We start from the raw sequence: 144,179 nt of genomic DNA, 5'->3' as shown, positions 1-144,179 counted from the left end.
TCATTACAGATAAGTAAATCCTTCTCTTAACCTTCTGGTTTGATAGCATTGCTAACATTTTCTGAACATGTTAGTCCCAGACTTTCTAAACAAAAGACATGTTGCTTTGTTGTGCAGCACAATAAATACAAAAGCATACTTGTTCCCCTTTCGGGTCAAATTGGTAGTTTTTAACCCTTTGCATTGCTTGCACACAAAGTCTTTTAAGTGCTCCATCTAAGCTTTGAAACTACTTCTGAAGTGCATGTGTGCATCATCATATTTCAGTGTTTTATCATGGATATAGATATTGAACAGTGCATCAAGCTTCTTAGCAATTTCACAAACTGTAAAAAAAAAAAAAGAAAAAGGAGTCTGCATTTTTAAAGCCTTTAAACTCCTCTCTCTACTAGCAGAGTAATTTGGTATACAGTAACACAGCATTCAAATTGCTTTAGTTTTATCATAGTTCTTTTGCAAAAAAGCTACAGGTCTGCAACATGATTAAATTAATTTGACTTAGAATAAGAAAATAAAGCCTGGAGGTTAATGGAGATTCGTATGGAATGAAAATGGAAGTCAAACTGGACTGCAGAAAAATTGCAGCAGAGACAAAAACATTCTGTTTGTGAAAAAAAATCCCAGGAAACATTACATTGCCTAAATAACCTTTTCAATATTTCTCAAAGAAAAAAATATCTTTTGGGGTTTCAAGGGATTTTTTTTTCTTCCATAATGCTAGAGTGCTCAAACAGTGATAGGATTCTATTTTTCTAGCTCACTGAAAGGTTGCCACAACTTTCCTCCTCTGTCCAGAGAAAAGATAACTTGTTTTAATTTCTTTCCTATGACCTTTTAACAAATATGCAAGACAAATCTCTCTTGCCCACCTTTCACAGTGATGTTTCAGCCCCTCCCTTCAAAGTTTCATGTCTCCTTTGATGTCTGTGAGTAGCCAGCTAACCAAGCTGTGACATGAGTCTGTGACATGAATTTATTTGTGGAGACAGGAACAAATCAGGAATAGAGACATTCCCTTAAGCATTAGCACTTTATCGGAAAGCCAACCATGAGTTTATCCCTGACATTAAGTTGAAGTAAGGCCTTAGGTATGTTGATTACCTCTTCGTTTTTGTTAGGCATTCTTTTGCGTCTTTCTAGGCTCAGATGCCCTGCTGGAGCAGTTTGCCTTTACAGCAGTAAGTCCTTTCTACTGGAAATCTGGGGGGACAGGATGGCTGCATAGCTAACCAGGGACCAGATTCTGATATGCTGAGATGCTTTGAAGGCATGAGGACTTAGACTGAGGTGATTTAATTAATTTCCCCGGCTTGCTCCAGTAACAAGGTATCACACACTGTGAGCACAGGTCACCCATAACGAGAGCAGTTGCTATAATTAGCTGTCATCATTCTGAAATACAAGCACTAAAAAAAGGTCTCCAGGAAGATTTTTTCCCCCTCTTTTCTATTCTTTTTGGCCTCACCCTTTCAGATGAATAGGTCTTCCCTGAAATACATCAAAAGACTGTCAAGCTATGTTCCACAAGGTAATGCAGCAGGTTTCTGATCATACTGGACTTTCCTAGCAGTGAATCCTTCAACCCAGTGTATTTTTTAAGGCTGGGACATATCACCTCATCTTTTCTCTCTCAAGGTATCTCATCCATATTTAATGTTTCCTGGGACTTCATCTGTATCCAATTTCCTCTGCATGTCTTGGTCTAAATAGTTGCCATGTAGCTGCTGTTCACAGGACTTTTATTCTATTTTCTGTATTTTCCAGTGTTAGGTGTGCCAGTGCTTACACTTTAGGAGCAAAACTTATTCAGTGGTGTCCACAGAGGTTGTGGAAATTATGTTTGATAGACTCCATCTCTGTTAATCTAATTGGCTAGTGATGAGTGATGAACGTAAAATATGCAATGTTCACATCTTAGAGATAATTTGTAATGGAGGATGAGTATGCTTCCAAAAAAAAAAAAAAAAAAAAAAAAAAAAAAAAAAAAAAAGTAAAAAGGTAGATGTCTAATGCCCCACTGCATAGGCATCAACCTGTTCCAGAGCTTGTTGAACTTTGAGCAAGGAGACTTAACAAGTGAAAGCTGCTAAGACTGTGGTGCTGCTCTTCCCTGTGATCTGTCTACAGGGAGGAAATAAGAATTGGGTGTTTGAGGTATGTGAGAAGTGAAAGTCTCAATGGGATGCTGTGGCTCCTGATTGTCAGACAACTAATTAGAGCAAAGAAGGTACTTGACTCTATGACCTGTAACTTTGAGAAGTAAGCATGCATTTAACTTTCTGGTGGAAGAGGAGATGAACCTCATTTGAAAACACAGGTATTTACAAGCCTTAATGAAATTGCAGCAGCAAGAATTTTGAGTGCAGAGTCAAAAGTGTTCTTTACAAGGAACAGCCATCCATGCTACCATTACCCATATCTACTTATTGCTCATATTTTTCCCTTTGAAAAGGAGAGATAAAATTAATGACAACAGGATCTGATTTTGTAAGCTGTAATGCATGAAAATATCTGTATGTGAGTCCTGCGGAATTTTACTGGAAAAACCCCAGAAGTTATATAAGGCAGAAGTAAATCTGGAGAAGCATTAAATCAATGACATCCAGTGAAAGTTACTGCATACTACTTTCACTGCTCAAGGACAAGTAAGAAATAGGGATCTGTTCTGCACTATCTGGGAAGGTCAAAGATGCACAAGACAGCAGTTGTGCCAGCCACAGTCACAGAGATTGCTTGCCAGTGATGTAGCAGCGGCATTGGGCAGGTGCCAGCAGAGTTAGAGAAGGGAATAAAGCTGCTCTGTGGAGGTAGGTACCCAGATGTTAGGCAGTGAGGCGCGGATTGCCCTCCACAGTTAGAAGGACGGAGGGTGAGAGGACGAGCTGGCAAAGCAAACTTCCTGGTGTACAGTGTGCCTGACACCTGTGTGGACTATTTAACTGCCTGCTAGACACTCCGCATCCTTCCTTTAGATAACAAATCAGGTTAAGATCTGGTTTGTACTGTCAAAGACTGGAGTGAGAAAATTTGATATTGGTACCAAGAAAAAAAAAAGTTAAAAACAACTACCATTTAACATACAGTGATGTTTTTAGCTGGTATATTTATTTGATGGTGGTAACCCAGATGTCTATCAAAAAGTAGAATATCATGCTCTCTAAAAATATGGAATAGTCAACACTATCATATTCTCAGAATTACATTACCAGTAGCACTCCACATTAACATTAAAATAATTGCCATAAAGCTTATCATCCATGCACTTTAATAATTGTTATTGTGTCTGCTACTGCAACTATAGGCACACTAAGCTTATATTGGAGTTTTTTTAATAAGTTTCAAGAATATTTGAGTCATTCAATGCAGACATCTTGTACTAGCTGCGGAGGAATTTCTAATGAACTGTTTCCTGGTGAAACCTGAAGGCTTCTAACAAGCAGAACATGACATTCACACTCTCTGACATAATTTTGTAACTCCTCAAAACTTTTCTCTCATCTAGGCAATGGAGAGCACTGCTCTGTTAGTGTTTGTATTCTTCATTCCTCTCCTAAGTGAATCTTCTGCTACTCATTTAATCTTATTCCAACCTTTTTTTTTTTATATTTGAACAGAAGAGTCCAGGAAAGCCCCAGAGATGGATCTTGGGTCAGGCACATGTTCTGATAATTTTGGTACCATCAGTAGTATTGTGAACTCCTTATTCTTTCCCATTAATGCATCCTAATTTACTGCTTGACTGACTTAAACTCCTACTCTCCACCCTCTGTTGAGGTTGTCTGTAGGACTCTCCTTTAGCACTGGTTTTATTATTAGCTGGCAAAGTCTAAAGTTCAAGATTTCCCTTTGTTTGGTAATGATAGAAAAAGCCACTTGGGCTGTAGAACCAGAAGAGTATGTGGTAGTGTGCAACAATCCAGACCCGGACAAGACATTGGTTGTTGCTCTAAGAACATATAAGACTCTCTTTCACCCCTCTAGCCTGTGTGGTTTTACATAGAATTTCTATTTCACTTATTCCTACCAGACACCCAAAGAATTTCTCTCAAATGCAAAACACTTGAAACCCTTGGGAGACCAAATCAGGGATCTAATTTGGACATTGAACAAAGGCCATCCAGAGGAACCATTAAGTAACTGTCTCCACAGCACTCCATAGAACAAAAATACAGCAAAGATGATAGAGAATGTTCAAGAGTCTCCATATTTCCTTTGTATGAGACCTAACTCAATGTCTTTCTATTTTTGTTACCAAATTCTAGGTTAAGACAGAAAAAGAAAAAGTAATATGACTATGAAGAAAATTTCAAATTTCCCTCTGTTCCAGCGGGTACTCAAGCCTGTTTAAGACAAAGCTGTTTCCACAAAACACTTATAATACACTCCAATAATGGAGCAAATACAGCTGCATTAGTGCAGTCCTTTGCCTGGGTGAAATAGTTCCATCAAGATTAGCTTAGGATCATATAATTTCAGTTTTACTGAAGCTGGGATGAAGGTAGGAGATTGTCTCCATGCTGCTTCATTGCAATGTATGGCCTTTGAGTTGTGCTCTGTCTTCAGGCTGTAGCAGCTTCAGTCTCTAATTTCCCTTTCTGCCCTTGCTTGACTAAAGCTTGGCCCTAATTTAAACAAGGCAAAGTGCTGTCATTAATGCAGCTGCCTACTGATGTCGATGACATGGGTAGTTTATTCTGCAGATGGCATTCAGAGTGGCATTGACTTTTGGGTTGCTCTCAGCACCCCATCAATCAGCTGAGCACTGCATCAGCAATGCTCTGACGCTCATTAAATTTAGAGGGTTTGGGATTTTTTAGACAGCTTTATCTGTCTTGGTGGCTTACAGAGAACATGTGTTTTTTGTCCTACCAACAAAAAAACTACTCTATTTTTCTCTGTTTGGACATCCTTGGGGAAGGAAAGGGCAGGACAGAATTGCATTCTTAGGCAGAAGTACACAGGCCAGGTGAGTGAGACACAAACCAGATTAGTGGACCCTGTCAATGTTTGTCTGGGTTGAGACAACAGGGTTATGAGGTAAAACTTTTAGAAAGTCTGGGTATGTCTCTTGATGACTTGACTTCAAGGTGAAGAGAATTTTCTAAAAACTGAGGAAAGGATATATTTGGAGCCAGGCTGTAGAGCTGTAGTTTGCTAAGCAAGGAGCAGAGCATGAGAGCCTTTCCTGTGATTTGAGAGGGAGCTGAACTGGATCCTCTGTATTAGGACAAAGCCTCCCAAGTTACTCAGTGACAGCTTTGCTCTAGAGATGCTCTTCTTTCCCTGCCTCTTTCGTCATGTGCTTCTCTTATTTCATTCAGAAATGAAAGAAAAACAATGAGAAGAACAGCGAGGGGTCCCAGGCAAGTAAACCCATGCACACATATTTGTGCAAGGCAGTATCTGTCCCCCAGCCTCCTGTGCCACTCCATCTCTCTCATGCTCATCGTCCCTGCTGTTCAGTGGCCTCACAGCTGTGCTGCCTTAGTCCCACTCTCACCACCCAACAGATGTTCCCTTTCCAGCTTGTTAGCTGAGGTGGGGAAAGGTCACTGGCACGACAAAGCAGAGAGGGAGACAAGTGATGTCATCTCTGACAGCCATTCCTGCCTCTCTTCTCTATGGGCTCTGCTCAGTCAGGACAACAGGGAGAGCTGTGCATATGGGATCAGGCAGCCAATCCACCTATCCCTTTTTCTACCTTGAACATGGCTTAGCTGAGGTCTAGGAGGCAAATTGCTTTTGTTGCAGACACTGGGATTGCTGTGAACAAGGAGGTTTGTGGATTTCCTTGCATGTGCCAAAGCAAATAACAGAATAATTGCTCATCCAGAACTCTCAGCTTTTTTTCTGCTCCTTTATTCCATATTTTGTAGGTTTCTCAAGTGGCCAAGGTTTTTCAGGTATCTAGGTTGATGGGGTAGCATCACAGTCTAGCTGCAAGTGTCTCCTATCACAAGGGTTTGCCCTCTTCTATGTAGTCCCTATGGAAATGAGCCTGTGTGAGCATGCTCTCAGAGGATGTGTCCGCCTACCTAAAAATTCTTTGCCAGCATCAGTCATATCTGACAGAGGTGTATTTGTCTCAGTGTCCTACAAGGCTTATGAAAGTGTCTTGTGGAGGAGAGTGGTGCATTCACAGAGGAGAGGCTTGTGCTACACTGGCATTAGAGAGTCACAAAGGTAAAGACACTCTGGAAACACTGTTCATGGGCATTATTTCTAGAGTGGAATCATTGCCATTTAGGCAAGAGGGGAAATTTCCTAATGACTTGCCTACTTTCTTCTGCATTTATTTATAATATTGTTTATAGTAGTTATTTTTGTTTTGGCATTGCAAAGTGGCAAAGATGAAAGCACATATTTTCAGTGCTGTTCAAAAATGAAAAGCAAAGCACTCACAGGCTAAAGTAATACAGGCCTTGCACAGCTCCCTACAAAGGTGAGCTTGGTTTAATGGAGCACTCAAGCAGTGTTGGCTGTGTTTTATCTAAACACAGGAGTTCTGCAAAGGAGCCCACAGACTAAGGTATGTGTGTCACTGTGATCAGCTTGAATTCAGAAGCTTGTGGATAGCCCCCTCTTGCATCTGTCATCTGACCATTCGCAAATTTTATTTTTTCTTTAACATATAATATTATACTGCATTGTGGGTTAGTATCTCTTCGACCTTTCAGGTCATCAAAGAACTCTACCATCACCTTTGGATTATGTAGATGAGCCAGGGAGCACATGAGGCTCCTGATGGCTGGTGCTACAGAGCAGTCATGAATTAAATAGGAGATTAATGGGGTTCCCATAATCTGTACCAACATGCAAGAATGCAAAACTGGCTTTCTCTGAGTGCTTTGTGCTTTATGATCTGTTATTCATTTTTCCATCTGCCTGAGCTACCCTCATAGGACCTCCAGTTCCCTGACCCCCCTCCCTGCTGTACTGTTCTCTGGCCAAGCATTGATTGTCAGGCTGTCCCATGTGGGATCATGTTCACCGTGACATTGCAAACGTTTGGGCCCAGCACCAGGGCAGGAAGGTGAGGACAGAGGAGGAGAGCAGGACAGAAGGTTGTGTTTCACTCCTGGCACCCGTGCAGATGTGCTGTGCCTCCAATGACACGTCTCCCTTGCCTTGCTGGGAGATGCTCAGCAGAGTCTCTGGGAAGGAAGATGTGGCTCTCGGGAAGTTTGATGCAGCTGGGGCCTAAGATCCACAGGGAAAATGGGAGCAATAGGGAAATGAACTCCAACTCCAGCAGTGCTCAGCAGCAGTTCAAAAGCAGCAGATTTTCCTTTTCACAAGGCTGCAGATAGAATGTGTGCCTTTCCTTTCACTAATTGTAAAACAAACAGAGAAACAAACAAACATTGGGGATTTTACTGATTCTCAGGTCAACAACTTACCATTTTCCAGTGGAAGCATATATAATTTCCAGAATTTGTAACCAGCTGTACCACTGTCTGCTACTTTCAATTTCCTTCCCATGATGTGGAGGTGCACCCTGCAGATGTGCTTTCATCTACTCCTTAAAGTAGGTGCATATATCTCACTGTAGATTAGCCAGACTTTTTGCAATTTGTCTTTTGGAAATGATCTGTAGTCTTGTTATACGTGGCCCTTAGGTGCAAAACCCTCTTAAATCTCTGCCAAATAGGTAATAATGAAGAGAATACATTTTTATGCAGCATGGACCTTCTGACTGAAGCACACAGTTATCTCTTACCCTCCAATGTTCTGCAGTACATTGATCTGTCAATCATCGTGACCTGAAGAGAAAAAGGGAGACAAAGAAGATGAGGAAAATTCTGGTACTTGAGTGAAAGTACATTTTGCCAAGAGAGATCTAATAAAGACTGCTGCAAAATGTGCTTAATGGCAAACTAAATTAGCAGTATATCCTTAATTTGGATCTACTAAAACTGATGCCTTCCAAAGATGCAGCCCTGCATTGAAAAATTCACATGCAGCAGAATGTCCCTTCCCTAGCTGTCTGTACAGGTGCATACCTACACCCTTATCCACCTCACAACCTTAGTGTCCCCTTGGACATTTATGGATGCTGTGGTGCCTGTGGAGAACAGCCAGTGCACATGTGCTGTGCACATCTCCAGGGGGTCTGGGCACCTGCGTTGCTTTCACCAGAAGATGTTGCAGGGGGGAGAGGCTCCAAAGGAGATGTGTAGAAGTCAACAGCAATGAGAGTATTCACTGGTGTTGACCAGCTGGTGGCTACTGAGGACTGCAGCTGCCAAAGTCAGCTGAGGGCTGCTACGTGTAGGTGGGTATTGGCAAAAGCATGAGGCAGACAGATGCTGACAGAGATGATGAGAGCAAGCATGGATGTGCCTGTTCCTGATAGAACACAGATTTTTAGAGGTTTTGCAACTGGGATGCATTTCCAAGCACCATACTCAAGACAGTCTTATCTTCAAGTTGTCCACTTTTGCAGGATTGATTTTGGCCAGTGAGTGAGGCAAGCGAGGGGTGTTGAAACATCCCAGATCAGGTTTTTTTTTTTTTTGGCTCAAGTTAAGGTGCCTTACTGTTGGTATGAAGGGTCACCCCACATCTTTCATGTCCTATTGGGAATTTCACTGAAGAAGCTGTGTTTCTGTGAAGATGAGCTGATCACAGAGCACTTCAGACCCTGTCTTGTGATGGATGCTCATTTTCTGGGTGTCCACAGGATTCAGAGAAACTCTTCATGCCCTGCACGAGCCTTGTGTTGGAATTACCCTCTGTCATCTAAACCAGCCTGATGCTCACTTGACAGGCTCCAGAAAGAACTTGAAGTCCACATCTGATCAGTGAAAAGGAAGATCAGTAGTTTCAGTCTCCAGGTCTCTCAGCACCAGTGGGACTTATTTTTCTCTTCTCAAAGTGTCATATGAAATGTTTCTTACTCACATGCAATATTTAATACATAGCTCACTGTTTGTAAATATGCCAGTAACCCTTTAGATTCCCAAAACTGAAATTCATTTTGTTTTTCTGACAATGTGTGCTGTTGTCAGTAACCTATTTTAGTATTGTAGAATTCTTCTGAAGGCTCAGGTCTGTGGAAAATCTGATTTCTGTGCTTAAGAAATCACTGAAGCAAGTGATGTGAAAGTTCACACATTATTTCACGGGCATGAAAACAGGGAAGGAAAATATTAGCTCACACTTTGAGCCTTGTAGAGCAGTCCGCCTGTGGTTTCCTTCTCTTTGCTCACCAACCTGACTCATCTGTAAGTACAAAGTTAATTACTGTCTTTATATGGACAAGCCTCAGATCAATCTCTCTGTTCCAGACCCATCTGCTTGTGTCCAAATGAAATTTCAGCCTGTCTGTCTGGCATTTCCTCTCGATGTGTCACCCCGGGCTCCAGTTCAAGAAAGCTAAAACTCAGCTGTTCATCCTTCATCACAACTCTTAGCTGTTATCAACACTCTCTTTTGGGGCAGCTCTGCTGTTTGGTAGGTTGCCCATGTCTTGTATTTTTCCAAATATTTTCATTTTTCTGCATGTTATTTCCATCTTCACATTTAGAAGATACTTCTTAAGCATCCTGAAGAGTGATCTTTAATCTTGGTTGAATCCCCCAATAAAACTCTTTTTTGTTAGGAGACCAAAAAAAAAAAAAACCCTCAAAAAACCAACCAAACAACAAAAAAGTCAAGAACCTCATCAATTACTAAAATTACTTGTTCTTGCTTTCCTAAACTGAGGCTCAAATTATTCAGATTTTTATTTTCTGAAATTTGCTAGTATTGCTATTTAAACAAGAACCTTACATGCAATTCTTCCTTCAAAGGTCTCCCATGGCAAGAATCTGCTGGCAACAAAAACACAGCATCAGAATGGAGAAAACACCAGTCCCCCGTCTGAAATCAGTCCTTCAGCTCCCTGCATTTAGCTGTGATTTGGCATCTTTCTCTGGCTAGGCAAGGGAGCTCTGCAGTTGTATAAGATCTGTGTCAAGTGCCTCTGATCTTGTATGTTTTTTCCTTGTATGGGGCTTTGTGGCTACAGCTACAATTTACAAAGATCAGTGTTTTCTAATTCACTAATTTACTTGTTGCTGTTTCCATGGTGCTCTCATTTGGCAGGCAGGGAGCACTCTTAACAAGTACACTGAAGTCAAGCTGGAATTAATTTCTGCTTCTCTCTGTTTCCTTTCCTTGCCCCTCTGGTGGAGAGGTGTGGAAAGAGCCACCAGAACTATTTCTTCCAGTTTGGTGGGAAGTAACTCAAGTTGGAACAGGGGCACTCCTGCCCTCAGCAACAGATCCTGCTGCACATCCTGGGGCAAAAAGGAGGGTGAACCTTCCTGCACTGACTTAACCCTGATTGATGAACTCTGCTGATGGAGAGGGAAGGCAAAGCAGAGGTGGCAAGAAACATGTCAGTGAGGCATGGGAGGAAGGTGTGATGTTGACCTAGACAAAGAGGTGGCCCTGTGAGCACAGAACTCAGGGCAGGAGGCAGACACAAGCCCCTGCCACCAGGGTGTGTCTGTACATCTTCCTAGTCTGAGGTGGTCCCCCATGAGTGGGGGAAAGGCAACTAGACAACCTGGTCAAGGAACCTGTTTCATTCTATCTTGATGTCAGGGTATTTACCCCTTGCAAAGGTTATTTGACTAAAATATAAACTCGTAAGTAGACTGCAACAGATCTAAGCCCCTGTGCTTTCATTCTGAACAATATGTGTATTTCTCCTTAAGTACTATTTGCTCTGTTTCCTCATCGACCTTTTTTCCTTTTTCCTAAACCTGCAAATACAGGTTTTTTTTTTCAATCAAACTTATACATTCACTTGTGTAGTACACTGCCACAGTGTCCTTGCTCTCAAAACCTCAGATATGGGCAGAATCTGGCTGGAAAGCTGTCCAAAATAACAGCAGAGCCAGGGCAGTGATCATTCCCTTGCACTCAGCACTGGTGAGGCCTCACTTTGAACCCTGTATCCAGTTCTGGGCCATCACTACAAGAAAGATGCTGGAGTGCTGGAGCATGTCCAGAGAAGGGCAATAGAGCTGGGGGAGAGTCTGGAGAACACTAATGACGAGAGGCTGAGAGAGCTGGGGTTGTTTAGCCTGGAGAAAAGGAAACTCAGGGCAACCTTATTGCTCTCTGAAAATACTTGAAAGGAGGCAGTAGCAAGGTGAGGATCTGTCTTTTCTCCCATGTAACAAGCAAGAGCACAACAGGACAAGCAGCTTGAGGAAATGGCTCAAGTTGCTTTAGGTTAAGATTGGATATTAGGATAAATTTCTTCACTGAGAGGGTGTTCAGACATTGGAACAAGCTGCCCAGGGAAGTGATAGAATTGCTGTCCCTGAAAGTGTTCAGTGAATGTCTAGCTGTGGCACTTAGGGACATGGTTTACTAGTGGACTTGGCAATGCTGGGTTAATGGTTGGCCTCGATGATCTTAGAGGTCTTTTGCAACCTTAATGATTCTACATCTCTGTGACTCTCAGATTCATGTTGCTGTTTGTTGTCATCACCCAGAATTCACAGCTGGTTTATCAAGTTTCTGTCCAGGTGACAGTGTTCACATCCAAAGCAATTTGAACTGACTTTAACAGTGAGAATTTGTGACATGGTATTACATGCTTTGCAAAATCACTGTATATCATACTTGCCATATTTCATACTTTTTTTTTTAATATTACTGTGTATCAACTCTCTTCAGTATTCTGTTTGCCTGGTGTCTTCCTTTCCTTCCTTCCATTTTTCTGAGACCTACCTTATGGTTATTGTAAGTGTGGGATTCTCTGCCCCTCCCTTCTGCCTCCCTGACTTGTTTGAAAAAAAGTCAAATAATAATGATTACATTATGCTTCAACATATTTACTTGGTTAATAAATATATTAAGAGAACTTATTAAATGCAGAGAACATGTTGCTAAATCAACTCCACATCTTGTAGCACAATCCTTAATTATGTAAATAATCACCCCACAAATAGTCCCTTTGGGTTCAACAGCAGTACATGGACAAGGGAGGATTTCTTATTAAACATTCAAAATTGGGTCCAATGCACAACATAATGAGACTATATTATGGTAATGATGCCTGCCAAGGTAAAAATAGGAGAGGCAGATGGTAGAGGAGAGAAAAATGCTGAATATTTATCCCATTAACAGTGTGAACCAGTTTGAGTCTTAAAATGAGGGCAGAGAGAGGCAGCATTGTAAATCCTTTTCCTTGGGGGATCAGTTTCAGTTCTCTTGGTCATTAATGGTCATTAATTCCATTAGCAGCTATATCTCCACTTCTATTATGAATAATACCACATGAATACTTACTGTACAGGTTCCTATTTTCAGGTTTTTTTTTTTTTATTTACAGTTCCCATGATCTATATTCCAATTCCATGTTAAAAAAAGCAAATGAACAGTGCAGGTAACTGAAGCCTCCCATTAAGAACCTAGCAGTACAGCCCTTTCTCTTGTAAATTAGATTTTCTTGATAGAGATCTCCATTCTGCAGCATCCTTCTTGGACAGAATTCTTTTGAGAGGTGGAGAAGAGTCAGAGAATGACAACTCTTCAGAATTTTTGGTTTAAGATCTCATTGAAATGGGATTTGTGAAGTTTGTGTGATCCTCAGTTCATTTTCTAGGTTTGTCAGTGTAACTCTGTGAGTAACATGGTCTGTCATCTAGCCAAGGTAATTAGCTGTCTGTACAGAGAATGAATAGGAAACTTTGAAATCCAAGCTCTAAGCAGAGTGCAGGATCAGTGTGAAAAGGAGCAGTGGGGATATTTTATTTCACTGGACTGTATTACTTCAGACAGCATCAAATAAAGTGATGGTGAGAAACACAAGACTGAAAATAGGGTAACCTCATGGTATCCAGAGTCAGATGGAGCAAGAATCTTTACTTGTTTTCTTTCATGTCTTTGTGACCACTCAAATTCTTGTTTTTTCTCTCTGTTAACCCTTTTGAAGTGAGTCTTCTCCCACCTCTGTAGTAATTGAAGGGCTGCATTGTCTTGTGCTGCAAAATGGAGAGGATCTAACATCTTCTGGTTTCTGTCCACCATTCCTGATCAGTTTTTCCCTTTCAAGAAGCCAAGTGGCTGCACCCTGACAGAACTCTCTGACAGAGCAACTTTCAAGTTTCCTTTTCCAGTTGAAGTGGCTTGGCAACCTCTATAAGAGTTTGCTCAAGGTCCAGCAGGTGTAAGACCTGTTAAAGTCTGAGGATATTCAACACTGGGCAGTGGTTTAAATCCAGCATTCACAATGCCTGAAAAGAGTTGGTGTGCAAATTTTACCAGGATTTTGTCTGAGATGAAGAATGTTAAATTGAAGGGGAGGACAGTTAATAGGTGTTAGGAGCATTGCAAGAATAATTAGAAATCCTAGAAACCCTGTGCAAAATAAATTAATTGACCCTATACCAAATATTGCTTTTTAATCAAACTACTTTTGATTTACTATGTTTAAAAATGTATTATAGAATAAAAGGTGTGAATCCAATCATTGTAAAAGTACCATAAATAACTTTCAGTTCTTGAAAGCTGCTCAGTTTCCTTAAGTGAAGTATTCCCATCTTATTTCAGGGAAATAAGGGTTCCCATTTATTTTTTTATCTCTTGCTTTGTAAGCTAGATTTTCTTCTCATTTGTGCAGATGCAGTTTTACTGCAGTCAGAAAGGCTGCATTTTATTCAGAAGTATATAATAGTTGCATTAAATGCACTTGATAGTAAAAGAAAGCTTGTGTTATGCCCTGATTCCCTTAGCTTACACTCTCCTCTCTATAGTGAAATAGATGGATTTCTATACATGGATTGTAAATATCAAATATATTCTGCACTAACTTAAATTTTCAGGGATGTAGTTTTTTTCCAAAAGCATCTTAGGGAAAGCAGGGATGCAGTTAGATGTACAGCTTTATTGTGACTGAGTGACTTTAAGTGGTCAAGTTTTACAATACAAAATGTCTGTGCAAGATCAATCAGCCCTAAATTAGTCCTTCTCTGAGAATTGCCATGCCAAGATTAGTCTTACAGCAAGTATTCATTTGCTCCCCATCATCTAAAAACTTATATTCTTTCTCAGTAGAAGAAGCTGATACTGTTGTGGTCCACGGCAAGGCATGAAGTTTGGCTCCCTGAAAGGATCCGGGAAACTGGAGACTTGGAAACCTTAAGGTGAATTGGTGGCTTAGAATGTTTTTCAATGCCTTGGTCATTTGAGACATCACTTTATCTCCCTTGCTTTTTAAAAATTTCCTTTAGTCTCCTTCTCTTTCTCTTACATAAAGCAACAGAAAAGGGTCAGCAAAGGGCTATGGCTCAGTTTCTCTAGGAGGCAGGTTGGATTAAATGGAGAAATGAAAGAGCTTTGTGCCTTGTTCATCCTTTTCATAAACAGCTGAAAATTAAATCACACATATCCTTGGTTTTCAATAGCCAAAGCTGAAATGATAGATTTCCATCAGGCTTAGTTTGTTTACTGGTGCACAGGCCACAGTGTTTGGAGGTCATGTTGCAAACAGACTTTGCCTTGAAACTGATGCATATCTCACACTCCTGTTTCTTTACTGTGAAGAGATGGAAAATCAGCATTTGAACTGAAGAATGTCTTGTATTTCAAGTAACCTTACCCTGCAGAGAGTTTCTTGTCTGTATTTCAACAAGTAGCAGGGCTGATTATTATTGCTGAAGGTTGCTGAGACAGTTAAGTATTTGTGGATGTGCTCCTGCTTGCCAGAATGAAGGAAGAGGACCATGTCCAGCTCCCATTTATCTAGGCTTGTACTATGGCTCAGAGTGACAGGGATGTGACTGAGATATTCGGAATAATAAAATAAGAGAGTGTCAGCACAAAGTCATTGGAGATGGGAGAGACTATGTTGGTGAGGGCTCTTATGAACAAATTCAAGCAAATGTTAAGATTTGAGGCGAGATGCAAATATGTACTCAAGGTGCATGTATGACCTGTGGCATGAACTTTATGTGCATGAGCACATAAAGAAAATTCATGTTATAATTAAGATCCAAATTCAATGTTTACCTTCTACATGTCAGTGTGCTAAATGTTTATTTGTTATTTGTATGCAAACTTGTAATAGAACATGCTGGCGAAAGCCCATATGATCCTGGTCTAATTGATGTTAGTCCAGGGTCTCCAAGTCCTGTGAATAAAACAGGTTAAATAAAATTTCTGTTTAAATTTTTTTTTTTTTTGCTGTTGCCCCACGAAATAGCCTCTAATAGCATTAGGCTGATTTGTTCTATCTCCTATAATGGACAATGAAGTGTTTTTATGGGTAGAAAAGCAGTTGTAGTTGACTTCCCATCCCTGAATGCAACATTCACTCTTCCTCCCTTTCAGGAGTGAAGAACAAAGCACTGTACAGCAGCTTCTTGGTGATGTCAGAGTTCACAACAGTTATGTCTGCAGCTTAGTGAGGCAAGATTTTTGTCTCATTTGAACAAATGAAGATACATCCCAGCTACTAAGGAAAGACAAGATAATGTTTTCATTATTTTTATTTTATATTCAGAAACACCTCAGTTAACAGAAACATCAGTGTAGGTACTGCAAACTGAGCTAATGTGATAAGGGAGATACAAGACAAGATAAGCATGGTAACTCACAATGACCTTGTTTCCAGTCGTGTTTCAAAGATTTCTGTCACTGTGAACCTGAAAAGAGACCTGTCCTTTCAAAGGTTTTGGATAAAGGTCTGGTCATGATGTCAGAAATATGTGGGTGTTTCAGGGAACCAACATAATTCAAAGGACACAATTAAAACACGTTTTTAACTATGTGGGACCTGCTTCCCCATCCCCATATGTTTAGTAGATCAATATTAGCTCCTCTACAGTCAATAGAGCTCACTGATGTAAAACTGCTGTGTGCATGTTCTTAATGATTCATAGTTTTGAATCCTGGCCAGTTCTATAATTCAGCCTTCACAAAGGCAAACAACCTCCTGCCAATCTGCCCTTTCTTCTCTCATCCTGTTATTTGTTAGGCGTCTGTAGCCCATTAGCTAGCTTACTATGGTATTAATAAGCGATATAATTATTCATAGCCAGATCTGCTGATAAGAAATCAAATGCTATGGTAAACAACTGACTACTGTTTTTCCGTGACATCAACAACAAAGTCAAACAGGGTACTGGAAAAAGGATAATTCCCAGGACCATGCTAAAAGATTGCATAGTTATGTAGAAGAGGAGAAAAGCTGCTTTCAAAGCACTGATCAGGAATGTTATGTGTCATTTCCAGCAGACGCCTGCCACCATGTCTTCTGCTCCCACCAGTGACACATGAACTCATATGGCTGATCACTCCATGCCAGGCCTGGCCACCAAGGGAACCTGTTGGGTCCCACCACCTTTTCCTCCATAGAACCAGTGCCTCGGTATAGGAGAGCACAAGTGGCTATTGGATTAGTTTGTAGTACTTCCCTCCAATGGTGGTCTTGCAAGTGCTTGCTGCGCCTCCCTGGCTAGGAGAATGCTTTTGTGGGAAGTCCTTTGCTTATTACAGGACTGGCTGAGCAGGTGTCTGTCAGCACCCAGGGCTGCTTCTCACTGCTGCTGACTCACGTGCCATTCATGTTGGCATGGGCACAACCCCCACACTTAGAATATGTGTAGTTTGCAATATGTGTTTGATATTAAATGTGCTTTACATTATTGTGATTTCTCTGGCTTTGTTAGGTTGCTCTGATACCCTGTGTGACATCAAACCCTTCCCCTCCTCCCCTTCCTTTCCCAGTGACTGCTTGACTATTAAGTGGTTTTGAGGCTGAGATTAACTGTGGTTAGAGAATTGAAAACTGTGGTTAATGCTGTAAACACTTGTGCATCTTTTCTTGACAAAGTGCAATTTTTAGTGTTTAAAGTAATTAAAACCTTGTTCTTTTTTGTTCTTTGAATAATCTGAATAGGAGTAAGGATATTTACAGGGAAACACCTCTCAGTGATCGAATACCATTTTATGTGTCAGGTTAATAACAATGATTTTTAATGATAGTTCTGAGGTTAAGGTCTGACATGACCCTTATACTGTCTTTCACATTTCCTGTGTTACTCCTGGTCTTGTAGTGTTATTACTTTTTTGAGGCTAGAAGCTTCTGTGCAGAATGAAGATAATTTTCTAAGTCTTCTCTTTGTCTATTATTCTTCTGGCATCTTGTCCAATCAGTCAGTTACCCTTGCTCCTCAAAACATTTCAGAAAAATCTGAATTTTTCTCATCTTTGAGGTCTTGGTTCTTTTTATGTCTTCTTTGGCTGAAAGAACTTGTCACTGGCCTTGGCCTTGCTCTCTGAAAGCAATAACATCAAGTGAAAAAAATTACTTAGAAACCATCTTTTTGATGAGTCTCTAAGTAACTGTCTTGCTGAAAGTAATTTTTGATGTGTCTGACATAATTTTTTATGCCTTTTCCAGTACTAGGTTTTTCAGCACCTAAATTGCAACTAGTTCTGCAGTTAGTATTCAGCTTCTCTGTGTTGCCTGCATGGGTAACATAATCTCCCTCACAACAGTCACATATTTATTTTTAAAATGTGTTCTAGAATCATTTATTAAATCCCTAGGGCTTCCTGCTGAAACTTCTTTTGTGCTGGGTGGGAAACCTGTAGAACTTATATTCTTTTCAGTGAGTTCCAGAATGTGACTGTCCTGATCTGAAGATCTTGGTATCTCTAAAATCTGTCTGGGAGAGATCTTGTGTCTGTGGGCTGTCAGAACACAGCATGATGGAATGGGTCTGTTTACGTGTGATTCACCTCCTTGTAGTATCTCATGTTATGACTTTCCAAAAAGATTAGAGCTGTATTTGCCTAGTGCTAAAATGGAACTTCAGCATCAACATTAGCAGTTCTGTGAGAGTCTTTCAAGACTCTCAAGTCATCAAGTGAAGCCTGGACCTGTTTGGTTGGAGCCATGAGCTTTTGACAGTCAAAACTTTTGCCTACACAAAACACCAATGGCACTTCTGGGACTTGACTTGATGGGGATGAAGTCCATCATATTAAAAGTAAGGATGGAGCACAAGTATTTCATTTATTCCTCTGGGATTCCCTCTTCTTCAAGATAATAGAGGCCATTGTCAGTGTTATTTTACTACCAGTTGTTTCAAGGGTGATCAAAACTTGAGCGCTATAGGCACTTGCTCAAAAATGTAACCTGTTCTGCTGGCTTTCCCGTGGAATTGATTTAACAAAAGATGTCTGTCAAGGGGAAGGGTGAGTGGACGGGCCAATACAAAATGACTTTCCTGGGCACATATATCCTGGCATTTCTGAGAAGAGTTTTAGTAGCTCATTTCTGAGTATGGAAAACAAGGCAGAACAAAAGGGCAGGTGGCATGCCCAGTGAAAGGCTAAGGATAACAAACAATACATGAGTTGCCCGGATTTAGGTTTTAATGTTGTGGCAATTTGGGCTTGAAAGCTTATCAGCTTTTACAATAACATCTGATTATGTTTTTTCTAGAAGGATGCTTATGTTCTGGAAAAGCCATTATGAAGTTATTGTTTTATTTTAATTTAATTTAAAACCATCCACCCTTTTATAACATTAGCCTCTGCATCTTGCTACAGAGTGATAGTCATTTGGGGAAAAAAAAAGAGACCTGATAATTAACTTAGTTTTATGTGTATATCTACAGGGCCACTGCAGCAACAAGAGATTTGAGAGGTCTGCTCCTTCTCTTTGTTTGCCTTCCAATTGCCAAACATGGTATCTCTTCTGTTCACCAAAGGAAGCAGCCGAGGTGGTAAGTCATGCTCTGCTCAGCTCATACACTGTGCTCTGCATGTGTATTCCATTCAGTATGAAATACTGGAAGTTTAAAAAAGTATTTTCCTTAAGAAATGGGCAAAGTTTGCACAAATATTTATTAGTTGTAAGCAATGCTTGAAGTCACATAATGCCGTAAGAGACCCCACTTGACAAATACAAAGTTCATAGGAGAAGAACTTTGAAACAAATGTTCAAGTCAGAATATTCAATAAAATATCCCAAACAGACCATCAGAAACAACATAAAAATAATTGTGGTAGTACTTGTAGCACAGAGGTCTTTATGGTGGGGGCAAGGCTGGACCGCAGCTTTCCTCCAAAGGGAAGGTGTGTGGCTATTCTTGGACCAACTACATCCAGAGCAAGCAGGAGGTTTGCTGTGTGGGAATGGGTTGCAGTGCTGAGACCTGAATCACAGGGAGTTGCTGGGTGTTTGTCCTTGCAGGACGCAGCGGGTCTGAGCTGGCTGGTGGTCTGGGACTGCTTATCAGAGGACTAAAGGCAATAGAATGCTGGGAAAAAATACAAGTGTTTGATCCTCAAGTACCAGCACACCTGTACTTGGTAGCAGGTGGCCTCATGCTGCACATAGAGTTATTTGACTCTTCCCTTAGGATACTAGAAGGATAAAGTGTGTCCACAGCCCACTGCCAGGGGTTGGATGACAAGCTGAAACTTATCCTGAGACATCTCATTTGTATGCTCCAGACCTGTCTATTGAATTATTTATTCCTTTGGCTTTTCCACTTTAATTTCACTTTTCAGAAGCTCAATTTTCTCTAGCTATCATTCTGTATCATGAGTCATGCCCCATATACTGAGCAGTAATAGTGCATGCAAAGAGAATTGTACCAGCCAACACATCCGAAGAAGACATCGTTTTTGGAAAGTGGAATCTGCCATGTTGCAGCAGAGCTAGTTTCAAGTTCCCAATCTTGATGAAACTGCTACCTGAACTTTTTTTTCTCCCTAGATTTATTTGCAGTTCTTTGAGATTTATTTCCAGTTAATGAAAATGTGATACATGTGATTACAGCAGCCTTAAACGACATCACAGATCATTGCAGAACAATTCCCCTCTGCAGCTAGCAGGACTGTAATTAGTATAATGTCCACTAAATGACAGCCCAGTGTGTGAACCTCAGTCACAGCTGCTTTGGGTGTTATCAGTCTTTCAAGACTTAGAATGAGCCAAGTCATGCATAAATGGTGTTTATCTTTGCATTGCAAATATGTCTGAGAGCTTATTATGAATGTCTCCAATTTCCTCAAGATTGATGCTCTAGATCAACCTGGCTCTGCATGCTTTAGCCTAGGAGCTGAACAGGATATTTATGTAAAAAATGATTATAGCACCAAATATTGAACTTTGAATAGAAGTCATCAAAGATTTATCAAAATTGCTCTTTTATTCAACAGGAAATAAAAAGTCATGGCTGGATTCTTCACAAATGTAGCAGAGGAATCTCTTGTCAGCTCCAAGAGGTGGGTGGATGGATGCCTTTTTTTATTAAGCCACCCATCACAACTCAAAGGAGACTCTTTCAGTTGCCTCTTTTGTTCTTTAATGAAAGTGAACAGGAGAGTAATTACTAATTTATCTGGAAACCACCATTCCAGGACTAAAGTCTGCTCCAAGAGGACCTGACCTTTGATTGTTGCATGCCAGAATTCACTAAGAGATGGACATTCGGGATGCAGAGAAGATGAAAACTTCTGCCCTAGTTTAAAGACTGTGAGTTATTCAGTAATAGCATGGAGAGAAATTCTGAAAATATGACTGTCTCTGAAATAAAATCTTAGTCCTGTTTCCTCCTTTCTTCTAGACAGAAACAATTAATAGTCAGCTGATGATATTTATTAATTATAATTAATTTTTCCTCCTGGAAACTTTTCCCTTTCTCAAGTTTCCTCTGAGACCAAAGGGTTTTTATGGCAGCTGCTCCAATGGCAAATTTGGATTGTGACAGCAGCATAGTTGGTTTTCCCTGTGGCGTACCAGACCTTGGCTGAAAACCCAAATAGTCTCAACAGGGAAGAACAGCAGACCCTGCAAACTGACACCACATAACTCTGTAGCCCCTTCATTGTCTTTAAACATCTAAGTACTTAAGAAGCAATATCCATTGTCATGTTAATTTTTTTCTAATGCCATTTTCTTATAGAAATGGCAATTTGTAGTAGCTGAAGTTGGGATTTTTTTGAGCTTCCAACTTAGAATATGCCATCAGGAAATTTTCTGCATTTTGCATGGGTATGATACATCAAATTTATTTAGTCAAGAATGTGTTGAACTTAATGAAGAGGTGAAAGTAACCCATGTGAAAACTGATTGCAGTTAAATTACTGTATGCTGGTCAAGTCTTATCTCCCAATGACTTTTCTGAATGCGGGCTTTTTATTGCTGAACATGGCAAAAAACATTTCATCCCTAGTTGTTCTTAACATAAGACTTTTCAGAGGACAGGCCTCATAGGAATCTTGTTGGTATTTTTAGATTGTAGGCAGGATTTATTGTGTTGTGTTGGCTCTTCAAGGCAGTCCACTAGGCAACAGTTTTTTGGCACCTCCTTCAGAAAGGACATAAAAGTAGGAGGTGTTGCAGTCATTTTGTCTGCCCAGTAAAAATTCTCACTCTGAGTCTGCAGCAAATCTGGGAGAGGTGAGTGGTCAGCAGAAGCTTCCCAGAGAGTCCTTTCCACAGAGGAAATCTTGCATGAAGAGAAGCCTGGTGGAATTGTCGTCAGCTGTGCCAAAAGCACAGGGTAAATAAAACCAGCAAAAGATAAAATGAGAGATCATGCAACTCAGCAGCTGCAACATTCCAGGATATATACCTGCAGTTTCTCTGGAGTCTAACTGGGAGAGAAAACTTTGTCGCAGATGTGCATAATGCAATTGCTGCCTGAAATGTTCTTCTTTGGGAGTCTGAAAGGTGCTGCTGTTTGGCTCCCACTGCTTCATCTGTGTAGTACTGACACAGCTAACATAATAAGGAGGAAAGGCAGAGCCAAAGGTTTCCTCCTAAGTAATGTAAAACAATAAATAAACTGGGATTATCACTACAAATTTTTTTTCTCCATTCTTTTACATTTTTTTTCTTTTTACCTTATAACTTATTTTCTGCTTTCCTTCTTCATCAACTGAGATTCTTCACTCATTTTTTCTTAATAGCAGTCCAAATCTGTTGCCTATCACCTGCTACTTACTTTTGAATGAAGAATCTGTCCCAGTTTTACTAATTTCAATTAATTGTCATGCTTAAATGACAATTTAATTTTGGCTTCTCCAATCCTTTCTAACCCCAAGGCAAATCCTATATGCTGTCTTGAGTAGGTGATTAATGACTTTCCATTCCTGGAACCAATGTGAAAGACAAAAGAGAAATAAGACAACCAAGAAAAGACTCTTTTAACCTTTCTTTCACCTCAATCATTTCAGGAAGGAAGACAAGAAGAGTAATAAATGTTTCACTCTTCTTCAAGGAACATCAACTCTGTTGGTGCCCAGTGTTAATTACCTAAGAAATATTTAAATGAGGGAACACAACTTAGAAAGATTAAGTTCTTTTCTCTTGTCAATTTGGAGTGGCAGCACAAAATAGATTTCTTCTGTGCCTGTTGACACTGTTAACACCACCTTTTTTTAAGCTCTTATGTTGTTCCTCAAAATCTAGATAAGCCTAAGAGCAAGAGCAATGCTTTTTGTGGGTGTAACTTTAGAGTTAATCTAATTCAATCTACAGTGATTTATAGAGCACTAATTGCTGCCCAGTGTCTGTTTTGTGCTAACACTTTGGACTTAAGAAGTACAAGACCCAAAGTACTTTACAGTCTTCACTCACCTTGTCCCACGTTTAATGGATTTTTATCACCCTTGTCCACTTGTTCTCACCCCTCAGTGGCACGGATGAACAGAGATCCAAACTTCACACAGAATACAGCTGTTGTTGTGATATTCCATGCGGGAAACAGGGGATTAAATTGATCCATAAAGTCTTCTTCCTTCCCTTCATCTTCTCTAGGGCAATACTGAGCAGTCAAACACATCCTGCCTATTTGAGTGACCATCTGTCATGTTGGGCATTTTTTTCAAGTGCTTGACTGTGATTTGACAATCACCTGTGGCTTTCACACACCTGAAGGCTCCTTGTGCTGTTCCCACCACGGTGAGAGCTGCCTCCATTCCTCAGTGCCACATAATCTGACCAGGTGAACATCAGCTGGGCCCTCCTTCCTACAATAACCTCAAACCCATGATTAACTAGATTATTCTCAGGCTGCAGCTGAGTAGAGAGTAACCATTCCTCAGCAGCTCTGTGCAAACTGATGATTCTGTTTTGAGAATAAGGGACTTGTGGGGACATAATACATCTGAGACAGATTCTCAGGAAGCAGGAATGACATATTTAGTTTATTTAAGAGTCTTTTATGTCTCTGTTTACAGTTCCTGCTGGGACTCTCACCATTTAAGGGAAGCCTTGAGTATGGCTTTGGTATCACCCACAGTTATTTGATTTTTACTCAAGCCAGTTCAGTTAATATTAGTCTGTATCTGTTGTGCCAAGGGGTGGGTCACATAAGCTGGTTAGCAGGTGTCACTAATAAAGCAATGAACCCTAAAAGTAACATCTGTCTCATCCTACTCAGGCTCTCAGATGATAATTACATCACCTGCTACATAGCTCATTAGCACTGTCAGCTCTTCCTTCCTTGGCTCCCAAGATGGTGGGGGAAGGCGAGGCACGTACCCCACCTGTGTTTGGATTTCCACTAAGCAGGTGTTGACTCTTCATCTTTTCATGGAGAGACTCAGCGGCTAGAACATTACACTAGATGCTGCTCTATCTACTTGCCAGGACTTTGCTTGACTGGATGGTGTGAGACCAAGGCAACAGTGATATTGCTTAAAAGAAGGTGAAATGTGACTTACAAAAGGGTGACATCTTTAAAAGCTGACAATGAAAGTGGTATTGCTCTGACGAGCCAGGGGGTATCATCCTGATCTTTAAGTTAAAACATGCAAAGACCACTACCTGGTGATGCCTGTATTCAAGAAAGGACTTTTAGAGGCTGAAGATGTGGCTTAGTCTGGAGGTGGAACCTGGAACCCCCATAAAATAATGAGAGCAAAAGGGACCATTCCTATTATCTTTACTACCCAATGCTACACCAATCTGGCAGGTGGAGGAGTTCACTCACAGAGACAGCGCTAAAGGCAAGAGGCTCCTTTGATGCTTCTGGCCTGCTGCAGATTGTTTCATTAATTGCTAACACTAAATGTGAGTAGTGAGCTAACTCTATGAGGGGCCTAATTGGAGCACTGAAGCAGAAAGAGTTCTTAAAGAGCACTTAAGAAATTAAGGCACTTCCATCTCAATTAGCAGACCTTGTGTAACTGAAGTCTGAGGGGTGAGTACAGTGCTGTCAGATGAAGAACTGTGTGTCTGCTCCAGCATCTGATCTCTCAGCTTGTGTGTTATGGCTTGTGTGTTGGGGGGGTGCATTATGCAGAGAAGCAGATTGTTTTTTCACAAACTTTACTAATGTCACATGAGCCAACATAAAGGCCACAGGGATTTTTGAGAAACCAAGCTATAGCATTGTGGCCTGTGAATACAATATGGACAACTCTGGGCAGATGTTGCCTGACCCCAAACTGGGAAGTGGTTCTTTCTTCACAGCTAACATTAACCTAGCACTCCAGCCTTGCTGCAGGGCAGCTGAGACTTAACCTAAGAAAAGAGCTCCATAGATACAGGTGTGCCCAGCCTGCTACCTTTTATTTGAACAAAATGGATGTAAGTGTGCAGGATACAGTTGTCCCTGTTAACATTTCCTGCAGGCTTGCACGTCCCATTGCACTCCCGGTACTTGGGTGGAGGATCTGCACAGGTGCTTTGTGGTGTCTCTGGGGTCTTTAGAGAGCAGACCCTTGCAAGTGGTGTGGAGGATAGCACTGCTTTTGGTGCTGTAGTCTTCAGGAAGAAATGTCTCTCTTCCAGTCTGGGTATGTGGGAGCTTTTGCACTCCTAAGGAAAACTGTAAGAAATGCCTTAGCATCCAGTGAGGATTTGTGTAAATGAATTAAACAAATTTTCTGTCCTTTCCATAAAGCACCTGTGAGTTAGTTTCAGGATGTCAGGAAAGCAGATTTGCCTGCCAGTTGTACTAATAATGTGTATTACAGTAACCTCCAAAAGCCACAGGACTGTATACATCTCTACAGAAAAACTATAGCAGGAAGTTTAAGAGCTGCAGGTATAAGATGAGGGGTAAGAGTAAGTTATTAATTTTGTCTTGGACTATTTTTGTGTATTTACCATTTTATTTACATGGTAAAATGCTACAAACCATATAAATACCAATAATACCAATAGGGGTCTGATCACACTCAATTCCACAAGTCAAATAATTCAGATTCCCAGTATTCATCTAGGGTCTACTTATGTTTAGGTGGTCTATCATGGAATTTTAAAGAACCCGCATGACCCTATGCTGCCCTGCAGCAAGATGAATTGCGAACCAGGTGGCTGTGCTGGCCGTATTCAACCCTGGCTGAGATGTAGGTACAGCAATGAGGCTGGGTGATGTTGGATAATATACACAGAAGGCATCTCCTGTGGCAAGAAGAGAAAAGCCAGGGAGGGGAGACCTTTGCAAGACTGACCTGAAAGACATAAGGCAACAGCTGATTGGAATGTGGTATGAGTGAAAGAGAAAGCAAGAAAGGTTTGCATTCACTTTGCATTTCTTGAGCCAAAATGTGGCGACGCAGAGTAATAAACAATGTGGATGGGCTAAAACCAGAAGTTGCTCTTCCATGTTCAGTATGACTCATGCAGCACTTTGGCTTGGAGACACAGACTTGCTCCAAAGGCTCAAAATAAGATAGTTCCCCCCTTCCATCCTTCATCACGTGGAAGTGGACCCTGCCCATCCCCTGTGCTGGTGGGGATGGGGCTCACAGCAGACCCATATCCCTTTGAAAGAGGCTTTTTCAAGCAGTTCATAGATGTCCTTGTGGGAAGGCTGCTGAGCCAGGGCCAATGCCAGACTTGCCTTTTTTGGGACAACATTTAGCAGAGCAGATGCATTGGATGGGCCTGAAAGGTTTCTCCTGGCAGGACAGAGTGAGACTCAGTGGATGTAAAATGAGGATAGCTTGTGAGAAAGGTGCTGCAGCCTGCCCAGAGAGAGAAGGACTGGGGGCAGAAGAGGTGAGTGGCACCTCTCAGGGAGGCAAAAAGAGCCACCATTTTTTGCAGGAAGGCCACATTCCAAGGTTTTGGGGACTGCTGCTTTGCTTAGCTGCTGTTTTCCTTAGTCTTATTAGTCTTATTAGTCTTATTAGTCTTATTAGTCTTACTATTCTGCTAGACACAAGGGCAAGCAGTTGGTAGCCAGAAGCTGAACTGGTATGAACCTTGAAATGAAGAATGGCTGGAAAGACAGTGGCTGAAATGAAGAGTGGCTGGCTCTGTTGGCATGGGGTGGGCAGTCTGGAAAGAGCCTAGAGGTCTGCTTTGCAATTGTGCCCATGTTCCTGCAGTACTGCCCCTGGAAGAGAGCAAGAGGTGGGATCTGCTGCCTGGGCCTGCCAGGGAGAGAGGGTTACATGGAACAGACAACACAAATTGAAGGGCTTGCTTCAGTACCACTGCTGCACCACTTCTGTTAAACATTGAATTTCACCCACATCCATGTCTCATTTTTTCCTGTTTGTGATGCAAAGCTGAAACAACTCTCATGGTCTCTCAGTTTTGTGTTGTCAGCCTCTGACCCCATCAGCTGGAAAACTGCTGGTAGCATAATAATTATTCAGACATTGATTTATTTCATTCTAATGAAGGTAGATTTAGGTGTGCTTCTCATGGTGTGCATGTGTGTGACTGATTAGCACATTTTAAAGCCTCCTGGCTTCCTGTCCTTCAGGTGTCCCAGGAGAAGTTATTCTTTATTTTCAATATCTCATTCTTGTGAGTCACTGGGTCAAAGCAGTATGATCCACATGATGTTCTGACAATGTTTTCAGACTGCCAATTTGTACATGGCATGAAGTCCTGTCTCTTTGCCTGATGAACAACGTGCACTTCAGAGCACTGAGCTTCTAGATTCTGCTCGATGTATTGCATTATTTCCAGTTCAACTGCTGCAACTCTGGCTTTATATATTACACACATTGTCTAATACAGATAAAACTTCTCGACTTTGTCCATCTAGCCTGTCTCAGTACTTACTGGGCACCATCCCCTACTGTAATTCAGTGCTGAGCACAGTAAGATAAGGAAAAATTCAGTCATGACAGATTTTTTAAGGGTATGTACTCTTGCAATTGGATTGATGGTAATGTATATAAGATATACATACATATTTATGCATGTGTTACTTGTACATAAACGAATAAAATAAGAAATTAATTTAGGCTCATTTGATTGAAAAAAATACATTAATGTAGGCAAGTGCTGTGCAGAGTTTCTTGGGGCACTCAGGAAATGGATGTACATGCTGACCTGCAGCACTCCTACTAAAATTTTTCTGGGCCTCTTTTGTACTGACCCTGCCAAGCGTTCATTCTCCAGGCACATAGCAGTTTTCTATATAAAGGATGGTTTTAAAAATAACTCTCATGTACCTCTTAGATGCAGATGCTCTTTTTAGCTATGGAAAACTCAACATTGTGATGACATATATTCCCACTGGGGCGAAAATATTTATTCTCCTTGTGTTGCAAACTGTAATGTGCAAATTCTGGATGATAATTTATTGACTGCATTTATTATGAAATGCCTCAAATATGAAATGAAACACTTGTGTTGGTCTGATCCTATTTGTAGTAAAGCAAAGTACAGAAGGAGTATGCATGGGAATATCATTCACACTCCTCCCTCCTTATATTTTATGTGTTCTATTTAGGAAGCGACCCTTACCCACCAGCCAACAAAAGAAATTCTATAAAAAGGGGAAAAATACATCTCTTTCCTCATTTCTAATAATAATCATGAGCAGTACCTTCAAAGGTAGGGTAAAAAGTACAAGATATGTGGTAGTCAGGTGTTATCTGGTACAGATATAAATAGATCAGACAAATGACATCATAGGTTTTTGGGAGAAGAGTAACACTGACGAGCCTTTTGCAAAATAATAAATTTTAGTCCCTATGGCATTCAAGGGTTCTTTTTTACTTTGGATTTAAATGGGATAAGATTGATATGGCATACTGTGTTTATTCAGCATTCTTTACGGAAAGAAAGATGTCTTTTAAATGCTCAATAAATCAGACTTGTCTGCACATATTTAAAATAAATAAGTCAGGTTAATTTTACAAAGACATCTGTCTAGTTGCATTTTAGAAAACCTACATGGTCTCCAGTGGCTTCTTTAGAAGGTTGCAGCTCTTCCAAGTCTCCCATGACACTTTCTGCCGACACCGTGCATGTTCCTCTGATGGCACTGAGTGCTATATTTAATCAATCGAATCTTGACAAATAATTAGAAAAAAGGGCTGTAAGCAATTCTAAGGTGTCCAAAGTTTGTAGGCATAAGTGTGGTAGTTCCACTGGGGCAATGAATCCACAGCTGAATGGTGTTGTGCTGCAGCATCCATCTCCAGATGAAGTCACTGAGTTCAAGTGTAGGAAGAGATCATTGTAAACTGTGATACTGTGTTATTTACTGAAGGGAGAGGATCATGATTTGGGCAGCTCATACTCAATTCATGTTGGTCAGCTGCTCCTAGCACATAGAAAAATATTCTATAAGCAGTTTTATACTGTGATGAGACATTGAATGGCTAAAACTACTTTCTGATATGCCAGAAACAAGTGCTCAGGGTGGCCCTACCACAAAATTTCCCTCTGAGTCCACATGTTACATACATTGCAGAAATACATTAAAAATGGTTTGCTAGATGTGGCAAGTTCAAGTGCTGTAAATTTTAATTGGAAATGCTCAGTAACATCTGTTGCTGATGGGTTTAGTGACTGTGCTTCAAGCTGGGTAACTGAAAATTCCATAGTCTGATGCATAAAAGCCAAGACACATACACTTCTATTCTCTTTCCAACCATCACATAGTCTTTATTAAGCAGAATATTAAATTAAATCTGAGCAGCATTTATCTCCTAAAATTCAATTTTTCTTAACATACATCAGATAAAATTAATTCCATCTTCTTTCTGATTTTTAACTGCTTGCTAGCACAGCACCTATTGCAAACTGCATATGGTAGTAAAAAAAGTGATGAGATACTTGTCTGGATTAAGAGTAAGGCATCCAAAATAAATTTGAGTAAAATTACCTTAATTTAGCAAAGTACTTCAGCTTTAAGCATGGAAATAGCCAATGAATCACATGCTTAAAGTAAGACTTATGTATGATATGTGCTTCTTGCTAAATTAGGCATAAATTACATCTACATATTGAATGGCAGCAAAAGCCCAGTAAAAAGACAAAAGCAAGCAAGCAACCAACCAAAAACACAAAGAAAAGATAAACATGAAAACTTTGGTTCAGAAGCAATAGTTTTTCAGATGTAATGCAGTCCACATAAGGCCTTTTTTGTTTTTACTCAGTCACTTTATTTTTTATTGCTCAGTATCAAAAGAATAAAACTGACATTGATTAAAGGCCATTGTGATTTGTAGGTAATATTCATATAATTCTTTGAATAGTATGACACACATTGTAGGGATAAATCAAAGTCATTCCCCCCTGAAAAAGGGGGGAAATCACAGTATGAAGCAATCATGTAAACAATAGCACATATGTATAGATTAATACGGAATTTCCTTTTCTCCACTTGATCAAAAGTAGCAAATATTTTAGTTGTAACAAACATTTGAGTTTTTCCTTTGAATGGGTGAATATATATATATAAAATAATCTTATAAAGCAGACTGGATTAATATGTCTCTACTGCTTTTCCTCTTGATCCTTAAGGATTATGAGAATCCTCTCTCACTGAGTTTATTGGTTGTTTAAAAAAACGAGCTGAGCAAATGTTTTTTGAAGTGGAAAAAAACCCCTGCTGATATTTCCACAGAAGGTATGAAATCAGATACTTTTGATCAGTCAGGAGTTTGTTAATAATCAGTATGGACCGGTTGCATTACAAAGGACCATGTTTCAGCAGCTGGCAGCCCTGCAACTTCCTCCACAATTAAAGGATGCACAAGAGCAGCAAAATATGTCTCTAAGAGACTGAAGAGCTCTGAGAACTACTGGTCAAGCAGAGAGTTCACCTGGCTTTTGTAAGGCTTTGAGCAAGATCAGCAATTCAAATAGGGCAACTCAGCCACTGAGACCTGGGCTGTGCAACACAGATTGCATACCTGACTCAGTACATGGGAACAGGATCAGTAACTGCTTTTATTAGAAAGAGCATCAACTTTGCAAAGGCCTATAGTAGCCTGGCATGCAGTAGCAGGATTTAGGACACCAATTTGTGGTTAGTCACAGAAAAGACAGGCATTTCGTTTCAAGCTAGTCAAAGAAGGCATGAATTCAGCAGGGAGCTTTAGGATAGGGCTTAATCTCTACGTCATAATACATGCTAAGCTGTTTAAGTGTATTTGTTGCAATTACATCCAATTCAATACTTGGAAATTAGGTTCCCTGTCTTGAAATATCATAGGCCCCTGCTCTACAACAGAATTGGCATTGACTGACTTGTGTAATTTAGTCAAGACTCACAGGTCCCACAGACCACTTCCTGAAAGGCTCCTGTGCCCAGGGCACATTTGAAGATGGAGGCTTATATGGACAAAACAGGGATGTCTGCACAGTCTCACTAGCATGGAAAAGACTCAAGGGATGATCACGGTGGTTTATGCCAAAGAAAAATTTATTTTGGTGTATTTACTGCTGAATCTGCAAAACTTCTATTTAGCAAATGGAGAAGAGAGCTTTGGTGTGTGAGCACACCAGCAAGACACTCAGTGCCTTTCTGTTACAAGTTCTGCATTTTGATAATTACAGACTTCAGTCTTGTATGCAGCCTGTCCTTTCCTAACATTTTCAGCCTTCCAGTGGGATATACAACTGTTTTATTTTTTATAAATAGGATTAATATATAAAATTTTTTAAGTGCAATAAACACAGAAAAATAGAAAATGTTTCAAGCCTGTGGCTGTCTCCCAGCATTTTACCCATTTTCTGTATCAACAGATAAGGGTGAAGGAAACACAGAGCGATGCTTCCAAGCAGGCTTGTGAATCCAAGGATCAGCTATTTTTGTGACCTATGAGAGCAGCCAACACACACCCAACATACGCTGAGAGCTTTTGTTCGTATACAGAGAAAACAAAGGACACACACATTCGCTACTCTTTCCTACAGGAAGATTGCACAGAAAGAGAAAGTTGCCAGCTTCCAGGGCACAGTGCATTTCTCGAACAGACATTCACACGGTGTCTCCAAACTGATTTGTTATGAGACGAAACACCAGGACTAAACGCTTAAACTCAGTTGGTATTGGGGACATAACTGTAGAACCACAGCCACACTCTACTACAAGCATTGGACTGTAGTATGAGGACAGTTTGAACGGTATTTTCCCCCCTCCCCCAAAATACACACTTCAAACAAGAAAGCAGTCCAACAGTTTTCTAAGACACAGGAACAGGATGCTAGTTTAGTCCTTCAGAACAAGCTGTCTGTCTCCATCAGGGCTGTAGCAGCCATCTTGCACCAGAAATCAGCCCAGACTTTGTTTTTCTTCCTTCCTTACCTTATTCCTGTTAGAATCCAAGGGCCTCTCATTTCCCTGGTGGTTTCTGACTACATTTTCTTTCAAACATTCAACTTTTCATATTTTTAGTGTTGCTGTGGCAGTCTAAATGTCTTTTTCTTCATGTTGTTGCAGTTTTCTCACTATTTCCCTGAACATCTGCAAGACAGCCCATCTGGGTTGACACAGTGTGAGATGAGGCAGACAGGCATTGCCAACAAAGGGCTCCCACTGCAGGGAGTGGGCTGTTGGAATCAGATGTTTTCTAAGACGTCTATGGGGACAAAGCCTTTCTTCTTCCCGCTGTATACCTTGATAAAGCCATCGTGTTCCTTTTCAGAAGTCACACAAATCTGAATACAAAAAAGGTATGAAAATGTTAAGCTCTTTGCCATGATCAAAGAGACAAATTATTCCAGGGTATATATCAGGCAAGTTAGACATCCTGCTAGTTACTTCTATAAGTAGAACAATCCCTGTTGGACTCTCACTGCTTTGATAAGAATCTCAAACTCACATATTTAGAGACTTACATTTCCCCTATCTTCCTGAAGTGCCACATAAGCATAAGAGACATCAAAATTGTTAAGAACTTTGTGATGGATAAAAGATTTTGGAACGTGAATGTTGACTGCAGCCTGTTGTAATGATCATGCTGCAGTTGTCTGTGTATGAGTAAAATGGGTATTTCAGATCACGAGCTGACTCCCTCAACACCTGATGGTAAAAAGTAATTCTGGGTCACTTGCAGCAGCTGACCTGAATGCAAGCATATTCTGTTTTGCATGTTAAAGGAGCCTCAGTTCTTCTGAGAAAAGCAGTGGATTATGATATTTGCTCAGCCCTTGCACCTGCAGATGCCTGTTTTAGATACCAAAATGTGTGACCTGAATCCAGCTCTGTGTGAGTGTTTCCATAACACCTACTCCACAGGGAAGCAGTTGTGAAATCACGCGGTCTTTATAATAGCACAAATATTACATTGTGGTAAAGGCTTTCATTTCCTCCTGACCTTTCTCATCTCAGGCATTTCCACTTTAAGGCCTTTCTTGAAACATCTGGTAATGGCCGAGCCATTTGAAAGCCTAGTGGCACAGGCACATTAGACTGAGCACAGCACCACACCAAATAAAGACTTGTTTTCAAATGTCTGTGCCAAAGAACTATATATTTCCTACTAGTCAAAGAAGGTTAAAATATAGCTGGAAAACTGACGGTCCTATTGAGACCACTCCACACACTGATTTCTCATGATGTCAGTGCCAGCCCTCTATCTGGACTAACACTCATCTCTGTCTGATAAGTACTGACAGTGTTTATTTACAATAATTCAGAGGATATGAAATGAACAAAAATAGCTCTAAAGTGCTCCTGGATAAATCCATTTCAGCATGACTATTATGGGTGACACCTAAACACCACATCTGAATTCTAGGCCAGCTTGTCCTGTTGTTGCATAAAATTTACTAGCAGCACTGATGCTGCCAGAAGGAAAAGAAAAGTTATAAGAAGGTGGTGAAACTGCTTCATATTTACCACCTCTAGTATTTGGAAATAGGTAGGTGGATCTCTGTACCTACAAACAGAGTTTTGGAAAGTAAATGGACTCATTAATTTTCTTACTTATCCTGCCTACTCAACACTAATGGAATTGGATCCCTGGGGCAGAATGACTGAGCACACCAACAGGGCTGACATGCAATTAGAAAGAATAATGTATTGTTGTTTGGGCTAAATCACATGGAAAGCGTGGGAGAGGTCTAGAATTGATGCTGTCTAGTTTAAGTTCTGTTGCAAAACAGCCAAGCTCATTTATGTCATGAATCCCCAGCACAGCATCTGCTTCCTCTGCAGTCATATCACCATTCAAAATAGAGAGGTGCAAAGCACATGGACAGAGAAAGGTGTTTCTAACTACTGCTATATGTTGGTCTCTGTCTCTGAGAAAGAAATGATGAGAGAAAAAGCCTGCAAAGAAACACAAGTGTAAGGATGGCCAAGTATGTACGACTAGCCAAGTGTGGGAAGGAGCATTAGCTGAAAAGTTCCCCTTTTCAGTTGATCCCTGCTGCCATGAGACTTTGCAGCTTCTCCATAACTAGAGCTGGCTGGTTAAAAGGAGTGATTCACTACATAATTGTGTTTGCAAGACTTCTAGCTTTTTGATAGGATCCCCAAAATTATCACATCTCCAGAAGGTCTACATTACTCACTAAGCGTGGTGCATTTTTTTTTGCTTAACCTCTCTGGTGCTGTGCAGAACATATTGCAAAAACAGAGTAGTTTCCCCTGTTGTCATGTATTGTCAGCAGAACAATTTGTAGACAAAAGAAAAATGCTGAGTTTTCTGAACACTGCTTTTCTTTGTTTTTGGAGTGAAAAATACGGCAGATTTCTTCTTTTTTTTCAGGGGAGTGGGGTATTATTATTATTTTTTTTTGTTACTTGTTTGAGTGCTCCTTGATATCAGTGAGTGTCCTCTGCTACAGTGGTACCTTTAGATCTTCACTGGGCAGGTGGTGTACAAAGCCTTTATGTGAGAACTGTCACTCTACATACCAATTCACAGATCTGAATGCTCCCAAATTCCAGCTGAAATTCTCTCATACTAAGACAGTAAGCCTTACATGTGCTAGACCCCAGATGGCAGAGTTTTTTCTTACTACTTTCCAAGGAAGGTTAGGGTTCAGGTGCAGAATAAGCTTGGCCACAGTATGTCACACTTTCATAATCCTGTGCAACTCAGGAGGTCTCCTGGGTCTGTGACAGCTGCTGGAACTTTGCAAAACCCTGGAGCTGCTCCAAATTCTGCAGTTTTCAGAGAAGACTAAATAAAATACCATCTATGGCCACTTTTGCTCTCATCCCCTTTTATGTATGCTGCCAAGGGTTTCACTCACAAGTTGTAGCCTGGAGATTTGGCTCTTGATTTTCTTACATGGGTGTAAATTCAGAGTAATCCCAGATGAGGACATGGTAGCATCCAGAGTTTTGGATTTCACCTGATGAATCAGCTGTTGTTGAGGATTAGCGCTGATGAGAGATGGCAAAGATGATGGTTGGGAAGGCACGAGGTGCCACAGGTACGGACAGGTGGTCATGGTTTTCTGAATAAAGCTGGAATCTGCTTAAAATGGCAGCTACTCAGGCTGGCATGTTTTGGGTGGCAGGCTGCTGGCCTGACTAGAAAAGTGAGCCAGAGAAGCCACTCTCCAGTGAATTTGGTAGGAACACAAAGGGGGATGGTTGGGATTTTCCCCCTGCACTCTGGCTTAAGAGATTAGTAATGGAATAAACCACAGGGTAAGAAACCACGACTCAGGCTATTTCTCACTCAACAAGTTATCTTCAGAATTATCTGAAAGTGGAATCTATTATTATAAATTACTTCCCCATTCTTTCATCTCATTGTCTTTAAAAAAAATAGTTAAAAACCCCCCAAACTTCAGATTGTGATGGTTGTCTGAACTTGTCAACAGCTGCCCTGAGGATTTTTTATCAGTCAGTCAGCCCTGAGCAGGTGGGAGAGATGAGCAATTAGGAAATTGTCCTTTGACCTGCATGGTCATTCCTGTTCTTCTAAATCCTGTGCTTTGAATTTGAGCTTAAATGGCCAGCTCTCTTTGGGAGTAATTTTGAAATTGCTGTAACTTTTTGCAGCTCTTTTTTCTTCCACATAATTAATCCATCTGACAGCCACAGACTGGTTCTGATGAAGTAGGACTTTGGTTATGAGGGCAGTACAGTTTAAAGAGCTATCTTGGAGCCCAAAGACAGTGCCAGGTCAAGAGGGCTGCAAGTTCAAGTCTTGTGTTTGCAAGAATGACAGCACAGGGACACTGTGAGCTCCTATATCTGCTGCTGCCAGTGCTCCGAGGTCCTTGCCTATGTGAGCCTTGTGATGGAAATGCTGAGCTGTTCAGTTTCCATAACCACAGAGTCATAGTGCAAATGATGATGAAGGGTTTTATATCAGTTGTTTCACTAACTTTTGGACTGAGAACACTGTCTCATTTTACCTATATCACTTAAAGTTTTAAAGAAGACCTGGACTAGACTGGATGCACAATGATCTGTGCCCTTGTTTTGGACTCTTGCAAATCTTTTGTGTCACTCAGCATCCCTGAATGAATGGGGACCCCCATCCCTTCTCAGCAAGACTGATGTCAGTGGAAATCAGAGAGAGCTGGAAAATGACCCTTTCAGCCTAGCTGTGAGGTGCAGGACTTAGTGCTGGGGAGCACATGAAGAACTGCAACATCACTGTCAGTGATGAGTTTGCCTTTTAAGTGATTTAATTTGAATGCATATGTCACTGTGATGAAACTGATTTTCAAAGGCATCTGAGTCATGCTCTTAGATGCTCAGCTTCTTTTACAGCATCCCAGAAATATGGGGACATAAAGTAACTCCTAGGAAATGAGGTGAAAAGCCAGGTAGCAACAAAGCTTCCAGGCTAATCAGAAGACCTGAGAGAGGTGGATTTCCTGGGTCTGTAGACTTGTCCTCCAGTCCTGCTTTATTAAGCCTAGCCTTGTGGATGAGACACATTTGTAAAACACCCATCACAAAATGGGTCTGTTGCACTGACTTCTGTGTAAACTCACAGTGCACTCTGGATGAGGCAAAGAGCTTCTGATTCCCAGTTTGTTACAAATGTCACCATTTGGGATTTCTGTTGCCCAAGATCACTTGCACAGTTTAAAATCAATTGTGTTATTTAAATACAAAGAGCCCAGCTCTAAAGTAATTTGTGTTAGTTTGACTGTAGATGTCAGAGGCAGCCAGGCAAAGGTGTGAGCAGGATCTTTTTCAAAGTAAAAGCAGACATTCAAATAGCAGATTATTTTGACTTCTTTAAAAATAAGGATGATCAAAACCTTAAAGACATTTTAAGAGATGCTTTTCCAAATATTGATGATATATTAGATATTGCAATCATTTTCTTTTGTGAACAGAGGTCAAATAAGAGCCTGTTGTCATGCAAAGAAGTATTTTTATAATGTTTGGTAATGAATTAGGGTAGTCTAGGGCAGAAGTTACAGGTTGGAGAAAATCTTATCTATATATGCAAGTGATGATACAGTCAATCAGACTTGGAAATTATGCAATTCATATTGTTTGTGAGAACAGCTTAACAGTGTGGAAAGCCACTGAAATTGGTCAGGTTTGGTTTCCTTATTGATAATCTTGCTTTACTGATGTCAGGGGCTATGCCTGCCTACCTCCCACAGATCCCCGATTGAACCTCGTGGTGCCCAGTCATCTTATGAACTGGTTTTAAGACTCAAAAATCTGTCAGTGAACTCTAAACCTCAAGATGTTGGCATCTCTGAAGCAGTACACTTTTTGTCCTCCAGCCTGGGTTTCATATTGCATCGTAAAATTTTCAAGGGATCCTTTGTGAAGACTAGCTTGTGCATATTGCTCATGATGGGTGAAAAAACTGGTTATTCTTCAGCTCTCTCCCTGAATATTGGCTTTGCAAGAAAGGTTTGCATGAAGCTGAAACTCCAAATGTTATTTCTAAGGCATGAAACTGCCAAATGATTCCAGAAAAAGTATCACTCCCTGTGCCTCAAACTTTGAAAGTATCTCTGCTTGACTAAAATGGCTTTCCTTAGGGTAGTCATGTGGCTTTGTAGATGTGAATTTATTGCCTTTTGCCTTACAAGAGTAGACTCTCTACCCAGAAAGGTTCATATAGGGCATGAGAGGACAGAGACCTGAAGGATAAACCATGGAAGGTATCAAGCAATATAAAGAAAATTCATATCATTGTCACTGGATAAGTTTTTCTGTTAGTATATCATCCTTGCTTTCATTGTCAGAATGGTTCTGTGCTCTTGTTAGACCACATGGAAAGTGACTCAGTGAAGTAACTTTGCTATCCTATAGTCACAGGAATTTATTAGACCAGTTAATGAGTTTTTCTAGCTAAATTGAGACTTGACAGGAATAAGTAGTGATGAATAATCTCCCCTGTTTGCTAATCTGGAAGAAGTCAGTGCTCTGCACATAGTACATGTATTGCAGTCACAGTACTCTGAACACTGTGCCCAGAGACAGGTAACACGGCTGATGACATTCCACAGAAATTCCCAACAGACCAAAGGACAAATTAAAAAAAATTCTGCCTAAGTTTTCCCAGAAGTCCCATTCAGATGACTTCGTTTTATGCATGCCTTCCCCTATTGCACTTCTTTCTCTGTTTCACATGGAAAACAATGGAGAAATAAAAGACAGAAAATAAGAGAAATGGCTGATGAAAGGAAATTTGACTTTGGAAATATAAAACAAATTTTTAAAGTAAAAAATTCTCAATGACAATTAAAATCTCTTCCTCAAGAAGAGTTTTTCCACAGTGAAGGCAGAGTTGTCTTTTTATTAAAAAAATATAAAAAATTGTGCCTTATGTAGAGGGACAGCAGGAAGCAGATAAGTGTCCATGGCCTCACTGTGGCTGTCCCACCTGGAAATTACTCAAAATGGCCTTCAAGCTGCTTAAATGTCCCCCTTTTGCATAACTGGTGTGAGAGTGGAGCGGGATCTGTTTGCTATGCTCCTTTCCTCTCATGTCTCTGCATTCATGTGTTCTTGCAGTCTGATCTCTGATCTCTGCCCCCTGTTTCACAATAAATATTTATTTCTTTCTACCTCTGAAGCCTCTCCCACATGGAGCAAGCACCAGACAGCATTCATATTCAGCCTCAGCATTTGTGTGGGCTTGAGATAGAGCTGGAAAAGTTTTTTAGAAAAGGAGGTAGCAGGGCGACAGGATCAATTAATCCCTTTCTGTACCTCATGCCTTGCCAGAGCGGATGAGGCACCCTGACTCTGAGCTCCCTTTGTGATGCTACTATGAAATAGGGACAATAGGAAAGCCCTGTGTTTAGACGAAGCTGCCAGAGCTGCCCACCTGGAAACTGTGGCTTTGTGAGAACTGAGGCAAGCAACTGGGCTCTCACTGCTTGCAGCAGTAGCCACGCTGACAGAGATGATCTGGTACGCCCACTAATGAGAAATGACACAGATCTTGACCATTCCCCCATGTTGGCATGCCATGTTTCAACACTACCATCTCCTACCTTTGCCCTTGTGTATTGCTCATTTTAGAACATAAAGCCTCCAAAAGCTCTTGTTCTGCTCTGGAAATATTTATTTTTTCTGTGTGCACAGACAGAAAAAAATTAGAAGAGATGTTGGGTAAAAAGAATGTGAGAACTTTCCTTCTAGAAACTGCAGAGCTGACCAATGTACTGTGTGTACAGGGGCAGTTAAAATATATTCTGGTAACTGTATTTCTGTGCCTTTCTTAAAAAGCTGTGTGCACCCAAGGATTGTTAACACTTTTGTTTTGCTATGCCACAAATCAGCAGCAACCAAGCTGTAAGTTAATCTTATCCACCAGTGCAGTGAAGCACTGTGAAAGAAGTTCTGTATGGACAAATCTACAGCCCTCAAGTTCACACTGGTTCTGACTCCTTCTCTACTTTTTTAAAATCAGTGGCTGTACAGGTTATAAAGCAAACCATTTCTGGTGATGTGACACAGTTGCCACAGGAAAGGATAGACTTAATGAGGCAGATAAACACTGGGCTTTGCAAGGTGCAGTGAGAAAAAAAATCTACCTTTCTATTGCATCCAGATTTCAGAGAACTCAAGCTGTGTGTACCCTTAGTATGACATCGTCCTATTTAGATGAGCTTATGCCACAAACCTGTCCCTTTATTCAGGTTTTGGGTCATGGCTTGTGCCTAGTGAGCCCACCTGAAGGACACAAAATTGAAGGACCTGCTGAAAATGCACCAGGGTGAATGAACCCTGCAAGTCCTCACTGTACATCGTGTACTTAAGCTCAAAGGAGCACTTAAAGCTTAAAACATATTGCAGCCTGTAGAGAGAGTATTTAAGTGGTGACACACACACAAAAAAAAGGATTAAATATACCTTGCAACTGGCGAACAAGTGTCACATTTAGGATTTACAGCTTTGTGTCATGCTGTCTTAACTCTCTTCCTGTTGAAGCAAAGACAATGGGCTGTGTTTAGGTCTTTAGGTAAGTTAAGATCTGGGGAGGGAGGCACTATCTTTTATTAGATTAGCTCTAATAATGAGGAGAAAACCAGATCATTTTTCAGGGACACAAGGTCTACTGCTAAGACTCTGTGTTTATCCCTCTGAAGTCAGTAAGAGAGTGAGAAATATGTGAAGTATCACTATGAATGTCTGTGAGACTTGAAATTCAGGCTATGTTAGGCATCGAATACATGTTTGCACAAGGCAAACAGTGCTCTTAACTGGCTGCCACTGTTACAATACAAATAATAAATCTTGTAAAATGGCAGTAAAAAAATCTGCCTGTCCTCATCTTGCACAATTTTCCCTTCAGTCATTGGTAAGACTGCTGGATGCTCTACTGAGTCCAGTGAGGGTCCAGCACAGAAGATCTTACCTGGTTCTCTTTCAGAGTTATCTGTCCCTGTTCCTTGCAGCCAATGAATGTCCTGATACACCTGTAAATCTTCTCATTTTGTTGCACTCTCTGAACAAAGTTAGCAGGAAAATATCCAGTTCTGTCATCAATTCTCCCCTATGAAGGAAATATATTGATAGTAGAAGATTGTTAACAGCAGAAGCTCTGATACAATTTCAATATTGAAATATATTGATAGTAGAAGATTGTTAACAGCAGAAGCTCTGATACAATTTCAATATTGAAAACACGGTATTTTTCCTGATGTAAACTGACTAGCACATACCTTCCACCAGTCTTCATTAGAATCTTCCAGAAGTGTGATCATATCCCCTGGCCTGCAATTAGAAGAGGAATAGTATGTAAGATGACTCTCAATTGTCATGTTGAATCAGCTTTCACAATTCCCTTTGAATAATAAGGTGGTCCTTAGGTGGTTATTTTGTCTGAGCATTCACTGAAGGTAGACACAATAAGGTGGCAAGGTTTTCTTCAGTCACACATGTTAATGCAGAAAGACAGTCTCTGTATCTTGGGGCTAGCTCTTTATTTTGAGACAACATCTATGAACTGGAAATTTTGCTGCCTGTTTATTAAGGAACTGTTTAAAATGCAGTCCCTCTTTGTTAAAAGGCATTATTGCTTTACTTTAAGACATTTCACACTGTTGGGACACACTACTTCATCATCTGTGTTTTCAAGCTGTGATTGCAGAAGGAAGGTGGCAGGAAAACAGTTCTATTTTATTGACAAAGGCAATTAGTCAGCAGGGATATAATTCTGCCCAAGAATGTCTTTTTGATTTGAATGGGACATATTTACCTTTAAAATGTGTGGTGCTGAGTTGTAATTGTTAAGTATCAGCATCCAGCTGACTAGTTCCAAAGCAGAGCTAGGAGAATAATTTGGCTGCAAATAATAATAGCAGAATTTGCTAAGCTGATTTTGTGCAGGTAGTTGAACAGTTATTTGACCTTTTCCCCCCCACTTGTGACACTTCATCAACATTCCTATGTACTTATAGTAGTGGTAGATCGTAGAAAGTAAGTGGGAGACCATTTCCAAAAGGATTAACTCCAGAAAGCTCTGTTTGCTGGATAAGAGACATTTCTTGATCTTAATAAAATTAATTGTTGATGCTTAATTATTCAGCTTTCGCTGTCAGACTCAGTGTATTGTTGAGATATCAGCACAAGAGCCTGCAAACACATCTGAAGCATCTGTTATGATGGATAACAGGTCAAATTTAACAGACTTTTCCAGAGTATGCATAGAAAATGTGGATCTGTCCAGGATGCAGCTGCAGATGTGGTCAGTGGTGGGCCTCTTTAGTCCACTTTCTAATCAGTTATCATTGGTGTTGACAACTGGAGAAGCAAGCATTTAGTCTTCTAACACTGTGCAATCTGAAACAGGATTTTCTTCAAGCCTTCCTCAAGAACCTGTTTCAATGTGTTTGGAATAATTAAATGTTACTGAAGTGAGGAGGGAAGCTAGAGAAGATGGACAACTTGGTATCCCAGTGGTAAAAGATTTTTTTACAATGGGAAAGAATATGTGAATCCTTTACCGCAGTTAATATTTAATATGAAGCACTCAAATAGGTTTCAAGGGAACCCATAACTTCAAAGTGAATAGACTGGGGCCAACATTGGAGTCCTTACACTGAAAGGAAAAACAGTTTCAACAAGAAGGATTTAGAGACCTTTGTCCAACCCAAATTCTTCACCCTGGTTGTTAGAAAAATAACTCAGAAAATATAAATTTATTTGTCTGCCAGAGAAAGATAGCAACTGAATCTAAAATCTCTCTGTCACTTGCCTGAGCACAGAGAATTTTAGGTTGAAGGTCTGTTGATTTTGTTGATTTTTTTTTTCCTAGAAGAGAGCTAATATAAATGTCTTTAATCTTCAAAAAGGATTCAAAATAGAAATCCCATCTGGACCTGTTATTCTTGCACCCTAGATTTAGGCTGCTAATCCCTGATAGGGGGTAATCCACTTGGTTCTTACTACTGGTTGAAATCAGCCAGATCTCATCTTTTTCTTCTGTAAATCACAACCTTGGATAAGTTGTCTGCTGTACCTCAGTGATCTGGGTTTCAGGAGGTGGCAAGGTGGCTAGTCCCTACAGAGACTGCTGTAGGTCCCTTCCAACTATTCTATTCTATTCTATTCTATTCTATTCTATTCTATTCTATTCTACTCTCTGCAGTGTCTGAAACATGGTGTAGCTTGTCTTTAGGATTCTCTCTTGTAATGTAAGGCCATCTCTTAGAGTAAGTGTATTACTGCAATGTCCTACTTTACTTACGCCAGAGCACTGGAAAATCTGACTGACCGCTCCTGCTGTTAGGGAAGAAATCCAGGCTGTGATAAATTCTAATTTCAGCTGAAATCAGGGCTACATATCTTCACTGCAGTAATCTGCAACTCACTGTATCCTCTCAGAGATGAGCTGGGAACTCCAGAAATCTGCCCTAACTCCTCCTTTCAGGTCCGTCCCCTGCTACATCCCTTTGTTATGATGGAGCTGATCAGGGCTGATCAGCTGGTTCCCAACACAGGTTCCTAGGACAGTGCTTGAAAACATTGTTCTGCTGAACCCACCTCCAGCACCTCAACTATACTAAATGGGAATTCATGTAACTGAGTTGGATCGTGCCTGGCTCTGCAGTAACAAAACAACATTAGCAGCTATTGGGCATCCCTTATGGAACAATGTTAACACATATATTACTGAATTTCTGACCAAGGGGACAAACAGCGCTGCTGGGGTTGAGTACCACTAGTCTAAATCCTAGCTGGTATCTCTGGAAAGAGACTGGTGTCCCCTGAAAGACAACATTTCAGACCACAGGCTACTTTTTTCCCTAAAATGTGGAACAGGAGGATTTTGAAGGTTTATGCATTTTCTGGATTTCTGTGTCTGGATGATGATGGTAGTCCAGTGCAGGCTTGTCTGAGGATGTTCTGTGTCATAGAAGAAATGCACAAGATGGAATACACTCCTAAAGAGCAGGATGCGAAGTAGAATCTTTCAAGCAGAATAGCTGGCAAGTTGCACTAAAAATTGCCATATACTGTGGTTAATTCCTGAATAGCTGGCATTCCTAAAATAATGATCAGGAAATGCCATTAAAGCAGAATGATAGGAAAACTTGTAACTTCTGCGTTACATCCCCCCCTTTAGTTCAAGAGCAGTGAGAAGGCACAGCTGGGAACAGGAACAGGGTTTTCAGTGTTGGAGATGCTGAGAAGAGGGGCATTCCTCTGTCAGTTCCCTAAATTCTGTGCCACATGCATGGTTATTTTGATATAGGGATGCTGTGAAGACAGGTGACATGTTTCACAGTAAGAACTCCAGCAAGACCATGCAAAATGTGAGTAGCATGAACAAACTAATTTCAGTGAAAGAAAAACTGTCCTTTTCCTTCATTTGGTCTTGGATTAGACCTTGTAATGCAAGCAACTGATGCAGAACTGAGGAAGTGCTAAAATAGCAATTAACAAGGTTATTTTGCAAAGTTCTCACTGAAAACACTGCTATCTAGCAGCTGGACACCATTCTCTTTTTTCAGACACAACTGAATAAAAGGGAGGATCAAACAAGACAGCTAAAATTTTTAGCATTAGCATGACAGCTGCTGGAGAATTCCTAGCTGAAAATTTCTGATTGAAAAACAAAGCAACTGAGAATATTTTATAGCTGAAGGCCATTTTGCTTCTAAAGTGACATAAGTGCTTTTGAAACTTTTAATCTATTGTATCCTTGCCAAAGAATTGGTCACCTGTTCTTTTTAACTGTGAGAACATCTATGTATCTTGATGGTTACGTCTATAAAAATGTGTGTTAAAAATGTCAGAAGAAACTCTCCCTTCCCCAGAGTCATATATGACCATCAGTGCAAATGTGTCAAATCAACTAACAAATATTTTGGAGTTTACCTCATCTCCAAGTCTTCATTTTCTTGTGGTACAAATTTGTACAAGGCAACATAGGTGTTCATTTGTAACGTGCTTTTATAAAATGGTCCCTTTAAAAAAAGAGAAAGAGAAAATTTAAATATCTGCTCTGTAAAGGAATTTGGTTCACTTTGTTAGAGATAGAGGAACCAGAACCTGATCTTACAATAAATTAGCCAGAATCATCTCTCTGCTCTCACAGCTTGGAGGACTGTGGCCCAGGTGCACTGCAAGCCATTAAGGCAGTAACTGTCTTCATTTAGAAAGAAGATTATTTGAAACTGAAGATCAAATTCCAGGTTTCCAAAGAACACAAGCAGAATTTTGCACTGGCTGGGCTTTGGGACAAGATCTTAAAAATGAGTGTGCCTCTTTTCTCTCAGTAGTATATATGATAGCTCTTATGAGCCCAGTAGTGTATTATTGGCATTATATAAGGTGTCTAGTCTACAGTTCTCATTATGGATTAAGCTAGAATTGTACAGTGCAGAGGTCCAAATTCAAAGCAGGAAAATAACTTTCTTAAAGTGATTTTAATGTGTGAAAGCTTTTTGTGTTGGGTTTTCAACAGAGAAGACTGGCTACTCTCTCTTGCTTTTTCCACTATTAATCTGAGGGAAAAAAAGAAAAAGCTAAAGCAAACTCTAAATAATTTTCAAAATCAAATCTGTAATGTTTTCATTATGGCAGTTTTATTATATAGCCTGCACACTGGATCTTTTGCATTCCCAAATCAATTTGCAATAAGCAGAAAACCATAAAGTGATGACAAAGGATAAACCAAAAAGCCATCCAGTAATATATATTGCTTCCAGCTGTGGCCAGTGGCCCAGAAATGGTGTAAGAACATGACAGTCAGATATCAGTGACCCATCAGACCTAGTCAAGATCCTCAGACAGCCATAAAAACAAGAGTTTTACATGACTTCCCATTACCATTGCATCATCACAAAATTTATGCTCATACCGGGGAATGTATACTTTTTGGTTCTTCTCCAAAGTGTTCTGTGCCGTTTTCAGAGTATGTAAACACTGAAATAAAGAAAACACATGACATTTTAGGAGTAGTTTTAGACTCTTCATCTTAACAGGATCACCTGGATTTTGTTGATCTCTTCCCTTTCTCCCTTATTTTCTTTGATTCCTTGGGGTCTCCTCTGAACTCTTCTACACTCCCAATAAAACCACAGGTGCCATTGGCACATGACACAATCTCTGTTCTCCAGAATTTACAAGTGTTAACAAATGAACCATTTTGATCAGATGAATATACACAAGTACAGCTCTATGAACAGAACCTAGGTGCTGTAAGTGCACTACTATTTAAAGCCCAGCAGGCTTTTTCTCATGTTCAGTATTGGATTGTCATATTTAGGATAAGCAGTATTTACATTTTAAAGCACCTGCAAAAGCTGATGATCATATATGAGCAATATTGGGAAACTTTGTATGCAAAACCTCTTCCTTCCCCTTTTTGACCTCTACCTCTAAGTGTTTTATAGCCTTCTTTGGTCCCTCTCTCTCCACTAGTCCATGCCTGAGGTGCACTGGATACACTACTTCTCTCTCTGAATTTACAGGAGGTATCTGAATTGCTTTCAGATCAGGGTAGGTAAACTCAGACATAGGCCTGTAGATGTAAAAACTGGCTTCTAAGTTACTAAATCAGAAACTCATCGAATAAGACAACAGTCACAGCACCTAATATACCTGATAAGTAATCAGTTACCCTCTATTGTAATTGATTAATGAGCTGACTGATACTTATCCTCAGTTATCTCCCTAGAAAAAACACAGTGGCTTTATCCTTTTGACTGAATTCCCCCTTCACATTTTAACATTTCCCCAGTGTTTCTTGCTTCTGGATAAAGTCTGAATATGATTTTTTAAATAGATGGAGTCTTTGAGCAGCTAGAACCATCAATGTCTTTTGCTACCATTTACTTCTGTAGGTGTTTGGAGCAGAAGCTGTACTTTGTAGCCTTTAACAATTTTGGCAATCTCCAAAGTGGTAGTATCAGGCAACTTGGGGGCATGCTCTTTTTGTTTCTGTGCCATACAGTTATATGCATTCAGGGGAAAAAGGTCCAGGGAACACAAATCCACTGAATTTTTCTCCTGTTCTTTTTTTTACTTGCTTTTCCTTACTTTCATTAACACATATTTCTGGGACTAGTCTACATGGTAGTTGACAGCCTAACAGAGTCTGTGGAGAAGTTTATGAGGGAAATAGTAAGGTTCTTTGATAGTAGAGAGTTGTACTTGGATACTGAAAAATATGACAGTATTATTGTAACAGATAGACGAGTGAAACGGCAGCCACAACATGCACGAGAAAGATTTTGTACAAAGTGACAGGCATTCATGAGCACACACATCTTCTCTGACAAAATGTAAGACAATGTTGTAGTCATAAAGTTCAATCTGCGAATGTGAAGGGAGCATGTGAGCTGATACCTGCCACACTTAATGTGAAAATGTCAACACAAGCTGTGTCTGGCTGTCCTGACTGCAGAGGACCTGAGGCCTCAATATGCTCCCCACCAAGTCCTGTTGCAAAGGGACTCTGACCCTGCAGGCTATCACAGGTATGAGAAGGAAAACCTTAGAAATAAACCTAATTTCCTGTATCATTAATATAGGGGTACATGTATGTCTGGCACCTGTATGAAGGGGTTTAAAGTACTGCTATTACAGTCTGGCAGGGTTAAAGTCCACTCAAATCACTGTGCTTTGCTTTTCATGTTCAGAGGAGCAGGAGTTAGGAGGCAAATTGAAGGTGTTCTTGTGAGTACGGAATTGAGTAACCAGGAGCCTTTTGGACTTGCAAAAAGTCATTCACCAGATTAAGTAAAAATATTTTAGCCTCAAATCTGGAGTAATTCCAGTTTGGCAACAGAAAATAAAGCAAGTTACTAATGTACAGCCTTGTGAACTGTTGAGCTGACCCAGCACATGGGGAGGTGGCTGAACTGTGTCCTTGTGTTAGCTGAGAAGTGCTCACCAAAACTGGGTTTGCAGGGAGGACATCCCATATTTGATTCAAGGGGAAAGTTCTCTAATCACTGTTGATAGAAGGCTTATAGATGTCACCTAAAGTACATTTTGGCTATTGGGACAGACAGTAGGTCACAGCAGTGAAAAAGTATAACTGGCTTAGAGGAGGGTGAAGGGCTGGAAATTAGGTAAGCCATCTCACAGATGTAAACTGGGAAACTTTGCTTCACGGGATTTATGCCAGGGCCTGAATGAAAGAATTTCCCCTTGAAGTTGTTGTCATAGGAGTTCTACAGGGAAAATTACATGGCCATGCATGTGCTGGGTCCTTTTACCCTTCTGGAAGCTGTCTTTTCTGCTGTTCCCCTTTACCAAACAGCATCAAATGTACATTTTCCTAAATACTTATTTGTAGAACAGTATTTTAATAGGGAAAAAAAAAAAAAAAAAACAACACAAACTCAACTGGAATGGACCTGAGTCATCCAGGCATTAACGTGGAACTTCCTGATAAAGAGGCAATGAACAACTGAGGAAAAATGAGTCATGAGTCACTTTGTAAAACATTTTGAATGTACTTATATTTTTAATCTATGTTTAGTTTGTGGTCTCTGGATGCTAATAGGAGAACAGGAGACACTTGAATCTGAAAGCAATAGAGATATATTGTTCATATCTCCACACAACAGAAATCCATCTATTTTCATACTTGTTTGCCCTAGCAGCAGCAGAAAAAAAAAAAGGAAAAAACCAGGGATTTTTACATTATGAAAAAGATTTTACCATTTCCATAGCTTGTGCAAACAGTGCAGGCAGTTTATTAAAAATCTTCCAAGAAGAAATTTTTGGAGTGACTGATGCATAATTTATACCCTGAGCCCCTAAAGGACGGATTGTAAAAAAGCCAGTGCTGATCAAAGGAATCGTTAATGTGCTGCGGAAATTATTTGGAGGTTTGACACATGCTGAGTTTTTAAACTAATCTCTTTAAGTAAGTTCTCTGAATGCTTTTCTGTACATTCAGTGAATACAGAGCTCAGAGAAAAAAAGGTTTTTTGGGTTTCAGAACTGAAACTACTGACTTGCAAAGAAATAAAAAGTTAATCTGAACATTCAAACAGGGTTGATTCAATCTCAGGTGGGCAGGATTAAACAATCTGGTGCAGACTGAATTCTCTATCTTTAACCAGGTTAGGTCAACTTGCATTTGCAGGGCAGAAAACTTAACAAAATTTTCAGGAGAAATCAGATAATATGGAAGAGATCTTCACAAAATGAGAGGAAGGAAACGACTGAACACAGTGAGGAGAGGTGATAGGACCAAGAGGGGAGGAAAAGAATAAGGAGGTGGCATAATATAGAAACTGACAGCTGAAGCTGGCCTTTCACCCACATGAATTGGTAACAGTATGTAAGGAGCACTAGGGGTACCATGAAGGAAAAAAGTTATGCTCAGTGTGATTTGGTTTTGTTCTGTACATCTTGTGAGATTCAGCAAAGCAGATTTCAGGTGCTGCTAGAGAAGTTGCCCTGATGGTTTGGGCCTGAGGTTGTGCTAAGCAATTATTCTTTTTGTTCATGACTTCCACTGCCATGACTGAGTTCAAGAACAGGATCACAAACACCAACTCTTGGTGGCTGAGATTTCATTACTAAACTCTTGATGCTACGATGGTTTTCAAATCTCATCAAACCAATGCTGTAAAAAACATTATTTTGTACTGCAAATCAAACAAAGGAATTGGGCCATTAATATTACTGGGCACATACTACAGTTGCACTGAGAATATGCAATTATAATCCAAATTCACTGTGTTGTGTATTTTACAGACACAAAAATCTTGTATGATTTTTTTTCTGTCCCAAAGAGGTTATGATATACAAAATCATGTGGAAAAATCAAACATATGGAAAAGAAAGTATGTTTTTGGTTCCATTTTGCCTATGTGGAAGTGAAGTATGTTAAGTCTACCGTCAGGATCATGAAGTGAAGATAGGAGATAGGGAATGGACCAGAACCTTGTCCAGCTGCATTTTTGGACACACCACATTAAGGAAAGTGGTGTCTTCAATTTAATGTGAATGGCAAAAAGCATTCTCCAAAGTCTTGCACCAATTCAACTCCTGCTTTGGAAACCAGGGCACTTCTAAAACATGGACATGCCATACCCCCTCCTCTGAAACAGGCTGTACATGTGCCTTTTCACCTGAGGGGGCTGTCCTGGCCTGGGAGCACTCACCGCTGTTGCTGCGTTTTCTGCTTATGTCAAGGGTGCCTGCAGAGCTATTGCCTTCCTCCGGAACTTCTACCAAGTCAGCTGTCTGCAGGGACAGAAACAGCAAATGAGACAGGATAAGCCAGAAAAAGGGACCAACTAAGTGAAATAAAATCACAGCAAGGACCTTTGGGAAAAGAAATACTTGAGGGGAGTCAGAGCAGAGTCAGCCTAGTGGGATGGAAGGAAACATTGGATCTGATGATGCACAACACATACCTATGGCACAGGGAGCAGTGGAAGCCCAGAAAAAAAATTCCAGACCAAGTTTGGAGTCTGGAGCACAAAAGATTTCTGCAGTATAAAATAAAGTGAAAGTTAAGGAACAAAGGATTATGTTGAGCAATGTGTTTCTCTGAGCAAAATAGAAAGGGCATGAGGGAATTTGCAGATTCTGCAGGTATGCTAAATAGCTATCATCCAGAGAGACTGAACATTAGTTGAAACTATTGAATTTTAATCAGTCCTGAATACATTATTCAGTAAAATAACCGTAATGTAAGGGTCATTTTAATTCTGTTAAAATGCTGTAAAAGAAAGAGCTAGAGTGCAATGAAGTGGATGAAGTCAGTCTTTAAATATCTGCCCTCACTTTCTTTTTAAACAGTCATCTGGCCAGTATGGTTAAGGAAATTGAAACCTAAGTGTTGCTTTTAGAATTACTATGATTTCTTTTTTGTACCATATTAATGTCAGTCATGATTAGGGACCCAGTGTTCCAGAGTATAGGAAAACGTGGGATGACATAATCTCAAGCCTCAGAAGTATACTCTGCATAGAGCACCAGATTCCTTGGTTGGGTAGTCAGCTTCTCCTTGTATAGCCCAACAGGAATGAGGAGCTGCTCCAAACAACTCTGTGCGAGTCTGACCTTAACAAAACTTCAGTCATTGAACTCGCTACACCTTTGATAACCCATAAAACAACCCCAAAGACTGAACTTGAGTCAGGTGCTCTCTCTAATCTGAATAAATGTAAGTACTTATATTGTTCGTAACATTTATTTTTTTCTAGCTCACAAATTTTAAGTCACAAGAAGGATTTAATGTTATTGTATGAAACTTTACTATTGTACTGTACACACAGCTTGCTCTATTGCTTTCCAGTCCTGTGCCTGCATCACAGGAACATTTCTGGTTTTGTTTAGAAAGAAGAATCTCACTTGCTTTATAGATTTTACATGTTGTTTTTTTTCCCTTTTTACTAGTGTTGACAGCAAAGCTTTTTTTAGAAAGTGTTTTCACAAATTTATTTCTCCTATCTAGTACTTTCCTAGCTATTTCTCCATGAAGGAAACCAATGAACAAAGATGTTGAAAGTAGATTTGTGCCACAGGTATCTTGTGACTATCTTGTTTCCCTTGCTATTTTAAGAATATATACTTTGCTGCTCTGTTGCTCTTTTAGACTTTTGCAGCAGGTCATGTTTGTCTTGCATCTTGCTCAAATAGGTCATCCATGGATGAGAAGGCACTGCAATAGCAAAATTTACACAGATCCAGTGTAGAGCATACCTATGGATTCTGGTTGCTGGGTGGAGAAGAGAAAGATTGGCTTTGTTGAAAGACTAAGTCCCAGCTATTTTTCAGCTCATTGCTACAACATGTTCCTCAGTTTTCACAGAGTAGCTTCATTATTGCTGATTAGCAATTAATATTATTTTGTTAACTTCTAGTGAATATGGGATGTGTAGTGACTGTCTCTTCAGTGTTTACCTCATCCAAAACTTTCTGAGGCAACCTCATTTACCTTTAATGATTTTTCACTGAATGACTACATGACAAATGGTCTAATAGAAATGATATAGGTACAAAGCTGCTTTTGAGAGGACCTGATCCACAAAAAACTAACAAGAACTAGATTCACATTTGCATCACCTCAAGTGCCTTTTTGTATAAATGTGGGTTGCAGAAGCACAGTTTTGAAGCAAGCAGTAGGTAGTAAATCTGGAGCATATGGCCACTTTCCTTTATGGGAAGTGCAGAATCCGGGTGGAAAAATCAGTGAGTAAGTCCACACAGCTCAGTCATGTTAAAAATACTTTGGCTCGTTTAGAGGAAGGTGATTGTCTCTGCGGAGAGTAGAGGTTGTCTACATGAACTGCATACAGTATGGAAGCTTCATGTAGGGGCAAGGTACAGCTCCTAAGCCAGTCACCTTTTCTTTTCATCACCTTCAGCAGGAGCAGCTCTGCTGTGCTGACCCAGAGCGAGGCCTTGGACAGCTTGGACACCACCTGCAAGGTGTAGTAGTATCCCAGGTTTCCCCATGTCCCTGGTGTCCCTAGTTTGGTGACATGGCAGAACCTTGAAGCACATTCCATCTCACAGGGCTGGGACTCAGCACAGCCTCACAACTGCATTGCTGCTTCTGCTTGGAGAGGAGCAGAGCAGCCCAGAAGTGAGGATCACTGGGGAAAGGTCATAGTCCCTCTGAGTTGCTAACTACATGTGCTTCTAAGGGCTCTGTGCCACATCCCTGTTGCAGTCACCAGTCAGTACTTACTCCCAGGTCACACATCAGTTTTAAAGGTCCTCAGCTCCATCTTTTAATTTACGGCTGTGTCTACCTTGTTTTTTATCCTTGTTTCAATCCACAAGCTTGTGCTGGCAGAATTTATGGTTTCTCAGGTCTGTTTATTCAATTCTCTAATGTGCTCTATTTCCTGTATGCTGACACATGTTACATTCTCTCTCAGCTTCAATACTCTGGAGAAATTCCTGTAATGAACTTGTATTCCTAATTCTACACCCACACTCCACCGAGTTATGATTAACTCCCTAGAGTAAGCTGACACAGCATTAGTGATTTCTACACTTGAGTTTTCATTTATAATTCAACATAAACTTTATTGATTTAGAAAGCAATACTTACATTTGTAGAAATTTTGTTTCAAAGGAAATTAAATAATTGAAAGAAAGAAATGTAATAATGTGACAGAAGGTAGAGTCACTTTGGGTTTAAAAAAAAAAGGGAATTAGCAAATTCCTTTTAAGGCACAAATGGGGGTGGATAGAGGACACGTCCCTTAATAAATTCCTTGCAGACTTCACTTAGTTCTTGCTTAAATTTGTTTTTCTTCTTTCCTGTCTGACATGAATTGATGCCTGTTTAGAGTCCACCTATACCTGAGATTACAGGTCAGCCATGTGAGTAAGCATGCATTTAAATGCCAGGGAAATGTAACAAACATATACAGATATTAGCATGACTTGATATTAAGCATATAAGTATTTACTTTGAGACCTGGAGACCAACTCTCATCATGTCTCTGTGCCCAGTGATTTGTCTTATGAGGTGTGCACAGAAGAGGCTGTTAGATAATGTGGGTTTGATTTTTAGAGATGACAATCAGCTTTAGCCTCCAGTGGATTCAGGTGTGACTTTTTTTTTTTTTTTTTGGTTATTATTTTTCTTGAGGGGGGGAGGGGTGGCATAGGGAGGATCTCTTGGGAAGAGAACCTCAAACATAGGTTTAAGTGCCTGTTTATGAGAGGCTGAGAAGGGAGGAAATGTTCTTTCAACGCCATGAAGGAGGTCCTGATCTCATGGATCCCAATACTAGGATAAATAACCTCTTCTGTAAGGAAGAAATTGACAATTGCTACTGTTGAACAAGGTATGGATATAGCAAAGGCATGGCCATGGAAACTATCACTTCCCTTGTTCTCTACCTCTTCTGCCATGGTCCTTAAGACAGTGAGTGACTTTTATGATTGGAGAGAGTGAATGACAAACATTAAGGCTAAAACCTCCCTGTCTGGATACAGCAACCTAATCACACCTGTCTGTATCTGGGGTTTGGAGAGAGAAGCCCTGATCTGTAATGCCTCCCTCATGATTCTGCACTGGAAAGGGGTGGAGATCCCAGTCCCTTGCTTTGTTGCAGTAGCAGTGTCTTAATTTTCTCTGACTTGTACAAGGATCATGTACTTTTAAATCTATGTTCTGAGGACTCCCAACTCATCGTTATCACTTGTATGAAGGGCAAATGGCCACCATCAACAACAGGCACTATGCATCTGCTCCAGCCTGACAGTTCAATATCTCTGCTACACTTCTATATGGATATGCAAAATAAAAAGATTAATATTTCCTTTTGCAATCTGATGAAAACAGTTTACTAATTTAATTAGTATTTTTCTCTTTTTCTCAAGAGCCCACTAAAAGATACATAAAACTTGAATTTGCAAAAATAGCAAGTTTTCTGGTCTCAATATGGAAACTGAGAGTAAGATTTTAGGGTTTTTTTACAGTTTGAAATACAAATTTTGTGAACTCTGGCACAATCTCATATGAATGAATATGTTGCTCCACCAGAAAGAAAATGGAAGAAAGATGTGGGATACTTACAGAGTTTCTGTTGGGAGAGTCAGATCCACTTCCAGAACTTCCCTTTTTGGTTTTCTGGGCTAAGGAAGTCCCAAAGCGGAGAGTTTCATACACAGGGTCAACCTTATTTCCACAGGCTGCAACAGAAGGAGCAAAACATGCATCAGTCAATACCTTGAGGATATTCCTGGTCATGTTCCTGCTTAACTTGGAGCAACACCTACCTCTACCAAGAGGTCGAGCTGTATGCTTAGAAACAATTTGAGATATTATCCTGATAAAAAGGGAGTGTTGAACTTAATGGAATTGCTATCAATTTTCTGCTGCCTCTCTACTCCCATAAAGATCATCCTCCTCTCAGCCTGACTCTTCCATTCTCACCCACTGCCTTGTCTCTCTTCACCTGCCATTTTCTTTCCCTAATCATCACTGGTGATACCTATATGGTGGTAAAGAAGACGAAGTACCAGGAGGTTCTAATTCATTTTTGTCCCTACCAGTGACTTCTTGGATTGCTCTCAACAGTAGCTTTCCCTCATAGCTAGCCACAAAAATAATCTCCCATGGAAGAGAAATGGATGCCTTCATTGGGAACAAGCAAATTCAGTTCAAACTCTCCTCTACATACTGCATTCTTAGACCTCAACTTCCTTTGACACAAGGCTGTGGGCAGGTAGAAAATGGTACATTTGTAGCACTGTGTAGGAGGGAAATTTTAGCCAAAGTGCTGAGAAAATACAACAGATTTTAGATTTTGATTAGAGCAAAGCACACCTCATTTTTTAGCCAGAGTTTATTCAAAATGTTTCTGTTACTTCTGATAAAAATGATGGGTGTTTTTTGAGAAAGAGAAACTTAGATTAAATCCTTATAATTAATTTTTTTTTTTTTAACTGCTGACAATAACAATGTAAATGTCGTCAGACAAGTAGTTTCAAACTAACTGCCTAGTTTTAGCTTTGATTTTTTGCACTTCCAGGTGTGCCTGGTCAGAGTACTGGTGGGGAAAAATATTTTTCAGAATAAACTTAACTTCTCCATTTCAAAATGTTTCTTTTCAGAAATTTGATATTACAGTGAAGAAAAAGTGGTCTTTCAAGTACTCAGACAATGTGTAGACATGATCAATAAGGAAAAATATGAGGAAAGTAAGAAATATGGATGAAAAAGGACAGGAACCTAGCAGCATCCCTCAAAAGCCAGACCAGTGATTTGAATGCCCCCTGCTATTTCTATCTCCATGTCTTTTATATGTTTTTTCCTAGCTCAGACCCTCATCTCAGTATTTCAGTGTTTCTTCACTCCTAAGTTCCTACCTTGATCTCAAGTAGTTGTTACTATAAGCAGGATAATTGCTAGGAGGTATGCATACAGGGTTTTGAGTGAAACACACAATGAACACACCCTCTCCTCTTCCAGCTTTGTATCTTTGAAGTGGTCCTTTCCTGAGATGGCAGAAGGGCATCCAGGCACCGAAAGGAGCTGGACGGCTGCTGAGGGTAAAGACCATGGCTGGAATCTGCCGCTGCTGTTGCAGAGCATTGCCAAGGGAAGACTGAATGGAAAAGCAGTCAAAACCTACCAATAGGCATCACTTCTTTGATGCAGCCAAACTGTTCGTGAATGAGTAGTGGTGAGCTGTAGTACCGTCGAAATCCCTTTGGCTGGAGGGAGAAAAAGCAAAAACAAGTGAAGTGCATTGCTTGCTTTGATTGATGAAGTAGAAATAGCCTCAGCTCTTTGGTTAATGGTGGAACATTGTGGTGAGGCTGGAAATTTGCCTCCTGTTGTTCAGTCACTGTGAGGTTTAGAGAACAGATGTTTATTTGATTTTTTGCCTAGAAAAAAACCAGTTTCCTATATTCATGTGGAAGGAGGGGCTCATTTTCAGCTCTCCTTTTTTTTTTTTTTTGTCTTACATAAAAGCAACACTAATATGTTTAACATATTTGTTAAACATCCTTCCCCACCCTAACTCCAAATCCTCATGGTCCCACATATGCACATGTGAAACCCAAGGAATTTAGAACCTTTCTATAGGTTTTTCTAAGGTTTACTGCTGCTTCCACTGCCTTAGAACCTTTCTATAGGTTTTTCTAAGGTTTACTGCTGCTTCCACTGCCTTTTTTTTTTTTTTTTTTTTTTTTTTGGTCTTGTAAGGTCAAAAAGCTCTCCACACTGTTACTAGATGTTCCCACTGTGTCCACTTGTAGAAAAATACACCGTAACAACTCAAGCTATATCATTAAAGAGTACCATAATATGGCAAATAATGGTGCCTATACCACTCTAAAAAATGTACCTCAAGTCAGGCAAATTCTTGGTACTCAAAATGAACACCTTCAAGGCATTGGAATTTCACAACTGGTCTCTCCAATTTCTAATGTCTGCAGGCTGTGAGAATTTCTAGTCACAGTGAAAAGTGAGGAAGACTTGAAGAGATGAGCATATTTTCCATATCCTCTGTTCAGTGTACATCAAAACCTGATAGGCAAATATTTCTTTAGGTAATGAGCTGCAAAAAAAAGACTGAAAAAGAGGGGACTGATAATCTTGGAGTCTTAGAGGAATAAATTCCATATTCTTCAGCCTTTGTTTGACCCCAAGCTAGATTCAGACAGAGCATAGCATGAGTTCACAAAACTCCTGTGACTTTGCTGGCAACTTCCTGATGTAAATTTGGTCTCTTTTTGTTTTTGTAAACTAGTAACCACAAGAGCTGAGGCTGGAATCAAGAAATGCATGAATCAATTAACATGGGTTAATATTTGCCTTGTCCAGGGCTTGTCATTCTGCTATTCACAGACCAATTTCCTATACTAGAACTATGATTATGGTTTAGATACATGAAGACCTTCCTCAGGGATATAAACAATAACAGCTTTCAGTGAACACTCTTGGACAGAAAAGATCTTTCCAGTGAAAGGTGGAGTTTGTAGCACTTTTGAAGTCAGTGCTTGCATTTTCCCATCACTTAAACACTTTAAACCAAAGAACTCTTTGGTTTTAGTTCATAGCTGTCTCAAGTGCCTTCAAGTTGCAACAAATCTGAGAACATCTGAAACATGAGTCTATATATTCACTTTTCATATTGCAATTGGTATTTTTCTAAGTTATTTTTCCAAAAGTAACCAGAAGGAACCATAGTCCTGTAACAGTCAACAAGGTGGGTTAGAATTGTCTCAGACACAGTGTACTGCGATTGCCAATCATGAGATTTTGCCACTCAGAAGGCAACCCAGGCCCTAAAGTGCTGTGTCCATACAGAGGCAGGCTCCTCCCAGACTCTCCTGCTGAGAGTTTGCTTCAAACTCTGTAGTGTCTTACTGTGAAATATCCCTTGGTTTTCTTTTTAAGGTGAATTATGCTTTTTTTTATTCAAGCTCAAACAGTGAAGAAAACAATAAAACATAATTTGAAGGATTTTTCATTTGTTAAACCATACAGAAATACTATGATTAATTTATAGCGTTCTTTGAGAGGTTTACACTACAGCAAGCACAGTTGAAATCAAGGTAATTCTATTAGCTAGCTAAATTTGTATTCTGTAACTGTATTTTCACATCCACAAAGCAGACCACATTTGTGCTTTGGTTTTGTTTGCATTCTTGTGCAGCAGCAATTGCCCAAATTGACAACAGGGCACCACCTAGCTTCATTTTTCCCAGCTCAGTAAAGTGATCTGGAGTGGGTTCTGTTAGTGCAGCAGCTAAATGCACACCTGGGGTTCAGGCACACAGAGAAATGGCTCCAGCACAAGCTGTCCTGGGCTGCTCACTTACCAGCTTGCCCATGCAACGCTGCTGTCCGATACTGTCTGCACACTTGTGGTGGATGCTCATCTTGCACGCCTTACAGCGCAGTCCATGCTTAGCGTTTGTCCCTGTGAAATGCATGGCAGAGATTGAATTAGACAAAATCAATAGTTTCCATCCATTTAAACGAGTGACCTAAGAGAATTGATGGGGTCAGTTGCAGTAGAACAACTATTGACAGCATTCTTTGCCTTACCTGCTTTTAAAAATGCACATTCATACACCCATTTTCTTTACAGCCTCTCCATTTTAGGCATTTGTCCTCCGGGCTCTTTCCCAGGCTGTTGCTACCTTTAGATTTATATTGGATTATGCTATGCTATATGATAATCTGACCAACAGTGTCTGTGCCCCATGAACACCAAGCAAAACCCCTTTGTTTATTTTGAAAGGTCTGGGCATCACTGTGCATGGCTGAGGGAGCCACTGAAGGAGCACCCAGGCTCTGAGGCACCTCTGGGGAGCTGGGCCATCAGCAGAGGCCCAGGTTTTGTGGGTGAGAGGTAGCTCCAGGCAGGTGTGAGAGGGTTAACCCAGCTCTCTTGCCATATCCACCCACAGGCAAACATATCCCTGTTTGTGTGATTTCTTTTTCCAGCGTGGTTGCAATGGATTGGTGTGCTGTGAGGATTTATTCAGTTATAGTTTCTTTTCAATTACACATGCTCAAAACAATACTGACAATTGCTCCCAGGGACTGCTGCTCTCACCATCCTGGGCCAGCGCTCAGAGGGTACAGGAAGGGCTCCTTGCATGTCCCTGAGCAGGGCAGTGAGGGTGCCTCGGGTTTGACCATACCCTCCTCCCTTGTCAGTGGAAAAGTTATGTGTCACAGGTAGGGGAGCTACAGCAGAAATTTTGCTTTAAAGAAGCAGAATTCTCCCAGTAGGCCAAACGTAGTTCTGCATTAGCTTCAGTGAGGACCTGCTCTTCAATGAAAGACTCAAGTCTGCTTGCTTCCAGGCAGGAACAGTCACTTCAATTCATACAACCACAACACTTCTTAAACTATGCAGAAGCAGTGATGCTGCAGCAACTCTTTTATCCCCTACAGGACTGTGTAAACAGAACGAGTAAACAACGGATCTGTTCATTATATGTACTGTGAGAATGAGTATGAAACGAGGTAATAAAAAATCCTAAAAACTCTTGACATTTTAACCAGCCCTCATTAGTCAGACATGATAAATATTAGTCAGAAGGATCCTGCATCTGAAAGTACTCATTTAGCTCATTGGTTATGTACATGCTGCCAGTTTCATTCACTGAAGTGCTACCTCAGAAAGAAGCACTTCAGGGAAAGTTTCATCAAGTTGGTGCCAATACCCAGGCCTTGTGTTCCACTTTCAGAGGAAGAGGTGTCTGAAGTGGCCTCTTGCAAGCCAGGTAAGGCAGGCTGAGATAGCCATGAGTTGTATTAGTGAGCTGGGCTAAGATATTTCACCTGCGTGCTTCCTTTAAGACAGGGAACCAAGATCCTCTCCACCTTCCTATACAGATTGCTGGAGTGATAGGGACTGAATGGGGTTAAGTGTGGGGTGTGCCCCAGAGACTTCAAGGGAGTGGGGTGAGTGCCTGTTCCCCACTTGTTGCCCCTTTTAACCACCTTTCAGTGTGTGCAGACATTCTTTCTATCCTTTTTCTGGGGTCTTTGTTCCTAACAAACACAAGATTTCTTAGAAGAACACATGCCCATTTGTTGGTTTATTTTTCCTGCATGGCTGCACTTGGATTAGTGTGCTGTGAGGATTTTTTCAGTTATAATTTCTTTTCAATTACACATGCCCAAACCAATACTGACTTCTGTGGCTCTGTGCTTTTATTACTGATGATGAAATGCTGAATCACCCTTCCTGGTGATCAACAATTGGCACTGAGAAAAGAGCGGTTCCCTCACAGTTATTCATTATATTTCTAGGGCAGAATGAGAAAAGGAAAATGACATCACAGTTGGCCTATGCAACATGTCCGTGCTTACACCAGGTCTAATTCTCCTCTCATGCTGGTCTGTACCAAGTTACTCCTAAGATTTAGCTGTGAAGAGGCAGACAGTATCACAGTACTTCCTGCTGGCTATGTTATGCTCTTCCAGCCATTTTAATGTTAACTTTGCAAGGTGAATGTTGGTCCTTACATGTTATAACCATGTGATCACAGAAGATACACATTTGTCAAAATAATGGTGCGCCCAAATGATGTGCAAAATGAATGTGAAGCATCTGAGTTGCTTTCAAAAATCAAACCCCAACTCTTTCAGAACAGAAGTCTGTGGTCATGTGAAAATGAGTAAGACAATTAAAAAAGAACAACGCTGTATTTCCATTGCTGAGTGCCATATTTTTATATCTGAGTAGCTAAGTAGTGGCTTCAAAGAGAAGAAAAGTATTTTCGTCACATACTTGAGTCTACAAGAAGTCTTTGTAAATCAAAATTAAATCCCTGTAACTACCAAAATCTCCAATCTTCAATCCATTTTCAGTTCTAACTACTTGGTTTATGGCGGGATTAGCTTGGAAAAAAATTCCCTGCGTCTCCCTGCCTCCCACTGAGGAATAACTATGAAGCTTGGAGAAGAATAATTTATGCTGTATTTTTGCTTAACCACCATATCTCAAGCTCTGAAAATGGCATTTCTGCAAAGAAACATATTTTTTTCCCCACAGAATAATTCTTTCTTCAGTTTCTCTTCCCCATTACACTAAATCACTCAGAGAACTATGGCTAAGCTGTTTCAAAACTAGTGCACACCAGGAATCAGATAACTACATACTGGCAATGTACCTGACCCAAAAGTTTCTGAGATTCAGAAATGAGGCACAATCACAGCTAACATCACAGATAAGAGATTGCATTCAGTACAGGTGTAAATGAGACCAGGGTTTGACTCATTGCATCAATTTCTGGCCTCTCATTTATACACATTTATTGACCTTGCAGATGCCTGAATGGGCAGGTTTTAGGAGACATCTGGTAGTTTAAAATAGTGAAAAAGCAGGCAGAACACAGATCTTGCAAGGATGTTATTTAAAGCTGAGTGAGTACAGTGAGAGTTCTACAGTCATGCACTGGTATAAGAGAGTTATTTCATTATACCTAAAGAAGTGGCATAGGATATAGAAATGTGTTGAAACATTATTTCCCAATAAATTCCACTGGAAATCATAAGAAAGTTACGAATTTGGTCTGAACATACATTAAATAATAGAAAATAAGTGGTATTAATGATTCATAAAAGTAAAAAAAAAAAAAATTGACAATGACAAAGATAGTAACAATAATAGCAATTGCTACGACAACACAATAGGGCAGACTATTTGAGGATAATTTTCCTTTGTTGCCATAGGGTACCAGGCCTTGTTTGAAGTTGAAAGCCTCTCTGTGGCGTGCTTATTCCCACTGGGTTAATCTTTCTGTGGATTGAAGCATAGGGCAGGGGAAGGGTAAGGAGAGAGTTCACATTTTGAGCTGGTTACAGCACTGCTGGAAGTTGCAGTGTTCCAATTAGTGAAGCCTCAGACACTAACACTGTCTCCTCAGGGACATCTGCTGGACACACAACGATGACTGGCAAGCCTGACCATGGATGTCTAGGTTGATTCCTGTTCCCCTTAATAGCTGATGGTTTGATTGCAGCCGACTGTTTATTCCTACCAGCAGATATTCCCCTATACCAACCCTAAAACAAAGCTGGAAGCTACTGATACTCACATACAGTAGTCACTGTATCTTAGCCCACCTGGAATAATTTCAGTCAGTGGTGGATCAGAAATAGAGGAACTAAAGGCTTAACAATTAATCTCCACTTGGAGTAACCTAACTACTTTTTTGTCTGGTTTTCATTCAAAAGGGGAGTAAACTAACAGCTTTGATAGCTTTGCTTTACCTTCAAAAAGTAATTATCCCTCCTACCTTCTTCTCCAAAAACCCTTACTAAGGTTACTTAAGCTGGTTGGTAAATGCTGAGCAGGACAGAATAAAATTCTGCTCAGGTGATTTTTGGTTGCTGTCTGGGCACGTGATTTTCACTATTTTTATTCAAGGCACACTACATCATTCACCAAACAGAGCAGACAGTGTTTGTTGAATGGGCAGCTCTATTCAACATTTATTTTTTACTTTCCTCAGTCAGTGTGGGTCTTTAAGCATCATCTCTTGAGTCCCATGTTAGCCTTATTCCAAATACAAAATGATTAATGGCCTCATGAGTTTTCTTATGGGCTCACTGTCTTTGTTTCTTGCCAAAACTTGTATGAGATGGCTCTCATTTAGGAAAAAAAAGGGGTAAAACTGTCAGAGGTTGCACTAATATTATTTTGGCCCAGATGCTGGTGTTTAAGTTATAAAAATTGCAAACTCTAAAAGTGGGAGTTTAGAATGGAAATTACTAGACATGTGTAGCTGACTTATAGTGTCCATGAACACTTAACATATCCTCTTTGGTGAATGAAGTAGTGTCTATGTAGTTATGAAATTCATACAGAGAAAAAAACACACAGACATTAGAACAAATGTCCTCTGTGTCCTATTCATTAATGTATTAATTTTCTCCAAGTCTGTGCAGGCTGGTATTCCTTTTTCAAACAATAAAAAAAGCAAAACTGACAAAAGAAACAGTATTTCACAGGGAGAAAAAAAAAAAAAAGAGGAAATTTAAGGCCAGGATACTGCGTAGGTCTTAAATAAACTTACAAATGAGGTTCTGCCCAGCAATTTTCTTCAGATATCAGCAAATGTATCCAGGCACCTAGGTCTGGAAGGATGCATTGTTTTGAGAAGCAGGTCATGTTTAATAACACCTCACTAGAAATACTCTGTGACTGGGTCAGCTCCCATTTGAATATCTAAACCAGTGGCTAGGTTTTCCAGAACAGTCATGCAAAATTGAATCTTAAACTGTTCTGATAATATGACCTTAAATACCACTCAAAGGACACACTGCATCACTTTTGTAAATTTAGATCTTTTTTGGAGGAAGCCTAAATGGAAAGAGAACACCTCAGTATAGGTGACTGGAAATATTTGGAGGCAGAGAAAGACAGAGGGAACAGGGCAGAATTTGATTCCAACTCTTTTTGTCTGTGTTTCCTACAAAAGCAGTTTAGTAACTACTGTGCTTTTCAGGAAAGTAATTTTTCCTAAGGAATGCAAATGAGAATTTGATTGTTACACACACACACTCAAAAGGAACCTGTATCATCCTCTTGGCCAGCACAGCTATGGCCATAGCACTGCTGGCTGGTGCTTTCTGCCTGTTGTTCCAAGTCTCAACATATGATTAATAACTGGAGAGGGAGAATGAGGCCTACAGCCTGGAGAAATTTCAAAGAAAACTGCAGATGTCGGTAACAACATGATGTTATACTGACTGTATAAACATAACTATATTAGGCACTTACGCCAAAGTGGGGAAAAAACAGAAAGGAGAGGATAAAAACGTTCAGGTCTATAAAAGAGAGAAAGAGGAAGGGAAAGAAACACATAGAGACTGTCACCTCCAGCTAATCAAGCTATGACCCAACAACTATTTTTTATTATTCCAGATAAGATGAACATACCAGTCAGAAATTGTTTTGATTTAAAACTTACAAAAATAAATATAATTAAAATTACATAATTTCTATAGAACTCCAACTTCTGCTGTGGGAGACTGATAAAAATAATGAGTGTCTTGCCCCTTTCTCCCTAAAAGCATTTACAGTTGTCACCAGAAAGCCTCATCCATGCCAAAGTTTATGGGAAATGGAGAATTTTAAGCAAGCTGGGCCAGTATTGCAGCAGTGTCATCGTGTCATTTTAGGATGTCATCGTAAAAAAAGAGGAAATCCCCGAAATGGGACAGGTGCCTCTGCAGTTATCACTAAGACTTTGTGCACTCTACTCTCATGCCTCCTTCTTAGTTTTTAATTAATTGGCTTTGCATAAAAGCTCTGATGCTGAAAGAGATGACGATTTTCAAAAATTCCTCTGTAGCCACTTCCTGCCCCTGTGGCTGGCTGCTGCTGGGCAAGTGCTTCTTCTCCTGCTCTATCTCAATCAAGAGATAGAGAGGAGATCAGAAAATAGCATTTTCTACATGAGACATCCAGACCTTTAAAGTTAAAAACCTTGAGCCTAATTCATCCAAACCACTAGGCTGGTTTGTAACAATGAGCTGGGAAGTCCTTTTCTCACCCTTCCTCAGCCTCCAGACTCCCCAAGTGCCTCCTGCCACCTTGGGAATGTCCTAATGCCTGGAACCCTTCTGATTATTTTTTTTTAACTGATGCTGCCCTATCACTTTCCCCAGTGATATTTTGAAGAGTACAGAGGTGTAGATCCTCAGCTGTTCCTCAGGTGAGCCACAGATCAAAGCCTGAACACGGATTTCCCCAGACACCCTAGAGGGCTCAACACTGGATGTCATTGCTGCCTGTTACCTGATGGAGAATTCAAATTGATGGACTCAGTTACTCTTCAGTAATGACATTTTTTTCTTTATTAAGTTGTTGGTTGGATTTTTTTAAAGTTAAATCTGTCAGTTCAAAACGTACAGTGCTTTGGGCACGTTAAATTTATAATTTCTTGGGATGAGGCACATTGTACAGGGATGTCCAACCACATTAGAGCAGGAAAACCTAGGAGCAAGCTGCTAGGTCTTGACCTGATGCCTTGACTGCCTGAAGTGTCCTGAGTTTATCTTGTGCCACTCTAAACCAAACAGGGTGTGGAGAGAAGCTGGAGTTTGTATATTTATGTTCTGTAGAGTAGGACTTGATATCGAATCATGGTACCTATCATTTCAAATGAATAAATTTTAGATTATATGTCACTGAGAGGTGTGGGTCCATTTGAGTGCCTACCCCAGTTTCTCCATTACAATATCCAATGTTTAAATAGCAAGAAAAGTTGCATGTAGGCAGGCTACAAAACAGTGCATAAAATTAGAATTGACTTCCTAGTGACATAGTTTTCTTTAGAAATGACATGCTGAGAAAAAAATGAGGCAGTAATAGGCAGGTTTTTCTGCAAGACGGTTATAGAGATGAAAAATATCCCTGCTAAAATAAAGTCTTTTAAAAATTTGGCCGTAAGATTTTTTTTCAAAATGCACTTTTCACATATTCAGCAGCTTTGCTATAACAGTCTATCCCTGAAAGGAAATATCCACCTCCACACTTCTAAAAATATCATCTCTGGTTTTTGATCATCTAAATGTTAATTAGGATGCTGGAACGCCATGGTAAATAAACCAACAGTTATTATTGAAAGAAAAAGTCCCCATCCCCTAAACACTAAACATGCTAAATCATGTCTAACGTTCTGTGCGCTGAACAAACTGGCACTGATTTATTGATACCTACTTTTCTAGATAATTTTCAAGATTGATGAACTTGTGCTTATAGGTCCTTGAAAAGGAAAACATTTCTGAAAGGATAGGCATAAACTTGACTGTGTGAGGCAATGGTGACAGAACTAAACAGGACAAGGGAACATGGAGAAATTACATTTAATGTGTTATTTCAAATGAGGACAAGCAGAGATGAATGGCTGATCTTGGTCTCAGTAGTATTAGTAAACATAACATCTTAAGTAACTCTTCCTGAGGTGAAGAGGATGAAAGTCAGATTTCAAACAAGAACTCCATTTTGACAGGCTCAGGTTATTTGCACCTGTGTTCTTACATGTTTCAAAATGAAAAGTCATGAGTTGCAGCCTTTTTTTTTCCTGTGTTTTGAAATACTTCGAAAAAGGCTGCTCACATGTTCCAAAACCTTTATCTTCCAAGGGCCTGGTACCATTACAGAGGAGCTGGAAAACATCTCTGTTAGCACAAACTGAGTGTCAGAGCCTGCAGCAATGGGTCTTGTATTCAAAGTGCTGAAGTGTGACTTACCAGGACAACAATTCCTCTTCCTCCCTCCTATATCCATTTTACAGTAGCTAGTGATGGAGATGGAAAATGGAGCAACAGAAGATAACTACATGTAGCTAAAATCTAGTGCTTAGTCAGGATTTGGCCACACGCACAGATTTCTGTTCCAAAGCCATTTCTTTCCTTGGATCACACATAACTAAGGAGAATCTCATCAGAAGCTACAGGTGTGATTGACAGTATGATTTGCTTGGACTAAAGGGAATTCAGGGCACCACCATAAGTAACTGGGTAGTTAGACCACTTTGGTGGGATCCGTTTTCAGGGAAGTTATTTCTACATTTAGTCGCATTTCTACATTTAGTTATTTCTACATTTAGTCTACCTTCCAGAATTTTACAGCCACATTTTATAGCAAAAAGTGTTTCAGTTTCTTTTCCATGTGGGAAATTTACAATCACAGAATCAACTAGTTTGGGAAAGATCTCTGAGATCATAGATCCAGCCTATGACCTAACACCACTTTGTCAACCAGACCACAGCACTGAAAGCTACATCCAGTGTTTCCTTAAACACTTCCAGGAGCAGTGACTCCACCACTTGCCTGAGTAGCCCCTTCCAATATCTGTTCCCGATTTCTGTAATTTCTTCCTGATTTCCAAGCAATGGAAAAACATTCACATGAAACCTTTCACACCAAGTGCAGGTTGCGGGGGAGTGAGGGAGGGGTGGGGTATTGTAATTTTTTTCCAGAAATAGTTACTGGTTTCAGTGAAATCACACAGGTTGGGCAGTAAAAATGCTTTATTTACAACTGCCAAAGAGGCAATCTCAGCCTTCACTGTTATAACCTGAAAGAATTCATTACTTGACACATAGCAGTGCTGGCCTAAAGCACACCTACAGATACACTTCCATATGGTACCAAGTACTAATTAAATGAATAAGAAAAACTTCTGTCAAGTGATTATACAGAAGTTTATGTAGCTCAGCAAAGCAAAAGGAACATTACCTACCCAAGGGTCAATCTGGACAGTGGAAAAAATGGGAACATTGAGCTGAAATTTCACTCTATTTCTAAATATTTAAATCATTAATCAAAATCACCAAAAATCTGCTTTTTAAAATTTTGTCAATCAACATGAATAATTCAATGCATCACTTTTAAACTGTCCATATTTAGACAGTATTTGCATTACCTGAATTCACTCTGGATTCCAGTAGGAACAAGCCAAGTCAACAAAAGCCATAGATTTTCTCATCTACACATGTGGTTTGGACCAGCATGGCTACGTGGTTTGTTGTCCAAAAACCTTAATTAACTTTGGCCATAATTGTGCTACCACTATCAGGGGTAGAGAAACCCACAGGGGCAGCAAGAGGCTTGGAAGGTACTGTCTGTTGTACAGCTGTACAGTGTACAAAGCTATAACATCTAACAAAAGTCCAGCAAAGAGCAGATCAATGTGTAAGAAGGTACTGGCACAGAGCTGAATGTCTATACAGACATTAAGATTTTGGAGCTGTCACAGGCAAGAAACAGCTGAAATAGTGAACAGGAACAGGCAGCAGGTAACTGCTGCGTAAGTGCATGGGTGAATGTATGAAACTGAACCCCTGAACTCTCAGACAAGAGGCTGCTACTTGCAAGCTGCAACCACTATTAGCTGCTGTAAATGTTGATAACACGCTGACTAAATAAAAGCAGTGTATCCCAAATTCTCCAATTAATAAAGAGACAGGAGACCAGAGCACTAGTTAAAAGGCTGATCATGCGCTGTTCTTATGCACATACGTTGTTTAGACTGGAAGAACTGTGAGTTTGGTATCCAGAAAGAAGACTTGGTGCCAAGAGATGAGTTCCTGAAAGAAAGGAGTGCTCTCAGAAAGAAGAAGGGGGCCAAATATTGTAAATGCAGGTTAAACTGGTGGGAAGAAATGATGATGTCTGACTCCAGTTCAGAAGGTTGAATGATTTCTTTATTATAACTATACTATAACACATTAATATACTATTTAAAGGAGATACTAAACCTACATATCTACTTTTTTAACTACCATATCTAACTCCCAACTCATGACCCTATCGCTCTAGTCCAGACACAGGTGGACCTGATTGGCCATCAGGCTCAAACAATCCTCACTAGAATCCAATCAAGCAATCACACCAGGTAAACAATTCTCCAAACACATTCCACATGGAAAAAACAAGGAGCAGAAATAGAAATTTTCTCTTTCTTTTCTCTGTGCTCCTCTATGAAAAATCCTGAAAGAGAACAGAATGTACCTACCACAGCCAAAGGTGAAGATCCTGGCCTGGGGAGGGATCTGGGAAATGCAGGAAGATCCTGAAGATGAAGCCATGGACATCAATATTGTACATCAGTGATGGACATCAATGCCAGGGGATGCCCAAGAACTGTGCCTGAGATGGCACAGTTGCAAGCAGCACAGATGCAAGCAGCATCACAGCAGGAATAAAAAATGACTTTCTGTCCCAATGTCACTAGTAGTGACCCCTCCATGCAGGCAAGAGGAGACTTGGGGAATGAAAGGCTGGTGGGGAGGGAGGAAGTTAGTGTAAGAAAAAATAAATAGGGTAAAATCTGTAATGTCATTGTTTCTTCAATAAAACCTGGTACCCAGATGCTCTCCACATTGGAATTTTTTACAGTGTAATAAACACTGCAAGACAGACAACATCTCGCCTCTGTAAACAGATGTTATAATCTGGAGAATTCATTACTTGGCACATATCAGTACTGGCCTAAAGCGCACCTACAGGTACACTTCCATGTGGCACCAATTACTATTTAAATGAGTAAGAAAAACTTCTGTCAAATGATGGACATAGACAACTCCCTGCATGTTATAAAGGAAATTATAATGAAATCACAATTTTCAACTACCTGCCATTTTTAACTGAGCATGTCTTCAGAATTAAAAGCATACTTCAGTGTACAAGATAAACTTTTGTCAAAGGGGAAAACAGCTCTGTATTGTGTATACTTGGAAAAATAAAATTTCAGCAGTTCAGAGAAGAGCATTGGTGAAGTTGTGGTAACTTGCATTCCTATTACCAAAGCAGAAAAACATGCAATGATCCATGTGACCAGCAAGGATCACTGCTCTCTGAGACATCCTTCTATATTAAGGACAGTAACAAGCAAATGTGGGTAGGCATTTTACTCTACATGATGGCCGTGTGCTATTTCTTGCAGAAGCATTTCTGTTAAGTGCCTCATTTCAAGATTTCTGCAACTCAGAGTAAGGTAAAGCTGCTAATAATTTTGCTTCTGGATAATGCTTTTGTCAGCTATTCAGCATTGTAATTATCCACATAACAGTCACACTCTGGTAGATAAGGACTCTAAAGAGAAAAATAATGTTTTTACAAGAAGGTCAGCTTGAAAGAAGATGCACTTAATTTGCTTATCTGTAAACACCCAATATCCCATGTGAGCTCTGGAAAAGTATATTGCAGGACATAAAAACCCCACTTGCATTCTGCTTCATCCCTTGGCCTTTAAAAAACCTTGACCTTCCCATTATATTCTTCACTAGAGCTGATATCAGGAGCAATGGTACCAGGATCCTACTGACTACTGAATATGGTGTTTGGTGATTTTAATGTATTTTTTGGTTAAAAATCACCATGGCTAACATAATACTAAAATATTAATTGTAGACGTTCTAGAAATGCTTATTGTTTTCCATCTAATTAAACAGCAAATGTTGGTCAACTTTTTTTGAAGTCTCTTTTGACTGAGGATTAACTGCAGTTTCATATTAATAGCAATTTCCCCCAAATTAAAGCGAGCTTGAAAATTATCTATTAACAAATGTGAAACATGTCTGATGCTGTTCAAGGACAAATTAGAATTTAAAATATATTTCCCCCCTCTTTTCTCAGCTAAGCAGTTCCTGATTATCCAATTTACTGATAACATTCTTGCCTCATCTCAGAGGAGGAAGCCCTCCCAGAGGATAAACAAACTAAGTATTTTCTTTTCAATATTTGCTTCAAAGCATGTTTAACTCTTTGTTAACAAAGAAAAGTAATGATTTGATGCAGAGATAATGTGTGGCTCCCTGTATCTTTTCTACAAATGTGGGACTGCATGAATTGGATACTTTTTGCCATGTTTATCAAAAATTAGGAGTAGAAGTAGATGGAGCACATCTATACTGCACATGCCATATGTGTTCCTACGTCTTTACTTCTGTTTATTCCCACTTTATTTATTTTAACGGACAAAATATCCACTGTTGGGAAATTTTGGAGAGTCCAGATGATATTACCTATACCTGACTGGTCTATAACTAACAGTTAAATGCATACTTTACAGTTTGGGTAAATCAGTGCTTCATATTTCCAGAAGGCTTTTGTTTGGCCCTGCTTACAGGGCTCCACTCAGAAGTGGGAAGGTCTATGCTTATGGAGACTTATTAACTCAAGGAAGAGATTGTAGGATAAGTTAGGTTCAATTTCAATCTAATAGGGTAAAATGATTATTTTACACCAATTTTTAGCAGATGTGTGTTAAAAAAATGCAATGTTTTTGTTTGCCCTAAACCTTAGCACAGCAGAGAGATATGACTTAAGCAAGTCTCACTCACATTGCCTCTCAAAAGTGCCAGAAGATTTACATGCCCAGAACCATTCTTTGTCGTCAACTGAAATGAAGAGTCCTAAATCCAGGAGTAAATTTAGTGGAGAGAAGGAGGAGGTAGAGAGAGCGATTGTAGATCATTTAGTAATATATGGGATGGCACCTGGTACCAGTTATTGAAAAGGTTACCCAATGGCACTTTTTCAATGAATCACAGAGTGACTGGGCTTGGAAATGACATCTGGAGATCATCTAGTCTAATCCCTTGCTGAATCAGGTTCTGCTAGAGCAAGTTGCACAGGATAATGGCCAGCCGGACAGCCTGATCCAGTGCTCTGTAACTCTCACAGTAAATAAGTTCTTCCTCATTTTCAGATGAATCTTCCTGTTTCAGACTGTACCTGTTGTCCCTTGTCCTCTCCCAGGGCACTGCTGAGCCTGGCTTCATCCTCTTGCAACCCCCATTTCAGGTACTTACAGATATTGATGAGATCCTCTCTCACTTGTCTTTACTCTAGGCTGAACAACCACAGCTCACTTAGTCTATCCCCTAAGTGAGGCGCTCCAGGCCCCCAGTCATTGCAGCTGTCCACTGGACCTGCTCCAGGAGCTCCATGTACCTCCTGCCCAGGGAGCCCAGAACTGGATGCAGCACTCCAGATGAAGCCTCACCAGGGCTGAGTAGAAGGGCAGAATCACCTCCCTCAGCCTGCTGGCAAAGCTCTTCCTAATGTACTCCAGGATATCATTGGCCTTCTTGGTCAAAGGACACTGCTGGCTCTTGGACAGCTTGTTGTCCAGTGGGACCCGCACAGATGGTTTCCAGCAGGTCAGCTCCCAGCCTGCATTGGTGCCTGGGATTATTCCTCCCCAGGTGCAGGACCCTTCATTTGTCTCTGTTGAATTTCTGGAGCTTCCCCTCCATATAACTCTCCAGGCTGTCCAGGTCTCACTGGATGCCAGCACAGGACTCTGGGGTATTGGACACTCCTCCCAGTTTTGTAATGTCTCAGTGAATTTGCTGAGGATGCATCTCTCCCTTCATCCAGGTCATGGATGAATGTGTTGCACAAGACTGGACCTGGTCCCAACCCCTGGGGAACATCACTAGCAATGAACTTCCATCTGGACTCTCTGTCTCTACCATTCAACCAGTTCTCAGTCCATATTAACGTCCACTCATGCAACACTTCCTGAGTTTGCCTACAGAGACGTTATGTGAGACAGTGTCAAAAGCCTTGCTGAAGTCAAGGTAGTCAATATCCAACACTCTCCCCTCATCTACCCCGCCAGTCATGCCATCATTGAAGGTTATCAGATTGGTCAGGCATGATTTTATGATTTTTCCTCACAAATGAAAAAAAAAAAAAAAGGATTCAGCTGCTTTTGAAAGTTTCTTTCAATAGGGAAACTCTTAATAATAAACAAAAGAAATTTATACTGTAGTAGTAATAGTGTCTTTGGAGAACAGACACTGTGGGAAGGCTTGGCTGTGACTATACAAGCCCTGCTCCAGGGGTATGTCCCCCTTGCTGGAAGCTCTTTACCCTTCTCTACAGGGGACAACTCTGTTCTGATGAAATGGCAACATTAATCTCTTCCCTCGAGGTCATCTGTGTTGGGAGATGCTAGAGAGACTAGTAAGAGTGGAGGGTAGGACTGAATTAATAACATTATTTTTTTCCTTTATCCTGCAAGATAAATAAAAATACCTTGTCTTGGTTTTGTTTTTTCCAAGATCTCTGTCCAAAGGGTCTTCCAAACTACCATAGTCTTGAAAAAGCCAGATACAGTCATGCTTCCAAGGGTACTTCTACTCTGTCTTGCTGCCAAAAAGTGGTGATCAATCTGTGACCATTAACTGCACCTTTGTCTACCTGGATAACACTGGATATAGACAGGTTTGGACCAAACCAGAATGCCTACTCCATGAAATGAGGCAGCAAGCTTAAAAAAAGTCAAGCATATTTTTTAGGAGAGAGCTGATCAGACTGGAGGCAGAAAGCACTGTGTCATAGTTCCTGTGAAATTTTTCTATATTTAATAAACATCCACATAAATTACAGTTATATAAACACTTCCTCTCACCATGGAGTTTTTCCAGTACTTATTAGTCCCAGTTACTGATAGTCTAAGAGAAGGAGTTCAAATGCAGGATCTAACAGAAAAAGGGAACCATAGCTTCAATGTAGACCTTTTTCTTCCTTTTATTTCTGTATTTGAAAAGCTTGGCCAATTTCTCGACTCTGACCCTAACTTTCTGGAGGATTTTACAATACAGCTTTGGGGATGAAAGTGGTTGAAAGTTCTAGCTGCCACAGCTGCACAGTGAAATAAAGAAATACAGGCTCCTTTTAAAAGATGAAGTGAGAAAGAATTATTCATGGTACTTTTTTGGCTGTCTGAACCTCCAGAATAACTGGCTAAACCAGAACAGACGGTGGTAGGAGTGAGTCAATTCTGAAGAGATAACACAATTTCACTGCTTATGCACTATTGATTAATAGACTGAAAGGAAGCTATGCTACTGCCATATTTTGGTTTTATCTTTTTTACTTCTTTATTTGTTTTCCACAGGTTTCTCTAACTGCAATCTGGTTAGTTCCCTGAGAAGATAGGTACTGAGTTATTTACCTCCAGAGCTGCAAAGGTCCAGAGAATCTGCATCCAAACCAGAAACCCAGTTGTCCTGAGAACACCTATAAATGCATATATATGTCATGCTACCAGGGGTGGCATGACCCAGAAGGACCTGGTTTTGGCTATTACTGGACCTTGCAGACCACAATTTTTTCTGGTCTTCCTGCAAGTTTGTTCCAGGCAAACATGCTTTAACAGGTATGCCAAAAAAAACCCTGGGTGTTTGATTAAAAATCTGTGCCATAGCTAAGCTTCAGAATGGAGTGAAACAGTTACATACACTTTGGAAACCCAAAGAAATATACAATAAAAACAAGGATATATTTCTTTAAAACACAGCTTTGAAAGATTGACTTTAAAGTAATGTATTTTTAAAAGCAAAGTGCCTTATTTTTTTTGCTGCATTACTTATATTAGACTTAGATGGGAATATATTTATTGCATGTAATATGCTTGGAATATGTGGAAAAAAAACATTTTTTCCATGTGAATCAGCACAGGAAATGATCTGCAAATGAGTAAAATGTTGAGAATTCTACAGATGAAGGTTTTTCTTAAAAAATACACAATGTTTTACAACTATAGAGTACTGACATCATGTTTTCTTCAACAGTGAATTGTCACAGAGATGATTGATGACACACCAGAGATTGAAGAAAAGCAAGAACTTGCTTCTGATCAGCATAGTTTAAGACCATAATCTGATGCAACATTAATTTAACAGTATCTATCTTTGCTGGTGCTAGGCAGTTTTGCCTCCCTTAATCTGCCATTGCCAAAGCTTACCACATTCTTGCTAATCACAGAAAATGGTAGATGACACAATGCAAACTTGGAGGTATCTGACTTGGTTTTCTTTTCACTGTGATATAAAATAAAAACCCCATAAAACCAGTGTCCCCTAAATGATGATCTAGTAATACATTCCACAAGACACTTTGATTTTCAAAATTTTCCCTTGTGGGGTTAGATATTAAAATAGTGATAAATACTACTACTAAAACTAGCAAATTAATAGTTTTCTAAGAGATATACTGTGAGAGGATGTTCAAGGGTGGATATGTTTAGGAAAATATGTAGCCCTCTGTGGAGCTGAAACCCCAGTCCTAAACCAACCAATGCCAAGCACTCACAGCAGCAAAACAGTGAGTGGGAGAAAGGAGTGCAGAGTCTGCTCCAACACACTATTGATTTGCTCTGAAATTATGTGAATTATTACAGTGGAATTCATTATTAGAAATGATGGTTTTATTGGAGAATTAGATACTGTAAGAAGGCCCCATTAATGTAAAATGGATTCTGCATGCACTCTTCAAAGCTCCCTCAAATGTGAAATTTCCTCCATTATTTCATTTGACAGAAAATTACTGCTTCTGTTTCAAATTTTTCTTCTGTTTACTGTGGTGGAGCTTGAGTCCCAGTCTAGCACAATTAATAGGAACACTCCAACTCCTGCCTCTAAAGTGTGGTATGAAGCACACTATTAATACTTCTTTTCTTTTTTGAAATCTCATCAATAAAAAGATTTTCTTTTGAATATGTTGCATTGTACTCTGGGATGCTTGAAAAACATTTGAAAGGGTAAATTTACTGATATATATATATACTGATTACACTGCATCTCAAAGGCAATATTTGGCTCATAGTGCCCAGGGATCAAAGAGAGATGATGCACTTTTTTTTTTTTTTTCTAGTAAGATAATGTTTCAAGTTCTTTAATTTTGCTGTGAAAAGTGCAGCACAGGGAACTTGCTGCCTCTGCTTCATGTGTCCCGCTCTCTCTGAAGCTACAGACGGATTCTGCCATGAGTGAGACTGAAGCAGTCACTGCACATTCATGCTGTGCACTGTTCATTACACTGCCATGTACCAGAGCTGCTTAGTTCATAGATCAGAGTGCCATTTAAGGTGAACCTGGAATCATTCGTGGTGGCAAAATTGAAACCATCTTAAGTCAAGACACAATTTTCCTGGAATCTTTCCTCCAGCCTTCAAAACATGTATCTGTCTTTGCCTTTATTCTCATCAATGAGGAATTTAAAGTCATAGACTCATTACTCTTAAATGTCACTGCCTGTGAAAAATGCAAATAGAGAGAACAAACTGGCTCCATGTATCAAGTAGTCAGAGTCCCTGAACAGAAATGAGGCTTTTTCAGTCTGTCCTTGGGAGCAGGCTTGACAGGGTTTCCTGAGAGCTGCCTGTTTTGCTTCTCTATTCCTATAACCCACAGTTGCACAACCTATATGGATTAATTGAATGGCAAACAGTTAACATTGAGATCTACCACACTGCTTAAAATACAATATAAAACCAGGCATGACTGCAGTAAGGATCAAAGAGAGAAGATGGCAGGAATAGATAAGATGTTTGTTTATGAAAATCAGGGCATCAATACTCTAACGCATCTTAAGGTAAAACTGTCAACATCTTCTCTGCCTTACCTCCAAGCAAAGATGAGCTGGAGGAGGTCAGAGCAATTCACCTGACTCAGACTGCTACCAGAGAAAATAGGTCACATTAGCTTCTTCAGCAATTATAAAAGGCTTTAGCTAATGAAGTGGCTAAAATACAAAACAGAAAAACAAAAGCCCTCAGCAGAGAGAACAGAAAAAAATTCAGAGAGCACAGGAGGTTAAAGCTGATGTTTTGAAGCTTAGAGCTGTGCTTCAGGACTTTCCTATTCCAGGCGGACACAGATTGCCCAGCAAAGGAGAAGGGCAGGAGTGTTTATGAACTGGATTTAGTCTCTTTAAAGTTTGCTGCCAGCAATAATCTGTCATGAGCAGCAGTATTTTGAAACACTACTGCTGAGTCATGGAGATTTGTGATGATATTTATCTCCATACAACTTCACAAGAAGCTGCCAGAAATTCAAGGAACTTATATTTGCAGTATATATTTGTGAAAATAAGCTCTGATAGAACATCCATCCACATTACTGAAGGCGACAAATTTTGGGCCTTTTCCCACATATAAAGTTATTTCAATTAACTACTTTTCCAGACTTCCTGTCAAATTCTGAACTTCTCTGATACTGATACTTTACTGCTTCTCTCTTTCATTTATTTTACCACTTCAAGTAGGAAGAAACCTTAAAAGACTGGAAAGTGACAGAAAAAAAAAAGTGATTAAAATTCCTTAGTTTCCTTGGATTCAGTACAGCTGTGGTGAAGTGAGAATATAAGTTAATTTATGGAAGCAAGATTGTCTTGCATCAATTTTAATGTTCTGTAGACAGCTGCCTTTTCCAAAGACCACAAATTCCTCGCAGAAGTGGGGAACACTGAGCACCCTCATTTGAAAAATGTTGATCAGTCCTATCAGCATCTTCCAAGAACTTACCATACTGTTACCTAAAAGGCAGTGACTTCCATGCCAAGGGACATAAGTTTCTGACAGTAAGTTATACAAACTGCAGACAATATTTTGTACTCAAAGACCTGTACCACTTCTACATGAAGCTAAATCATTAGCATGTTTAGCTCCTTGTCCTGCCTAAAAGCTTGGAAATTGTGTCAATCACTTTCACATAGGTAAATTGCCACTGAATTTACTCCTGCTCTACTGTGCTGGGACAAGTAGATGGCAAGTAAGCAGGAAGACCAAATCATGTGAACAACCTAGCCACGAGAACGTGAATTTCCAGGATCAGATTTTTGAATTACAACTCCTGCAGCTTCCCACTGTGGTGGCCATGCAGGTTCTACACCTCCAGGCATTTGCACTTTTCTCTTGACCTTTCCTTGCATAGCCCCATGGATGATCTGCATGAAGGCTGGCTTTTTAGGTCTTCACACTGCACTGAAAATTACCTTACAAGCAGCGCTTGGCAGGGAGGTCTTTTATGCACACTAAAGACAATAACAAAATTATCTCCTGTCTGTCAGTCAGTCAGTCCCTGGCCAGAACTTACATACTCATAGACAGCTCCGGAAAGTAGATAGGCCTATCTTTCAAAGGTTTAAATTTAGTGTGATGTTTTGTGCATAGGAGGGATCCATTAGAAGAATTCCAAGAAAGTCTGCAGTGTAAATTCGGCTGTTATATCTGGTTTTTGACCTGGTCTCCCAAAATATGCATCCTAGACAGCCAACACCCACACCCACACAAGCAGATAAGAGCCTACCACCCAGCAGATGCTACTTCTTGTCCCTTAAGTGACATGTGGGACAGCTGGGGGAGGTAGGTATGGTCACTGCAGTGAAAGGTAACTGGGGGCGATGCAGGGTGTGAGGGCAGACATGAGGAGGAAAAAAGTTAAAATTACTGCTGTGGAAAAGAATGAGGATAGTGGACACATTTACAATATGGATTTCTGCTGCTTCTAGTGTAGCATACAACTTGTGCTTGGTGCTCAGTATAACCTGAATGACAGAGGAGTTTGATTCCAACTGAATCCCTCACCTGTAATTTGTGATAACAGTATGTGCCTACAAAGTAAGACACCTATCGACAAATGTAGAACTTCTGTTAGCCTGTTACGGCAGATATGACATAAATCCAGAACCTCTCCTCATGAATGTTCTCAAGGAGACATCTGGGCTCACAGAAGTTAGAGAAAGGTCATCCTGCAAGTTCTAGCATGGACACACAATGAGAATTTAAATAAAATGTTTCTTACCAACAATCATATGGTTGCAGACATCACAGAAGGTTGGTTTTTTGAAGATGTGCTCCTGGAAGATGTGAGTCTTGCTGTTTTCTGGCAGCTGTTGGGCTCTGGTGGGTGAAGATGCCTGGCTCTCTGAGTTGGGGAGCTGCCCAGTGCTTGTGCTCACCTCAGGCATCAAGTCTACTTGCAGTTTCACATCACTATTAGTCCTCTGGAAGAAATTGTCTGCGCTTTTACTCCGCAAGCTTTTAGTCTTGAAGGAGAGGGATCGTTTCAGTTTCTGCAGCTGCAACAAATAAAGCAGTTATAATTACTATTTTTTTTTGACGCTAAAAGCAACTCAAGGCTTCTGGTTTTGGGGTGTGTTGTTGCTAAGCAAACCTGAGAGCTACTGTCAGACCTTAAACCACCTGAACAATAAAACTGACTTTAAAACTTAACCAGCAATTTCTGAGCAAAGAAAACAGATCCCAATCAGAAAACAATCTACCCTACATGTGTTTTCTGATGGACAATAAACGTGATAGTCCTAATGAATGCTTCTTTTGGTCTTTATTTGCAGGTACAACAGCAAAGAAGTATTGCTGAAAGTTGTAGGGATGGGAGAATTAACCTTAGTATTCAAGTACGAGGGAACTTAGAGCATTATTCATCCCCTAAGAGTACTTAACCAGTATGTAAACCATCACAGGAATAGCTGTTAAATGGTGGTACACAACAAGTGAATTCAGTAAATATATTTGATATACTTACATGCCTTTACTTTGGCAGAAACAAAGATTTAATGCATTTTATAGGATATATATTTTAGATTATATGCATTTGATTAGCTTTGACTAAGAAATTCTACTTTTATTAATTTTTTAAGGACAGAAATCTTAACAGCAGCAAAAGTGTAATTAGCTGGCCAATTGATAGTTAATGCTTTAATTTAATACTAGTTAACACACATACATATATGTTATTGTATGTTGTATTGTGTGCTGATTGTCAGACTGTCAAGCACCACAATAAGGCATTACTAAATTAGAGTTGTTAACTTGAACTCTTTATCTGTAAACACTCTTGTGCCATATCAGCCATCCTCTCATTTTTCATTCTCTTCCCCAATTTTGTATTGGGGAGAAGGCTGAGAAGGGTTCTGGCTGAGTCACTGAAATTATTAAGAAATTAGCCACACGAATTTGTGGGTTTGTCTGCTCCAACATCCCACAAAGAGAGGCCAGATAAAAGGAGAGCTAGCTCTGAGTCTGCTTTGTATTTGCTCTCTGTGAAGTGCAATAATTCTCTATCACCTTTCACTCAGCATTATTCAAACCACTGCAAAATAATTTCAATCACTGCTGCTATTCTCTGGGTGACCGTGATGTAACAACTGAAATTTTCCATGCTGCTCAGGCTGTCTGTGGTAACCAGAAGGAATGGTTTATATTAGAAACTGTTTATGTTAGAAGCAATGATTATTTGGAATCATAATTCAGGCTAATATAAAGGGAGGGAGTTTACATGCTTTCCCAAAAAAAGCATAGAACTGGTACGTCACACTGACTTAGCGGCCTCAGAATACTTGCTCTCCCTAGATTCTGTTCTTTATCCATCCATTTTCTTTATGATGTTGCTGACAGCACACTGTTGGAGAGGAGAGTCAAGACACTCTGGGGAAAGTCTCTCTTCCACCTTCAGAAGCAAGCAGCTTGTTCCTGGAGAAGGAGACACCAGCTTTCTACCCAGTGTTTCACACTAAAATCCCAGAGTCAAATAAATGGACAAGGAGCTGCTGTTGGCTCCAGTTAACAGGGTTTGGGTTTGTTACATGGAAGCAAACTGCATTCTACTTCCTGATCTGCTCCTTCACAATGGCTTTGGGAGTAGGGAGGCATCAGAACCTGGGGCACATCCCACATGCACCTCCCTCCACCCACAACTCACTCTGTGTTCAGTGGATGAGCCCTGGATCCCAAGGGAGGAAAGACCTATTTGCAAAAAAACTCTCAGTCTCTAGGGGAATGTGAAAATAAGAGCAATTAAGTAATTAAATGCCAACTATAAGGTAAGTGCAATTTATGATTTCTGATGCTCTTTCAGCTGAAGCCTAATCCATGGACTGATTGAGCCTAAAACTCACTGTAAACTGCACCATCAAAATGTGAGATCGTCCCTCTTCCTCTTGGATGTTAAGTTACTGGCTCTTGAAGTCACTGAGGTTAGTCAGTTCTGAGATTACTTCATCTCCCCAGTGTCAGCCAGGAACTCTGCAATAATTCACCTCCTTGCTCCTGAAACATTTCTCACTGAAGTCAGACCTAATTAGTGTAGCAAAACACAGAGAATTACAACACCACAAGGTGACTGAAATGGCATCCATTATTGATTTGCCATCCATTTCTACAGTGCCACGTGAAGCTAATTAAATTTCAAAATGCTGTTCCTGACGGAGAAGGAAACCTAAGCTGTGCAATACAGTATTTGTTTTATCATGAAACAACAGTCCTGCTAGTTTGGATAATGTATGCTGTATACTTTAAGAAGCTTTGCATTTACTATCCTTATCCCATTCTCCTGTGCACAGCCATTTACCAGTCGAGGTATCTACCAGCAGCTTTTCCTTCCCCAAGCAGAAAAGTCAAGTTTTCAAAAAAAGAATAGTCCAGCATTTAGGCTACACCTGCCCAAACTTATGGAAAAGCACTAAAGGGCATGAAACTGTGTGTATTCTGTGCATTCCCGCCCAGAATGCTCAGAGGACACATACCCAAGAACGAGTTGAGCAAGTTCCCGTCACATATTTGAGAGACACCTCTGCACAAGCTGATAGCCCTTTCTGAACTTCACTGAGAACCATCCTGGGTTCATGTGGTTAAATAATTCCCAGACAAGATGGGCATCCTTTTCATTAGCCAAAACACAGGTTTCATGCCCATTTACATTCAGACTGGAAGACACCTAAAAGTTTGGCTTCTGTTGCATACCTAAAACACCAGTGGAAATCTGGGACTATTACATCCCAAATAGGTTATATGTGTAGAGAAGTGACTCGGAGAAAATTAAGAATATTGGCAAAATTTAGCATTTTGCACAGCTAATTACAGAGTTCTACTGTTAAAAATACATCTCAGATCAGCAGGTTTTATGCCCTTCATGCGTAAGAGAGAATATACAGGGCCATAGAAGATTGGCACCAGGTTTTAAGATCAGATCCAACTTTCCTTTCTCATATTAGGCTCATGAGAGAATTTGAAATGGGACAATGGTATGTGATTGTTTACTTAGGAAAAGCTGGCCCAAGCAAGGGCAAGGGCTGGTTGTTGCACATATTGTATAAACTATAAAACCATAAAAGCTTAAGTAATTATTACACTGCAGTTGAGTAAGCATCACTTCCCTTATTTAAATATCACCATCTCCTCATTTTGAAATTTGCTGTGGATTATCCTCATTCTTTTATTGCCAGATTTCAAATGTAATTAAGTACAGGTAATATGTACTGTAATATGTCTGATTTTGGTCTGCTGTAAACGGAGTTAAAGCACTTGGGATGCCACAGATGCTGTAACATTTGCCTGAGGTGGGAATCAAATATTTCAATAGAGAGGAACGTATGCAAATTTTATTATTTACACTTTATTTCTGCAGAGTGAATGAGTCCAAAGTTAAACCTTACCAAGAAACATTACAGAACTTTGTGAAAAAACCCTGCAGCTAAGGTTGTTCTACACTCAATACTTCAACTTTTAAGTGAAAAATCATGTATTGAGACTGAAACAATCCCTAAACCAAGTACAAGAAGGCTTTAAGAAACATATTTGAAATAAATCTCCTAAGACTTTCACATTTTCTCCATTGTGAGCAAGGCTACAATTTAGCTTTCATTTAAATAAAAATAACATTCCCAATAGCACAGGAGATTTTCTAGACTTGTGGTAGCATCATGTGTCTTCACAATGTTGACACTTCAGAAACATGAGCCCTTGATATTAAAGCCAGGATGTTCCTGTGGTTTGAAATTAGAGTAAGGGAAAAATCTTTGTTTCTAGTTAAAAGCTTTTTATCAGTCACACAGATTTACAGTGACTGCACATACTAGCCCCACAGGCAAGGTAGAGATAAGTGCAATAGCTCAACCTCAGAGCTTGATTAATCTGTTTTTTTCTGTATCTTGCAGCACAATCTCAATTTTCCTCCAAGTCACTGAATGTTCAAGCTTCAAGGGATCAGGAAGCTCTGTTATCAGCACTCCTCCATTCCTAATTCCCCTATACTACAACTCTTTAGCTGCTGTAAGCAGAAAACAGAAGGCAGCAAAAGAACAGCTATTCAAATTCATTGCTAGTGTTAGCTACGTGTCACTGCTTTTGCTGTGAATGGGAATTGCACCTGCCCTCACTAGGACTTTATTTGATGTAATTGTTGGAACCACCCAATGCTTTTCTACAATTTTCTTTTAAGAAGTTCCCACGAAAATCGGAAAGATGCGATTTGAGCTGTTTCATAATCCCTAGCTTTGCAATTACAAAGACATGCATCCACCCTGCAGAGTACTTTATTCAGGCTACTAAGTGCTCCCTGATATCTAGGAACAATTTTCCCCTTGATTCTCCAGCTTGCCTACATTAGCAGTCAGCTCAGTAGAAGCGGATGGGAAGAACGAAGCAAGGACTGCTGAGCACCCAGCGTGAACACATCAGGTGATTTCCCAACAGCCTTGGTCTTGTTGCCCTCTCGGTCACTGCTAGCCATCCCTGCCAGCAGCAGAGGCTCCTGGGGAGTGTGAGGCCAATGGCGAGTTTGTTCTGTACATTTCCATTCTTAAACTATTTTCCAGGAGAAATGAATAAATGAGTCCCACTTATCAACCCTAATTCACTGACTCACCATATAACCAAGCCCTTATTTTCAGACATCAGCTGTTTGCTATATTGCTACCTGACTAGCAATAAGCAAAAAAAAAAAAAAAAACTGTTTGCTATTCTCTATCCCTTTCTTTACACTGGTGTAACAGTATTATTAGATTCACTACAAGTAATTTAGGGTATTAACAGAGCTGGAATGAGCCATCAAGCCAGTTTGAATCCTGCAAGTCTTATAAAATGTGGCTATTTTGTTTAGTATGCAGACCAAAAATGCTCTGTCAACAGATTTCACTCTGCTGTGAGAAAAACATCCACCTTCTGTAAGGAATCATTTTTTCTTCCTTGCAGCTTCTTAGAGTAAATTTCCAAATTATTTGACTCTCACATTGTTATAAAAGAATGACTTTAACACACATGGCTCAGATGATGTTGTGTAGATTTGCTAGAAAGAATGTCAGGTACAGGGACTATTACCAAAAGGGACTCAGACCAAAAGTAGTTCAAATAAGGGAGAGAACAAAGCCTTGATGAATGGCGTCTCCTCTACCTAGTACAGTCCATTTTCTGGGTCAAGGAACATTCAATTTGTATTAGCAACTCTCAGAACATACTTCAGTTGTTTACTTGCATTGTTGAAGGACTGGATGTTACCAGGGTGTAAGCTACCCTGGTGGCATTTCTGGGCTCCAGCTAGCTGTACTGATCTAGAGCCAACAGGGAGCCAGCTCAAACAGGAGTGCTTACTTTTTGTGAGCACAAAGGCTAATGATTTTCTTCTTAAAACTGAGAGATACAAAAGCAAGTGATTTTTGAGGACAGACAAGAGTGGGTTTTTTACAGATTTTGAGTTGAAAATGCTCTGCCTTGACATTTTAATGAGCAAAAATAAGATTATAACATGCCTAAAGGCAGTATGCAATTTCATAAACAATATGTGTGTTTGCCTGCTGATGAGAGGAGTACCATGTCTTATAACATTAACAAGATAAAAGGATATTTCTAATACTTAAGGGGCTGTATTGTTTATTGGCAAAGCACCCATGATAAAACTTGTAAACAAAGCTCATTTCTTTTCTACCATCTTCTTTCTAAATAATAAATAGTCAAAATACTCTGCTAGTACAATTAGGTAAACTGACTTCAATTGTAGATGATTTATACAGTCTGAGAATCTGGCCCTATCATGCAGATGTGTTTGCTCTAGCCAGCTCTCTTGGAAGCTGTATCCTTTTAATCCACTACAGACAAAGAGGGAGTGCTCATTATTGCAGAAACTGCTATGTATTATATTTGTGTATTTTCCTACCAGATTGCTTAGCTGTTGTTAGAACAAACATGTTAGTGATGTAAATAGTAAATAAGTCAAACTTTCTGCTTGAATATTGTCCTGAAATAGTCAAAGAGGAGACATTTTCCATAATACCTACCAATAATATTATTCATGATTCATTGGGTACCTTCAGCTACTCTGTTTGGCTCTCGCAGCTCTGATCATCGTCCTCAGATTCTCCTCCCCATCTTATATTATTTTTTAAATCTACTCATGGATTCTCAGACCTCTTTAGAATACAAACATTTCTAGACAGGGCCCTTTCTGTGATTTTGTTTCACACATAGAATCCTAACTTACAATGAAATGCTCTGATTGACATGACAGAGTGTAGCAGCAAAAATCCTTGAAACAGCCTCAGAGTTTGAAAGCATGAAATTTGAAGGGATGCCCAGGCGTCACTGTCCCCAAAAACGTCTCTGTGAATCCCATGTCCTCAGCCCTCTCCTGATGTACTACATCCTTGCCAGCTGTGCATTTGCATCTCTAGTTAGCAGACCTCTGAATTATCAAGAGGTCAGCCTGCACATGAAGCCAAACAGGCAGTTTGCTTAGCAGAGCTGTTAATTCTCTATGACTCTGGTTTGGTTTAAACCAAGCTAAAAATTCACCTGGTGCTCAACAATTGCTCCTGCACTTGATTTGAACTTATCCTACATTTCAATGTGTGTCATATTCTAATTCTTCAAAGAACCAGGACTGGCAAACATGTGAGGTAAACGTGAAATAAAGTACATGAAGTTTTAAGGCCTGAAAATATGAAAAGTCTCCTATGTGATCTGAATTCCTTTATATATCTTCAAATTCAGCGTCACATATGACAGAAAAAAGTAATGCAGTCCAGTGAGGGATAGATTTGAGGAAACACAATTTATTAATTGCATCAACTGACATCAAATCACAGGGAAATCCTTTTCTCTATTATGTTCAGAACTGTCTACTTAGTCCCAAGGCATAAAAAGGGTAGACACTCTATTAGATTTTCTGTAACTGTGACTTACCCTGAGCTCATGTTACCTTCCCTGCTAAATTATATTTTCATTGTAACTCCAAAAGATTCACAGCCATTTAAAAAGTTTAAAATAGTTTATAAAAAGGAGGAAGCATATGCAAAAGAAATACTTGTATGAATGAAAGTGAAGAAAAATGCAAGGCTCTCAAATTTTATATCGAACATAATTTTTGCTTTTGTGTTTTTGAACAGCTCTATTTTGATGCATTCCTTTGATTTCGTTTAACAAAGCTGTATTAGAAAGAGTAATCTAGAAAGAAAAGAGTGCATATTACATTATCTTAATGAGGTCTAGTCTCTATCAGTATTTCTTCAAACTTCCTAACAGGTTTGATTCAAGTTTATTTTTTGTGGGGAAAATGCTTGTAATAACCCTCAACCATGGTTTGCGTTCAGCCTGCTTCTAGCAGAGAATCTTTCTCAAATTTGCAGTATTTCAGGATAGCAAGTCACAGTATCTTCCAGAGAATATGTACTGTAGCTTTCCGAAGTTTGTAATCCAATTGACAAAAATCAGATTAACAGTCCCAAAAAAAGATCTACTGAGTTCACCATGTTGAGCTCACTGATCATCAGTTCTCCCTCCTTTGTCAACATGTGCATAAAACAAAACATTTTGCAAATAAAACTAAATAGCCCTTCAGTCAATATCAAATATTAGGGTTGCAAAATATTTTGTCTCTTTGATCTCCCCTGCTGCCTCACCTAACAAAAGACAGGCTGCTTCTCTCAGGAGCAAAGACTACAAATCCTGTAGCTATATCCAGGATTCTATTCTCCTGGCTGCTAAATAACTGTTTCCACATGGGTGGCACCAGCTGCAGGACATCCTTTATAATTCAGGTTACGAAAGGTGTTTGGTGCAGACCTTTATGTATCTCCCTTTCATAGTCTGACAATAGAACTGTCTCAAATTTTTCCTCCTGAAACCAAAATAAAAGCTCATAAAGAAAGCAAGAGATGGTTAGGAATAGTCCTTCCATAAAAAAAAAAAAAAAAATCAGCCTGTACTTTCAATTTCAAGACAGGTAGATGTTTACAACATCTTGTTTTGTACTTTGGGGTCTACCTCAGGCACCTGGTTGCTAAGCAGCCAGTCATCTCCATACTTTGTCTCTATCAGGATGTTGTTATCTCTTGCCTCTGGATGCAGAAGGCATTTGGACTGTTATCACTGAGGTCCCTTCTGGGAATCATATATTTTGCATCTCTTTTTGGACAGCTCTTTTCCATTTCACCTCTTAAATGGAACACTGATTCCCCTTTGGTCCTAATCCAGTCATTTATTAATCTTTGCTGTGGTGGATGCGGTACAATGAAATCTGGAGATTAAAAGGCTGGGTTTCAGAGAGATGTAAATCCAGGCAGCCCTGCTGAGGTGAAAGAAGCTACGCTGGTGACTACCTGCTGAGAGTCATCCAGATTGATAGTAATAGGACCTGAGTTTTGTTTCTTTTCCTTCTCATGAATAATCTTGAGCAAATGTGATTGCGAATGTAAGATTAATCATCCTTGACCGTATCTCATGTCTGTACCTCTATGAAATGTGTATTTCCCCTGTTGATCTTATGCCTCAGTATGACACCCTTGGACCTGAACAAAGAAAAGCCCAAAAGATAACAGCGTTCTGCTAAAAAATGCTGGGCTACCTACAGCAATAGTTTCCACTAATATGTTTTATCCATTTTATTTTCTTTCTTTTTTCTTTTATTTTTTGTTAACAGAGCTGTTTTATAATGTTTAAATTGGTAGTTTATCTCTTGAAGCAAATATGGAAATACATCTTGCAGAGAGGCTGATACTAACCGAGGGCAAATTAACATGAACACCACAACCCACATACTGAATTATCACATTTGTGTCATCTTAAAACAAAAAAGAATTCCGAGATCTGCTGGGAGTTGTTATAGTTAATACTCTGTCAGTGTTTCCACTCTTACTTCTGGGGTTCAAAACTTACAGTGTTAAAATTGCTTTGCAATGAAAACATGTAAGTGCTCAGCTTTACAACAAAATAATTGTCACTGGGCCAAATCTTAAAGGTCTTTGCTTACTGCTAACTCTCACTGACTTCAGTGAGCATGTACCCTGAGTAAAGGCTCAGGGTTTGGATGGGTTATTGGACGGATTTTTTTTTGTTGTTTGTATGTTTTGAAATAATACTTTTTTAAATGTTTTATACTGTGCATTAAAACTAAAGGATTTCTGCATGCAGCATGAAAAACCACCTGGCCACATTTGACATTCTGCTACCTGGCTGACTTTATTTGACTTTTCAATTCCCTCCTCTTTTTCTTAAACTGCTCTTTCTAAACTGTGCTGCTCCACAACCAAATATAGATAGATCCAGGCGACATTATGCTTCTCCTTCTTCTGTCCTTCCTAGACACTTGTATCAATTCATACTTTGTGTGAATATATTCTGTCCAATTCTTGCCTAGCTTCTGTGCTTTAACTTTGAGATGATCTTACTTTGGTTTTCAGTCAAAGAAAGAGCTAGAACACAATGCCAGAATTTGGGCGCTGTATGGCCTATTGGCTTAATAGAAGCCCACAGGACGATATTTTGTCTTGCAAAATCCCACAGGTTTCTTCACTCCTTTCTTTGCTGCCTGTTCACAAATAGGGATTCAGATCCAAATTTTGCAACTTGTTTTCATGTTTCCAATTTCAAACCCTTCTCTGTGAGAGATGGCATAGAAACTTATATCTTACAGAATATTAGCAGTGTTTGTTGGTTCCCTTACAATTTTTCTTTTTCATGGTCCCCTTCCTCTTCTTAAGCATAGTTTTGCAATCTGGTGGCAAATTTGCTGCCTTTTTATCTTCCTTTTGCCCCTACTGAAGGCTAACAATGTCTCATCATGTGAACACTTCTTCTTGCCAGCCCCTCAGGAAGCCAGGGCATTTGGCCACCCCAGCAGCACCAGCTCAGACTCCACAAGTCTAACAGGATCCATACAGTCACACCATCCTGGTGCACACTGCTGCCCTGAAACCACTCTGGCATGAAGTCCTGGATCTGGGGGCAGAGCTGATAACATTTGAGGAGCAAAGCTAGTTAATCCTCTGGGCTTCTCCATGCTTTACCTGGGTACCCACAGGGTGTCCTTCATCTCGTATTTTCAGCTCTTAAGTCCTATAGCAGCTACCATATACATAACAAATGCTGTGTCAACTAAAATTTTTTCTACCTTGATAACATTTTCTTTGTCATTTGTTCTGCATCCAGTTATCTTACTGTCCACCATGACAAATATGCTTATTTTCAGATCCATTGCAGATCTGGAATATTTTCCATTAAAATTCTTCTTAAAGTGCAACATAAAGTATGCATTTATTATCCCTTTAAACAAATCTACTCTAGTAGATCTCTAATTTTCTAAAAGCATTTCCAAAAAAATTTGGGAAAATTATGCTTGTAGTACCAGTTTCCAATGAATCTGTTACTGCTACAGAAAGTTTCCATCAAGCTCTGTCTTTTGCCTTTTTGTTATGATTTTTTAGTCATGCCAAGCAAAAACTGCATTCAATGTCCTACATAAAAGAATAGGCCAATCCTCCACATGGAAAATCTGTATAACTTGGAGATGATATTGTCATACAGATGACACACAGTTACTTGGCACTTCATGGAGACATTTGAAGGCCTAAACACCGCTTCAAAAAGTTGACAATGTAAACACGTATATTTGGAGATGTTAATTAGCAGGAGTTGTTAAGTATGAGATTTATGATCTATCTTTGACTCCTTTTGCTCAGGCTAATCCATTTCTTTTATATTTTTTCCTAAACCTCCAAGCTGTTGAACATATCTTCAGCCAGCTACTGTTTCAAGTTCAACCCTGCAAAACAAAACCATTTTATTTTTATCCTCACCAGCTGCACAATTTTCCTTCTCCAATTACCTCTGTCAAAATTTCAAGATTATAATGACTGAACTGTAAAAATGTGGTTTCATACTGAGATAGCTGGTTTTATGTAAAAAAATAGTTACATACAGGATATCATATGTAGAAAGGTAGAGAACTTATGACTATAACTCTTTCCAAAGAACTGCATTTTTTTTTCTATTAAGACTTTTTTTTAAAGTTCCTCAAAACTCTCTAAAGTTAAACTGTTGCTAATGAAATCTTGCACGTGAACTTCTAATAATTGTAATAATGTTTTGGGGAAAAAAAAGCCTGTAATACCTTATCAGGTGAACACACGATATTGTATTCACCTAATAAATGAAGTTTCCTAATTTTGCTGTTGTAAGAGAAAAGAGCTGTTGTCATTGATATAAGTTACCAATTATTTAATTTAATAAGAGTCACTGCTTTGATAGGAAAGTCAGGGATCTTGAACCAGTAAAACTGTAAAGCCTTGTCTGACAAAAATAATATCTGTAACTTCAAGAGGAACAGCATATTGCATGGGACTGCATGAGAAATCCAGGTAGGCAGGAAAGCAGGGACAATAGAAGGAAGAAGAAAGGAAAGTCAAGTTAACAGAAAGAGTTTTAAAGAATGTGAATATGAATCCTATGAAAGTGGGGTTTTTTCCATTAAGTTCTTCCCTTTTTTTCTCATCTATTCTACTGTTAGAGTAGGTGCAATTCTTGAATTCTTGATATTAGCTGAGTAACACTGACTTATAAGGCATGTGAAATATTACAGCAGAAATACAGTTACTGTCTACTGCTGAACTAAAGAGCAAGTGCAGTGCTAAATTCTGAAAATTTATATCAATTTTCTCCCATCAATTGCTTTTTTTTAATGCAGCAGAGTCTATGTGTAGGACTGTACTGGAGAGATATTAACACATGGAAAGGAGATTTTTTTCTTTCTAGAATTCAGCAGCTGGTAATAAAGATAAAATGACATTACCTCTATAACTACTTCAGGAATATTGTATTTATTACAGTGTGTTCCTTACAATGCCAGAAAAAAAAAATAGGCGACCTTTCTCATCTTGTTTAAAAAAGAACTTTTTTGACCGGACTGAGTGGCTACTTCTTATGACCAGCATCTAGTCATAGTTGCATTCTCCTCTGAGGAAAATCACTCTGTTAAGATTTTTCATTTAATGTTTGACTGTCATGTTTTTGGACCTTTACAAAATGTCTTTAATTTGTCTATATTCTAGCAGGATCTGGGTAGGTCTATTACAGCTGTTGGTATTCATAATCTCTACGGAAGATGTCCACAACATTTTTCTTGGATGCCAGGCAGGTACTTTTAAAAAAGCCAGTGCTGTTGAAGGGCAGAATTGCAGCCTGAGGAAGTCTGTGGGATTTAACCTTCTGGGGAAGGCAGGAGCTCAAAAGACCTTCAGCAGCAGTGCACTTGAAAAGGGTTGTTTTGAGTAGCCCTGGTCCTCAGCTACCTACCCCAAAAGGAGGGGACAAGATGGGAAAACAAGGAAAAGGGCTTTATTTCTTCTCCATAAGGAATGTTTTGTATTATCTCTTTGTTCAGGTTTTAAATTTGTGTATAGTTTCCTGCATAGACATACAAAGACATGATGAGGTTACACCAAGGGATAAATAGGTATCCACACATGAGAAACAGGCCATGTAAAACCAGAAAATGTGAGGAAATTAAATGCAGCTGAAGGCACTCCTCTGTGAATAATGCAAGTACAGCTTGAGTATAAGTGAAAGGGAAAGTACAAACTGTGGGGTTTGCTTTTTTTCCAAGCGTACTTATGGCATGAGTGTCAGCCGTGGACACACGGTGTTTATGAAAGGTCCTTTCCCCTAACAGAAGAACCACCGTCCATTTTCTTAACAGAAATCACTAAACTTGGCTAAGCCTGGAAACATAGAAGCTTTTCCTGTAAAGACTCATTGTATCACAGAGCCTGGTCATGGTTTAAAGCATTAGTGTGAGAATAGGAACAGAGAAACCTTGAAAGGCAGAGTGTGAGTGGGCGAGGTAGCACAAAAGTTACCTGTTTCCCTGGAACTTCAATGGACAGGAGGATGAAATCCATTTGTCATTATAACCAGCTACAGGAGGTAGATCTAACTGCTGTGAACCTGCCAAAGACTCCTGCATGCCCATACCTTGTGAAACTGGTACATGATTCATCTTGGGACTATAGCTTAACAGCAGCACTTCACATTCTGAAGCCTGGATAGGTTCACACTTTTCTCTCTTTTTCTCATAGGTGCATAACTTTCCATTATAGGACTGTCTGCAAACAGCAGTTTTGCTTAGCAAAAATTTTCAAAGTTTGAATGATTTTGCTCCACATAAAAAAATGATTTTGTTGGCATAAAAACAAAACCTATTTTGTTGACATAAAAAAAACCAAAACCAAAACAACAACTGCAGCTTTTCAGCATGTCTTTGAGAGACCTGTAGGCAGGAGAGAAGAAAGTCAGACAGACTAGCCATGCAGGGGAACAGACAGCTGACCAGTCTTTGTAGGCAAGGTTCAAGACCTCACTCTGATGGAATCTCAGTGGTGTTCACCTTACTTAAATTTGAGCTTTTAACTCAGCTGTAGCTGCCTACTCTGGTCAATGGAAAAAAGATTTCTGCTCAGAGGGGCTAATTAGATCACACAAAGCACGCTTTTCCTCTAAGTCACCTTTGATAAAACAGTTTTGGTCTGTGTTCCATTTATAACAGAGGAGGACTGAACCACTAACTTACCTGCCTATAGTTGGTCTCTAATTACAGGTGAAGCTGTACAAGGTAACCTGGGATGCTTTTTTCCCCCTCCTCTTTTGTCTGGAAATTTCAGTTGCAATCAGGAAAAGCTCCTTAGCAAAAGTTTACACAATTAAGAAACTGAAAAAATCCTCAGGACCAGATGTTTTGACATTGAAAAATAAGCAGTAAGTGTTTTTTTTTTTTTGTTGTTTTTTTTTTTTTTTTTTTTTGTTTTTAATCCTCAGGACCAGATGTTTTGACATTGAAAAATAAGCAGTAAGTGTTTTTGGTTTTTTTTTTTTTTTAAAGCACTCCACAAGCATGTATTTCACTGGAATGCTCATTATCAGAACTATTTGGCAAATCATTACAAGTCACCTTATGTTTACTTGTAAATTATTCCTTAATTAAATAATTTAAATTAAAACATAATGTGTGAACATAAGTGAGAAATTATCTAATATCACTTATAAATAATATAAATAAGTACACTAAGAGATACAAAAAAATTGTATATGCCAGGTCCTTGAGTTGACTGATATTAGCTGGTAAGAGTAGGTGCATTTTAAAAATGCTTTTGAGCCTGAAGCATCTTAACAACTGGATTCTCAATTTAACTGCACAGCAGTCAGGGACACTGATAAGTTTACCATGCTTAATGTTTTGTTTACTTGTGAGCATAGAGATGCCCAGTCCACAGCCATTTCTCACTGTATGCACAAAGGCAAAAGAGGCTGGGTCAGGGCTTTTAGACTCTCATTTCAAGATCAAGATATTTTGATTTTGGGAACCACAGCAATTAAACCAGCACTGCCAGAAAACACTGGCAAATCAAATATGAATAGTACACCTATATAAGTAACGTTTTAGAAGGTGACTTGTTTGCATCACACCAGATATCTCACCCTTGTTTGACAAAAGATGATGAATGAGCTATGAGTGAGCAATTTTTGGGAAAAAAAAAAGTTGAATACTGAGGTTATGGCCATTTGTCTGTAAGATCATATTTAACAGTATTTGCTATAAGTCTGTCAGGTTAACTTTGCCCTCTTGCCTGTAGCTTTGCCTCCAAAGCATGCATTTCTTTGTCTTACTCTGCTGAAAAAGCAAAAAAAAAAATATTCTAAATGCAGATTTTAATAGCTCTGTGAACACCAGTTTATAGTAATTTTTCTCCTTTCTTAGTTAGCCTAATCATCATTTACTGTAGGTCAGCTTAATTTTCCTTTTCTATTCAGAATACTAGACTGCTAAAATGATCTTTATTAATAAAGCATTGCATGTGTGGCATTTTAATAAAACTTTTAAATGGCACTCAGAGATGGAGCACATTATGTCTACAAAAAAAGAAAAGCATTAAAGTTGTTACTGTTATTCACCCAAAGGACTGCAATCCCATATTGAACTTGCAGCCTCCTGTGGCTGGGAAATACCTCTGTCTCACAATTATTCATGCTATGGTATTTTTAACACCACTGTAGCCCCTAAACAGAAACACTTTCATTTGACAGTACTTAGCAAACTACTCTCATCACTTAAAAACAGGTCAGCTAAGAAATGCTGACCTGTCAGGGAGAAAAATTCCATGCGCCTCTAGAAATGTGAGACTACAGACATGAAACTCATTTTATTTTAATAAATAAGAAGATGGGCAAGCCATTTGTCACATTTAACTGTTGATGTCAGAGACACAAGAAATCTGTTTTTTAGACATCCATTGTAAGTATATTTTACAGAGTTCCCGAGTTAAATTCCCTGACAAGGAGCATTTACTCTCTCAATTGGTCTACTGAATCAAAGGGAATTTCCTCCAACAGAGGCATATGTCAAAGGAAAACAACCTCAAATTTTTTAAGTCACTCACACAGAGATTTCTCATTTTCACAGCTGGTCCTCTTTGCTAATGAACATGCAAAGTTTGCTTATGCTCCAGCACTTTCCTGGGAAGTGCTTATTTAATGCTGAATGACTGCTTGCCTATGCAACTGGAAGTTGTGCAGGACTGAGTACCGTGTTAAGAATATTCAACTCACACTCACATTTGAAAGCCTAGTCCTCTGCCTGACAAACATGAGTATAACTTTATCAAATATGCAATCTTATACCCATCAGGAGTATGCAGCAATGGCTCCTAGGCAGTAGGCAAAATCCTTGTCATACAAAGAATTAAAGTTTTCTATCAAGTGGTTACGACTTACTTGCATTTAAATTAAATAAAGTGCACAGGAAAAATGAACCTCTAAGCCATGTTTTGGATTTCAAAAATCCAAAATTGATGTGCTCTATTACCCTGAAGAAATTTCAGGCTTTCAGCACTCTCAGATACTTAGAGGCATATTTTAGACTGCATCACTCTTTGGAGTGTGACACAGAAGGACGTGAACTAGTAACTGTAGGAAAGTTTGAATGTCTCAGCAGTGGTCTGGAAAGCAGCAGAGCTGTCTTGAATGTGCTTGGATGTGTAAGAGACACATAATTTCTTCAAAGCTGTTAATACTAATACTAATGCTATGAAATGAAGATAAATGAAAAGACTGTGTGAATGTGTGCTCTTAGAAAACTGCATGAAAATAGTTACCTCAAAAAGGAAATTTGGACTAAGAAAAGAGTTTACAAAGAAGGTGGGGAGGGGAACAAGAGAAAGGAAAAAAGTAAAATAAATGCTGTGGAAATAAAACTGGACCTTTCAAGCACAAGCCCTTAGATCAAAGGATATTAATTGTCAAGAAAAATTGACTGAGTCCTTAGAAAATGTATTTTAGGAGATGTCAATGGACAGATTTGGGCTAGGGAAAGAAGAAGTCTGTGGTACAGTAAGGACAGGATAAAAGGCTGGTTTGGACCTTCACCAAACACTCCAGCTTATGTTTTTCCCAGAACCATGATCCTGGGGAAAAACAACTGGAACAATGGGAAAGAGATTACAGAAATTTATGGCACGACATTAAAAGAGCAGTTTAATGTGTCTGTTGAGGTGAAAGGGAGAAAAGAAACTAGTTAAACTCTGCTATAAAATTTTACTTTGAAAGTCTAGAAACAAGTTTCCTTAACAAGCTTTATCAAGACAGAAATGATGTAAAGGGAAATGGAGGTCTCTGTTGAGAGGAAGAAAATGTGATCCCAGCAAATAAAGATTTGTAGATCTGACCTCAACAGAATTTGACAAAACCGAATCAAAATGAAACAATAAAAAAAAAGAAATCCTCCTAGATCAGTTGTTATGAATAAGATGAACAATTTTCTAGACAATTTTCTAGAAAATGTATTAGGTCAAAGGTAGACTGTGTCTACTTGGATTTCATTTAAATTATTGAATACACTGATGAAAGGGAATCTATTAGCAAAGAGAGAAAAGAAGGAAGGTTGTGAATAAGTTTTATGGAAAGTTCAGTGGGAGATGGAAATTGTTGAAAGGAGAGGTTGAGGATTGGTCATTAGTGGAGCTCTTCAAAGAACAGCTCTGAAATCGTTTTAAGGTCAATATTGCTCTCTCTAGTTTTATTACTGGATTTTTTGCAAAGATTATGCAGTTCATAAGGCCATTTCCCCCTGGCATTGTTGAGGAATACATTTAGCACAGACAGCTCTGTGTGCAGATGCAGGCCGAGCACTGGGTGGCAGGACCCTAGGCAAGACTGTGAACTGATGACCCTTTGCATAACAAAGGGTATGGGGACCTGTGGCACAGCCTGGTGACCAGACACTCGGAGACACAGTGGGAGGGAGCCGAGGACTCCAGACTTTCCCACACTTACCTGTAAAGGTGTAAACCCCCAGGCCTTCCTTGGCTTGGGGTCCCTCCTGGGAGGCAACCACCTCAAGCTGTTATTTTGCTATTGCACCGTGATTAAATCGTTTTAAGGATCGAAACATCGGAGAATGTGCTATGGGAAATCTGGGGTCAAGTGGGTAAGGAAGTCTGGTGTGACTGTGTGAGTGTGGGATATGAAGCTGGGAAGAGGCCTTGGTCCCAGCTTGGGTGGTCTGAGAGGGACTGTGCCAGAGTGGATCCTGGATGGTCAGGTGGGGAAGTTTCTTTAAAATGAGGTGGGAGGCATTGTCACATATGGGGAGGCCTGGATCTTGAGGGATGGAGTCAGGGAAATGTGATGAAGTTCAGCCCTGGAAATGCAAACTTCTGTGCCTGAGACCTGATTCAAACCACTGCAGTTGGGGACAGACAAATGTGTCCTGCCTGGATCCCCTGGAAATTCCAGAAAAATAGAATGGAGACCACTGTTTCACCAAGGGGTGACTAGGAGACATAAATTTTAGAAGCAAGGTTTCTGGGAATTAATGGTACCGTACAAGCTCCCATAGAGAATACCATCCACAAATTCAGTCACTCTTTTTCAAAAAAGATTAGTCAATACTGAAATGGGGGCACTGCTCTACTACCAGAATGAGATGAAGAATTGAGAGTTTATTTTATGCCAGCCCAGATTATTTAGTATAAAAAAATTAAAGGTTGGTAAGAGATATGAAAGTCTATTATGTGATGGAAACCTGCACCAAGAAGAAAAGGAGATGTTTAAGCTAAAGCAATATTATTAAAATTACAATGCCACAAAAACTGGCAAAAAAAATGGATACTGGAATTAGAAGAGGATGAAACGTAGAGGACATCCCTTATCCCTTAGCCATTATTAGACCATACAGGTGTTGGCAGAGCTTTTTAAAAGTAGTGGTAAAAGCTGAATTCAACAGAATTAATTTATGAAGAAGAATACAGTGTAAGAGACTGAGAGAGTGGACTGAACTCTCTTCCAGCTGTGTAAATAATTTGTTTTGTTTCAGTGAAAATTTGCACTATTTTAAAAATCCTGTTCTTTTTTTTACCACACCAGTCGAGTCATTTTTAGTTGTAGAAATGTAATAGATGTCTTCTCCATTTTGGCACCATTGAAAGTGTGAAAGTGTGAATGAACTGATTACATTTCTACTTTTTCTTAGATATCTCAAAGTGCCTAGAAACTTATCTGACATAAATATCACAGTAAAAACTATACCAGAGAGTTTCAATCAGAACAAAAGAAAGAAATGTCAAAATAAGTGTAAACACAAGAATTAGTCTGCTGAGGAGAGAATGGTAGGTTAGAGTATTTATTTCCTGCTTTAATGAAACTTGCCTTTACATAATTTGTTGCAAAACATGTAAAAAAACTAATTTCTTTCCCTTAGTCTTACCTTCACAGCATCTACTCACCATTTGACACAGAGGTATGGAAGTAACACTGAGAAAGAAAACTGTTCTTTCTTCCCCTTTCATGGGATGTTTTTAAGCTGTCTGGTATTCCTTTGAAGACTACAGCATGAGTTTACATGCTGGATATTTATCACTGGTGTGGGGGGTGAAATACTAACTGCACACCATACTCCCTGCCCTTTTAAAATATTGATGAGTAACCATCTATGGTGGCTCATAAAGTATTAACTCTTTAAGTGGGGAAGATCGCTGCTTAACAGCATAGCACAAGCTCTATGTGATTTAAATCCCACACAACCCAAAGAGTTTCAAGCTGTTTATGTTAGTCCAATACCCAATATCAACACCTGGTTTTGAACTTCAAGTAAGCAATATTGCTCTATTGATCCAGCAGGAAAGTGTGTAAGTTCAGTTTTCATGATCGTTGTGGGGATATTCATAAATGAAGTTCACATCTTGAACTTCAATGCTTAATGCTTTTGCTTCCTACTCTTTTCAAATTCCATTTTATGTACTGCTTATCAGGTTAGCTTATGTTGGAACAAATGTTGCACCTCCTGAATTGCCATACCTGAATTTGAAGATAATGGTCTGCATTTCCCTGAATATTGTCCACTAGGTAGTCAGTGTGTGAAAGTGTCACACTTAGGCTGATTCATTCATTTTTTGAAATACATAGTCCAGACAGCATATGTATTTCGAGATCTAATTTATCATTTTTTCTTCAATTTTTTTAGCTGCTCAAATTACCGAGCTGACCTGAGTGCGAGCAATTTCTTTGACCCATGAATTTGTGGTTCAGAGGATAATTTTGAATCCTTCCAAAGATGTGTGATTACAGTACAACATAATTATAGCTATATTTTATCAAATAAAGTAGATGAAAATGGCAAAACTGTGGGGGAAAAAAATTGATCTTCACAGAAATCCATAAATATTTTCAAATAAGTAACTTTCAGATGACAGATTGCCTGCAATGGTAGGGGCTGGACTTGATACCCCTTCTGTGGTATATAAGAAAGCCTGAAAGATTTTTAACATATTGGCATGGAACTCTAATAGCTTGAAGATCAGCATTGCTAATCTACTCTAGTGGCACTAGCTCAAACATTGTAGATGCCCAGGTGTCCCCTAAAACTTAAAAATGCTAAAGGAATTTTCAAAGATAACCCTATTGCCTAGGAATACCCAGCCATTGATCACAGAAGGGTGATAACAATTTGATTAATACCTAAAGAAATGAGCAGAAATGTCTTCTTTCCTCTTCATATACAAAAGTCAGTAAGATAAAACAAGAATAAAGTTAACAGAATTATGTGCCAGCTACACCAAAACATAAAGAACTCATGCCATGTGTAGGATTCCTTTCTTTGGACACATATTCATTCAAATTTTAGTTTTCTTTACTAAATTCCAAGGTACCATTAGATAAAAGACATCAGAAATATGATCCCTACTGCCATTAGATTTCTGCTTATATTGCTAAGTTAGTTGTTAAATAAATGTGCAGTGTGTCTTTAATTGCTACCACCCAGAAGAAATTTTCCCTCAGGATTCATTAACTAATGACTTCCTCCCTTGCTGAATTGTAAATTTACAAAAGACTTTGGCAAACTAGTAATTTGCCCTCTTGGAAACCAGATGTAAATGTCCCAAACAGGTGGGAGCCATAACTGCAACTACATGAATGTAAGAAATTTAGCAGTTGCATGTATTTGTGTGCTACCCTCCTAAAGTCATTCTCCTGGTAAACTTAAAGTATCCACTCAGGTCATACTGAGGTGTGAAGTAAATGTTTTCAAGAGCCAATAAATTAGTTTAATAAATTAATTATTAGTTTTGCAAGATTCTTAGTCACTCAGGCTTTAGGGTGTTTAGCACAGTAGCAATACATATAGTACCACAGTATGGCTCTTTCAACAGACAGGGTGTGCTCACCTGCAACTATGTTCCTAAATCCACAGGAAAAGGTGGTGGGAGGCTTTAGAGTATGTTTAAGAGTGAGCTGCTTTCCTGCAACAGAGGTGTGTGACCAACACATGAGAGCCATCCTTTCAAATTTCAGCTACTTGGTAGCAGCTTGAAGTTCTGCCTCTCAAACTCAATGCTACTCGGAATTTGCAGTACCTGCTCGCTGTCATCTTCTAAGTATACTCTGGAGGGTGAGAGATAAAACTCATTTCTGGATATGAGCAGGGATTATGTGTCACCAGTGTCTGATTACACTGGACAGGAAGGAAGTTTGCAGTTATTAGTTCTGCATTATTCTTTTCAAAATTGATTTTCTGCTGAAGTGTTTTCATAGGCATTTTGAAGGTTGCTATTATCCATGTTGGTTCTGTTTGTATATTTGGAGTCATAATAAGTGTTTTTCCATAGAAAAAAACTGTCAAGTTTGAAGTGTTTTGACACAGAAAAAAGTTGTTGTGGGCTAATTAGATACTGCACAAAGAGTTTTGCAGTAAATGCAGCAGATATTAACTTGTTAATGTGGGTGGCAGAGAGTACCTGAAGAAAGCTTAGTTTCCTGTGAACAGGCTAGCTCCCTCAGCATGGGACACCATACGATAAAAGCACTGACCTATGCTTCTGTCAGACTCTAGTTTCTGAAGTACCTTAGAAATAAACTTAGAAAATAAAAAAGCCTCCAAGCATAAACAATATTTTTATGAAATCACAGAATTTTTTCCATCCTTCTGCTTCCTTGGACCAGAAAAAGAAAGCTTATTACCCCAGTGATCAGAAGTCTTTTTTGACTCTATCTATTGAAATGACAATACATCATGCTATCTGATTATATTTGCAGCTCTAAAATGTGAATACACAGTTTATTTGTTTACTGAGAATATCTCTAAGTAATGGCATCAACTGCATGGTCATAGCTTTTGTCTATTCCAGTGTATTTCTTCAAATGTTCAAAAGACTGAAAAAAATTGATGAAGATAATGTTTGATTATAAACTAGTTTGCAGCCTATTTGTTCTCTGGCCAGATGTGCCTAATTCTTGTTGTCATCCTTGGAAGCACATGGGTGCACAAACAGCAAGAGGGAACCCTCTGAGCAGCTCTTCAATTTCTCTGAGTTTTGGATCCATGCCAGTCTCTTTTGGGAACAGCATTCCATGACCCAGTGGGAAAGTCTCGCAAGCACCATTGTTATCAAGTGGCACATGGAGCTCCTTGGCCATTCTGGCACAGGGTGAGGATCACAGCTGGGATCATGGGGAGCACAAAGCTCAGCAGGCCCCATGCACAGCCCAGAACACTTGAGCAGCTGGTGCTGGCAGTGCAGTGAATGCTCCTGGTACTTTTGGGACCTCACTACGGGCAAAGCTTTCCACTGCCCATATAACACTTCAGTAATTCCAGAGAAGTGGACTCAGGGGGGTGGGATTTAGGTACTGTGTGCTTTTAGAGCCCAGGCTTATACCAATAATCCATTTACTTTTCATTTTCCATGAACCAGGGAGACTCCAGTAGAGCTAAATGTGTGTAGTGAATATTGTATGCTATTATTACTGGAAAAGCTCTTCTCTTTTTAGAGAGGTTATTACACAGGGAATACCTCAGCTCTCCTCCTTGGAGTATAACTTCTAAATAAATACACAAAATAAAGAAGCCCAAAGCCCGCATCAAAACTCTACCCACACAGACAGATAATTTGAGCTCACTCTCCAGAAAGTAACTGCAGTAACTGCAGAATAATGTAGCAGTCTTTCTATATTAGACTCAGGCAGCCACTGCCTTTAAACTCAGGCCAGCACAAGACCTTCCCTGTCAAGCAGCTGTTTTGCTCACACCTCCTGAGGCTTTACCCACCTGTAAGTTCCTAGTGACAAGAACCTCCCTATGTTTACATGTTTACATAGCATCACTATGAAGTTCACAGAAAGATCTGTCAGGTGCTATCATGGTATCAGTCATAAGTAACAGAGGATCAGTAAAAGCATATTATCCAAGTCAGCTGTTAGGAACTTTCATTGTGTAAGGTTACTACTTTACCTTTTACCTCTCTGTCTTCCAAGTAACACCCTGGCAGTCAGAAAAACTTTTCACATGCAAGTCAATTAAAAATTCAGAGGCCATGCCATTTGAGCTGAAAGTTGATTTTCAGTAAGGTAAATTGAACCACACTGAAAAACTCACAAACAGAAAAAAGGCTGTGAAAAAAAAAATCCTTTTCTGTGCAGTGTACATAATGTTCATTGTGGTAAAGCTGTGACTTATCCTCTTTTTAACAGACTCATTAAACAGTGAAAGTTCACTGATGAATCTGCCAGAGAAGTAAAGTCGGGTGAAACACCCCAAGCCCCCAGACAAAATTATTTTCTCTGAACCTTTGAGGAAAACAATTTTTTCCAACAAAAACCCTTCAAGTGATCTGATACTTGGTGTGAAAATAGCTTACAATTCCACTGACAGCGATCCCCTCCCTGAGCCCTGTCACTACTCCAGGATGTTACCATAACAAGGAGAAGAAAACACGGGCAAAAATCCACCAACCCAAACATCTCAGAAGGCAGGTATTTCCCCAGCTCAGACTCCTGAGGTGACAGAGAGAATTCAGAAGCAGGAGTGTCGGAGCAGGCACCGCAGTCAGAGGTGGCTCATTGCACTCTGCCGCTGATCCTGGCACAGGGCTCCAAATGAAAATCAAAGCAATACATCTCTTTTCAAAACAAAGAAAGAAGGAAAAAAAAAAAAAAAATCTCATTCTCCGAGTACCTTTGATTCCTGGCTGGTAGTTGATGCTGGAGACGGGGGCTGCTCTGTGCTCTCCACTTCATTCTCTTTCTCCACACTGTCCACGCTGACTTCAGCCGTGCTGCTTGGAGGAATCATTTTACCTCTAAAACACTGCTACTATCAGGGAAAAAAAAAAACAAAAAAACTACAGATGGTTCTTGCTTTTTTTCATTTAACGTCCTCTTTCTTCTCTGCTCTTCTAGAGCAAATGAACTCCGACCGCCTGGTTTCACTATATTTGCCAGACTAGAATTCTCTGGATTTTCTTTTTTTCCCCCTTCTCCTCCTCCTTCCCCTCCTTGCTCCCTCCCCTTTCCTATGCGTTTGTGCTGTGAGGGAGTAAGTTATCGATGGTTCTGTAGGTCAGTTGTGTGCCTGCTTTTCCACGATACTCCTCCCCTCCATATGAAGCCTGGAGGTGTGGAGCAGCGTCGTGACCGTCAGCCCCACCATCAGAGGGGAGTGAGCTGAAGCAGCAAGCCCAAGCCACGCACACAAGCACACACACAGAGACACAGACACACACATACAGACACACACACACGGCACTGGAGGGAGGAGCTGTATTTCTAATGCTGTGAATAGCTCTGGAGGAGCATGTGCTGTCATAGTAGTGAAAGAAAGTAACGCGTGCATGCACACACACAGAGGCAGGCAGTGAATATGACGTTTGGAAGCATTTTACCTTTTAACAGACTGGCAAAGACAGAGTTGAAGGGTACCCTTATAGTCTTTCATGCCTTTTACTGAAGAAAAGGAAGCCCGGCAAAAGGGCTCTAGAAAAAGAGGAGGAAAAAGACTCTTTTTCCTTGTCCCAGAGAAGATTATTTAAAATCCTAGCTACTCAGTTCTCTAAGGCTCCCACCTTGCCCACATCCCAAACTTGCTAGCAAATGACAAGACAGAGTCAGGGGAGAGTTACCTGCAGATCCACGTGTTCCTTGCTCCCCTCCCAGACAGGGAAGCCCAGCTCTGAGCCATGCACACGCAATCTGGGTCATCTGGAGCTCCCACTGTCATGCACATACTATACCTGTAGGTTGTCATAGTGATAACACTCCATCAGTCAGCAGCAGAGCAGAGGCAGCCATTGGGAAGAGCCTGTTGGCTTCCCCCAGTGCTGTCACTCCTGAGGATGCAGCACCTGAAGTCACGCTTGGGTCTGCAGTACTGCTGGCAGAAGGTCAGCGTGACTTTGCTGTCTGCCTCAGATTGCTTTATATTGCTTGAGGTTTTGCCTCTGATTTAAATCTGCTGCAAAGGTGCTTGTCAGCTCTCTTCCCTGCTGAATTGAGGTCTTCATTGTGAAAGGTTGAATGGATGTGCTTCCCACCAGATATGCCTTGCTGAGCGGGTGCCACTCCCATATGGCTGGTGGAGATGACTTCTTTCATTTAAAGAAAACAAAAAAACAACCCAAATATGTTTCTAATAGCAATAGTTACATCCTGGAAAGTAAGAAGAAAAAGAATAGTTTAGTGGATCTATACAGGTGTTTGGAGGTGATTTGACCAGATCTAAGTCAGAGATGATCTTTAGTACCTTGTAGCTCTGGGAGAGGACACCGGACTCCCCTCTGGCCCCATCCCTTAGAAACACAATTTCTAGTTGGAGCTGCCTTGCAGGCCCCCTTTACCTCAAATAATCAGTGTATGAAAGTGAAAGCAAGTTTGCAAGATAGTAGGGGTTATACAGATGAAAGCCAGAGCAGAAATTGCCCTGCAGCCTCTGTATTCTTAATAACTATGCAGAAGCCAGGAAAAAAATTCAGCCTCTCTTTGAATCCCCACTGAATCTTCAGGACTAGAACTTAGATGGGGAAAAGATCTTTATGTTTTTGAAACAGAGCATATAAAATACTAAAATCCTTAGCAGACAATAAAGATGAAATGTTGCAATGCTATTTGTACAGCTACTTCACAGCAAAAGAGTGTCTTAAGGGTCTGCCAGTAGAACCTATTATTTGGCCTGTAGACACTAACACGATTACAGGGATCAAAACGAGAACACTGTTTGCTCTTGAGGCAGTGGCAGTAACAACTCAGATTGAAGCAAGGAAATACAGAGCTCAGAGGGGCAGATTTGGCAGGTAAGCAGAATAATTTATTTCCAAAGGCTTGCTTTCTGAAATGCAGCAGTGTCTTAGACCATTCCCTTCAGTGATGGAGAAATTCTTCAGGTGCAAAGGTAATTTCTTCACTCAGCAAATAAGATTTGGGCTTTGCTGTAAAATCATCTTCTTAGCAATGAGCAGTGACTCGTTAGAGCCACAGTTTTGGAGAATTAGAGCAGCTGTGGGCAACAGAGATCTTGGCAGGGCAACAGCAATTGAATGCTCCAGCTCTGGCAGTAGCATCCTTCCCTGATGATCCAGCCTAGAACAGCCAAGCCATGGCCAGCACATGTGGTCTACCCCCTGCAAGGACTCTTCTGTGTGCCCAGCAACCTGACAGGTGAGAATCATAAAACTAAATTCTGCCTGGTTCCCCACAAGTGTTGTGATTGGCTCTTTCCTGTTAAGAGTTTCAAAAACATCTTATGGTGAACTTGGAGGTTACCTTTGAAATGGATGTAGAGTGGCTGGTTAATAGTTAATTCTCTAAGTGTTGTAAAATCCTGCACACATTTTGTATGAAGAGCTTGTAACGTCATGACTGTGTAAGTGACTATCATACCACTCTTTACTTTGTTTTGCCAAATTAGTACTAACACCTGCTACACTCCTTCTCTTCCCCCAATTACTCACTTGTCAACCACGATGGATTTGTCAGTTTCTTGACAATTAGCTTGGGAAAGATGAGTCAAACATAAAATTTTACCAAAAAAGCAAAAAGGAAAAGAAACTGGATTTGTTACATTTTTATTTCCTTCCATGTGAGCTGGCTATTGAAGATCTAATATATAGTATAGCAAAACAGCCTGATCAAGCTGGAGGAACTTGCATCTCTCACCCACGCTTCACTCCTGAGAAGTTGGACTTGTGATTACTGCCGATCAGACTCTACGTGAAGGTGCTCAGAGGAAATGGGAGCACTGCAGCACAGTGCTAAACAAGAGGAAATTGAACAGCTTCTGTAGTGTAGAGAGGAGTCTAGATTTCTGGAGTGGGGAAAAGCAATTTGGATGAATAAAACATGAGCACCAATTCCCAGCCCCCAGCTGAAGTTGTTTGGCTGTGTAAAGGCTGTTGTGTGTTGGCTGGAGTCCCTGCCAAGCATTCCTCTGCTGGTAGTCTGATTCTGGCTGCATGGGTGCCACAGTCTGATGCTGGTTGCATGGGTGCCATGTCTTGTCTGCCCTCCTTCACTCCCACTCTCTGGTCCCACACACAAAGGTGACAGGTTGTGGTGTGGCACAGCCCTCCACACTGGGCAGTAGTTCTTCCTAAGCTCTGGCTGAAGCCAGCCTGATAAGAGCATCCCCGAGGCTCCTGACTCCTGGAATATATAAATACACACTTGCTGTGCTGCCAAGTCCTACCTGCTGGAGACCTCCACAGTGGCAAGATTAAGCTGGTGGGATCTGGCCCATGACATAGTTTTTGTCTCTCTTTTTTCTGCTTTTTTGGTACCGACATTCCTTTGAAATATTTGAGGATCTCTCTGCTAATAATGATATACATGCACAGTGCTGTATTTCACTAAAGGAATGAAAAGAAATCAGTACTTACCAAATATTTTATTTTTGTTTAGACTCCCATGTTAGTAGAGAAAAAATAACAAGGAAAAAGGAAAGAGGGAGATATAATTGTCACTATTCAGAACTTGGTGCATGAACCATCCCATGTTCTGAACAAAGAGGGTCTAAGAGAGCTCATAGAGATGATATTGCTTGTAGATGTCACTGATTTAAATTACTATGTACCACTCTATAGAAGTTTACAAAGCAGTGAGGAATCAGTCTGGTTGCTGCAGTCTGGATTGTTCTAAAGCAGACTCTTGAAAGAAAGCAGAATCAAGTCCACGGAGTCCAACTTCCAAGAGGATGCAGACTGAGAGCCACAGAAACTATCAGACACACCAAAAAAATGTTGACTTAGTAACATTTGCAGTGAAACTAGATCAGCCTCACCCTAAGTCCCTCAGGTCAGTTTGTGAGCATTCCAGGTGAGAAATAGTTCTCTTTCTTGAGTTTTCCAGGTGAGAAGTAATTCAAATAGATGTCATCTTGGAAACTGACAACAGGGTACCTTGTGCCATCTCTGATGAGAATTTTATTTTTGGCATGGTGCTTTTGGCCAGATATACTGGTTGATATCTTCACTGGACTCTTCTCTCAAACATCTGCTTCACCCACAGGTGGCTACTAGACTGCAAGGACCATTGCTCAGAGTATCTTTCTGTGTTTCCAAGTGACAGGCTAGTGGGCCCTTCTCTGCAGCAGACATTGTACCCACAGAGAAAACAAGATTAAAATACTATCACGTGGCTTGGGGTTTTGTTTATAATTGTCAAAAATAGGTTAGAAACTGTAGTAAAATAGTTGATAATTTTTAAGCATGTACTGTTGGTTTAGTTATTCTGTTGTAAAGGGGTTAAAAGAGTATTTATAAGAAATACAGTACTCAACATACTGTATTACACCTAAGTAAAAGTGCATCACCCACCAGGTCGAACGAGCCAGCCTGGACAGAACTGTAATGGGCCAATCAAGCACTTTAAACCTTCATGCAAATGAAAGGATCCAAAGAGAAACCAATCCAGAGAGATGAAAAACAGGATAAAAAGGTCATCTGACCCAGTGAATTTGTGCCGCTCCACCTGGAACATCGGGGACATCGTCGCCCAGGAGACCCAGTGCCGGCGCTGCAGCATCCTCAACGGGAAGGCTCCTGCTTGGCCCATGAGTCCCCTTGCTTGAGGCCTTTCTTTTTATTATAATAAATGCTGAAATCACTTTTAATACCAGGAGTGTGTTCCCGTTTTTAACAATAATCACTGACCCCTTGTTTTCTTACTATACGATCTTGGCAGTTCATTCAGCAGCTAACATACTAACAAATCCCTGTGGATTCTGCTTATCTAAATGCCATCTGAGGGCTACAATCATCAGCTCATCAAGCTGGAAGCAAAAGCTGGTCAATGCTCTGAAAGCATTCCTAGTACTAATGGAACACTGGTGGCCTGCATTTTGACTAAATAATCTCAAAGTATTTTTTAGAGGTAAAGTATTAAGCCTCCCACTGCTCCAAGGACTGTAGCAAATGAGTAACTGTGGAAGAAGCCAAACCAACAGATTTGTGCTTGTACTTAAGTGGGAAAAAACCCCTGGAACCTCTGCCTGAATATTAATTTCAAAGTCCTCTTTCTCTCCATCCACAACAATGCCACAGGGAGAAATGGAGAGATCACGCTGCATCTTGGGCAACTTGAATATATCTTTTAGGGAGGTCATGATGAGATTGAAACACTGCTACATGGACATCTAGACCAGGAAAAAGAAGAGTGCTGCATCCTCTTGTGACAGCGAGAAATGTTTGAGAAGGGGAGAAGAGGATGTAATTATAAAAGATGGAATTTAGCCAAGATACAGCATGTAATATGTTCAGTCTTACAAAAAGCATGGCAATACCTTTAAATAACCAGCGACAGTCCCGACCTGATTTTACATCTCTGCTGGCAATAAGATTCCTTCTCGCTTTTTATAGGAATGCGATATAAAAAGAAGAATCAGTAGCAACATTTCCTGCAACTCACAGATGCTCCTAGAAATTCCTGCCTTTTAATAGCCATTTACTGATTTGGTCCAATATGACTGTAACAGGAATGACCTGAAACAGTTCAATAGGTTGCTGAAGTGCTGATTTAGCCATGTACTAAATCCTTTCAGGGTATCCATGCCACAAAAAAAAAAAAAAAAAAAAAAAAAAAAAAAAAAAAAAAAAAAGAAAAAAAAAATTAAGAGATAATAGAATTATGATAAATAACATAATCTCTTCTCTTTTGAGACTCCTTTTGAGACTCTGCTTCACTCCTACTTCCTTGGATAGTCATTAAGACTCTTCCTGGTGACTCTCAGTAGCAGTCAGAATGGCCTGACATAATCATACCATCTCAGCCAGGTCTGTGTCCCTTTTATCTTCAGCATTTTCCAGGATATGGTGGGAGGAAGGACCAACAGGGTAACCATGCCGGATCTGTCTTTTTTTTTCAGAAAGATTTTTGATAGAAGGGGGCTTCAATCACTTTTTTCTTCCCTTGACCTTTCTTGACCCGAATTGCTCCTTAAATTCCTTTGTCTGGTTGTTAGCTTTTCCAGGCATGAGCTGGGTATTACAGCTTGCAGAGCTTTACTGGATTTGTTTCAGGTTCCTGTTCTTTCCATTTACTCTGGTATTGAATACTGTCATCATGAGCTATTTCTTAACTAATGTCAGTGAAAATGCATTGAGAGCAATGTTTTGCTTAGACTGTAAATAGAATCCAAAATAAAACCTGGCAAACATTCCCAGCAGAACCAGTGGTGAACACAAGGATGTGTTCCATATATATGGTTTGCTTTTTTTTTTAGATATCTTACGGGTATGCACCAATTTTTAACAGGCTGTGCATGCACAGTATTTCCTGTCTTAGGTAGTTACAGCATGCTTGTCACTGTAATATTTAGGCACAAACATGCATGCTGAATGCAAAATGAACCTCACTGTTGACTGCAAACCTGCAACAACTATACTAATGTATTTTGCTTTTGAAGAAAAAAAGATTTCTCATTGTTCTAATGACCTTGGTCAGGAAAGGGGGCTTTTCTACAGGGTTTGTAGAACTCAGTAGTGTGCAGCAAATCTTTTAAATGCCTTTGGACATTAAAGAATGAAAAGCTTTGTAGAAGTAGATGAAATTATTATCAAGATTTACATTTCACTCTATCAGATTAGTGCATGTGTCAACTGGAATAGAAATGTGTATGATGAGGGTTGCCCACAATTATGTAATTTAGTATAAAGATCTATCACAGCTCTCAAACAAGAATCAAGAAAGTAATTGTTCAGCCCTTTATAAACTGGATGAAAAAGTGAGTATCTTGAAGACCAAATATATTTGGTTTATTCCTTGATAAGATGTAAAATTTAAAAGATATTGATGATAGCTGGGTTGTTAGCTCTCCACATATTTACCAATTCAAAATAGAAATGGATAAAATTTTAATTGAGCAAAAAGTAAACTTTAAAAACACTGCAAGAGGTTATCTATAATGCTTTGTATTGTTTTAAATCAATAAAAGTCTTAGAGCTCAGTGAAAAATGATAATAGGAAGATAAGTTTGTCTTCTTCATAAAGACAAGATTATTACAATCCCATGAGCCTATGTAATATACCATTTTATAGTATTCAGGTTAATTTACATAGAAAAAATCAGATCTTACTATTAAGAATACAAGCAGTATTTAAACCACTAAGCACTGTAGTTGAGAACATTTAAAACCTGGTTTCTTCATAGAAGTAACACCTATTTTTATTGTGCTTCATTTCATACAGTTGTTTTACCTGTGATGACTGACGTCCATTTGAAATCTCAACACAGAGCATCCTGGACTTACTGCTTCTTTTGAGAGTTACAGATCACAGCCTCTTATTATTCAAAGGGGTCAAGCTCAGCTACAAGAGCAAATTATTTTAGCAAATTATTTTACTACAAAGATATTAAAGATTTTAGGAGTGCAAATGTCACAAAAGAGGAGAAATAAAAGAAAAATGAGGGGGAAATTGTCCAAAGTATGAGTGCCTTTACCTTCCTCATTCATAACTATTTTTTTCATTGGAATCAAGAAAGAATCACTCAAGGTTTCCTTATGTTTGTTAGTCATATCACCTGCTGTAAAATCACTCAATAATTGTCATTCTGATGTCTCAGAATCTGTCTGAATTCTTCAGGCAGAATGGGACTGCACACCGGACACAGTAAGATCTGGATCTTTCCTGCTGTTTCCATGGAAAGGAGTATCTCAAATTCACATGCCTAATCACTGAGGTCTATGATTTCAGACTTTGAATAAGCTGGGTACTGAAGTATGTTGGAGATTTATCCATATAATTGGTCAAAATGATTTTGTTAAGATAACTGAGACAGCTTAAGTTACATGAATAATGATTTAGGTAATACGTCTCTATAATTTCAAAATTCTATTTTCATTTTGTAGTCCATCACACTTATGTGTCTTATTAGCCTCTTTACCCGGACCATGAGGAAAGAATAGACAGTAGTCTTTTCTGAGCAACGAGCATCAGCGTGGTTGAAATTTAGCCAAAAGCAGAACAAACAGAACTGAGTGCCAGTGGTTGGACATATGTAAACAGTAGACAAAAAATGAAAGAAAGCAGAAGTTTATAGCAGAAGGGATACCCATCATCTCCTAATGTAAGGGTTTGTTTCCAACTAGGGCATTCTTCTGGAATGCCAGACATAAGGAAATCCAGCTGACTCTGAAGTCCACCTTCAACATTCAAGAGATGAGACATTAGGAAAAGATAACTTCTGTCAGAAAAAGACTTTGATTCACAGGAAGATATCGAAAGTAAAGTTCTAGCAATCAAACTGGGATAGAGAGGAGGTTGTCTTCACAAAGGGATATGATCACCCCTCCAATATGAACTTCTGCAAACAGAAAATTTGTATGTAAATTGTGAGCTCTTTGAGCTAGGTATTGTTCTAATTTGAGCTTGTACAGAAACTAGCAGATGGGAATTCTGTCTGATCTTAAATATTGCAGAAAAAATGAGATCTTTTAAAAAGCAGATATGTGTCTATTCAGTCTCAGTGGCACTACAAATCTAACTTGTACAATAAAATGATTACATTCAGAAATCGTATCACCAAAAATTTTCCCTTTGCTGCTCCCCTCCTCTCAATTTGTTATGATAAACAGAGTGCTGTTCTGCACTGACTACTAGAAACTGGAGGAAGAAGTATAAAACCATTTTTCTTTTTAGGAAAAAAAAGCACAGTGTTGTTTTCAAACCTGACAGCTTAAGCAAAGACATTGAAATAAAAAGGTGGAATCTAAACAGTAATTATATATACACACACTTCTACATATGTTCACATGCTGCATACTTAGCACAGTAGTGGCTTCATGTATTGTAGACATATTGAAAGATAAGGAATTATGGTCAGGAGAGATAGGGAAAAAAATCACTGCACTAGGAACTCCATACATCAAAAGTAGTAGTGTAGAGGATTATCTGATTTAGAAAAAAAAATCTGCTCTGTGTTTGTTGACCCTCTAATGTGAGCTTTGTAGGAAATCTGTTTTTATCTTCCACATAGAAAAGCAAAGAATATGGGGTAATGTGAATTATATGCTTTAACTGCAGAGTTGGTAAAGGTCTTGAATTCTGTATGATCTATATTTTTAATCTATTACACCCAGTGGAATTGTAAGGATGATTGGAAGATGTCTTAACAGTCACTTCTCCATGAACTGTAATACAGTTCTCAGATCATCCTGGGATTTTTCAAAAATGCTTAATGGACCTTTCTCTTATGCCACAGATGTGAAATCTGCTTCCTGTGGCCTTGACCATAAAGCTAGACCATAATCAAGCACTCAGCTGAAAATACCTAACACCACTTTGGTCCAAAACACTTTCAGCCTATTTTACAGGCTGTTATTATTTTAATTTTATTATCATTATTATTATTATTAGTCACCTAAAAATTCTTCTTGGACCCATGCTCAGAAGCAAAAAAAAAAAAAGTAATATGGTGCTGGCTCCACTCACCTCACAGTCATATTTTTTACTCCTTAAAACATGAGGAGTGAAAGTTTTATTTTAGTGAACCAAAACTTGATCTAAATGCAAAAAAATAAGTTGTAAGTAGCATAAAAGACACGGTAACAAGCAACTGAAAACATTTTTTTCCAGTCCTTTATTGTCAGGTGGTGTTTATTTAGCAGTTGGTAAATAGGAGATTAAAAAAAGTCTTGGGCACAATTTTGCAAAAGACGTGAATGACACTCAAGTCCTGAATTTTGGTTAACAATAGACAGATAAAGCTAATATTTTAGTCTAAAGAGAACACATCTCCCTCCTACCCAGAGAGGCACATTCTGAAAATTACAGTAAAAGCTTCTGTGACAGCTCTAAGAAACATCTCTGAGCAATACAGCTTTGCATATGAAGTTTCAGTCCTATTATTCTATTGACTTGGGGGAGTAATTCAGATTCAACCATAAAAAAAAAAAAAAAAAAAGTAGAAAAAGTATTATCTTAAAGGGAAATGTTGAGGATGCATGCAAAAGCCTGGGACCACTGAAATCAGTAATAGGTCTCAGGATTTCATCCTTTCAAACAAATTGAAGTGGTTCCAGTTAGGCATGTCTGCTGCTATCTGTGGGAATAAAATGATTCAAAAAAAAACAGGTCATAACAGTTATCTGGCAAACAGATCAGACAGTGCTATTATAGCCAGCATGCAAGCCATTTTCCCTGTTAATTATATGCGTCTAATGTCAGAGATCTAATTATCCAAGAAAAATTAAAATTCCTAAAAGAGCACAGAACTGAAAAAAAAAAACTGGAATACAGCCAAATATCCCTAAAGTTTTAACTCATTGAAATGTTAGCCAGAGAAATCAACATAAATTCTGATAATGCTTTAAGTATGTTGTGGGTTTTTTAGTGGAATGAAAAAATAGGAAAAAAAATCCTTGTATTTATCACTTTCAAGTTCTTACTTCTTTCCAGTGCTTTTTATACCATCTGATTGTACCAAATTATGCTGAATACTTTTTGCTTTCCATCATTGTGAGAGAAGCATTTCCTGAAACATACAAATATATTTTGTGTAACAGTTTTACACCAGTGTTCATTTTATCTCTGAGAAGATCACTCAAAAATTCTCAAAGGGGTAGAAGAATACAAATATCTGCTCTGTTGAATAGTGAAGGTCATCAATTGTGATTAATATTTAAAACAGAAATTAAAGTTTAGGTGAAATTCTTGAAAGCACCTATTTCTCTGAATAGACATCCAGCTTGTTTAATGAAATGAGTTAGATATTCTGATGATGAGTATTACTTCTTCCCATCTTCCTCCTTGAGGATCCCTGGGCCAAGCACTAGGCCTCTTGGGAAGCACTGTCCATGTCAACAGCACATTTGCATTTGGCAACTTTGTCCCACTGTCTCCAGCTGAAATACCTCGTCCTCCTCTTTAGTGAAGATGTGGGACTGAGCTTTTCACACAGAAAATTGAAAAAAATAATGGAAGAAGAGGTAAAACTCTGTGAAATGTCCAGGCATTGGGTTGGCCCTCCACTGGAAAGAGGAGAGCCATAACCCAACTTGCTCTTGAAGACATATGTGGAAGTTTAATTTCTTTAGATCTTATAAATTTTTTTAGCTCAAGCCTAAAGTCTCTGTTCCCAAGTTCAACTCCTTTACTAGCAGAGGGTATAATACAAGCTGAGGGCAAGTTTGTAAAAGAATTCACCAAAAGGAGGAACAAGTATTAACTTGACATTACGGAAACTATATTAACTACATCACCTGGGACCACAGATGAGACACAAATTAATGGAATCATTGCTCTCATTTTGTAAGAATCTATCCACAAGGGAACAACTTGACAAAATATCAGTCACTGTTTTAAATGACAAAGCCAAACCAATTTGTTTTAGCTGTCAGACATTCCAATGGAGAAAGGACAGTCCCTTTTTTTAGCACACACATTCCTATTTTCTGTATTTTTCTGTATAGTCTATTTTACAAAGAAGTGTAACTATTTCAATGCATTTCAGCACAGTTTAAAAGCCATGTCCCTATTTCAGCCTCAGGGGTTCCTATTAATTCCATTCAAATGTTATATGTTAATTCAGGAAGCAAAGGTTTTGTGCTTTAATTAGTCACCTTAGTTATCAGCTCATATCCCACTATCTGTCCTGGACATGTAAATGTTTCATATATTCCCCACAACTGTAGCTTTGCTACTGGGGGCCTTATCTAACAAATGGTTTGCCAGGTCTCTCCAATTTTTTCACTCAGATTATACTACAACACTATAATCCCTATTGGCATTTATTGGCCAGTGTGAAGAAGTATGGTTGCCAGTTTAGGTAGCATTGTAATCGGCTGGACAAGTTTTCCCCAATGTGGAAGAGGTGAATTCCTGCTCAGCAAGAGCATGGCCAGTGTCCTGGCCTTTGTTAATGACTCACTGGAGATCTGGAAGAAATCCACGAGCTGTAAGCCTTCTTGGGGGACATTTTCTAAAGGCATGTGAGCATGTCCATTTGAGCTGCTGCTTGAGGATTTTCCCTCTTTCCCCAGGTGAGGATGGAAAGCATGGAGTTACAGAGTGATTTGTCTATCAATGTGTTTGATAGAAGCTGTGTGCCTGTGTTAACACCACGTGGACTCAGGAACAGACTGCAGGCAGATTTCAAAACATGTTTAGGAGAAAGCTTGGGTTTGGTCAGTGATTAGTTGATGGAGGTGAGAGGAAAAACTGCTTCCTATTTATTAAAAGTGAACACCTATGCACCATAAGCTCAGTGGCTGTTTCAGCTTGATGCCAGCATGGAGGTCTGTTATTCAAACTGAAGAGAAAGAGGTGGTCTTTAGTTACTTGAAATTCTATTTCAACAATGTAAAGTATCCTATCAAAGACTGTTGAGCCTTCCCTAAGCCCAGCTTTTCAGCTGTAATGCCTTAAGCCATGCAGGCAGGAAGACTAATACCTATAATACTGAGACACCCAACATAGCTCCGAACTCTCTCACCCTTACACCAATGCAAACTGCCCTCTCCCACCCACACTCTACCTCGGTCTTTGACTGCAATACTTGTGCACAATTTATCTCATCTCTTCGGACAAATCTCTCCAGTGTCTAACACTTATGACATGGACAAAGCCTTTCAAAACTGTGAGTTACTACAGCTTGGTACAAGCCATGTGGGTGCATGAAAGGAGGAAGGAGTGTGCTTGAGGAAATGCTTTGATTTCTTATCTGTCATGTGTCTGAAGTAAGACCTTTTCTAGACAACTACTCATGAGCAGTGGTCTTTCTGTAAAAGGAGATAATGCACTATGTATACTGTGTGCAAATGAGCTTTTAATTCTGAATGCAAAATTCTTTGTGGATGTCAGCTGTACATACCAATGTATATTTGAAATGGAAAATGGATCAAATGTTGCACAGCGCTGCAGCTGTAACATCTTCCTTCTCCTCCAAAATGAAAAAAAAAATTGATTTTTTTGATCTCTTAAGAACAAAGGTAAAAGAGCAGAATAATAAGAACTCAGTTTCTGAAAAGAAATGTGGGGTTTAGTTTTGCTGAGTCAGGTACATGGATGGTGGATTTACAGCAGTGCTTTCAAAGCTAATGGCAGCACTCTAAATTTGCACAGCAGAACATCAGATTATGAAACACTCTCACATGCAATCAAATGAAACTGCAAAAAGCGTCTCTGATTTTGATGTAAATCTGTCAGGTGGTTCATCTGTTTTAGAGGAATGATTTCTGCAAATTTTGATGCACTTGACATTAACTGTTACTTAACTGTAGCAGAACTTGAACCCAGTAGAGCACTTGATAGTTTTAGGTTTAGAGATATTTAGAGACATTTTCATTACAAGGTTCAACAAAAAGGAACATTTGACCATATTAAATTCACAGACCATATTAAATAGCACAGCATTCCTGTGACTGCTCGTCAGAGTCAATGGATAACTTGAAGGCTGTAAAAATTACAGCCAACAGAGAATTAGCTCCTGGGCTACCACTATGGATTGAATAAATCTTATTAATCTAAACATCTCTAAGTTTTGGATGCAAAAGATGAACCAATGTCTGAACTCTGTTTCACACCATGCAGCCTCTCTGTTTCCTTCTTGGTCTTCAACACAGAAGTCAGGCAGCTCGCTCCAGGCACAGCCCTGTCTCATCCTTCTTCTTGCTCCAGTGTAACCCATCATCAACCTCCTCATATGCTTTCATGATACTTCTACTACAAAAATCTCTTATGTAACACTGGAAGCTGAGTTTCTGAGGCCCTGGAGGAGAGTTGAATGGGATCACTGAGTTATGAAAGCACTGCAAGAATTGCGGCCTGAAACTATATCAGCTGCAGGCTCACAGCCCTGAAACAAGTACAGTGGGCTTTTTGCTTATACCTTTTACAAAACAGATTTAAAGCAATCTGGGATGGCCAAACTACCTTTAAGTGGAAAATGAGTTTAATCAGCGTGCACTAATCTCTGTTTAGATCCCTGTTTTGTGAATGTCTGTCCAAGTCCTTAGTCTTTGAACTCCATGGCTGTTTTTTTCTCTCAATGTAGCCACAACTTAAAAACTAAAACCTCAGTGTATTTGTAGCATAGTTCACCCACAGCATGTAAGCAGGATAGGTTTTACTTCTTCAGCATTACACCGGTCACCCATTTTTGCTTCAAGCTGGCAGAGTGGCTCACAAAGGGCCTCAGCAAAGGTTCATTTAACACACAAAAAAGCAGTTAGAAATAAGGACACTGAGCCAAGCACACCTGGCTCAGCACTGTGAACCAATCAGCCTAATTAGATAGTTGTGATGAGGAGCTACAGACCTCTCTCGAAAGACCCAACTGTGCACAGAGATGGCAACAGTAATCAGCCTTTTGTCAGAGACAAGAAACAAAACACTAGTACCACAATTACTATGAACTGACACTCAGGCGCAGAGCCCTGTCTATGTCTGTGTGTGTGGCACTGGGGCATTTTTAGGTTGTGGTAAAACTCTGCTCCAGTACCTAGACTTACAGATAAAAAAGATTAAGAATGTCTATTAAGTTCTAGTGGAGTTGATTGAAAACTCTCAAAACTGTGAGATATTGAAAAAAAAAAAAAACAACTCCAAAAGAGGCAATTATATACCTGCAGTTTTATGAAGTTATTTCTGTATTGATACAAAAGGAATTTAACAAAACTTATTTTAAAATGTTGAAATGAGACAGAATTTCTTTTCATGCCGTTGTATCTGCACAATTTTTGAAAAATTATAGTTTCCAGTCCTTATGATTATGACTATAATTTAGAAAACATTAATTGGAACACTATACAGAGTAGAAGTGTCTGCAGTTACTGCCTGAAACAATACCTTGGTGGATACGAATTAGCTCATCTTAGAATATATTAACTCTGAAGACATATAAGAAAAATACAATTACCATTTTACTACTACTCATTTAATTTGAAATACCTAGCTAAAGCACATATCTCAAAAACTCAAAGCATAAAACCAAGCGTTGTCTCTATGCATAAAACCCTCCTGACTATAGTCTGTGTAATCAAGCATGAAGACACGTTTTTCTTCCAACCTGTTGGTTTTTTGGAGTTCCTCTGACAGAAAAGTTTTATTCAGCCAAATAGTTTCTTTCAGCGCCTTTAAAAGGGTCCATTTTCATCAAAATATGAACTTTCAATAAAGCTGGCACATTTTTTCTGGAGCTAAAGTTGACAAAGTCTGAATTGGAAGCGGCAGCCCCTTTCATATTTGGGTTACATTTCTTGCCTGAGTTCCAAGGACCTAGAAAGCTGTGGGTCATATTTGCAAAATAGGTTTTATTTAAGTTTTGATTTAAACGGTCTTTAAGTTCCTTCAGGATCTGGTTAACCTAGATACAACCTGCACCATGTTAGACAAGAGACAGAAAACAGAAATGCCAGAAAATTTTTCACAGTTTTTTTTCTCCCAGTAAAAGAAGGAACCAAAGTGAAACACTTTGTTTTCTTCCAATCTAATTCCTCTTACATCTTATCTACTAACTATTGTTATTTTTTGCCCCTCACTTACATTTTCTTTCAGATGCAGATCTGGAAAGTAGTTCCCTATTTCTAAATTTGTGTCACAAGCACAATGAGCCAGTGGGAGATGAAGGCAGCGGAATTCCACAGGCCCCCCACGGACTCCAATTAAAATGAGGGCCAGATAGCAATTACTCAGTGAAAGTATATATATCTGCAGCCACCCAGGAGGGGTGCCATTAATAAGAGTTTTAATGTGGTTGCCTAATTAGGAGGAGGAGAGCTAAGGTTAGCAATTTCGCATGTTGCAGTGATTCAAATAATGACAAAGAGGAGTGACAAATAGTACTTCTAAGGTAAAGAAGGCTTCACTTTCAAGCTCAAACCAGCTACCCTTTCATCCGATAACCATATGACAGAAGGATGGAAAGAGTCTAAGAATAACAGAATTTTCTAGCTTGGAAAAGAACCCTAAGATCATCTAGTGCAACCATTAAGAGTGTGTTACAGAATCTGGAAAGCTGCATCTTCAGGTAAAAGGAAATTCACCCTTATTATTCCTGTTAGGAAAGGAGTCATCTTAATGTATTTCTTTTGAACCTCACTGCTATCCCATAATACTCTTCCTCCCTCCTCATGTCATATTTGGGCACATGCCAGCTTAGTGAGGGTGCCTCTTCGGACTCTGGGTGATCTTTAAATTTTATGGTGCTTTTGTTCCTTTCATCATTATGTAGCAAGAAGTTCAGGGGCTGAAACAGCTTTGTTAATCTTATCTGGACCACTGTAAATTAATTTAAAAGGGATCTTACTTTTGACAGTCAGCTCTCCCTCCTTGCACTCACAAGGAGTGAGTGGCCTGATTGGTTGCCTGCCAGGCAGGCAGGCTTCAGTCTCCACCCCCTCCTCTTAGTGATACCTGTATGAAAAGCCAGACCCTCACCTCTTCTTGAGGAGGTCGAAGGAGGGTTAGAAAAGAACTGTTCAGCCAAACTGAGCTGTGGTACAGGTTTACGTGGAAACTTTTTCTAAGGGGGCTGCAGGGCCTCCTCTGCCAAACTAGACTACCTTTTGCTGTGTGACAAACTGGTCTGTACCAGATTACACAGATGGGTTCACTGGATTATGTTGTCTGGCTGGAAGAAGAACTTGAGACAGACATTACTGCAATCATCCTTACTAGAGTGGATAGGAAACTCCATTCTCATGGCAGGGTATATGAGACCATGCTCTGCCTGCTGTTCTACAGAGCCTTTGAGTGTTATTGATCTGGCAGTATATCCAAAGGGAGAGAATCCCCTACAGCTAATTGATCATTGGTGAATTTGAGGTAGAAGCACAACTACAGAATTATCTCTTCCTCCAAGGTTCCAGATTTCTAGCCACTTAGCAACCATCCTTACCCTATCTGTATTATTAGAATTTTTGAGACCATGGCCCCATGGACTATTTGTGCTGCCTAGGCATACACATCCAATAGGTTTATGCTGGGCAAACTGGCACTGTAGGCTGTTTAGTAACAGAAATACTATTTCTCATGTACTAATTATTTACTTTGCTACTGGGAAACATGCCACCTTAATATCAACATAGAGCAGACAGCACATAACATTTACACTGAACTTTGAGTCATTTCAGGTACTGCCAGAACATTTAAGAATGAGAATCTTAGAAACAACTACTACTCTCATATACTTAGAGTATGACCAGGACAAGTTCAATTGCTCTCAAATGCTAGGATCTCCTTATATATGGTCAGTAGGGTTAAAGGTGATAAATGTAGGTATATATATTTTTTCCCTCCTTTGCTGCACAATCAAAACAATGTATACACACATTACAGTAAGACTGTACAAGTCTTTCCCTTCAGGACTAATATCAGTCAGAAAGATAACAGCTCAAGTGCTATGCCTCTATACTACTAACTAAAAGAAGAAAAAACACATCTACCTTTCTGACATCTCTAATTGCACAGTTTTCCTCCCTGCAACCAGCCAGTTAGGGAGGTCAGACAAGAGAAATCCCTATACTTTAGGTCATTCAGAAACTATTCTTTCACTGTTACCATCATGAAGGGAAAGCAGAAATCTTACAAGAAGTCTGGAGAAGTGACAGGGCTTTCTTCCCTTTTCGTCACCCACACAACAGGTCCACACACAGGACAAGGAGAGCGCTTCTGATGGAGATGAAAAGCTTGCTCTCCCACTGCCTGTGAGGAATTAGACATCAGCGCTCTGTCTTAAAAGCCACCATCCAGTTCACAGGCTCCCATGTGCATGCCAGGATGCTTGTAGTTATGAAAAGTCCTCTTATTAATTTCAGCTGGAGCATGGCATGTTTTACTTGTGCTAACTTGCTGGGTACTCTGGACAAAACTCCTATCGCTAATAGCTTGGGTTAAAAACAAAAAAGGGGACAGAAAGAAAACAGTGTGACTTTAAAATCAATTAAAAAAAACCCAAACACCTTATTGAAGTCAGAAAGATAGTGAGTATACAGAATGCGAGCATATAAAATGGTGAGTCATTCTGAATGGCTTTCTATTATGTGGACCTGGATGATACTTGGGGAGCCCTGAGCCAGTGCAGGGTGTCAATCTGCCATGAGATAGTAGAGAATGGTAGTGCTGAGTAGCTCATGCGTTTTTTTTTTTTTTTTTTTTTAATATTACACCATGAAGTGTGGAAGATTTTATGATAAAATAACAATGCTACATCTACTCAGCATGTGTCTGCACCATGCTATTGTTTCAGCTCTAGTCTACCTGGCTTATTTTAGCTTGAGGCAAATGCTTCAATACAGCTTTGACTCCATTTTGAAATGCTTGCCTTCTGTGCTATTCTCACTGCTTGATAATTTTCTCCTGAGTAGCAGACTTCTTACAGGGTCTCCGTGAGGATGTCACCGCAGAGGCATTCCTGCCAAACGGCTGTTAATGTCACCTCTAAGAATGAATGGCAGGGGTCCTGAATGTGCCAGAGACTACAAAGAAACAGAACAGAGTTTCTAACAGGGCACGTAATACAAACTGATTCTTACAAGGAGAAGCAGAAAGATGGAAATGAATTAGGGATTTCAAAATTATCTCTTTAATTTGCTGAAAAGGGGAAAAAATGTTGCTCAGTTCTGTTCTTAAATCTCCTAATTCAATTTTCTGCGTTTCCTCTCCATTTCTTCAGTCCTCATTCTTTCCCAGCTGCATACAGGACATTTTAGATGTTTGGTGGAGACCTTTTCTAAATGCTACCACTTTGTGGAAATAATACATTTCCTCAATACACAACTGAAACCTTACCCTCTGTAAGTGGAATTGAACCAAGAACCTCTTTCACGTTTTATCTTAAGGTTGGCATAATACCCACGGGTCTCTCAGGAAATGTTGCAAACCACATTAGACTGTGATGCATCATTCTTGGAAAGAGTGAGTCATTATCTCCAGACAGCATCAGTACTTGCACAGCTTTCCTTGCCCATGTAGCCCACTACCAGGACCCTTTTGGCCTATGATCCCAAGTGCAAACTTTCCAGTACCTTGGGCATGGCTTATGCTAAAGCCCTGCCCTTACAAGGATGAGTTAGAGATCCACACCACCTTGTAGGCCAGCCTCGCTGTTTCTGTATCCACTGAGCACCAGCAACTATTTAGCACAAAGCAGAATATTTGCAGAGAAAAGGGAATTTTGAAGACTAAATGAAAATATAGGAAGCAGAGGGGGGTGACTTGGTTACACAACAGTATTGATTGCTGCTCATTACCAATAGGAACTTACTCCATTATGTAGCTTTATAATAGAATAACAAGGCCTGGAAAAAAGCTGGCTGTGCCTTTACTTACAAATAAAAGACATGACAAATCACTGGAACCTCAAGGAATTGAAAAAGCTGTCAAACAAATCCAACCAGACATGCTGGCCTCCAATTAAACAAGAAGTGAAAATGCACTTGCCTGAATATTGTTCAGGATTGAAAAACAAGTTTTACTCAAATTCTGAAAAGTAAAATCTAGAAAACTTGATAACAAAAGTAGACGAATTTTCTCTGCTGGCAGAATACACAAGACTTGCAATTCTATTAGTGATAGAAAGATTTGGGTTTTCACCCAATATATTGAACAATCAGTCCAGGAGTATTTGCATTGCCATTTCCAGGAATTAGTGTCTGCAAATATAGGATGATTTTTCAAATTCACTCTTCTCTTACCAAGACAAATAATTTTTTTTTTTTAATGTTGTTTTGAAAACTAGAGAACTTTCAACATCCTACTGCTCTGTCATTCATGGTGGAATTTTAAGTGTCTACACAGTCCAGCTTCATGAGGTCTTTTAAAAATCCAGCCTCTTAGCCTGGTGCCTAAATACTTACTGTGAATTAAACTAATTTGCAGAATCTGGCCTGGAATATGAGGACCACCTAACTTGTGCTCAGATTAGATTCACAAACATCTAAAGAACCACTAAAGCAGGCAAGAGATACAAGCGCTTTAAAAACTAATTAATCTGTCATGAAATCAATAAAAGGAAAAAAACCCAAAAAACAGTTTAGGCAAAGAAAGGCTGCTTGCCTATCAGGGAAGACCATAATGATTAAACATTTCTATAGCTCTTTGTCAGAAGCAAAGCTGTTTGAAACTATTACAGCTCTGTGGTTTGGGGTTTGCTGATGAAGATGAGACAGGCAAGGTTCAGGCATCCCATGTGGATGTGACATGTTCCTTCTGAGGTGGAGGCAGTAGGAAAGGTGCCTGCAAAAAGCACAGCTCTAGCAGAAAGGCTGGTGTTGTCACAGCCCCAGCGTTGTCCAGTAAGGCAAAGGGTGGTCAAGGGACATGGTCAGTGCTTCATGGCTGTGCTCCAAGAGTGCATGCCCTAGGAGGGAGGAGTATCACAAATCATGGAATAATCTGTGTTGGAAGGGACCCACAAGAATGGGAAGGGGACTTTCGCGTCTGTCTTCAGCCATGCTGATCTCACCAGCTTCTATTGCCAGCACAACAGGGGCAGGTGCACCAAAAATGCTCTTTGTGGACTCCCAGCATGCCAGGTGATGTGCTTGCATGACATTCCCAGAATTTCACAGTAGGCAGACAGGTGCCTTGAACTTGCTGCCTTGCTGCTGGTGATGTCTTCACAGGGCTACATAGACACCATCACTACCATGAAATGTCAAAGCAATTTTCACTTCTACAGATTCACAACCACAAGATTATAAACAGCCAAGTCCCAGATAAACTCTTTGCGTGTTCTTTTTTTTTTCCCCTGGTGCCAGCATAACAGCATATGGCGTTTTTTCTCTTGGTTGGAGTTTGTTTGTTTGTGGATATTTTTTGTTGTTTTCTTTGGTTTTGTTTTGTTAGTTTCTTTTGTTTTTAATCTGACAGCTGATTTTTGAATAGGTTGACAAGGAAATTATATGATGAACTCCTGTTATTGATTTTTTTCTCTCTCTTCAGTAGCCAAAACAACATATTTAGAGAAATACATGAAAAGAAGATTAAAGAAAGAGACTTCCTATTATAGCATTATTTTATCATTTCAGAACCCAGAATCAAGAGCACTTTCTAAAATGGCTTTTCTTTTCCTGAGGAATGTGATAAAACACGTAGAATAATTAACCTGAACTTCCTGCCAAAAAACCCAACGTAAAACAACCTACCACTTTATATTTTTCCCTATAGCTGATTCCTCTTGGAAGTGGTAGACAGGAGGACATTCTTTTTGCTTAAATGAAACAAGTTCATCAAAGGTGGAAGAATCTTGATAGTTGGGACACTCAAGAATCAGTTGTAGCAGGATGAGGCCTTTTGAATATTTCTCTGAAGGTCTTGCAATGTTTTGGGTTTGGGATGGATGAGGGTTTTTTTTTTTTTTTTTTTTAATTTTGGTCAATTTTGACAGGTTCTCTGTGTATAGTAAAAATAGGTAATTTCACAAGTTTCTTAGACACATCCTTCTAATTTCATACTTAAAAGACATTAAGCTTTCCTCCTGCTATTTTCCAAATTCTCTATGAACACTGTATACAGAAGTCCATAGTTATAGGAATAATAAATGAAAGTCTTAAATATGTTAAGCTATTTTTCATCATAGCTCTTGGAAAGATGAAACTTCAGAAATAATTGATTATTTTGGGCTAGTGACTGAAACCATAAATCAGCCAGCAGCAAACAAATGTAGTTTTCATAAGGTGCTTTCTTCCTCCAACTCATCACTAGATTAAAGAAAAAGCATAACCATATTTGTTTTAGAATTGAAAGCTGCATTTTTCTATTAGTGCTGGTATCTCTTTCCTAAATTTTAGTTTTGTTTACCATGATCTAAAATGAGGATTTGAAGAGAAAATGTTTTCACTTTGAAAATGCTGCAATAAATATGAAAAAGAATATTATAAGAGCCTCATTTTTCCTGAAGGAATTATTTTTTTCCTGAACTTAGTTCCCCACTGGGAGATTGTTTAGGTCATGCAAAAATTGATTTTCCAGGTAGTGAATAATATGACTGAAAATTTTGCTTTAATCTAATATTCCATCCAGTTTTATCTCAAACTGTTCAGCACTCCCAACCTCATTTCATAGGTTACTTTCCAGATCCCCTAACATTTACTTAAAGATAGATAAAATCATATCTGCCATTCAATCGAGTTGTAATTGCTCATACAACTAAATCATATGTTTTTTCAGTAACCACACATTTTTATGAAGTATAATAAAAGGTTTGGTCTTTTCTGATTGCACATTCCCTAGAATTCACTAACACCCCCTAGGAATTAACATACTGGACCCTCAGGGTCCCTCTAAATGTAATCATATCACAGCATAGATGAAAAATGCGTAATCATGGAAGAAAAATCTCATTTCTCCACACACAGTAATGTATTTATAAAATATGTTTACAGACAAATGCCCACACTTAGCATTCTGTGCACTTTAAACATGTGGTGATGTCAGTTAGGGACATTTTAAGAAGAATGCCAGGACACAAAAAAAATATTTGCATCTACAAAAGTGCACTGCTGGAAAAGATTGAAAAACAACCTATATGTAACAATGTACAAAAATGCAGATGGTGAATAAAAAAATTAGGAACATGGTAGATAGTCCCAGTATGGCTGGGAGAGGAGGAAAAAGCATTAGGAAGACAAAATGGAGAAGTAATTTGTAAGAATTTTTTGGGGGAATTTAAAGAAGAGAGGATAAAAGGATTATAAAACTTTATGTCCTGGCTCTGAGCTCTCTGGCAGGAACACTATAATGTGTTTCTCCTGAGAAAAACACATACACACATAAACAGATAATTAAATAGGATGACATTTTACTTTACCTGAAAACTCACAGATGAAGCTGAAGAACAATGGTGTGTAGCAGAAATTCAAATGTTCTACCGCAGTCTTGGGGCTTATTGAGCTTTTTTGATGTAAATCATAGCAGTTTCTGTAGCCAGGAGAGCTATTTTATTTTATTTGTCTGTTTGAAGGTGTCAACAATCTCATTAAAACTGACTACGTTGTGGCTGATATTTCCAAGTCATAGAGGCAGTGCAAAACAATATTGTTTTGGAGAGGCAATTTCTCATTTTCCCTAATTATGGCAACTTGCATGCTGAAGATATAGCGGGCAATGCAAGCAGAAGATACCACATGAGACCATGCCTGAAATGCACACCCAGGTCATGGTCATCAGTGACAGTGCTGATTGCATCTGCTGGGAATTAAAGAAGACCTGAATGCTTCCCAGGAGGATTGAGTGTCTCATCTTTGCTCTACTAAACCCTGAGTGGCAGAGAAGGCTGAAGGCTTGCATTTCCTGGGAGCAGCACAGGAGAGCTTTGCAGCTTAGCACCCCAAACCACAGCCTCAGCTTCAGCTGCCTGAAGAGAAGCTGCGCAGAGGCAGCTTTTGCCTCACTCTCCGTCTTGGGTTTGGAGTATTTAGCCAAATTAGAATTCTGTTTCGACAAGCCTTGGGTTTATAGCTTTTAAGACATAAATTTAACTGTGACTGGGGCTATTGTTTTCCCTTTGTAGCACATCTCAGTGATTCATAGTTTGAAATGATTCATTTACAAATTCAGGGACATTCACAAGGAGTTATTTTTGGAAATGGTCAAATATCCAAGCATTGCAATAGCATCCTGAGGAGTCACTTATCCAAAGGCAGAGGAGATGACTGGCTGAGGGATCATAAGCAGCTGAACCCAGAGCTCTGCTACAAGCCATTGCGGGGAATGCTCCTGTGTGTATGTCCATTTGTCTGCCAATAAGAAACTGAAAAAGGTGGTAAGCAAAGCAGTGATATGACTCACTAAGGCCACCAAATAATTTTCTTCACCATCCCCATTATTTCCCCATTATATTTTCAGCATTTTTTTTTTATTTTGTGACTGAAGTTTTTAAAAAATAAAGACTGTTAGAAAAGAGATGTGGCTTTTTTGATTTGAAAGGATTTTAAGTTGTGTTTCCCTCAAGGCAAATAATTCTCTTTAGCTGTTCCCTAACTAGCAGCTCACACAAAACGTACTAGTGATCCATGCTGTTGGACTTGGAAAAAAAGCCCTGTCAGTAGAGAGGGAAAAAGCCCTGTCAGTAGAGAGGGAACAAACCTTTTATTTCAAAGGGGTACAACTCAACAGCCCTCCCTGGGTGCAATGGATCAGTGCAGTGGAGTATGTTCAATGCAATATCACTCCACTCAGCCTCAGGCAGACAAATTCTGCATTTAACAAGAGGGACAAGCTTCTTGCCCAATTCCCCACAGTATGAAAAAATGAATGGGGACAGCAGTAAGTGTAGGAATAGTCCTGGTTTCTCTGTCTTGTCAAGAGAAGATTTCTCTTCTATTGGTAGCTACTGGTAGCAGAAAAGGGAAGACCAGCAGCTTGTGAAGTAACCACCCTCTCTCTTGACTGAAAGGGAGTTTTGCACCCTCATAACTTGATTTTAGGGCCTTCTTGACAAGTTTTTTACCCCTGGGAAGAAGCTGTGTAAAGTTACAGTACTTTTTTTACAGACTGCTTTGCAATCAAAAGGACAATGCCTCCCTACAAAACTCTCCACAAGTAACCTACCTGAGCTTTACTATAACTCTGAGTGTGAGTCAGTACCAACTAAGGAGATGCAGGAGTCAGCATAAAAAACCAAAACCTCATGAAGACTAATTCTTGCCCTGAAGAGGAGGAAGAATAAAATAAGATGAGTTTGCTCTATGTTTCCTGGTAATAAGCAAACACATGTCAAATGAGAAAAGACATTCGAAAGGCTCTGGAATACAATCTGGCTCTCTGTATAAAAACAGTTTCAGACTGGAGTGGTTTTTGTTTAGATTCAGTTTCTACAGCTAATCTTTTGAATCCTGGATTCTCAAAAAGTTGCATTTTCTCATAATCTCATTTTTTATACTTATATACTTTCTGTGTAGGAAATCCATTCTCACATTGCAGGGCACATCCTTCTGCCTACATTAGGAGCTCCAGTCAGTGAATAACGTGACTTTCTGAAAATGGATTCTTTCTGGTTTCTTTCTTTCTGGCTTCTTTCTTTCTGGCATGGGTCAGGACTCTTTTGATGTTACACAAATAGCAGTTTTATACTTCTGGTGATTATAATTCTCTCACACTGAGTTTTGGAGTTTGTGACTCTCATGCAGTCTGTCCACTCTCTATATTTAGATTCATAAAACTAATATCCTTCTCTCAGGAAATATCACATTCAGATCTGTCTTTTCATCCTCTGAGAATTTCACCATGCTGCAATCATACAAAAAAGACAGAAAGGCTTAGTTTTCCCCTATATTTAGCCATGGGACAGTATCATAGTCTGATTTCTCTTTTTTTTTCCTAAAAATTACAGCTTTCGGTAAGTGACTCAGCTGCTTTGCCCCAATCCCATTGGAAATTCTGCTGCTGATTTTAGTACAGGAAGAACAGTTCAACTTGTTACATCTAAATTTGATCAAACACAAATTATCTTTAGGATACCACAGTGATATTAACTTTAAGCCATTATTTTTTTTCCACTATTGGTCAGTAATTTGATGTAAAGAAAGAAAAAAAATTATTATTATGTCGTTTGAAAAACGTCTTTCTAAGGTACTCAATTTTAGAACCTTCATGACATATTGATATTTATCTAATGCAACTGAACATTCTTATTATCAGCCAAGATGGAACATCAATAATAAGTAGTTTTATTTTGCAGTGATGAGATTGTGTTTTCATTCTGGAGAAGAGTGCAGTATTACTCTCCGCTAATTGTTTCCTGGGGTGCATACACACTTGCTGGAAGTTTCAATCAGAACCTAAGAGAGTATCACCTAGGGTTAAATGAGAGTACCGATAATTAAGTGCAACATTTATTTTCCTCGTTTTAAGTACCAGTTTGTTTGATGATTTCATGTTTTTGACCAGACTGGCTGCTTAGCATATGACAAAGCATGGGATATGCTCTCTGAACACAAGTATAAAAAGGTAATCACAGGAAGTGAAAGCCAGAGACTCACAGCTAAAATATAACTTGAGACAGCTATACATCATGCCTGGAAGAGAAAACTTATCTTACAAAAAAAAAGGAGGAAGATGATCAAGGAAAAGAGATATTTAACTTGAAGTATACTCATTAAAATCAGATATTGGATAATATCCAAGGCATGGATTACAAAATCTATGTGCAAAAGAGAGAGATGTCTAATATGAGGTTCTTTCTTAACCAAATGAGAAGGTTATTTATGGATGACTTTTATGCACAGTGTATGTACATAATCTATTTTTACACATACACACAGCTGGAAAAGTACCTGAAGTAAAATGAGCATGAGTTTTCTGCTCATCATGTACTTCATGTGACTCAGGTGGTTTTTCCAAATCTAACATTTAATGGGAAGAATACATGCTGGAAACTCAAGTTTGCACTCAAATAAAGAGTCTTCTATAAGGGAGGCTTGGCAGAAATCAGTGAATATTCACAAATTGCAAATCTCCATGCCCAGAAAGGACAATACTCTGATTTCCTGTTTACGCCTCTGTAGACCAAGATTACTAATTTAAATGGATGAGAACTCACAAGAGAAAAGGCAAAACTGGATATTGAAGGTGAGAGATTAAAAAGGTTTCTGGGAAAAGGGAAAGTGGAACATAAAAAGATACAACCTTGCAACCTTATCTCTATAAGAACCAGACTGAAGCAGAATTTCCAATGCATTCTCAGTGTGCCTGGTCCCACTTGTGATCTTTTCAATCCAAAAGGGTAGCAATCCCTTTGCACATCTGGAAAAGGACCATACCCAGAAAGATGTATTTGAATGGTTTTATACATGAAGGTAGAACTGCTTTTTTATTTGGTGCGCTTGCCAAGAAATTTGGATTTACTATGTCTATACTAAGAAAAAAAAAATTCCCACACCTGTAGCAAATGAACAATCACAAAACATGTGTTTGTAGGAATTGTTAAGTGCCTAAACAGTTGGCAGCAAGGAAAAATCACAAAGAAAATAACCACATTTAAGCTGAGAACTCTGAACACAGCAGTAGGGAAACAAGAATTACTAGATGGCTACTTTGAAAGCAGTGAGCTGCATTCATCTAGTATTTTACTCTGAGTTTAATATGAAATATGAACACACACACACACACAGAAAGTTGCAATAAAGGCAAGCAAAAAATGGACTGGTAATTGCTTTGTCATACCTCACCTACTGAGACCTGATTTCTAGCCAATCTGCATCTGAAGTGTGTTAAATGTGGTAACAGAGAGCAAACTCACCATCTCTAACAGAGTGACACAATCTTGAGCGCCCCTCTCTCACACAGCTTGTTGGCATGAAAAGAAGTTCCATGTTTCTGGCAGGTTTGGTTAAGATTGGCTAATGGTATCACAGATACCAGAGATAAGAGAAGGAGAGGATTGGTAGCCAGAGTTTTTTTGTCAACACTTTGTTGGCCTAGGAAATACAGCAAAAAAAAAAAAAGCTCTGAGAAATTGTCCTTCAACACCATTTAATGGAGTTAAACATTAAGTTTAGCATTACTGAGGCTGTGTTTATCCATTGGACCACAGGAACAGCAGAGAGGAGTTTGCTACAGCACCAAATAAGGGTTCAATAGTAGTATCACAGCCCATTAGACATCTTGGTCCAATTCTGCTTGCTTAGCAAACACAGGAACTCTCCCACCAGCAGAAATGATCTTGGAAGAAGTTCTGTCAGCTCTATTATCTCGTTGTTAACTCTCTGTTTGGTAAGTAACAATATCTGTCAAGTAAGCATTAGCTGAGAAAATAGGGAAGAAACTGGATAAGTAGGCAAATGCAAAATAAAGAAAGTGTGGTTTTTCAGCGAAGTGGAATTACAGAGAGGGCATTTCAGAGAATAACAGCAGCAGAGTCAAGTGTTTTGCAAGTATGTTTGAGACCCCACTATCAACTTTAATTAAAGTGCTTCTTGAAAACACTGTATAATGCGCTTTGACTGTTCAGGAGTAGGCAGACATAAGAAAGTAAGATGTGTTTTTCTAGAATATTGCAAATAGAAGTGAGGAAAAAAATCCCTAACACTTAGAAGTATTTTGATGTCCCTGTCCCCATGTCCTTATAGGTCCAAATATAACAAAGTAGGACAATTTAAACCCTAAATGCCTAACCATGAATCAGTTTTATTGGAACATTCCTGTCTTCCTATGAAATTATTTGGTAAAAATCTCAATTAAAATGCAGATCATTGGACTGTAATTATAAAAATTTCTTTCAATATTTTCCCCTTGCTGTCATGCAGGAGGCTGTAAACTAATATTTATAAAACATACTGTGCCTGTAATTAACGAGATCACAGTGTTGGTAGTGAGAGGGCTGAATGGGTTTACACCAGAGTGTTCCTCTCAGAGCCCTTATTAATTTAGGAGGTTAAGCTGTTCATAATTTTTTCCAAGTTTTTGAGCAAATCTTTAAGTGCTGGGAAATAAGAGGAAAAGCTATATCTTTCCCCTAAGCCTAAAATGCTGTAAATGCCAAAGTTTTAATTAGTTCAGTTAACAATTAATATGAGTTATAATAAGCATTAATGTTTCCAGCCAAGGATTTAAGTGAAGTCTTTGTGTGCTTCATCTTTGGTGTGAAACTTGACTTTGGTTCTTTTAGCTCTGACCAAAATCTGGCAATTTATTATTTGCTAAAGCATTGAAAAGCTGCCTAAGGAGATCTCCCCCTTTTTGTGCCCAGGTAGAGAGCTTTGATATTGAACTTTGGTCCTGAATAAAGACAGAAGATTTTTTCAATGCAAAATGGTCACCCCTTCTTTACCACTACACAGGGTACAAAGGATCAGTTAGACCTATGTTCCAAACCCATATTTTTTCCTACAGAATGAAGGTGAAAATTGTAACAGGGGTTTCTTGCATGCTGTGTAACATTCTTTTAATGCTGTACAAATGTGTCAAGAACTGTATTGGCTACTTGAATGAAACAAGTTAAATGAAACATCTCCTCAGCTTCTCAGACTAAATGTCCCATTCCCAGGCTGCCTCGCCTTTGAAATCTGCATGAGAAAATATTGCTAAGTAGGAGAGCCAATGAATATAAAATACGTGGGAGAACACCACCCACGACAAAAATGCCAACTTAAAGTACCCACATAGAGTTGGGAAACCTTTTTGTGTGCTATGAAGATAAGGAAGATTGCCTTAAAATCCCCAGCATACATCCACATACTGCATGGAGAGGATGCCAAGGGTTTGCCCTGCTTCTCTGCAGAATGCAAGCTGAGGCTAGAAACTTGCAGATAAACTGTGTGAGTCACTTCCCAAAACTGAGAACTCAACCTGGTGGCATTTTAACTTCAGATAAGAAGGAGATATTTTTCTTGTCTTCCATCCCTTTGCTGTGCTTTCCAGGGAAATGGGAGCTTGGCATGTGGGTCACAGCCAGACTGCAGAGCACCAGTCCCTCACTAGTCAAATAGCCACAGCCTAATTGCTAAGCCTTCCTTTTCTGCATCACATTCACCCCAGACTCTGCCTGATATAGCTGAGCTACAGCTGCAGCAATGTGCTATGCAAATCAAATGAGAAATTGCTTTAATATTCCCTTTTCATGGGCTCTTTTATATACAGAGGTCTCATTTTCCCAGTTTCAGGAAATGTGCTGCTTGGGTTTTTGTTTTTCAGGCTCAATGTTATAAGTTGTGCACAAGTGAAAAAACAACTGGTCTTTTCTTCTTTGTCTGCCTTTTCCTCAATGTGACACGAGAAAGAAAAAATTAAGAAAAAATAAACATTTTGACTGAGTTGAGGCTTGTCATTTTCTGCCTGCTACAAACAATGCTGAAATGAGTTCATTTTAGTTCATTCCCATTTTAGGGGTATTATGAGTTGTAGCACCATCTCTGCTCTTAAAATGGAGCACATTCTCTGGATCTGGCAAAGACACCACAAATATTAAATCCTTCATTTAATGTATCTATTATATTTTGTATTTATTTACCTAATAAGAACCAGTGGGGAAATTTTGACTTGAATAAATTATTGACAGGAATTTTAGAAGGAGGGGAACCAAGGGTTTTTTTAATATGAAAAACCTTGTTTTACATTCAGAAAATAAACTATTGAGGTTTGTGCCTGTTCAACTAAGAATATTTCAGTTTATCCAGTTCATCAAGAAGCATTAAACACCTATCATGTTTGATAAAACATTATGCTATTCCTCATACTACAGCATAGACTTGAGAAAAGTGAGTGCAAGGTCTGATTTTTTTCCCCATGGTGCTGTATTTCCTAGAAGTGTAATTTTTCAGGGTAAGGTTGTACTGTACTTTCTCTTCTATAGCAAAATTGATAGAAGATATTCCACATCTACCTGTTTCTGTCCTCCACCTGCACTTGGAGGTCACACTCTGAGTCATTTGGCTTGCTAAGACTTTGTACTGGAGCCTTGTTTTTAATCTGGTTTACATTGTGGCCCCCAAAATCTTCACAAACACATAGGTGTAGAAAGAGCAAGTGAGGATCAGAGCATCTCAGTCTGGCATTAGTCTAAAATGCAGCACACCTTCAGGCTATTCCTGTGCAATGGCCCCTGCAGCCACCCTCCAGCTTCTGATCCATGAAAACAAAGTATGGGATGGGATTGTATGAGATTCATCCTATGGGAAGAATGATCTCTCTGGAGGGAGTTGCTGAAAGACCAGTAAATTCAAAGGGTTTTTTCCTTTTTTCAAAATTCACACTGATGAGGAAAATGTACTGTTACCCCAAAGTATTATGTGATTTCAAAGGAATCATCCTTTGAGAATTTTAATTGGAACAGCTGAAACATTCCTAAATTGAATGACTTTTGAGAATTTCTACCTCAAAGCTATTCTGATTTTACCACTTTCACCAACTGACAAAATATCCTATACTTTTCTATGAGATAGGAAACCTTTGAGTGTTTATTTGAATATCACCAGATGTCATGTATTGAAATACCCTATTAACCTTTGTGTATTTTTTAAAGTTAGATAAATACTCAGGAAGTATAATAAAATAAGCTGCAACTGAAATAATTTAAAGCAATTTAACATATTCAAGGGTTGGACTCAATGCTTCAGTTCTGCTTTAATTTATTAGACCTTTCCAACCTTTTAGGGGGTATAGAAAAATCTACAGCAAGCAAAGACATTAAAAAATAATTTTAGATTTCATCAAAGTTAATTGTTTTCAAAATGTTAGTCACAGCCAAATATATTTAATGTGAGGTGTTATCAGTTTGGCAAATGTTACTCCAAAAAGCATCAAACAAAAGATTTAAATCTCATTTTGCTTTTCTTAGCAGCTCAGCAAAATAAATAGGTTTGAAAAATGAATTTGGTCAAGTCAAAAGTACAAATTTTTTGGGGTGTAAAATAATTTAGGTTTTTTTTTTTTCCCCTTTTCTACTCCTGCTACTATTTGGCCATCAGTGCACATGGTTGATGCATCCAGTCCCAAGTACATATGTGGATGATTCACCAGAAAAAATGAAAGATAGAAATAGAAAACACTTGCCATATTCAGTGATGCTGGATAATTGTCCCTGGTTCATACTACTGCAAGACATTAATCGTATCATGGCAGAGGAATAAGTTTAGATTTCTGCTGGGGATGTTGAAAGGATTATAGTTCTAGTCCTTCCTTTCTTCACTATGTTAGTATAGAGGAGGAGTAAACTTGACTATAAACCATCTTGTGCATACATAAGCTTAGAAAACTCATCAGGTTTTGACATGATGTGTCCCTAGGCATCAAAAGAAAATTTCAGAGAGAACTGACTATATTACATTAGGAAAACTAATTACCTAAAGCACAATCCAATTAAGATAGGGCATTTAGGGGACAGAATCCCAAAGCTAGAATTGCTTGGGGACTGTTAGCAAAATACTGAACTGGGAGCTTCTGTGAAGCACCGTATCTCCTCTATACCCGACATTAAACCAGTGCCATTTTCCAACAATACTCCTGGGAAATCACTTCGCTGCTTGAGGTCTTATATACTATGCAATTTCATTGTATAACATAATGACTCTAAAATACATGTATTAAGCATAATGTAGGGGTTTCCATTTCTACATCCTGAGGACCTATGTCCTTCTATTAAAGGTAATATAAGCCAGGTATGAGCATGGATATAATACAAATAGTCTGTACAAAGCCAGTATGATACTTTGCAATTACTCTTTAACAGCCTTCACAGAACGAGCTCAGACTTGGAAAAAAAAAAAAGAAATGAGCCATTTTTCACACTTAATTTGCAAAACTTTATAAAAAGCCTGGACATTCAGCTTTTCTAAAACCTACTGTTCTTGATGGTCTACAGCTAGATACCCAAGTCAACAAAAATCTCACTCTTTATAAATAACCATACATCAAAATTGTACTTGACATAAATTGAAAGAAGAGACCAATTAAATCCCTCAATATTTTTTTTTTTTGCCTTGGGTTTGGGTGAGAAAAAGGTGAGAAGACTTGTTCAAATTCTCAAAGAACGTTTCTGGAAAGTGGAGTTTGTGTTTAATTTCTATACTGTCCCTTTAGCCATTGGACTGCACCTCCTGATGGCCTCAATACATGAAAAACCACCATGCAACGCTTGTCATTAAGTTGCGGTGTCTCACTAAATAAGTGGCTCAAAAAGTTAGTAGAAATTAATATATTTAAATGATAAAGGGTAGAAGGAATGAATTCTAGCACTTGCAGGAAGATATACTTAATTAATTATTGAATAAATTATTAAGAAATGCCATTTCTCTTAATGACTAAACTAAGACATGTACCAAAGACAGCAATTTTGCTAGTCATTTACAATGTAGCTTAGAGACTTAAAAAAACCAAAGAAATGTTGCCAGAAATGTTGAAGAAATCCATAAAACATAAAGTGTCCACAAAGCAGTGACTGAAAAAGACATTATCAGAATATTTCTCCTGGCTTTCCCAGGGTTTGGTGGTTTGATTGTATAGGTCCTTTGGGACTGATTTACCGTGTGTCTGGTCTTTGAATACGTTGAGCATGGGCAGATGGATATAAGAGGAGCACCCTACCCATCCCTGCATCTCTGTCAAATTTTTTAATGCAAATTTTGGACAAAAAGTTTTAGAAAAGATTTGAAGTTGGTCTATGCTCCAGCAAGGTCAGTCTCTAGCCAGGAAGAGAATCACAGAGCTGTCAGCAGCTCCTCTGTTGCTTTTGTATTTGTTGACAGAGGATATTTGGGTCATGCCAGAGAAACTGGCCCAAGTAATTAAAAGATAAACAAAAAACAAAAAACCCAAACCACCAAACAACTGGAGAGGGGAAGTTGTGGCAAGAAACTAAAGAAAGTGGGAAGAAATGTACCTGGAGACTGATTTCATTATTTAAAATAGTTTACCGATTAAAAATCTATTATGCATCAGATACTTTAACGGAAAAACTGAAATACAAATCAGACTGCACAGCTTACTTAAATAATGGTGTAAAATAATAAAAAACCAGAAATATTTCAGGCTTATGCCATCAATTTAGAATAAACCATAGCATTCAATGAGAACACGATTTTTTTTAAGTAATTGTGCTGTTGTAGCTGATATATCCCCAAACGTTATCCTGAGATACTCTTCCCTAGGGTCACACATAGTAGCTTATGTAACTACTTTAATTGTCTCTCAAACTCTTACTGCTCACAGTAAGTGCCACTGTTAAAGACTGCAGTTTGTTCTTGCATGTTAATACAATATATGCACTGGAGAAACTACAACAAATAAGCTCTGAACGGGCATCTGTATACTGGAAATCATTATGTTTTCTGAGGAAATGTGGAATATAAATGATATTTTGCATGTTAATGAGATTTTGCTGAAGTTTCAAGTCTACTGAGATCCGAGGTTTATTATCAAGATGACCTAGCAGCTACCTAGTTTCCATGACATTTTTTCTAAGTGGGCTGAACTGAAAATTTTGTGTGTAAGCAAGAGAGCTTATTTTTAGAAAATAATAAACTAAAAGCAAAGTTTTATTATAGGGTACAGATACACCTTTATTCTACTTCAAATTAACTCTACTTGAAGTAATACACTGTTAGGAAATGAAACTCCTGCTACCAGAACAAAGCCCCAAAATCATGATCAGTTAAGCTGGCAATTCAAATACCCACATCACTTGCCCAGAGGAGCACTATCTTGGTATTTTCCTAATGTGAATCCCCAAAGAATGCCTTTATTTTTTTACTAGCTCATTTATTTTACTTTGTCATCTTCTCTTTGTGATACCCTGTTATGGTTTGTCTTGTGACAACTGGAAATATTATTTCTCCTATTTTCAGTCAGCTCTTTCCCAGCTTATGCCACACAAGCCTTTATCTCAAATTTTATACAAAAGGAAAGATTTAACTTAGCCTGCATTGCTGGTTTTCACTACTCCCCTGGTAAATATGAAAATGGTCTTATTGTGTGCTTTCTGCTATTCTGCATCTGAGGGTTGGGGAAGAGAAACCCATTAATAACTGCAATATTACATTCTTATCCACATCCACTGACTTCCCTAAAACTCTTACTTCAAAGGTTACAAAAAGGCATCTATTAGTGTCTATTCCTCTCCTGTTTCCTACATATTCACAACTAATCTTGACTATTAGACCACAGATATGTTGAATGCACTCATCATCATCCAAGTATTTCTTTGCATCTTTAAAATTGCCTTCATCTGTCTTGCATTTCTATCCTGAATTCCAGGGGCAAAAAATCTTTCTATTTATATAGCATACAAAATAAGGTGAGCCTAAACCATACCTTGAGATCTCAGCCACCTGAGTTATAAGTAATGCCCTTTGATTATGAAATCTCTTTCTACACTTAAAATAACAACAACTGCAACAACCTCTTTTACACAGTGCTTAAAGCATTTGAAATCTGAGCTTTCCATTTATTTCACAGCTACTCAACAGCATCCTATATAATTAAAAAATGGCAAAAGACAAAAGTTAAGAAGTACTCCTCTTATAGCAACAGTGATAAAGAAGTATGAGATTATACCATAGGGGATTGTTGGTGACAACTTGCTGTTAACTCCTTCAGCTAGGTCTCGCATTAACTCATTGATACCTCTGGGAGATACTCTTTGTGAATAGAAGTCAGCCATGCATCTTCTCTCAGTTAAAAAGATTTCCTGTTTTCATTTCAATACTGAAGTGAAACACATGTAGATTTGATTAATTCTTTATGATACTTAGCTAAATTGATTACCTAAATTGGACTGATTTTAGCAGACATAACTGGAGATTAATGTCTTCAATGTTTTAGTGTTCATTTAGATGCCAGAAAAGATGGCAAGCTTTTCAGAAGAGATAATCATGGTAGATACTGAATCAGCCTAGAAGCATAGCCCTTATTTATAGAGGTGAATAAAAAGTTCTTTTGAAAATCTTACTCTGAACACTTTAAAGCAGTTTACATTTAAGATGGTGAATTCACAAGTTCTCAAAAACTGAGGCTCTGGTACAGTGTTGCTGCAGCTAGCCCAGACTGATAAAGAATGAGTACAGGAGTAGCAGAATAGTGAAAAAGTACCAAATACACAGAGAAGACACAAAAACTATTCTTTCTAAATGGTTATTGTCATCCATAATGATGTTACAACATTATTACATCATCATTAAAGGTTAAAACACAAGATAAGAGTTTTCTTTAAAATAATTACTTCCAGCAATTAGCAGAAGTGGTTAAGATTAAAAAAAAGAAGGAGGTGCAAAGTAACTTTAAAATCATAAAACTCTATTTTTATGAGCTAAAACTCTCCTTGAAGCTGTTGTAAGAATGCACTGAAATAGTGAACCCAGGAATAGGAACTTCTAAAATTTTCTGCTTCTATGGAGAGCAAATTTGGAGGGAAAATTGTCAAAATCCTTCAGTCATTACTTAGCTTAAGGGAAGCATAAGAGCAATTAAAGGGTCAGTTTTTTACGGACATCCGTCTTCATAGACAAGTATAACAACAGTGAAACACTTGATATTTTCACCACTGCTATAGTAAGAGTTTTCTCATCAAAGTTTCCTGTGGGAGCCAACTTGCAGAAAGTTCAGAGAAGATGACATGTAAGAGAAAGGACCACCTCTCTCATACCTGGAATAAAACCAAGGGAAAGAGATTTCAGGGTAGCTCAGCCCAGAGGAATACCCATGGTAGCTAATCCTATAGTTCCTCAGCATTATGCAAAACCATGTTGATTATCAGCCATGGCTCTTCCACAGACTTGGTACTTGAGGATAAGCATTGCTACAGCTTCAAAATCAAAGGTTAGAGCATGTTTTAACTATGCATATGGTGAAAAATATTGAACTATTTTCCTTAGAGAGTCCCACTTCTGACTTAAAAATAACCATATTTCTTCATGTAAAGATAGCAGCATGGTGGCCATGAAGACAAACCAGCATCTAACTCAGTATGCAACCAAAAGGCCTAAAAGCCTTTGCAAAATGCTAATTGTTTGTATACCTTGAGTACTGTAAGGAAATGAGACCATCTAAGAAAAGGATGCATCTGAATTGACAAACAATGAATGGTTGCAAACATAAACATGTTTGTTGTCAATTTGTCATGTCATTAATATTTCTAATGAATGTCTTTCTCAGAGGACATTTTGGTCTTTCTCTGTAAAATTCTTTGGATTTATTAAAATTAAAAAATCAGTATTAAGGACCACAACAAATCACCAATTCAGGCAATTTTCTTGTTTGTTTGTTTGTTTGTTTGGATTCCTTTTGCAAATATTATAACTAAAGCCTGTTCAAAAATCTCAAATTTCCTCATGGAAGATGGATGATAATGTCTCCTTCTTTGCAGTGTACACAGACATAAATACACACACACACTCATTGTGTCAAGCAACATTTCACATCTCATCTCCAGAAAGAAGATATATATCTACCAGGGCATCTAGGGACAGCATTGCCCAGTGTGCATCATTCATTTCCATTTTGAAAATTTCAAGAAATTGTCCCTATGGGCTAATTCAAGTTTTAGTAACAAACCAAGAAAGGACCAGCATGATAGGTCAAATGGAACAAGGAGGGAACTATACAAACTTGAAATCATACTGAAATATAGAAATTTTATTCCTCTGTTTGCTCCTAGGCCTTTCTTCCAGTTGACAAATGTTCAAACACTTGACTGTTGTTCAATATATATGTTCAAAGAATTAAATAAGAGTTAATAAGAATTTTAGTACAATATTATCTGCTGTGTGATTCATGTGCTCTTTACTAAATTTTTAAGAGTGTTTGAACACTAGGGTAAGTCTCTTGTAAAATTCCAATGCTATGAGACACAGACACACTAATGTTAATTTTAGGCCACCTTTTTAATATAAATAATTCAAAAGCTTTGCAGTGTACGGTTGAATTCTCATCTACACATCAATTGCATTAATGAGTTCTAGATCAGAGCAGCCTATGTAAACCACATGGATTTTCAATTCTAGACCTAATTTTCTCCTTACTTCCTGGGGTTTACACCACATATTGCACCACAACATATCCTCAGTCGAGGCATCTTTCTGCATCTAACATGAACAAGCTCTTGTTTGGAACAGGTGCTACAAGATCAAAAGTGGTTCGTCACCACTCTGAACAGTATTTGGGTTGATTTTCTTCCTTTCATAAGCAAATAAGCTGAAGATGAGATTTGGTGTCTCGCTCCAACTATCTGTAGATTCAGTAGCAGAGATCAAGTCCAGCATTTTGCTGTAACTTACTACCAAAGTGCAGCAGGAAACCAGTGGTGAAATCCCTATGAGTGCAGACTTGCTTTGCATTACAGCATCCAAGGAAGAAAAGGGAGAAGTATCAGCAGTTGGCTGAATAAAGGGACATAATCTCAGAGTCCATATTCACTCCTGAAAGTTACTGGAGCATTTTAGTGCTCATGTTCTGCCTTTTTTAAAATAATGTTTTTCATCACAAAGCAAGTTAAAATGTTGTGAAAAGAAGACAGGGAGTATTTTAGATAAAATGGCCACAAAATGTATTTCTGAATTAAAACTCTTGCTAGAAAAGAACAAACTCTTTTTGTTATAGTTGCTGTCATTTCAGTCCTGCCAAACTATTTAAAATTCTCGGTTGGAAGCCACACTGACATAATTCCTTGTGTCCAGCTCAGTGCAACTAGCAATGCTGTGAATGCAGGTGAGCCTTTGGCAACACAACTGCACATGTTCCTTTCAATGTTATTTTCCACCAGCGAGAGAGGTGAAGCTTTTGCCTTTTAATACTTTTAAAGTGATAAGAATCCTTGATTAGATAAATGGATAAATGCAGTGTTTTTCAGGGGGAAGAACAGTTTAATCTTCATGAGATTACTCTAATTGCTTGGCAGTACTTTATTAGGGCTGGATTTTGTCATTGTGAGTCAGGAAATGGATTGTTGGAATGCCAAGCACAAGATTTTGGATGCTCTGAGTTTCTCATTTGAATACTTATAAAAAACTCAACAGGTTTATTGTGTTTTTACTTTCATTTCTTTCCCCATGAATTAATCAACAGGCTGCAGAGAAGTCTGGAAATTGAAAAGACTTTTGACATTAAAGCCATTGCAAATGGCTCAGCTTCTGTAAACAAGCCCCTAAAAAAATCAGGGCTATTTGGACCTAGTTCTTAATTTCTTATCATTCAATCAAACTGCAAAAAAATATTCCAGTTTTCGTTCTGGATTCAAATAATGCTGCTGAGGTAGAATACATTTTCAGAAGAGGTCAGTAAGCATTGAAGAAACAGTTTGCAAGGAAAACACTAGGAGCAAAGGAAACCTGTATCAGAGACTCCCTCTGCTCCTTTCACCGGGACCTGCATCAGGCTCAGCGTTGCAGAGGATTTCATCACATCTGTGACTGCACAAAGATCAGTTGAGTCTGTGTCTCTACAGCATGAATTAATACAAACTGGGAGCAGCTTTGAATCCTCTGGGAGCCAGGACTGGCCTTGACATAACTTTCTAAAATTTCTCTCTCTTACTCCTCTTCTCTGAGCCAGGGATGGAGCAATGCAACCCTGTCCTGGGCTGCTGGTTTAATTCAGCAGTACCAAAGTTAAAGCTGAGAAGAGTTGGGGGCGCAAGACCTTCTGAATGACAAAGCTGCACCATAAAAAGGACCCATCAAATTGTACATGAGCCAGAACTCAGAACTTTCTACACCTAAATAAGGAGAGGAAAATAAAGTGACTGAGGTCTAAAGTTAGGCTGCTACCCTGACCTGCAACTCTTCTCTATTTTTTTTGTCCTCCATTTAAAACTGACACAAAAAGCCAGCAGTAAAATTATTAGGGGATTACTTCCGAGTTTCAGACTTAAGAAGATTTTTTCTCAACAAATACCAATGGTGTTGGGAGAAAGTAATGGGAAAGATTTTAACAATTAAAAGAAACATTAGTAAGCAAACACCGTTTGCAGATCCCTTTTGGTATCACTGGATACTTGTGCACAAATGTGATGTTTTGTCAAATAAGGTGCTATGTACTGCAGATTCAAGTTATCAAATAAAAATAGCAGAGATAATTTCAGCTCCATCCACAGCACTGGGAGCTGGGGAGGGGAGGAAAGTGGAGGTGGAAAGGAATATTTGTGGAGTGAAAAAATTCAGAATTTTTGGGGGGTGAGAAAAGAGGAGGAAAGATTTATATAAAAGCTCTGCAAAAACTGCTGGAAGAAGAAAACACATTTAATCTAGGCCTGGCCCATATGCAGCTTTGTGAGAGTCTGCCAATCTATATGCACAATGCTGTGTGCCACATATCATCAATATAATTCTGTAATATAATTATTATGCCATAGGCCTTTGCAAATTTATCCTTTTCAGATATATATATCCTCATCAGGATACATGACAGTCTTAGTAGGCCTGTGAGAACTTAGACTTGGAAGAGACCAAAAAACAACTACATGGAGAGCTCAGGCAGCAGGACTCTGAAGTGTACAACTGACAGATATGGGTTTAGCCAGCAAAAGAGATGCAAACAATTGCCACAAATTCCTAGATGGGAAAAAACAATTTAGACATCAGAGTTAATCTATGTCAGGACATTTGGGAAAGTTCATCTGGAGTATTTCTTAATGTTGGTTGGCCACACAATCTTAAAACCAGTAGGTGAACACTTAGTATAAGAGCAGCTGACATTCAGCTTCTCTTAAAAAAAGAATAAAATTAAACAAGCTTAACTTCAGCCATTTGTTTCATTGAAAAAAAAGTTGACAAGAAAGGTATAATACAGTCAGCTATAATAGAATTATATTCTCTCTGAATTCTCTGTAGTAGAAATAGAAACCCCAAAGAGATATTTGCCAAAAGAAAATTCATACAAGAAGAGAAAATCCCTCTCAAACAGATATCCATATATATATATGCCCTCCATGCTAACAGTTTAAGAGCAATTTCCTTTTCTCAAATGAAAGTCTGTGACAAAATAACATATGCTGATTTATTAAAAAATTCTGAGCAAAGCAGATTTTCCTACACTTGATATTCATAAAGTCGATGAGGCAAATCTTTGTATCACACAATCTGTGTTTTCAGCAGAATCATCCTTAAGACAGCCAAATATGTCAGTTTGTGGGGTTTAAAAAGTCTTGGGTATAAATAACACATGCACATTCCAGGGAATTTTAGCCATTATTGACTCAGCAGGAGCAACATGGGATCTATGGACTATAGACTATATTCTCTGTTCTCTCTCTCTCTCTCTTCTCCATGTTTATTTTTCTCCTCCATTGCTTCACCTGGGCAAAGCACAGGTCTCATATTCTACTCCATACTCTGTACTGAAGTTTATTGTGGAACTAGGGAGCTTGTGGAAGAGGGTTTCTGCTTCTGAGCCAACATCTTTGAGAAATGTATTGTGAGGAGCTGAGAGCTCATTGAAGGGTACTGTACAGAATTAAGGGCTTGTAATCAACCTCTTGTGGAGGTCTATTGTACAAACTTGAGGGCTTGTTAGCCAACACCTTTTGAGTCTAAATAGTGGGCTGGTTGCCAGAGTTAAGGCAACTGTACAATAAGGCACAGGAATTTCCTGACCTGTGGTTTGGTGTCTTTGCTCAGACTGATGAGAATTTATAACAAACATCAAGGCCCCTACCAATGTGTCACAACACATACCTTCCCCTCAACCCCCTTCCTTAATTAAACAAATTTAAAAAAGAAAAATTAAACAAGAAAATAAAAGGTTGTAAACTGGTTCCTGTGCTATCTAAAGTTTTCCCCCTCTCAAACACTTGCTGGTACCTCTCCCCCAGGAAAAGTCTTTCCCAGGAGACCCTCATTTTCTAGGAGAAGGGTTGTTTAGAGAAATGGATGTGTGGCATGGTCCAGGATAGCCAGTTATGTCTTCCCATGTCCTGCATTGGTGAAAGGTTTGTGACAGCTGTATTTGCTGAAGGTAATTCAGGTTTAATCCTGTGTTCCCTGACCACCCCCACAGAGTCCCATCAGCACAGAGAGTTGTGGTGAGCTTTGAGCAGCCTGTTCCCCTGGCCTGCTGGCAAAGGTTAATCTGCATCTCTGCTCTTCAATTCTCCCTTTTGGGGGCCTGGTCAGTAACACAGGATATTTTCACTGCTCTTGTGTGCTGAGACTATAAGTAGACTTGCACCCTCACACTTGCCCAAGACTACACATTTGGGATATATCTGCAGCTGCCTCAGAGTCCCATGTATAGAGATACACTTGGTCTCTTCTTCCTCCGTCTCATCAGTCTTAGTCCCAGAGCTTTCACATGTGATGAATGTATTTCTCTGAATCTAAAGTTAATATTTTTATGCATCTTTGTTACCGCAGGAGGAGAGTGTGAGACAGAAAAACATGCTCAAGCACTACCTGCTTGTGAGCAGGACTGACTCACCAAATTACAAAGGAACAAAAAGCAGTCCCTGCTTTTCCTTATTTTCCAGATGTCTTTGTAGTGTAGCTATGTCCACTCTTATCCAGTAGCAATGACTGAAATGAAAGACAAGTGGTTCTGGGAAAGTGTTGTTCTACATCAACTTTCAGGGCAAAGTGGATTTAAACAGAGCATCTCCCTACAACTTCATTTTCGTAATTCTTTTTCAGACTAATCTCTGATTACTCCACCAAACCAACTGGCTGCAATAGCAAAGCTGAGCAAGCCCTCTCCTTCAGTGATGCTTGTCTTTCTAAACAAAGCCCTCCAAGGCAGCTGACTGGTCACTCGGTGGAGGCTTTGTCATTCTTTTCACAATGTGCTTTTTTCTAGGGCTGCATAACATTGCTCTGTCTGCTTTAAGGCTGCATGAACGCAGCTGTCACTGGCTGAATTAAATGAAACAGTGACTCATACTACATCTTCGATATTGAAAAAGGCGTGGGTAGTATTTTGTAGCTTTCAAAAAGCTATGATTTCACATTATGTTTAAATAAAGAAGGGCAATGACTTTAGAACATATAAACCCTAGATGATAGATGATGTACTATGTATTAAAAAGTTTGGGCAATATTTTATATGGTTTTGTCATCATCCATCATCATGAGTATCACAAGCAGAAGAGAAGTTCAGACAAACTTTCAGAAGAATAAGTATACATTACAGGAGAGTAAAGTAAGGAATTAGAAACACAAAGCACTGGTATATTCACTCCCAGATTAGATTTTCTGTGGTAGGGTAAAAAGAAAAAACTGTACGTGTAGAGGCTCTGGCTATATTTGGCTTCATCTCACACATTCAGTCACCTTTCTACAAAGTGGATTTAAGTACTATTGTTCTTGCAGAGTGGCATTCTCACATTTGCCTTCTGAAATGAGGGCACCAGGTCCTAGCAATGGAGAATTGTAGGTAAGTAATTTATGGTGTCAGAAACACATTTAAGTTCTGCTTCTCTCCATTCCTTTCTTTTCTTCTGTTACTTACTCCAGATGTTTAGTATTCAAAATATTTTCAAAAACTGATTTCAAAGCAATAGAGTAGACACCAGAAGTACACTGCGCTGCCTAATCTCTTCAGGAAATGAAAGTAAGGAAAACATACCAGGAATTTCTAGGATTTTTATAAAAAAGTCCATACTTAGGGTGCATAATGATGGTGCACCTATTCTGCTGAGAAGCAAGCAGAATACACTGTGGTCAAATTGGC

General features: G+C 39.3%; 1 protein-coding gene across 2 annotated transcripts; it reads right to left on the bottom strand.

Moving 5' to 3' along the window:
• Positions 1 to 28,818: 28,818 nt before the first annotated feature.
• On the bottom strand, positions 28,819 to 101,162 carry STAC (SH3 and cysteine rich domain). 2 transcript variants are annotated; one of them, XM_068203521.1, is made up of 11 exons: positions 100,846 to 101,162; positions 77,086 to 77,362; positions 57,324 to 57,424; positions 55,124 to 55,205; positions 53,563 to 53,678; positions 49,175 to 49,256; positions 44,905 to 44,969; positions 43,920 to 44,008; positions 40,259 to 40,310; positions 39,952 to 40,089; positions 28,819 to 31,849 (listed from the first exon to the last, which is right to left on the bottom strand). In XM_068203521.1, exons 1-11 carry the CDS (start codon positions 100,960 to 100,962, stop codon positions 31,751 to 31,753), a joined length of 1,218 nt encoding a protein of 405 aa, XP_068059622.1. In that variant the 5' UTR covers positions 100,963 to 101,162; the 3' UTR covers positions 28,819 to 31,750. The 2 variants fall into 2 exon arrangements, with proteins under 2 accessions (XP_068059622.1, XP_068059629.1); XM_068203528.1 differs by lacking the exon at positions 100,846 to 101,162 and adding an exon at positions 96,122 to 97,298.
• Between the last annotated feature and the right edge of the window lie 43,017 nt (positions 101,163 to 144,179).

Source organism: Anomalospiza imberbis, chromosome 1, assembly GCF_031753505.1.
Source record: "Anomalospiza imberbis isolate Cuckoo-Finch-1a 21T00152 chromosome 1, ASM3175350v1, whole genome shotgun sequence".
Classification (NCBI taxonomy): Eukaryota; Metazoa; Chordata; class Aves; order Passeriformes; family Viduidae; genus Anomalospiza; species Anomalospiza imberbis.
Note: the sequence above shows the minus strand (reverse complement) of the source record. Positions and strands in the feature narration are given on the sequence as shown.

Bases quoted from the DNA above. Each gene is read 5' to 3' on its own strand.
- STAC (XM_068203521.1), bottom strand. From the start codon at position 100,962: ATGATTCCTCCAAGCAGCACGGCTGAAGTCAGCGTGGACAGTGTGGAG. The intron at 57,425-77,085 runs GTAAGAAACATT...TGCATTTCACAG, and splicing joins CTGCAACCATATGATTGTTG to GGACAAACGCTAAGCATGGA. The intron at 40,090-40,258 runs GTATGTGCTAGT...TTTCCTTCATAG, and splicing joins CTAATGAAGACTGGTGGAAG to GGGAGAATTGATGACAGAAC.